Source organism: Sinohyriopsis cumingii, chromosome 11, assembly GCF_028554795.1.
Source record: "Sinohyriopsis cumingii isolate HCF-2022 chromosome 11, ASM2855479v2, whole genome shotgun sequence".
NCBI classification, from domain to species: domain Eukaryota; kingdom Metazoa; phylum Mollusca; class Bivalvia; order Unionida; family Unionidae; genus Sinohyriopsis; species Sinohyriopsis cumingii.
In genome coordinates this window covers 76,671,813-76,784,912 of record NC_142971.1, presented here as the reverse complement: position 1 = coordinate 76,784,912, position 113,100 = coordinate 76,671,813, and the positions used below count along the sequence as shown (strand labels likewise).

General features: G+C 35.1%; 1 protein-coding gene and 1 long non-coding RNA gene across 7 annotated transcripts; one reads left to right on the top strand and one right to left on the bottom strand.

Annotated features, from left to right (window-relative positions):
• Window positions 1-12,584: 12,584 nt before the first annotated feature.
• Window positions 12,585-103,578, bottom strand: LOC149788790 (uncharacterized). Of its 6 annotated transcripts, XM_089974898.1 has the most exons (19): window positions 103,445-103,535; window positions 94,355-94,460; window positions 69,702-69,846; window positions 65,032-65,137; window positions 62,147-62,328; window positions 56,205-56,396; window positions 55,345-55,473; window positions 54,503-54,602; window positions 52,755-52,969; window positions 48,407-48,547; window positions 43,895-44,014; window positions 41,127-41,255; window positions 38,071-38,184; window positions 34,819-34,842; window positions 34,166-34,336; window positions 30,487-30,834; window positions 22,900-23,031; window positions 21,645-21,723; window positions 12,585-18,653 (listed from the first exon to the last, which is right to left on the bottom strand). In XM_089974898.1, the coding sequence occupies exons 3-19, from the start codon at window positions 69,757-69,759 to the stop codon at window positions 18,434-18,436; spliced, it is 2,460 nt and encodes an 819-aa protein (XP_089831024.1). In that variant the 5' UTR covers window positions 69,760-69,846; window positions 94,355-94,460; window positions 103,445-103,535; the 3' UTR covers window positions 12,585-18,433. The 6 variants fall into 6 exon arrangements, with proteins under 6 accessions (XP_089831024.1, XP_089831022.1, XP_089831027.1 ...); XM_089974896.1 differs by lacking the exon at window positions 94,355-94,460 and having other exon boundaries at window positions 103,445-103,578; XM_089974901.1 differs by lacking the exons at window positions 94,355-94,460; window positions 103,445-103,535 and adding an exon at window positions 103,069-103,265.
• A 96-nt stretch (window positions 103,579-103,674) lies between these two features.
• LOC149788789 (uncharacterized) lies at window positions 103,675-108,645 on the top strand. The gene is made up of 2 exons (XR_016424429.1): window positions 103,675-104,452; window positions 107,723-108,645. It is a non-coding gene; the product is annotated as an uncharacterized LOC149788789 (long non-coding RNA).
• Window positions 108,646-113,100: the final 4,455 nt, after the last annotated feature.

Genomic DNA, 113,100 nt, shown 5'->3' with positions numbered 1-113,100 from the left:
TTATTCACTCTCTCTGTTTTTTTTTCTGTTAATTTCTTCACTTACAATGGTTGTGCCTCCTCTTCTTCCTCTTTTTCTCTTCGTCTTCTTTTCTTCTCCTTTTTCTTTTACCGAACATGTCTTGGTTCTTCCTTTATGGGGGGCTACCCCTTCTTCATTATGAAGACCAATGTCCTTTACCTTGACAGTTATAACAGCTATCTTGACTGTTGTCTCTTCTGACATCTGTCTTGCCTTTCTGACGGTCTGGACACTGTAGCCAAATGCTTTCTTCTTACAGAGATAGCATGTATCTTGACTTTTTTCTCAATAGGAGGAAGAGAAATCTATATGCTTATCTGAAGAAAACTTTCGTATGACACCACGCAAAGCTCTAATTAGAAGTTCAATCCATCGTTCTGGTCCGTTTGAAAGTGACAAGAATAATGGAAGAGAAGACACTGGCCCTTTATATATGGAAGACACTGATATGACATATATATTGGGAACAATGGCGATTAAAATGAAATCGTTTGACATTTTGCAGTTAAGATAAAACGATCGAATCATTTCATGGAGAGAGTATAAATAATTAAGAGACATAGAAGTAATTTATCGCATCTCACATAAGAAGAAATCTTGGCTCAAATGCATGCCCGTGATTTTAAAGATGACACGAGTGAGCCAGGATCCAGAGACAGAGAGTCTACACCTAGCCAAAGTCCACCATTAACTTCTCCAAAGTACTACCACATTCGAGAGACAGAAAAGCGCACCGCTGGAAAATTTAGACCTCCTGCTAACACGAACACGGTGAAGTTTAAATATTTCAAGTCTGTAATACCACTGAAGAAAGCAGGGGGCTTCATCATCGAGGTTTAGGATACTTTGTTAACCACACTGAAAAGGCAATGTCAAGCCAAATAAGCCAATCGCTTGAGACTTTCCATTAATCTCGAAGTTTGAAGTCCCCCGTTAGGAGAGAGTTTATCAGCCCAACGGAATTGATACCTTCCTAAGTCATCGACAATATTCAACACGTGCAACAATCCAAAAATAAGTTTCAGATCACCGATGGTAAAGTGACACTGTTCAAGACCCACGTTTCTCTTTATCAAGGGACAGGACTAAATAAGGTGTTATTTGTGAACAGACTTCGCGGAACAAAAAAGTGCCTCGTTCAAATAAAAAAAAAACAAGGCCAGATGTGTTTAGCTCGTGCCATGGCGGTGGGACGAATGTATGCCGACAATAACGTCACGGCATAATGGAACAGAGCCTGGGAGAACATTCGACAATCGCACCGAGCTAAACAACGAAGTGAAGCAGCACTCCTGTTACAGCAAGCGGGGCTATCCAACGACACGCCTTATGGCATTCCTGAAATTGACAAAATTTGCAAGATGTCTTGGATCCACGTTACACGTTGCAATTTCACCATCAAGGAGTGCGTGGACCTCTGTTGTTTCGAGGCAAAGGTTTCTAGCACGGAAAACACATTCACGTCTATCATCACGATGAACATTTCGAAGCATTCGCCAGTATCACTAGATCCCTGTGACATGGTCATTATTGTGACAAAAATGTGACTATGGCTATAACAATCGAGAGCAACACAAGCATTGTGGATCAAAATGTGTGGGATGTTTGGCTTCTCAACCCTGGCTGAGTGAACAACAAAAACGAGTGCATTGCCCTGCTTGTCAGCACACTTTTGTCAGCCCTACCTGTTACGAACAACATCTGAAGATGCATAATTCACAACAAAAAAGTGCTTATCAACTGCTGAGATCGTGTTCTACTTGCGGCCAATTCACATTTGTCAACAAATCGTGGACTTGGAACACGAATGCTACATTCAATAATACCATTCCAAACATCAAGAGGCTATTTCCCTGACTTTTTCAATACCGAAACTAATCAACACGCATTTTGCCCGATTTGCCCGATTTGCCTGAGGCTCACTGCTACGAACCCGACAACATGCGTACCTAACAAAGAAAAGCACTCTACGTTTGGTACCAGACTCACGCGTCTGACACCTTCGACTTTCAGGAAGAAGTGTTAAAGTATTATCGTTCCGATGTGGACATTTTACTGCGTTCCTGTAGAACATTAAGAAAAACGTTCATGGAAGACGGAAGTATCCATCCTTTGAAAGAAACCTGCAACATTGCCAAAGCGTGCTCCTTAGTTTACCGCCAAATATGTATGCCCGAAAAAAAAAACACTGGATGTCAAACGCATCAAACGACGAACATTGTAAAACGTCAATAATTGGTCAAAGCCCTTCATTGGCTACATTACATGTGCGACAAGGAAGACAAATTTATTGAACATACCCTCAACGGAGGAAACCAAACAATCAGACAAATTGTTCGGTGGATGGTTGGAATTTACAAAAACCCAAAACTGTGTACGAGTTTAACGGATGATTATTTCACGGATGTCCACTCTGATACCATCAACGGGGCACTAAAAATCAGTTTTTGCAAAGTACCTAAGAAGACTTGTGAGAGACCACGTGTCAGCGGCGCTTGAAGTTTGAACAGCAATGATACCATGAGATGCAAATGCGGAAACACGAGTACGATCAAAAACAGTCACTCCGTTGTCGGGAGTCACTTCTTGTGGGGACATCCTATGCTATATTGGTAAGATTTTTTTTGTTGTACGCTTAGACCAGGCGCAGTAAGATGTCCATGTACTTGAGAGTGTGTTGATGCGTGAAATATTTATACATGCGTCCGTTCAAGATGCGTTGAAATATTCCACGATGCTGTCTTTGGTTTCATGGTTCTCGGTGGTATTTGACCGAAGCTTGCCATTACTTCCATATGATTAACGACAAAACCAATTACATGAAACAGGTGGATGTCGTTCGTGAGGACTTGATATTAGTAAAATACGAAGACGAACTGGACATGGTAGAAGCCGACGAATTAGGAAATGTTATTATTGAAGCTTACGTGACAGCCCATGCTCCCTTTAAAATGTACGAAGTTTTACGACTGTCAGCATATCGCGTCCTGTTCTCTGACACAAACAGTTGCATCTACTTCGATCGCCTGGATCACTGTTACCCTAAATACGAACGAGACCGCATAGGAGCCTGTAAGGACGAATGTCGCGACAAGATTCTAATTTTTGTTTATGGCGGTCGCAAACAGTACGGCTACGATAACCGGTACAAACAAGGAGATATGCACACCGAGTGCAAAGTGAAAGGATTGACTCTCAAATATCGCACCAGTGGAGTGGTGGACTTTGGGGTCTTGAAAGAAGCTTAGCAGTCTAGACAGGGTAGAAGCATTAAAATGACCACCTACGAACCCCACAATATTGTACGTTTACCCGAACACCAAATCGTCAGTCGACTATTGGAAAAAGTGTATCAAATAGTATGCCAGAAGAGAGTGCGACTTCCCAACCACTTCACTTTGCTGTACGAACACGCCTCTATTGGTCATTAAGCAAAAGAGGGGCAACTTTTAAGACCGTCAGTACATTGTAACTACTAAGATCAAGTGGTAAAGATGAATACTTTTAAACATATTAAAGTTCGTGTATTCTCAAGTCTAGTGCAATGCTGTGCATTGCGATTGCATGGATGTCGTACGCATAACCTCAGCGATTCGGTACCACATCATGTGAACTTTGCTATGACTATTACTATCACTACGCCTACCATGGAAAGTGATGCATATCTGTCAGATGCGAAAGTGATGCCACTCTTTACCGTTTACTCTTTACTGGTTTTCTTGGTGAATGTCATCCTCCACGCGAGTCCATGCGTCTACCACCCAATGGATGTCATCCAACCCTGAGCAAACTTCTGCGGATTTCACCATACTCTTACCGAAATGAGCCTGTGAAAGACGAATCTTCGTTCCCTGTGCGGTTGCCTGAATACTGCACATTTGATGCCGATTCCAAACGTTCGAAAGAACGTGGCCTAAATACCTGGGAGGACCTACCCCCGAATAATTAGCCACATCCAATTTTTGTACTTGGGTGAAGGGGATAATGTCAAGTACTTCAGTTGCGGTGTGTCAATTCACAAGTGAGACTTGAAAGATTCGGCTTCCCTGGAACATGTTCGATAGTCTCCACATTGTTACCGCTTACCTTTAGTGTGACCATAGTCATTGACGTGGCATACCATGTCGTTTATGAAACCAGTTTGGCTAGGATTCAAAGTTTGGAAAACACCTAGACAAGTATTTAAACCCCATTAAAAATATTCAAGGAATACCAAACTAATTGCAAAAGAAGGTCTAAAAGAAAGTCTGACAGGGACTTTCTTGCCAGTGCAAAATCTTAATGTTGTGTCGAGAAATTCACAAGAGGAATTTGACAAAAGTCAACAAACTCATCAGATTCTTTTGGATCAAGTCTCCGTTCATCCGACTATTCCGCTTTAGACAGTTTGGGTCAGAAGATTGTACTCACTATGTCCATTACGTTCACGCTAGGAGAAAATTTTAAATCAAGTAAGGACAATTAGAAGTGACCCCAACATGGATATAAATACTGAAAGACACGATAATGTAAACTTTACAAGAGAATATTCTTGGTTTGCCTTTGGAATTGAGAGAACGCATTTACCGATAAATTATCAAAATACAAGTGAAACAAAAGGAACAATTTAATATATTAGTTCACCCATGTTTCAACCACTGGTACATGAAGACTTTAAGATGACTGATTCAAATGAAAGTGTTCAAGTGGTCAGTCATTGTTAAACTGGACGTAGGCGAGAAGGATTGGTTTCTTGTGCTCATTCGTTCTACTACAAGTCAGACATAATGTACCGAACTCCAAAAAAAAAAAAAGAGTTAGAGGATTACCAAGATCGTTTACACGAGGAAACTTCTGAATGGAGTGTGATGTACAATTTAATGAATAGATCTTTAGATTCGCAACTGGAATATGATCATCTTTGTGTAGAAAGTATTTTCATTGCCTCCGACAAAAAGAAGTATAAAAAATGGAATACCATGCCACGACCTTTAGCAGTGGTGATACAACAGATTCCGTGGAAGGAAATCAATGAGAGCATTTAAATGGTTGCGGATTACCAACACTCATTACGAGATCTGTGTCCATGGAATGGGGTCGACGTGTGGTGTGTGTCTTAGTGACTTCCTTTCTGAAATTTCGTTTACCAGCCGATTCCTTGTGGACTCTTTACTAACAGTACCTACCATCAAATAAGATATGTAAGAGGTCCTTGACAGACTCATTCTGTTAAAAGTCTTGAGTTTTCATCTGGATACTTCTCAACCTCTACGGGATAAAAGATTCATCAAAATTTAGGTACTGAAGATGTGTAATACGATGTGTATGTAGTTTGTGACTTAGAACCCTCATTGGACATATGTAAGTCGCCTCAAAAGTTGGGATTTCGATGCTTGGACCAAAGAAGTGGCCAATTATGTCCAAGAGTTGTGATCCTAAATTAAAACCTCCAGTAAAAGAAGTAACTTTTGAACATGTGTTATTGACAGTGCGAGAAGAAGAACCCTTCACTGAGGACAACCACCACCACTCTCTTCACAACAGGACATTCTTGTAAGGCCATTCCGGGGGGACACCTGTGTGACTGTACCCAATGTAGAGACTGAAAAGAAAACATTACACACTATCCTAGGACACCTTTGTTACCAAAAACATGTTGTACAGTGACTTGTTTATATTCCTCTTTGATTGCTTTGATGTGTATTTTATCGCTGTACTTAACCCTTTGGCTTTTATGTACCTTTGTCTTTCGTGTTGTTCCATTTTAAATATCTGTTGAAATAAAGGTGTCCTGAGAAAAGTATAAAAAATATGGTCTTGTCTGTCTGCGTGTCAAAATTGACATTCCCTGTATTATGGCTATTTCTAAAGGCTCTGCTCTTTTTTCCACTACTTTCAAAGTCATCGTCGAACACTTAGATCTTGCCAGTTGTGATGACTTGTATCTTCGCCATCCCTTTAACATGTTAATTGCCAGACCTAGCGGTTCCGACAAAACATAACTCGATCGATCGTCTACTACATAGGATCGTGTGTTGTTACAAAACGTTGCAATCGGCGTACAACCTCCTGCGAGAAAGTCAAGGCGATTCCATTGTGTTTTTGGAAGGCAATCATGGCGAAGACGACGCGATTGTGTATGATCTCAGTCAAACCCATCTGGCCATTTTCAACGATATGTTAAGAGAAGACGAAGAAGAAATTAAACTGTGTTTAACATGCAAAATGCATCATCATAATGCCAGTGTCATTTGCATCACCCAAAATTTGTTTCAACAAAGTAAAGCATATGACACCAACAGTCTCAATGCTAATTATGTGATCTTGTTTAAAAGCCCTAGAAATAAATCGCAAGAGGAAGTCTTAGCCAAACAGTTAGGAACGCCTTGTCTGACTCGTGCGTAAGACGATGCTACTAAAACACCACACGAATATTTTTACTCTTGGATTTAAAACCAACCACCCCCAATTATTTTCGATTTCCTACCCATCTGTTCCACCTCTGGTGCCAATACGAAGGGTCTGTCGTGTACATATCCCCGTCGTCGATATAACAAAACAACTTATAAAAACCTTGGACACCTTTGGTCTGTCTCACACAGCATGAACATAGCGTCCCTTCAGTTTCATATTCCTGTCACATTGATTCGTGCCATGTACGGCATCAGTCGCGAAAAAATTCTTAAATATCTGCTCGTGTCTTAGAAGCCAGTCTCAATAAAGCCAATATTGCAATCAAATTAAACACTTTTTTGATAGAAACAACTGGTAGTTCCCCGCATTGACACTCAACCTAAAATGCAAATCATTTTGAAACCTGGAGGTAGCATTTATGTAGGAGTTGTCATCATATCCACCTCTTAAACAGAGATCAGAACGCGCCGTAAGTGCTACCCAAGGAAAACATCACTCCCAAAGAAGCCAAAGGACCCAAATCAAAATGAGCAGTGGTGTCAAGACCAGGTCACAGCGCCAGAAAAGGAAAAGCCCACAGAAAAAGAAAAAGAAAATGCATTATAAAAGGTCCCAGAAAACAGCTTCTAACCGCATGTAAAGCACTTTGGCCAGGACCCAACCTTACATTCGCAAACCAAGACCTGTAGCGACAGTGGCCGCTTTTCCAGTATTCTCGTGTTCTTCGACTTCTCCGTTGCTAGTGATGCCTGCCAAACCCAATTTGCCATTTGTTCTTTCTCATTTGATGATAAAAAAAAAAAACCCGGGTCTCCAAGAACTTCTCCTCCATCGATGACACCCTCTTCTTCTTTAGGTGCACTGGACGCTGTTCACAAAGTACCCGCCCTCAAAATCAAAGTCCAAGAGAGATCGTGTATGCTACATAGTTTACTGGATTTGTCCTAGCAAAAGCTGTCCCGCCGATTTAGTCATTTGCGAACTCCTCTACGACGTGTGATGCCTGTCACCAAGTTGATACGTCGTAAAGACAATCAGTGGCGACGCAGTCCATTATAACGCACACAATATGGTCAACAAGTATTGGTTACCTGACTTGGTCTTAGGTACGGGACCGACACAATCTAACATTATTCTGCTACATGGTTCGTCAAATGCAGGCATAGGTTGCAGATGAGCCATAAGTATATTCTGAATGTGTTTCCCTACCATTTGACAAGTATGACAAGATCGGCTGTATTCAGAAACATCACTTATATTTTTTTGGCCAGGAGAAGTGATTCAAGATGTTTTTATGTCTTATTAATCCCTAAATGGCCAGGCATAGGAGTTTCATGATCCAGATTAAGAATTGCCTGTCTGTACGATTTTAGAACTACAATTTAATAGTTCATTTACCACACGTCACCAGCCGATAGCTCGTGAGATCTCCATTTCACATAATAATGGCACTTTTTTTTTATAAAATAGCAAATAGGTAACTATGTTACTTCATTTGCACTAATGGTACTTGGAAACAAACAGATCTCATGATCGTTTTCCTGTTGGACGGCAAGTGATTGTCATTTGTCATCCTGATTAGAATAAAGATAATGAGTAGTAAAAATAGGATCACTGTGATCAATACCATTGAATTGGTCCAAACGAGGATCACTGTGATCAATACCTTCTGATTGATCCAAAAGGAATGAGAGTGACCTCATCAAAAGCCTGACCAATACATGTGTCAGCTAAATGAATACTTTCCTGATCAACACTATTCTCAAGAGCTTTGTTTACCATAGCTCTAGTAACTGCACAAGCTGGGTAGAAATAAGGTAATTATTTTTTAATAGAAACAACATTCTGATCCAAGCAAGGCTCGCCAGTTACAAGTGGGTTAGCCACAATCTTATCTCGAGCTAGGTTATTGCCTAGTAATAAATGATTGACCTCAATGGGTAAATGCTACACTGTTCCAACTGTCACGGATCCGGAGACTTAAGTATGATGACAAATTTAAACAATAGAGAGGAACATTAACAAAGCCGTACTTTACGTCCTGAATAATTACATTCTCATTGAAAGAATGCCTCTCAGAAAAAGGCAAAGTTCCTGATTATAAAAGGCTATGTTGCTCCTGTGTCCCATAACATTTTAATAGGGATGGGATTGGCTGAATCACTCATTAGTGATATAGAACCCTTCGACCTGAATGGTTCATAATCCTCCATAATAAAATCAGACTGGGGTTTATTTCACCCAACAAATAATTTCTTTTAATTCATGACCGTGACCTTCACCTCTTAGGAATAAGAGCATTTGGAATAGATTTGTCAAATTTGCAGTATTCAGAAATAACAGATCCTTTCTTCTTTCAATAGGTACACGTAAGAAGAGATAAGGCTTTCTGATCAATCTTATCAGAAACTTGATTTGTAAAAGTTGTGCCAGATTGAAATTTGGAAGGGCTCGTATTAGGCTAAAATATTGTTGTATTCTTCAGAAGACTGCTGAATAGAAGACTTGATTACAAAAGAAACGTATTGAGCATATGAATATTCGTCACCAGCGCGAGCAGCATTTTCCAAGGTTACCACCTTATGCTCATCAAAATGAATCATAATGGTACTATGGGCACAGTTATTGATTCAAGTAATACGAGTTGTCTTATATTTTCGTAATCTTAATCAACTTTCTTGGTTTAGCACCATCTATCAAATAACTGCTCATTTTTTATTGCATGTTTGTCCAGCTTCATCTTATATAGTTCCTGAATTTTTTGTCGATCAGCCTCAGGGACTAAATCACAATCCTTTACGATTAACCAGATCACAGTCAGCTCTTTGGTGTACAGACAGTGAAGCGAAGATGATACGGGCTTTGATGAAAAGTGCACTCTGTAATAATAGAGTCCAAAGTACCCTTGACCACTTCGAATTTTCAGCATTTTTTTTTCAAAATGTGGAAAATGTCTACTTTTTTTTCTCTAAAAGGGGACACTAAACTAATATTCTTTGTAATATCAAAACATGAATTTGTATGTAAAGTGGGATGTGCTTTTCTTTTTGCATTTGTCTCTCTCTCTCCTCTTTCTCCGATTGCATTTGAATTTGATTTAATCTCTCCTATTTCAACAACAGCATTTGTTTTTTCTTATTTCTGTAAGTGCATTAGTTTCTCTCTCTCTCTCTCTCTCTCTTCATTCTCTAACAGCATTGGTTTTTCGTCTTTCTACAGTTCAAGCCTTCTTACCTCTTATTCCATCTTGTATTTTAATTTTAATTAATTCTTAAAAACTAGGAGCTTTCTCAGCAATTATGAAGCGTGTCCATCTCAAGAGGTTTATTACTAGATTAGATATGGTCAAACAACAATAAACTATTAAGTTTTGGCTCTATCCAAGAAGCTTGGTCTTCACATGCAGGTCAAATAAATAGCCCCTACAAATCAGAAAAATTCCAGCAAACAATTCTACATCACACAAATGTCACGTTTGATAAGAACATGGTCAACATCAATACTGCATTCTTTACCAGTTAAACGTGCACAGATATGAATACAATTTTTCAGCTGGTTGCTCTACACATAATAACCTCAATATACGGAGAATGAAGGATTGAACTTACTTGTTAATAAAATGTCCTTTCACTATTTCAACTTGATGATGAAAACTGTACTTAAGCATTTTGAAATTAATGCAACAATTAATGCAAATAATGCAACAAAAATGATGACAAGATGCAAATGTACAGCTGCTGGTTGTTGGGCATCAACTTCAGCAAATTCATCACTTGTAATATTGCACCCAACTCGTAACTATTACAATATTCATCAAATGTTCTTTGTTACTGGCACAATTTTCAAATTGAAACTAACAGCTCTTGCATTTTATGAAGTTTAAGCCGATTTATAAAAATCATGAATTTTCTTTGGAAAAATGCGAATAAGATAGTAATTTCATAATAATAAAGCAAGATGAAGAATACAAGCTGGAATTTAAAATTATTAAAGTGATTGGAATATAATGAAAAAATTGTCAAGTATTCAACTATTAATGATGGAAAACAAGGGATTTAAAATCAAGAAAACATAACAAATATCTTGGGGTTTTTTTTTGTTTCTTTGGTTTTTTTTGCAAAATATGTATTAAAGTATCAAAGTCAGTGTCAAATTTCATAATACTAGGAATCACATATGTGTTGCCTTAATATAGTCTAATTGATAATTTAAATTAATTACATAATATCATCAATTCATGACCATGACAAAGTGTGTAAAAAAATTTCATGGTTCTAAATTTATTGGTTTCTTCAGTTTTAAAAATGGTCTCTAATATTCATATTTTAATTAAGAGATATAGTCTGAGATTCAGCCAATACAGTAAAACCTGTTATGAGAGACCGCCCCTTCTTCCAACCAAAAGCGGTCTCTCAAGACAGGTGGTCTCCCATAACAGGTGTGTGAAAATGGACTTATTTCCAGGGTCAGTAGTTAGCATTGTTGAAGAAAAAAATACCCATACTCACTGTACATATATCATATCCCTCATTCATAAATCTTGAAAAATTCCTCTCAAAAAACTTTAAATCATAAAGATATAAATCTATCAAACAAAGTGGGTCAAATTTATATTTGAACATCACATGAATATGTACATATATTAGTACATGTACATGCACATGATTTGTGAAATAAAAAAGGTAATGTTAATCATATCCATAAGGTAACTTTGCATGGCCATATATTTTAGTTTTTTTTTCAAATGTTAACAAAACTGCAGTTAGCTGTGACATATATATCTTATTCTATGCACTTAATCACTTTTAAGAAATCCATTATACTTCTTTGAAGACACTGGCATATTTCCTCTGTGCTTGTGCACCTTTCTGACATTTGTTTCTAATGGACTGCTTATCTTTCGTAATATTCTGAACTTGCATTTTACCGATGTTTAAGCTGGTTGCTATTTTGCAAGCGATCCCCTTTTTCACTTCTGTCTTACTTACAGTGTTAGAATTTTTCTTTCTTTCATCAGCGGTTCTGCCATTATTATTAGTGTTGACGTAATAACTAAATGTATTTTGGTTATGATCATATTTGGGGAAATGTGGAATATATATATATATATATATATATATATATATATATATATATTAATTATGTACCAATGAATGAAACCAAAAGACATAATTAACTCATCAAGAAACAATACATTTATTTTGAGACAAGTTTAAATCAACAGCGTTATAGCTCGATAAACAAAGGTTGTGACCATCTGCACCTGGGTAAACAGATGGTGGCTTAGTGAAACACTAGCAAATGAAATAAAAAACAAAATGCTCTGGAAATGATCTTCACTCACTAGCATTCAAGAGTTAATTCACCCACCCATCCCAGGTATTAACAGATTAACTGGAAAGACAAAAAATGTACACAACCCTACACTGAAGCCATTTCAAAAGATTTCTCACTGGGGCATTAGTACTACCAGCGTTGTGTGGGTTTTCACAAAGAAAATTACAAACCTCTAAATTGACCACGCATGTCCATTATTACTCTGTTTGATGAAAAAATGGTTTATCTTCCTGGCTATTAACATGACTTTGGTGCTACAGTGGTGGTTAGTGACATGTACTTTAGTCTGGTTTACTGCAGTTTACAAATGACACCATATGCTAGACTTGAAAATTTCGCAAAACGTAGCTAGCCAAAAAAATCTATTTTTTAAATTACCTTATTAGAACAATCTTTACTATTTATGCAGTCTTTGTTACAAAGGATTAAATGATGGTTATTGGTGTTTATCTCGCTATATGGTTGTTCAACTGTAATGTTATTTAATCTGCACTTTATTTGCATACTACATATACCAGAGTTCACGTGTTTACAAAGGATTAAGTCAAGGTCAGTGGTGTCAATGTTTTCTTGGAATGGAGTCGTTCATAGCAGGTCACATTCAGCAGGTGGTCGCTCATAACTGAGCGTTTATATCATAAAATTGATCAGTGCATTACGATTGTGGTCGGAAATGACAGGTGGTCACTTATAGCAGAGGTCATAACAGTTTTTACTGTACTATGAAAAATGATTCGGTGCAAATATTTTTACGTGCCGATGCACAGGTGTACCAATTAACATAAGCAAAATGGTCAAGGTGCTACACCAAAACAAAAGCAAAACACAAAGAGTTGAGAAGCTTTCTTTATTAACTGTTTGTCTACAGACGTTCTCCTTAAACATAAAGTTAGCATATACGATTACAACCAGCTTTATTTAGTGAAACGGTGAAAACTTATACACACACACACCCACACACACATACATATATATATATATATATATATATATATATATATATATATATATATATATATATATATAGTAGGTATCTTATCAGTGTAGGATACAATCATACATAAATATTTATAGAATATTGGAAGGCAAAGCAAGCTACTACAGAGAAAATTATGGATTTTACCACCTTAACTGCCAACTACAAACAAAACAATGCTTTACCAATATGTATTGCTTCATTTCATCGGTGCAACTGATACTGAAATATGCTGCAGGCCCCAACCAAGATCATTTGAATACAAAAATATATTCTAATGTATAAAAATATTTACGAAATTTAAAATCAAAGAAACAAACTTTTAAACCTGAGCAAAAACAATAGAGTAAACTAGAGCTCAAAATTACATATATTTTAGTCAAATTTGTTTGAGAAATTCCCACATGACAATCGACAAAATGACATTACGTACCTTACTTGCCCCTTGATTTAAATAATATACCTTGTATCGGCTGTAGATCAGGAGATAATAATCATAAATTAATTAATAACCTCTATTAATTGTAGATTATGAGACGATAGTCATCAATTATTCAACCCTGGACTGGTATAATAAACCACCTATCGACTGTAAGTCATTAGTCAAAAGTCTTGAAGAGGTAAGAGGGGAGATATGAACATATCAACTGAAATAACACATGCTCCACAACTCATTTATATACTACTTGCGTTAATACCTTATGCTTGACAAACTTCCCCTTTATGTACCAACTGTCCCACAGTATAGATGGTAACAAGGCATCCCATATGCAGAGCAACATACTGTGGTCATAATAAGGAGATTCGAAGAGTGTCTGTGTGATGTTATTTGGATTTTTAACGTAGCTTTAACAATTTTTCAGTCATATCGCTACGATGTCTGCAATGTGGCAGTTTATAGTGTCTGAATGAAACATCACAGCTATCAACTACATTAGAACTTGATTGGACGAGATTCAGTCTTCAGGTTGTACTCCTGGAATAACCATTTAAAGCAGTAATGACCTCAGTCCATTCGTGCATAATACATAAATCAGAGCCAGTAATGCCTATACTTTCCGCAGAAACTGTATATATGATTATGAGCCAAAAAGACGTCCTTGGAATGGGACAAGTCTGACTCAATTCATTAAGGTGGCTAAAGTACTTGGTAAATACATGGGCAATTACCCTGTCAATGTTAACCTTCACACCCCTTTTTACAATGGACCCATCTTACCTTTTGCTCAGGAAAATATATTTACAGATGAAATGGCCAAGACACCTTAGGGTTGAGATGGAGTAATGTTCATCAATATGTGTTAACAAAAAGTCAACTATCATGAAAGCTCCTGTTTTTATTTTTTTCTACAAAAAGAACTGGTCAAAAAAAAAGACCAGGTTAAATCACCTTTCGCACGTGTACAAAATATAAATAAATAACATTTATATATACACGGAGGGCATAACATTAACCTGGCCAACAATAAAAAAGGATAATGTAAAATATAACAATGACAACCTCTAATTATTGGTTATTTAGTTATGCTCTCCCAAGTTGGTATGTTAACAATAGCTCAATGAAATGGAATGTGGTAACCATGGAAATGGATACCATAAACATAATGATTTTCACAGATGATCAAAGGAACACATATGTTGAAAATAACAGCAAATAAAAAAACACCCATTATTTAAGTAACATAATTTACATACATGTTGAGCCTGAAATTTCTCACTTTAAGAGTGCAGAGAAAGAAGAAGAATGACATCAAAATGTTACAAACTACAGATAATACAAAAATGAAAAAACAGTATTTATTCAATTACATACCATACAATTACAAACACACAAATCAGAAAGTCATTATTAATGCATTTAAAATGTTACTATATAAAGCCATAAAATTATAATAATACAAGTTTCAAAAGCTTACCTGTGACAGAACTTACTAAAAGTACCTATGTGAACAAAAGCAATCTTATTATATGCAGAAAAAAGCATAACCAAAGTACAATGCATATGTACATAAACACTTTGTACATGACCTCTTTGTAAATTTACTCTGGGATTAGGAAGTTATTTAACCAAATTTAACTTCATGTCAAGTAACTTTAAACAATCAAAAGAATTAAAAAATTGACTTATTAATCTGAAAATATAGTTTCTTGTCTGAACAGTTCAGAAAGCATTATATCTACCATGTGAATCAGACACTCGTTGCAAATAGTTCTACTCTCCTGTCGATTTCACTATTATACTTCTGGTCTGAATCAAACATTCATGACAAAATGTTTTACTCTCCTGTCGATTTCACTATTATTCTTCTGGTCTGAATCAGACATGCATGACAAAATGTTCTACTCTCCTTTCAGTCACGATTATTGCAGCATATACACAACTGAATGTAGTTTACAATGATGAACTATATTCAGCACTTATTAACTGTCCAAGACCAAAAAGTGTAAAATCCAAAATATTTCTTAAATTTTTAACATCTAAAATGAATATGCACCACCCAACAACAACAAAAATTGTTTATTATTTAAATGCAATATTCTTACTTTGCAAATATTATGGTGCTATCAGAAAGACTCCATTTTTAACAGGATATTGTCAAGTCATGACAAAAACAAACATACCAGCAGATATTAATTCAACAAAACTTTGCTTCGGTCAGACCGACAAGCTGACAGCCTCATCAAACTTTGTTTGCTGCGAGTACAAAAAAACTAAATGTTAAAATAAATTGGGTCTGAATTAAGATGAAAAGAGCAGACAGGTACAAATGTACCTAAACATTACTTGCAGATCAAGTTACACAGAAACACAAAATAATTAGAAATAAATATTTCACGTTTCACATTCGTTAGCAACAATACATTAATGCTCCTAATTTTCCCTGTTTAAGCATTTTAACTTCAGTGATTATGGCAACCATGCCCTTCCAGGCTATATCAATTTAAAGAGACCTGATGATTTATGACTGACAATGAAGCATCTCTTCAAAAGCCATCTAATACTTCCCCGAAGTAATGGAAAATTGTATGATACAAATAAACAAGGATAGTAACTGTGATATGAATGTTTAGGAATAGTATTGATTTAATGTTCTGTACCATTTATAACAATTTCTCCAAGACTGTTGTTGTATGAAGGTAGTGAATAATCTCCATCTAAATTTGTACTTCCTTAAAGTGTTACCATCCTGCACTAAATTTTCTTTGTCTATTCACACTAAGGACAGGATCTCTTCATTATTGTACAATAATAAAATTTAATATTTTTGGACTATTTTGCCTTCAAATGCTAAACACATACCTTATTCTTTCAATGCCTTAAACAGTTAAAGTTATAATCTTAAAATGTAGCATGTTCACAAATGTAGCAGATATGTTCAATATTAAATTAATTCTAGCGTACAGACAAGAAATAAAATTATGATATCACATCTAACCATGTATGAAACAGTTATTCCAATGTCATACTAATTAAATATGTTATTGGGACAGTAGTCACCCCATGAAAAAATGGAACAATTTAATGAAAATATAGGTGGCAACATGTGACCACATGAAAAAAAGAGCCTATTACAGATTATGTTGTCAGTGGTTAATAAATATTCATATAAATGAAACAATTTTATTTTTGTTGGGTTTAACAATATTTTTCAGCACAAGATAAGCTATATCTGGCAGCTGGCATATTTAGTGAAGGAAACACATGGCAAGAGCCAATGATATAAGTTGGTGGCAAGTTTTCTCACATATCCACATTGATTGAGCTGAGAGTTTGTGTGATCGGAGGTGAGATGTGAGTGACATGTGAAAGTTAATACCATACACCACTCAACAACCTGGATGCCAGTCAATGATATAAATGGCCTTGTCATTTTCCTTTCAATGATTTACATGATATTGCAGCTCATAAGAACAATAATTAGGTTGCAGAAACCTATTTCAAGGAGGCTAATGAAATTACAATCATAGGAGCTACCAAAACATTTTGATAAACAATGCAAATCCTGGGCTGTGAGCAAAATCATAAAAAAATTCCTGGAATATGCCTGTGACTTACAATTATACACATAATGTTGGAATGCATTTCATTAATTAGATAACATGTGAAAAGTTACTTAAAGAAGCTCATCTCTTTTACTAGCCAACAGCTGATTATGTTTCTAGATCTGAAAATAGTAATCTAAATGTACATAATTTTATGTAGATGTTAACATTACTTATACATGCTTCTATTATATGCCAGTTTCATCTAATCATTCAATGCATCATCAAATTACACAGGTGGAATAAATATGCTTATATCAACCTATAAAAAATTAAAGAACCTTGCACGAGTTATTTTTATCTACATGCATTAAAAAATCAATATCACGTAACATAAATCAGACCTTAGCATCTTTGTAGTCTTCAATGTTGTGTAGTCCAATGATATCACTTGTTACAGAAGGGTCTATCCACTCAAAGATGAGATCGATACATAATGATCACATTAACATTATTCACACATTGTTCATTCAAATGGTTACAAAAAATGCTGAACAAACGTTTTACAATGAAGTCTTCCTGCAAAATCATGATAAATCAAACTGCCATCAAAATGAAAATATAAAACTCCCAGACATTTTTAAAAACAAAGAAGAAAATTTCATTTAGAAATGTGGCCTCAGTTGACAGCATCAAGTGCATTGGCATACAAAATATAATGGGACTTGTACTAGGAAGGATGGTCATTAGTTATGCGAAGCTTCAAGGACATACAACGACTGCCTGTACGGAGTTTGAAAAATATGGATGCAATATATTCATCGATTACTAAAACGATATGCAAAGGGACTATGAATAGAATGAGAATGAATCAATCAAAGAATAAATTTATGAATTAAAAAAAAAAAAAAAAGAGTACCGTTAAGATTTATATAAAAAAAACTGAAAGCAAATGCTATTTTTAGATTGGGATTTGAAATATATATATGCATTGATTATTAGTAAATAACATCTGCTTTATCCAAAAAATTTTACTTACAAATATAAACACGTGGAGTAATATTGAATATACTTACACTTATCACCGACATCATACTCCCAGAATAGCTAAATACAAAGTAATTACACATTTCTTCAAAATGTAAATGTACAAAGGTGACTGCCTGGAAATGATGCATCTGTACAGGGCTATGATGAGAGCCAAAGATAAAATATTTGTGCCAACAAAAATATAAAGACTTCTACGTGTTTAGAGCTTCTATGTATAGGTTATTTGCAACTTCTGTACTGGATTCATTCATAGTTTATTGGTTTTAAAATGTTGTTTGGTGTGCGATAATTTTTGTACAATATAACCTCTGAATAAACATTATTCTTCAATTTAGTAACAGTTGGAAATACATTTTTTTGCTTGATCTCTTCAATCATAATAAAAAATATCTAAAATGAAACGGGAATGAGCAATATGCTGTCAAATGATTTCAAAAGTGGCTTATGTTCACACCCATCATTGATAGAAATATACCATCTTTCATGTACCTAAACTCACTGCAATTCTCTTGTTCTATATTCAACCAAATGTTCTCATTACAATGCAGTTATTGAATTTGACAATTTCACTGCAGCAACATCTTCATCATACTTGCATAATTGAGCAGTCAGAAATGTTTTGAATGACACAATAAACTATGATATTGATCCCAATGACACAACACACGTCTGCTAAACTTCTGATTGCGATGGAGGCATTGGTTTATTCCCGCCTTTACCTCCTCCTCCTCTCTTCTCTCCATACAATCCAATAAATGACCCATCCTCATTGAATTTTGAGACATCAAAGTCCCCACCATATTCTTCGGTCATGTCATCACTGTCATAGTTAACACTCTCGGGGAGGGAGATGTCATCTTTGGGTGGCTTTTCGTCATCATAGCTGTCATTGCTGAAAGCGAGAGGATATACATTAATGTCACATTTAATTCTAATTTATATCTACCCTTTATCTCCTTCTAGTTAAGGCCTACCCTATACTGTATCCTGATTTATATTAACCCCAGATTTCATTCTAATTTATATCTACCATTTATCTAATTCTAGTTAAGGCCTACCCTATACTGTACCCCGATTTATATCCATCCCAGATTTAATTCTAATTTATATCTACCCTTTACCTCATTCTAGTTAAGGCCTACCCTATACTGTATCCTGATCTATATCCACCCCAGATTTCATTCTAATTTATATCTACCCTTTATCTCATTCTAGTTAAGGCCTACCCTATACTGTATCCTGATTTATATCCACCCCAGATTTCATTCTAATTTATATCTACCCTTTATCTCATTCTAGTTAAGGCCTACCCTATACTGTATCCTGATTTATATCCACCCCAGATTTCATTCTAATTTATATCTACCCTTTATCTCATTCTAGTTAAGGCCTACCCTATACTGTATCCTGATTTATATCCACCCCAGATTTCATTCTAATTTATATCTACCCTTTATCTCATTCTAGTTAAGGCCTACCCTATACTGTATCCTGATTTATATCCACCCCAGATTTCATTCTAATTTATATCTACCCTTTATCTCATTCTAGTTAAGGCCTACCCTATACTGTATCCTGATTTATATCCACCCCAGATTTCATTCTAATTTATATCTACCCTTTATCTCATTCTAGTTAAGGCCTACCCTATACTGTATCCTGATTTATATCCACCCCAGATTTCATTCTAATTTATATCTACCCTTTATCTCATTCTAGTTAAGGCCTACCCTATACTGTATCCTGATTTATATCCACCCCAGATTTCATTCTAATTTATATCTACCCTTTATCTCATTCTAGTTAAGGCCTACCCTATACTGTATCCTGATTTATATTCACCCCAGATTTCATTTTAATTTATATCTACCCTTTATCTAATTCTAGTGAAGGCCTACCCTATACTGTATCCTGATTTATATCCACCCCAGATTTCATTCTAATTTATATCTACCCTTTATCTCATTCTAGTGAAGGCCTACCCAATACTGTATCTTGATTTATATCAAACCTAGATTTAATTTAAATTTATATCTAGCCCTTAATTCATTCTTGATAACATCTACCCAGTACTGTGTTCAGATTTATATCTACCTGTGATTTTATTCCTGCTAAAGGCTACCCTATACTGTATTATGGTTTATATCTACCTGTGATTTAGTTCTTGTTATTGGCTACCAAATATCTGCATTTTGTTTTAAATCTATCCTAATTTGTATCTAGCCCATATTTCATTCTTGTTTATATCTACCCTATACTGTATTCTGATTTAAATATACTTATATTTCATTTGAATTAATGTCTACTGAATATTTCATTCAATTTTTTTCTACCCTATAATTCATATTAGTTCACATCTACTCAGTATTTCGTTCTTTTTTACATTTATTATATATTTCAATATTATTATATCCACCATATTTCATTCAAATGTATGCTTGCCCGATATTTCACTCGATTCTGACTGTCCCGTATTTCATTCAAATTTATGTCTGCCCATTATTTCATTCTAATTTCTGTTTGCCTCTATAAATGCATTAAAAAACAAAATGCAAATGTTGGGGTTCAATAAAATTAAACTCAACCTGTAATGCAAAAAAGAGAGTTCCGATTCCTTTAACTTTTCATAAAAGATGAATCCAATAGTCATTATTATGAAAGGTTTGATTTTTATACATTTAAATGCCCATAGCCCATAGTCAAAACTTGTTCACCCTTTACTTCAGTGTCTGTTCCTATACATTATATGCATATACCAAAGCCACACAGTGAAGTGTGTTAATTTTAACATTAATCTGAACCATACATAGGATTTAAGAGTAAAATCCGACTTTATATTTGAATAAATTATTTTCCATGGAAGAATTGTATACACTTTATAATTTTAAGCAAACCATGGTGACCACATTGGACACCAAATCACCATTTGCATTAGAACAAGTCCTCTTGTGAAAACCCCCAAGTCAACATGCCTTCATATTTAACTGGAATAGTGACATGATTTTAAAGATGGCTGGGACAGTGTTAAAAATGGATGTCTGATTGGCACCATTTTGATTTCCACGATATCAAAAGTCTTTCGCTAAAACAAAAATAAGATGTGACAAAATTTTCAAGATGGCTACCATGGTGGAAAACCCAGGAATAGCTCAGGAAGAATCACCAACCCTTATGTTGCCATATTTACATGTCCGAGCAGCACCTTTGTCACTTAAGGCCAACTAGACCATGTGATGAAGGAGTGCAAAGTTTCACGGCAATAGTCGATGGACAATATAGACCATTTCTTTCTAAAAACAAGATACCAAATAACAAGACACAGAAACTTTTCCATGCCTGTAGAAATGGAATGTTGAAATACGCAAAAGGTCTGGCACATTCATGTAAGATGGTTTTCTTCCACACTGAGATCCATCATCATATACAGAACATGCCAATTCTCAAGAACAAATCTGCATGACTTATTGACTGTGCTCAATGGCTCATCAACACATCAAAGATTATAATTATGCCAAGGCAACTGGGGCAAAACGCCTCACCTGGTGATACACCAAGGAATTATATTGGGGCTTATCTGGGTATGATATGAATCCATCACCCCTTGGTCACAAATCCAGCATGTGAAACACCGATTGTATGATCACAGTTTAGGATAATAACATTACCATTCCTATCATCTTAAAATGCACAGCAGAGGAAAATAACATTACCGTAGCAACCAATCTCTAATGCAGTGTAGGATAAATACTTGACAACTGCTATCATTCTATAATGTATAGCGCTGGACAATAATTCTACCATTGCTGACATAAAATGATGCCAAGAAAATGACGCCAATGTCTTCTTAACTACTGAATCAGATGAGATGTCATGCATTACTTACACTCTGCCAACATCGTGGAATCCACTGTCCTTGAGTTCCTGTTCAGGGTCATGACCTGCCTGGTGTTCCTTCTTGTCCACTGAATAACAGAAACAAAGCCATTATTTTACTCCTTATTCTGCTCATTACTGGACTGCCTAGTAAATGCCTAAATATTTGTTAACAAGAATGACCTGTCTGTTGACCTGTCTATAACACAAGACAAATTATGGTGAATCCAAGAAAAAGGAATACTGGTTTGAAACTAGGCATAGGTCTAATGGGTAGATATTGTCCAGTAGGCATAGGTCTAATGGGTAGTGTCCAGCAGGTATAGGTCTAATGGGTAGATAGTGTCCAGTATGTATAGGTTTAATGGGTATATAATGGATTCAGATGTCCAGTATGTATAGGTCTAATGGGTATATAGTGTCCAGTAGGTATAGATCTAATGGGTAGTGTATAGGTCTAACGGGTAGTGTCCAGTAGGTATAGATCAAATGGGTAGTGTCCAGTAGGTATAGCTCAAATGGGTAGTGTCCAGTAGGTATAGGTCTAATGGGTATTGTCCAGTAGGTATAGGTCTAATGGGCAGTGTCCAGTAGGTATAAATCAAATGGGTAGTGTCCAGTAGGTATAGGTCTAATGGGTAGATAGTGGGTGAGATTATAATCATTTTAATTAAGTTTCAGCCTCAGGTCATGATTTTATTTCCACATCAATGTAACAAAAACAAAAAGGACAATACAAGGACCAAAAAAGAACAAATCAGATGAAAATGGCCTTAAAAATCAGCTCAAGATATTCTTAATGTCACATATTATACACAAGATGAAAAACTTAAAACATATTATCCATTATGATATTTAAGTTCAAGTCGATTTAAGCTAGATGGATGGAGGGATAAGATGGACAGAATGTTAAGATGCATGTTGTAGTTCCCATGTCTGGGCTCGAACAGGCCATGCAAAAAAGCAGTCGGGGTTTGATTTGGATCCATTCTTTTCTCATATATACAAATTTGGTTACTAAAGTAATGACAAAAAATTATTAGCTTGTCTCAACTTTTCTTCTATGGTTCAACAGTAGCAGTGTAAATGGGAGGCAAAGAAAATGAAATCTTAAAGAAATGATGTATTGGTCACCTTCTAACCATTTAACAATTATTTCTCAGCAAATTGTCAAATATTTCAGTGTCTTTATTAAGCCTCATGCCCATGATATTCTTTTGATGACAATATTACTAAATTTAAAGATAGCTAGATATTATACACACCTGGGTAATTACCGCCACGGTTTCTATGGAGATAACAAACAATAAGAGCAACAATGATGAACAGAACAAGAATGCCGATGATAAGTGCGATGTACCAAAGATCTAATTCAGCAACTATCACTGGAGCAGGAGCTGAAATTATAGAAGTATACAATAATTAATAAGTTCATTTTTTCTTTAAATTTATCTAACATGTAACTGCAATGTTTTCAATGCAATATGAGACAAATGATACACCTAAAATAAGAGAACCAGTTTCTGAGTGAATGTCTTTGTCAAATAGGATGAATAATGGCTCCCAAAAATGACATCCCTTAGTAACATGCTATCTCATAATAAGGGCTATATTGATACAGTATTGCAGCTATAATGTGATATCACAGGCTTTCTGCAATGTTTTATCCTATGCCCAGCAGATCTTGATCCTGTGCACCATTCTGAGAACACTTATTCAACTAAAACTTTTTAAAGTGAATATCCATCTAAATTCATGTTGGTGCTACCAATAGCCACACTTGCTACCAATAATCACACTTGCTACCAATAGCCACACTTGCTACCAATAGCCACACTTGCTACCACTAGCCACACTTGCTACCAATAGCCACAATTGCTACCAATAGCCACACTTGCTACCAATAATCACACTTGCTGCCAATAGCCACACTTGCTAACAATAATCACACTTGCTACCAATAGCCACACTTGCTACCAATAATCACACTTGCTGCCAATAGCCACACTTGCTACCAATAATCACACATGCTACCAATAATCACATCTCTTACCTGGCAAGTATATTCATTTTAAAACAATGCATCTGAATTCATGTTGGTGCTACCAATAGCCACACTTGCTAACAATGGCGTAATCTCTTAACTGGCAAGGATATTTGTTTTAAAACAATGCATCTGGCAAATAAAACATTTAAGAAGTGCCTTTGGCAATGATTTGTACTGAAGGCTTCTAGTACATAAATGCTCCTCTCCTCCCTCATTATTTCACACAATATACTGTCAAAAAGAAATGATAACGTGAAAAGCTCATTTTTAAAGCAAGAATCATCAAATAAAGACCAATTATTTATATTTTAACTTCTTATTTACATTTTTATTGCAGTATTAATACACAAGAAAGATTCATGAATGCCTAAGTCCAAGCTTAGATACTGACAGTGGACGAGTAGGTTTCATTTAATCATTATTAGGACTTCACTGCATGACCCCCCAGGACAAAACTCCAATCTGATTCAGACAAGCTCCAGTTTGCAAGTTACTTGCCTGCAGGCATGACCTAAGCTTGTGAAAGTTTGATTATGGTCAGTTCATAATGCTTCATGCTCTGTGATCTTGTCATGGTACATTTAACAGCACCTTTCTGGGGGTTTACTTGCACTTCCGTTGTCACCATTTTCTTTCATCTATCAATCCTATCTTAAAATCAATATCCTGTCAGTCTATCATTTCAGTTTTTGTCAATGCAAAGGCCAGTGTTACATTTACACGAACTGACACAATAACGTTAATATATACTACCTGAATCAATTATTCACAAATTTAACATAAGTGTTTACATTTGAACCTGTCACTTACATTCCAGTCAAAATATTTATATGTATAATGGATTTGCCAACTTTCAAATCAAGTCACACTAAGCAGCCATGTCTCGATCATGATATGCAGGCAAGTCTCAGTCCTGTACAATTTGTTGCTGTCAAAAATTTTAATTCTAACAATCTGTAGATAACAGGTTTTAAATAAAACTACCAATAATCACACTTGCTACCAATAGCCACACTTGCTACCAATAGCCCCACTTGTTACCAATAATCACACTTGCTACCAATAGGCACACTTGCTACCAATAACCACACTTGCTACCAATAATCACACCTGCTACCAATAGTCACACTTGCTACCAATAATCACACTTGCTACCAATAGCCACACTTGCTACCGATAACCACACTTGATACCAATAATCACACTTGCTACCAATAGCCATACTTGCTACCAATAGCCACACTTGCTACCAATAATCACACTTGCTACCAATAGCCACACTTGCTACCAATATTCACATCTCTTAACTGGCAAGTATATTCATTTTAAAACAATGCATCTGAATTCATATTGGTACTACCAATAGCCACACTTGCTAACAATGGTGTAATCTCTTAACTGGCAAGGATATTCGTTTTAAAACAATGCATCTGGCAAAGAAAGCATTTAAGAAGTGCCTTTGGCAATGATTTGTACTGCAGGCTTCTAGTACATAAATGCTCCTCTCCTCCCTCATTATTTCAGACAATACACTGTCAAAAAGAAATGATAATGTGAAAAGCTTATTTTTAAAGCAAGAATCATCAAATAAAGACCAATTATTTATATTTTAACTTCTTATTTACATTTTCATTGCAGTATTAATACACAGGAAAGATTACTGATTGTTTAAGTCCAAGCTTAGATACTGAGAGTGGATTTTAATCATTATTAGGACTTTACTGCATGACCCCCAGGACAAAACTCCAGTCTGATTCAGACAAGCTCCAGTTTGCAAGTTACTTGCCTGCATGCATGACCTAAGCTTGTGACAGTCTGAGTATGGTCAGTTCATAATGCTTTATGCACTGTGATCTTGTCATGGTACATTTAACAGCACCGTTCTGGGGGAAAGGTTTGCTTGCACTGCATTCATTCGTTGTCACCATTTTCTTTATCTATCAGTCCTAACTTAAAATCAATATCCCGTCAGTCTATCATTTCCATTGTTGTCATTACCAAGGCCAGTTTCACATTTACATGAACTGACATAATAAGGTGAATATATACTACCTCATCCAATTATTCACAAATTCAACGTAAGTGTTTACGTTTGAACCTGTCACTTACATTCTAGTTAAAATATTTATATGTATAATGGATTTGCCAACTTTCAAATAAAGTCACACTAAGCAGCCATGTCTCAATCACGATATGCAGGCAAGTCGCATTTGATATGCTGGCAAGAAAACACAGCTACAACCTAAGCAAAAACGAATGAAATTATATATTTCTTTTTTTCAGTTCATAATTACATATTTAGACTAATAATTATGAAATTATGAACTTGGCGACAGAACATCAAAGACAAAATGTGATTTTTATTGCAAGCAAGCCGATGTCAGAAGCCGACTTTGGTTAGATTTGTTTGGTAAAGGATATCAATACAAGGATCTTTTATTGAAAAAGCACGCCGACATCGGAAGCTTACTGGATTCTGTGAAGTGAGCTGATTTTATTTTTTAATATACAAAGACGGCTGAGATATGGAAGCAATCTTTTGTTCCTTTTCAACTGTATTCATGGGAATGTTGAAAATAAATTGAAACAATGGAACAAATTTTGAAGTGACAATATAGTACTTTGTGCACAGATGTCGATAACCCAGCATCACCCAGAATATTCAGAGAAAATAAAATCATGTGATGAATTTGTGAAGCCCAAAAGAGAAGCAAACAATTTTGCAAATGAGAGGGAAATAATCAACGCATGGCCCGGTGTTAGGTGCATCATAGCCAAGATTAATTTATATCCAGGTCTACTGTATGACAGTATCTCGCAAATAAAAATCATTATCTGAAAACACATTCACTTGAGTGCGAGTGACAATATTTTTGCTGGCACGAATTTTAAAAGTATCATTACTATTTATCCGCAAAAATCAGTGCACCTTTGTAATAATTATTACTAAAAATGCCAAGTATACAGAAGCCCTGGTGGTAAATAAACACAACTGGCAGCCAACAGTAAACTTCGTCTTTGAACTTACCGACAGGACATCAAAGACAAAGGTTATTTTTATTGCAGCGCAAGCCGACGTCGAAAGCCGTCTTTGGACTCAGAAGCCAAATTTTTTCAAAGGAAAAAAAATGTATTTTATTGCGAAGAAAGCTGACCTTAGAAGCAGACTTGGATTCTTTTAAGTGTGCTGATTTTTTATATTTTACCTTTGAATATACAAAGACAGCCGAGATATGGAAGCTAACTTTGGTTTCTTTCACCACTATTCTCAAAAAATGTTTAAATAAAGTGAAACAATGGAACAGTTTTTAAAGTTTACAATATAGTTAGTGCTTTGTGCACGAACATCGATGACCCAGCATCATCCAGAAGATCTGGAGAAAATAAAATCATGTCATGAATTTGTGAAGGCCAGAAGAAAAACAGATCATTTCACCGACAATATGATCATTAACATGGATGAAACTCAAGTGTACTTTGATCGCATTCATGGATGGACTGACAATAAGAAGGGTGTCAAAAGTGTGAGAATTAGCAAAACTAGTGCAGATTTGAAAAAATCTAACTTTTGTCCTTGCAGTTTCCGCTTCAGGTAGTGTGTTGCCTCTAACAATTTTTCATGGTATAAGAAAGCTAAAAATGTACACATGTACCAAAAGAATAGATTCTACGTGTGCAGGAGAAGGGTTATGCTGATGAGATGCTGCTGCAGTGGATTAAAGAGATTTATTTCAAGTACACAGTTTCATATTTTTTTAAATAAAATTTCAGTTGGAGTGCAATTTCCGACATGTAATTTTAGAATGACTTAAAAGGTGTCCCACAACTTACGACTTGAAAAAAACAATGTGTCCCAGAACATACAGTGCACAAAAAAATTACTTTTAAAATTAATTTATGGTGTCCAAACAAATACGGTGTCCCAACATATACGGTAAATACGGTATGCTGAATACAATAGTATCCTAGTGTTTGTAGTTCTGTTGATACTTTCAAACCGATCTGTATTCATGAAACACTGCAATAAGTTTTTCCTTTCTCAACTCAATATGAATATGCATTATTTATCATTTTACTTGATATGTACATACAAGAATACAATCATGTTCACCCTATACTTTTGTGTCTTACAACCTTTGCATCCCATGACAATTCTAGCCAACTTAATTCCTTCTATGTTTTTAATAAATTTTCTGTATAATACCAGTAGTAAAATATAAATAAATGGTCTCAGTTTCTTTTAAACACAGCTATACATATCATTCTTTACTGGGTAGGTAGCTAATAAAATGTTTAATAAAACTTTTATCACATAACAATGAACCGCATGTTTCTTATTGACACAGCCATGAAATGGATATTTATTTAGGATAGAGCTTGCCCACAGCACTATTATTATTTATTATTATTATTATTACTGAAGCGTAAAAACAAATGCGCAAATCATTTAGAGTATCAGATACGTGAGCCTGAGGTGGTAATGCAAATGTACAAGACAACCAACTTCATTCTGAGCCAAACAAGGCGACTTCAGCGAGATCTTTTAATAGTGTTCTGATTACAATGATACAAATTATCATATTTTTAGTTAGGTTATCTTGCAACATAACACGCAATCTAACAAACATGACAAGTAATACGGAATGAGAATTTTGAGAATTGCCCCATAAAGGAACCCCTATGGTCATGATACTCCATCATATTGCCTTTTGGCCTATTTCTTGTAATTTATTATATAAAATGAGAAATCTATAAGCAATACATTTATTGCGCATGGCTATAAAGAACTAAGGAGGACAGACTTAGAAATATTAAGAATAAGGCAATAATTACACCAAAACAGAAACACATGCTTACCTCGACTTCCACATTTGTTGACGCGCGTCACGTGACACTGCGACTTTGGGGAATATCGGTAAATTCCATTTCCGCATAATTAATTAGCAATCCGTATATACGTGTCAAGAATATCGTTACATTTTCATTGATTAAACTGACAGCTGTACACTTTATGAAGCTGAATGACGTGTAATTACTCATTATTTGTACTATACTTTTCATAATATCATTCATTTAAAGAACAGAAAAATAGAAAATCTTAGGATGTATGTCTTTAAATAAAAATGTCATCAAAATGTACATGTATATTTATATGCATAATGAATTTGCCAACTTTCAAATCAAGTCATACTGTGTAGCCATGTCTCAATCATGACATGTAGGCAAGTCTCAGTTGAGATGCTGGCAAGAAAACACAGTTACATTTAATTTTGCAGATCTTCATAACGGTCCTGTAAAATTTGTTGCTGTCAAAAATTAAATTCTATCCATCTATAGATAATAGGTTTTTAACAAAAGGTCATCAAAATGTACATGCTTCATGAAATGCATCAATAAATCAGACACAAACATGTAAATTCTAAACTTTTCCACAAAAGGTGTTATTTTTGTACATGCATTCCAAAGATTCACACTGCAATGCATTATAAATTAAAAACACATGTGAAATACTGTTATAACATGCATACATTAAAACTGCTAATTTTGGCGTCTTCAGAAATTTAATCATTCTTTTCTTTGCACATTCAAATTATAATATCTGCTTTTTCAATTGCTGCATTAAATTCAATTCTGCGGATGATATGCATGGCAGTTGGTATGTTTAGTGGAACAAACCTGGAATGAAGCATCAACCCATGGGAAGCTAGTGACAAGCTTTCCCAAATACCCAACAAGTTTCAAAAACACATTGACAGGAGTGAGACCTCAGTAAGCACCTCGGATCACCAGGCCACCAGATAGCAATCACCCGGGAACAAGTTTGGACGTTTATTAAATGTGTCCTGCCCAAATAGTTTTGCTGCTGCTTACATGGAACAGTTTGTCATATTCATTTACATATCAGGAGGAGCAATTAAAATGAAACCTTTGCTTTCCTCAAGTCCTCAACATATATATACATTATATATTCAAAAAGAAAAGACTGTAAAATCAAATTTTACTTGCATTCTCTTCTTACAGGAAGCAAAAAAAGTTCAACGTTTATAAGAAACTATACTTCCACGATGTGTGTATGTGTTGTCTGTCTGCGAGACTGAAAAAAGTAGAAAATGAATACCCATACTACATCCAACATTAAAGATATTAGAGTACAAACTTGGAACAAAAACAAGAAACGTCAACTATTTGCCAAGATTTGTTATATAACTGAAATGACCAAGTACTCTGATATTATTGAAAACTATATGGACAACACATATATATAAGCAAAACACCAACAACATTATAGTGCTGGTACAACAAAACATGTATATGTATGCGTGTGTGTACACAACCAATATTGAGCAGTATGGATCAATATCAATAGCGCATCAAACGATGTTTATACACAACACTGAAATGCTGTGACCAAAACTAATCATTCTCTGTACACTACTTAAAATATATATACACCCAATACTGAATAACACAGACCAAAACGATCAGAAGCAAATTAAGATATATACTGTATAAAGAAACTAATTTTAATATTTGTACACACTAGAATCTGACGGGCTGTTGTAATGTATGCGTATGGGTATATATGGCCAGACTCGAATATGGTATAGTTATGCATACAACAGCATATCAGGATATGCACTGTCTTCACTATTATCAGGTGACTATATGTACAGCGGCATATCTAGGTCAATATGGCAAGAATCAGATCCGCTGCAGTCATACATACAACAGCAAAATATGGAGCTCAACTGAGACATACAGAAACTTGAATGAGATTGAATGAGATTGAATCTGTATAACTTACTTGGGTAAATAATTTCAGTGAAGAGTTCCGTGCTGATGGTTCTTTGGTCAAATTCATGGTACACTCTCACCGATAGATTCCCCATCAGCTGCTGGAACTGCCTATCTTCATGGCTTTTAAGTGTACTTGTGTCGATAACTATATGCGTGCTACCCATGCTGAGGTTAATTATTTTTGACCATGTGCCCAATGGGAACTCATCTGGGTATTTTTTTCCCCCAATATACCAGTCATATCGAAGGTTACTCTGTTCCAAAGCATCTGTTTGAGCTAAGATCGTAAAATTGATGCTGTCACCTGGCTGTAACTTCAGCTTATCTGGTAAACTGGACAAGATCTTGATTGGATCTGTAATAATAATAATAATGATAATAATAAAATTAACAATTAGAAATATGTAAACAACAATAATAGTAAACAAGAAGATGTACATGCATACTAAACCTTATGGTCACGCTTTGTTTGCTATGATATTTGAAAACCATTTCCGAAAATAGTTTTTTAATATTCACCATTGGCTTTGAGGCCACAGGCATTTGCTAATACACAATACAATTCCAGATTTTGTATCCAATTCTTGGACTGAGCTGGCGGGCGTGGACACATTTTTCATAGAAGATAAATGGGGGTGGGAGGAAGCACATCATAGATTGAATGATACAGTCCAGGACAAATATTAAGATAATGCTAAATCCTATTCTGTTTTTTACCTTATATTTATATCTAAACTTCTAAATGCTGGATTCCTGTTTTCTTGATAGGCTTGTATTTAGTCAATTTGTATCACATGAATTAATTAAATCTTATCAGTTTGTTTACCACATAACCACACAAATAGTTGCAGACATTTTTGACTAATTTAAAGAGGTAAAACAATACACCTCTGCCATATATCAATATTATTTGTGATACTGAGCAATACATTATCAATGAACTCATCAACTTCCTGGTGTTTCACTTCTTGGAGGACTGTCAGTTGTAGTGTATTGCCATATTGTATTGTTGCCATATTGTATTTGTTGACATCTTGGTTGTATTTTCCAGAATGCAGATTACAGAAAAGACATGGACTTAACAATATGTTCACATGATAATCTTATCCTTGACAACATGAAATCACTTCCAAGCAGACTAACTCTTAGTTTTTAGCTTTAGTTTAAATGTTCAGGTATATTCAAACTGCTTCATCTGATAAGATGCATGAGTAATCTTACGTCATCAGGACCTTCTTTGCAATGTATGAATACTTTTAAAACATCTTATTTCATGTCTTCACTTAAATTTGGAAGTCATTACAATTTTTTTCCTCATAAGATATGAAATAATGCAATTAACATCTGCAAGAGATATCTTATAGAGAACAAGTCACTCTGGGAGCAGAATACATGCCAACATGTGGACAAAAGGACTAATCCGAGCAGAAAAAGAGTAATCCACATATAACATGATAATAATTCAATGAGCATATGTACAAAATGATTTATTCATCCCTCTGGACTTTTAACATCGACTACTGCTTCAAGTTTTTGTATATATAACAGTTCATACTGTATTTCAACACACTTTGTACCAGCTGAAACTATGAATGTTTTGCACACCAGTAGAGCACTAAGTGCTGGGTTACAGAGCCTGGATCTGAATTCAAGTTTATTTTTGTTAACAATACTGAACAATCTCTCAGTTAGCATTAGAATGGTAAAGAACCAATATTCCTTTATAGCCTGGCAAAGAAGAGGAAATGTATATCTTCCAGTTATTGTGTCTTTTAGTTGTGACATAAAATGAAAAAAATAAACTCTGTCCACATGAAGTATATTGTCGGGTAGAGCGCCAACTTGATACTTAAGGAGTTCTCTTTAAATTTGTCAGCAGCCTTTCCTGCAGCATGGTGCATCATATAACAGAGACAACCTGATATGTACAATGATGGAGATATTTTTCAAAATATAAAATGCAACTTCTTTATGAATTCCAATCATTACTGATGCAGTGTCAGCTGAAAACCCCATATAGTTTGGCCAATTTATGTTTATTCAAAGCATTATCAAGCAAATAAAAAAATGTTTTCTCCAGTGGAATCTACTGTTAATTCTGGTAATGAAAGAAGAGCACTCTGACACTGCCCTTTTTGATGTCAGTCTCTTCCACAGAGTGGGTATAACTTTTTGTCCTAATCGCTACTCCTGTCTGTTGCAATACTAAACAGCCCAATTTTCATGGCTTATGCTATTTTAAGTGAAGATACTTCTGCTGAACACTTAATATTAGATGATTTTGTTCTTGTACATGCGTATTTTCTGCAATTTTGGAATAAGAAAACATTCATTTGAACAAAGGACCAATGTAGTCTTCAACCACAAAGGGTTAGTCCGTGTTCTATTAAGAACTAGGTAGATATCACCTCTCCATTTATGCAATTCATGTCCACAATTTAGTTCTGCTGTAGAAAAGACGTTAACTTAGCTTTGTAGTTATTAATGTGAAGCAACAGAGAAGCTTCATGTAACAAGTGGTAATTTAATGATCAGTAATTTAACTCGTATATGAAGAACAAGTCCGTAATGTCTGGTTTTCACAGATATATGTTGGCGGTGGCTGAACATGCTGATGGAATGAAATAATTAGGACGGAAGTGGCAGCAGGAGGGAGATTTCAAACAACCTTCTCAAGGGGTGTTGTCAGTAGTATTTTGTTAGTCTGACAGAAAGTACATATGCCTGCATTCACGTTTTAAATGAATTTTCAAGTTAATAAAACTGCAAAGAACTAAAAACTTGTCTAGGTTAAGTTTTGTTTTGCATCGATCGTTCACCTCTTGTCTTGATACAAGTATTTACATGAATAGAGTATGGTTACAATGACATATCGATTAATCATTTCACCCATTCTGATTACCACTTGAATGGTTATTTCATTAGACAGACTGATTACCAATCAAATGGTATAAATATGAGCCATTTGACTGATTCCAATTTTTGAGGTTCTTATTAAAAGCTGTTTGAATCAGGCTGAGCTTCTTAGTGTAATGAAAACATTCAGATGACATTTATCAATTTCTGGGGGACTGTTGGGGGAATATGTAAATTTGTTTCAATCAGCATTCATATTTCAGAAATTGGCAATCGTTCTAGCTGTGAACGTTTCAATGTTCTGTTTAAAATGGTACCCTTTTGCACTCCAGGATGTATTACAGGCTTGATTCAGCCTCATTTAAATGTGAAATGAAACACTAAGACAGATAGTTATCTGCCATTCTTTTAAGTCTTGCCTAAACAATCCACAGTATCTTTCGGACATCATTCATGAGAAGATTCTGATGACATCTATAGGTCTGTTTACTCCAATGCTCACTGTACTGACCTGCTTGTGTTGTTGTGCCTTAAGACATCAAATTGTTTTAATTTTAATCAAATTTGAAATACCTGAATTATTTCTTAACTAATATATACAATCACAGGCTACAAGTTATTTGTGTTCAAATCCTGCAACTCAGAGAGATATTTGTGTTGCTTGTCAGAAAAGTTTCTCTGTATTCTATGTTTTTGTCGCTCATATTTTTACAAAAATATGTTTCAAAATCAATGTTTTTGTTCTTTATTTGTCTGTTTACCATTAACTGCAATGTATGCACTTTTAAACTGTGGGAGGATTATAACCTATAAATCTGCCTGATGCTTACCAAGTACTGTGAGGCAGGCATCCCCAAATGTGATCCCCACAATGTCTGGTTTCGGATTTGGGCCATACTCTCGGAAGTTATGAACAAGACACTGTAGACACATTGTGTCAGTCTTCTTAACATTTGGAATTGTCAACTGTCTTAAATCAGCTGAGAAATGATACTTGTTGTCTGGAATAAATAAATGAATGGAGCAAAGAAATTATTAAGTAAATAAGTAAATGGAACAAGTGAATGAGAAAGCACCAAATATTTGTGAAGGACAATATATACGTGCCAATTATCTGAACTTTTTACTTAGGCAAACAAATGGATATCTTCAACTTTACAGTTTTAACTTGATATTATCCAAACAATTACATGCTGTCTGGTAAGTCAATATTTCAGGGGTATAAAGCTCGTTTGAATTTTTTCTTACATAAGAAATAAAAAAACAAAGAGACATTCATTTTCCGTAATGGAAGGAATTATTTATCTACAAATAAAACTATAGAACATAAAAGCAGGAAAGGAAAATTCTTGAACACTAAGGACGATAAAGTAAAAGACATGGAAATTCCTCGACAAAATGTTTGTCAAATCAGAAGCTGCAGAAATGACGAATTTGATTAGGAACTACACTGGTAGATACATATACCGAATTAGAAACTTACCTATCACTTTCTCTTGGTCATATGCTGTAAAGAGAAGAAAAGCGAAAATATTGTGATGTGATTTGGAATTTTATTGTAGCTGTAAAAAACATTCAGTCATATTGCTATGATGTCTGCAATGTGGCAGTTTATAGTGATGTCAAGCACTGGAGCATCATGCTGCAGACATGTAGCATGATGTCCCACCCAGTCACATTATCCTAACATCAGGCCAAGCAGTCCTAACACTAACCTCTTGAAGCTGAGCACCAAGAGTGGCAGCTGTTAGTACCATTTTTATAAGTCTTTGGTATGACTTGGCTGGGGATCGAACCAATGACCTCCCACATCCAAGGCGGACGCTCTAACCAATAGGCCACCGGAGTGGTCGCGAAAATATTATTCATTTCCTCCAGAATGAACTTAAAAAGGCTTGTTCTAAATGTTCTGATGTTATCTTAGAAATAATGAGTGATCTGATTTATAACATGATAATTGAAATAGTTTGATTTCATGTAAATATGTGCCTGTTCCACATTTAATTGATTTGCTCTTCTCTTTGATACAATGTTAATCCAAACTGCATCAAAATGCTACAAAATGACACCAATCGATGCTAACATGGAAAAAACTGAAACAACCAACACTGACTGACCAATAGCCAATGATATGGCTGGCATAGTTACATACTATGGAAAGAAACAATACATAATTGGATTGGGATTGTAGTTAATAAATTAATAAGTAATCAGATATTACAGAACTCTCCAATCAGCACAACGAACAAATGCATTTATTGATCTTAAAAATGGAATGCTATTCAATGTTATGGTGAATGATTATAATTATTATGCGAGTCATGCAGATCATTAAATTTTAACTCAATATTACTGTTCAAAATATAAGCTGTTGTCTACTTTATCAAAATCACTAGTGTGTGTTTTTGTGTGTTTCTGGATATTAACATAGCTTTAACAATTGTTCACTCATATCACTATGATGTCTGCAGTGTGATAGTTTATAGTAATGTCTTGCACTGGGGCATCATGCCACAGACATGTAGCATGATGTCCCACCCAGTCACATTATCCAGACACCAGGACAACCACTTTTAACACTAACATCTTAATGCTGAACGACAAGTGAGGCAGCTGTAAGTACCATTTGTGTAAGTCTTTGGTATGACTAGGCCAGGGATCGAACCCACAACCTCTTAATGCTGAGTGAGGCAGCTACTAGTATCAATTTTATAAGTCTTCGGTATTACTCAACCAGGGTTGTTAGTTAAACATAAATGTGGTCACCGTTACCTTCTTGAATTCTTAGGTTCTAACAGAAATGCATCCAATTCAAAACGACATGATCATGAATAGTAACAGCAGTCGAAAAGAACATCAACATAAAATTTAGGCAAGGTCACTGCAACATGAAATATAGGTCAGACTACTTATGTCAATCCTCTCGCAATGTTTCATGATACTAACTAGGATGGTATTCAAAGAACATGCCAAAAGCTTGCATGGTCATGAGTGAAATACAAACATCCAACCACCAGCAGTAAAATATGCAATGAATGTGAACTTCTATTGTTGCAATTGTAAGAGTGAAATGCATACAATCCAGTTTGATGATTCAAGTATAAATAGACAGTAACAAACTTAATACAGAAATTAACCAAATTAGTGAAACATGAAATGAGCCATACTGACCCATTTTTGTGACGAGACTGAAGTACTAATGTAGATGCATTCGATTATCAAGTTTCATCATATCGTGTAAAACTGAAGATGCTCTACCGACTGAAATAGTTTTTACTAACTGTGACCATATTTCAAGGTGTACTAAAATCAGTCTGTACAAATGTAATAGGCTTCCAAAAGTCATTCAAATCTATTCTGGGACTGAAGTACTAATGTAGATGCATTCGATTATCAAGTTTCATCATACCATGTAAAACTGAAGATGCTCTACCGACTGAAATAGTTTTTACTAACTGTGACCATATTTCAAGGTGTACTAAAATCAGTCTGTACAAATGTAATAGGCTTCCAAAAGTCATTCAAATCTATTCTGGGGATTTTGAGAATCTGCCTTTTTAAATGTTTTGCTGCCTTAGTACTTTTGACCATACATAAATGGCATTATTTGTTAAATTTTAGACAGGAAGGATCAGTCAAAGTTGGCCAATTTCCTTTCAAGTTTGAGAAGTTATTTTTCTGCCTTGATGACAATAGTGAAAGTAATAAAATATATCTCCTTAACTTCTTATAAGCTTTAAAGTTTCTCTATTTTTAGTAATGTCAGCCATATTTGTGGGCTGACTGGCATCATTCTATAAATCGGACAAGCACTCATCCTAGGATGCTGTCTAAAGTTTGGTCAAATTCTGTTTAACATTGTTTGAGACATCATTGGTATTTCTTTTTGTCCATTTTCAGCAAAGGGAGCGATATTTTAGTCATCATCACGTCCACAAATCTGAAATGCCTTATGCCAAAAAACTTACTATTTCACTTTTTAATAGCCTGTTCTGTGGCTTTTGAAGTACAATTGTAACTGTTTGTTTTTTTTATAATTTGTTCATAATGGCAGCTCTATTTGTAGATATTTTAATTGTCTTATGCTATGTGTGCAACAATTTGGTACAAATAGGTCCAAATTTTGGTGAGTAGATGAAAATATAAACTGTACATGATGGTGCAAAGCCATATCATCTAAAAATGTATTTAACTTTAAAAGTTTTGATTCTAGAATGCTTCGTGTAAATGGATTCCAGTTCTGTTGAGAAGTCTATTTTAAGTCATCTAGTCCATATTTGATGCAGTAGAAGAGCATTCTGTTCATAAAAGTTTAATTTTGTTCAATGTTTTTTTTCAAGTCTCTATAAGGTGTGTCTATTTTTAGTTATGCCAGTCATATGTGATTGTAGATACACATCATTCAAATAAATTTGAAAGGCCTTAAAACCAGACGGATTTTCATTAAAAAAGGTCCTAGATCAAGTTCTGTTGAAGCTTGGGGCTTTTTATAAGCAATTATTACAAGGGGTTGATCTATTATTGGTAATGGCAGTTACAACTTGACAGAGAGAGGAATCATTTGTTGTAATTCAAAAAACCTTAATGGTTTGTTTGTTTCTCAATCATTTTTTATTTGTCTTAAATTGTGCTTGCTATATTTTGTAATTATGGTCACAATGCAGAGCCATTACATACATTTACATGGATTAATTGAAAGATGTCCTAATAAAGAAAATTAAATATCAATACATACCACATCTTTTCTCATCTGATCCATCAGCACAATCGGCATGCTTGTTACATCTCTCACTGGCAGAGACACATTTCTTCAAGTCAGCACACATAAAATCTGTGTTCACCTTGCAGCCTAAAGTAAATAAGTCTCTTACAAGGGTTGATGTTCCAAATGCCAAATGAAAATAATTTATAGGAATCCACATGCATTCTGTTTCTCACTTTCATTTTCTTTTTTCGTTTATTTTTTTCTGCATGAAATATTCTCAACATACCCTGTCATGTCTTGTTTGGCTTTAAAAAATCAAACATTTTATATACTTTAAGTAACATGTCCACGAAACACATAAAAAAATTGTATGACCTAAATCCTGAATATGGTGCCAAGGACTCCAGATGATTTTTAATTCATCTCACATAATAAGTTTCAGCACAATGATTGTTTGTTTAAGATTCATTTGGCAATATTGCAGTAATCATGTTGAAAGCCAATATAGTTCACTAAGCCATTTTATATTTAAATGAAATTATACTATACAATCATGACATCATTAAGCCATCCATGGTACCACTTAGATATATTCAAAAACCATGTATAATTAAAGAAAAGCCATGTTATGACAACTGACTGAATTATTTCTAACTACAAGACAGTATGTTCCACAAAGCCATTTTATGACTAATAGCTATCTACCTATTCAATGTATTCAATGATCTGTATGGATGCATGTTTCATAAAACCATTTTAACACTAAAGAATGTGTCACACAGAAAAGTAAAAGCACCAAAGGCAAGAACGTAGCAGTTAATAAAAGTTTCCAAGATTCTGGTGAAAACTGTGGAATAACTTCCACTGTATGTAAAATCTGCTGAAAATATTACAGTATTTAAGAAGAAATATCATGAGTATGTATATGTTTTGAATACATAATGGAATGTATTATTTTAATACTGAACAAATTAAAATGAACAGTAATTACTGTTATCTTTCATTAAATGCACATTATTGTTCTTTTCTTAAGAGGGCCTATAGGGAGAACAGTCCTTGGCTAAATGAGTCACCCTTTGTAAATATTATTATTATTGATTTATTGTATACTAAGACAGTTATGTTTCACAACACCATTTTATGACTATATGAACTTGCATTAATTCAAGCCATCCGCAAGACATATTGACAAAGAAATTTTTCTTGATGTTCTATACAGATACTGACCAAGTGCCCATAAATGATATCCTAAAAAAATCCTCACAATGCACTCATCCATGATATCCGAAATAGATCCTCACAACGCTCATTCATGATATCCTAAATAGATAATGACAAAGCACTCATTCATTATATCCTAAATAGATCCTCACAATGCACTCATTCATCATATCCTAAATAGATAATGACAAAGCACTCATTCATATCTTAAAAAGATAATGAAAAACACTCATTCATGATATCCTAAATAGATCGTCACAATGCACTCATTCATGATATCCTAAATAGATTGTCACAACGCACTCGTTCATGATATCCTAAATAGATAATGACAAAGCACTCATATCTTAAAGAGATAATGAAAAGCACTCATTCATCATATGCTAAATAGATTGTCACAACACACTCATTCATGATATCCTAAATAGATAATGACAAAGCACTCATTCATATCTTAAAGAGATAATGAAAAGCATTCCTTCATATCTTAAATAGATTGTCACAAAGCATTCATCCATGATATCCTAAATAGATTGTCAGAATGCACTCGTTCATGATATCCTAAATAGATAATGACAAAGCACTCATATCTTAAAGAGATAATGAAAAGCACTCATTCATCATATGCTAAATAGATTGTCACAGTGCACTCATTCATGATATCCTAAATAGATAATGACAAAGCACTCATTCATATCTTAAAGAAATAATGAAAAGCACTCATTCATCATATGCTAAATAGATTGTCACAACGCACTCATTCATGATATCCTAAATAGATGAACACAACGCACTCATTCATGATATCCTAAATAATGACAAAGCACTCATTCATATCTTAAAGAGATAATGAAAAGCACTCCTTCATGATATCCTAAATAGATTGTCACAAAGCATTCATCCATGATATCCTAAATAGATTGTCACAACGCACTTGTTCATGATATCCTAAATAGATAATGACAAAGCACTCATATCTTAAAGAGATAATGAAAAGCACTCATTCATCATATGCTAAATAGATTGTCACAACGCACTCATTCATGATATCCTAAATAGATAATGACAAAGCACTCAATCATATCTTAAAGAGATAATGAAAAGCACTCCTTCATGATATCCTAAATAGATTGTCACAAAGCATTCATCCATGATATCCTAAATAGATTGTCACAAAGCATTCATTCATGATATCCTAAAGAGATAATGACACAGCACTCATTCATGATATCATAATGATGTACTCACAAAGCACTCGCTCATGTTATCCTGAAGAGATACTGCTAAAGCATTTGTACATGGATTCCTAAAGAGATACTCACAAAGCATTCATTCATTATAATTACATTTTCTCCAATCAAGCAGTGTCAGAGAATTCATGGTTTCTCTGCTCTTTTGATCGATATTTAAAAGAAATTAAAGGCCTTTCCCAGCAGGTAAAAACCTATTCTTTCTATTTTTCCTCATTTTCCTAGTTGTGAGAGAATTATGCTATTCCATGTTATCAGCATCAGAGGAGTTGGTAAAATATCGATTTACAAAAATCATAATCCAATGTTTCCAAGAATAAACATTAAAAGTTACTGATGAAAATAAGCCAACCTAGATTAAGTAATATAACGTTATGCTAGTTCTGTGTTTTCACAATTATTTCTAAAACAATTTAAAGGCATGTGACCATGCAAAGTTTGTGATGGAATACACCTGAAAGAGTAAATATTATATAAGTAAATACAGAATTATTATCTTGATTAAACCATATACAGATTAAGATGTTTTAAGGTGTTTAGAGACCAAGACAACTTTTCTCTCATTAATTAGGATGCTCTTCTTTCTAAAGCAAGTCTATATAGTGAGACACATACCACAATGTCTAACTGATTCATCCCCTCCATTTAGACACTGTGCAGTTCCATCACATCTGATCACTTCTGCTGCTGTTTTACACTCGCCCCCTCCACAGGCAAACTGCCCTTCACCGCAGGTATCCAATGCTGAAATTAAACAAATCATTATCAGCTAATATCACAAAGACTGAAGCTCAGTTATGTTTCTTCTGACTGTACTACAATTTCCAGGCAAACACTAAGTATTATATATATCCATAATTAATCTGAACTGTACAAATAGTAACAATCTAACTCTGCCACTGTTTATGTGTCAGCACTCATATTTTTGGGGAGATAAGCAAACCCTCAATATAAACACGAGTTTGGACAATATTTCTTTCATAATAAACCAGCATCTACTTACAGACAAATTTATTCAGCTGACATTCTGGTCTTGTCTTGGTAGAAATTGATGTCATGTAATGGCTGCCTTTGACAGTAATATAGGCCAACATTTGTTCTCATAATGCAATAAAAATGTTAAGTTGTGGTACTGAATTACTCAAAGGGATATTTTTATCTTTGTAACAGTCCCTGAAATATTCATTACTTTCCCTTGTAAAACTTCAATGGGATGTGGATTCCAGCTTGTGAGATTCTTTCCATGATACAAGACTTAAATTCCCTCATTTGCAGGGTACTCCAGATAAAAGCCAGATATACAAGTCAGTCAAGACAGATTGAAAGCTTGTGACCACCCCTGTTTGAGAAGATCTGAAGAAGATCTGGCTTCACTGAAATCATCATGGATATTTCCATCTCCTGACTAATTACATCGTTAACCTGCAACTTGTCCCATCTGAAAGGATGATTAGAATCAGTATGCAATTTCTGAATTACTTTTACTACAAGGATTTGGAGAGGTTACACAAAGACCAAGTATCATCCCAGCTGATTGAAAATCCATCCATAACACATTCTGCTGTGTCCTGTCCTAGGAAAACAAAAGGTGAGCAGTTTATGGTTCCAATTTGTCACAAATGGTCACATATTGTTCATCCCCAAAGTATGCAAATCCAATGAAATACCAATCCACCACAAATTAAAGTTCAGGAATTTGCCACCTACCAGTCGGCTATCTGCGGATGGTTGGGGTTGTAAGAAAACTGGGATTTAGAAAATTTGGGGCATGATAAACATCGCTTCTTATATCCTGATAAGGCTGTCTCATGAACTGAGTGAGCTGCTGCCAACTGACATTGGACTGGGGTCATAACCTATTCTGTGTATGTCCAGAGAACAATCCCTTGTCTCTTTGACGCTGGTCATCTCTACTGCTGTCGAGACTGATAGGGTTTAAATCAGTGGTTTCTAACTTTTTGGGTTACCCTCAGCACCCCTTAACTTACCCCATAAGAAGCACTATTCAGCATTAGCACTTGCCCTGAGTAATCCCACTGCTCCCAGGGGGTGTTACTACAAAGTTTGGGAACCACTGGTTTAAATGGTTGTAGAGCCCAAACTTTAACCTTCGTGTCTCTTCACAATTTCTATCTGGTTTCCAAAGAGCAAAGGAAAACATGAAAGGTATTGTCCATAATGTCAAAAAGTACGGCAGTTAAAGAGCCGATACATGCAAACAAGCATATGGTCACACTAGGTCAAGATTAGCAGAAGCAGTCTAGTTGTTCTGCATGGAATGGTGTGCAGCTCTGTTAATGACTGTCTGTGTATTTCCATTCATGTTGGTCATGTGATTTTTTGGTAACCCCAAAAAACTGACCTTTATATAGAACGATAGGGAGAGTTTTATTGACATATGCAAAACTCTTAGCAAGGCTGGAAGCTCTGTCTAAAAAGCAGCTAAGCATGTTGTGTACCAGCAGAAAGAAAAGGCCACTGGTAGCAGATTTTTCTTCAAAGAAGGACATGGATTACTAATTATACTAGAGAGGCAAACCATAATTATTTTACAGACCATGGTAGAAGACAAAAGGGAGAACAATGCCCCTTTTCTACATCCACCAAGGTCCTTGAATTTATAGCCTGCACGGTGACAGATGGTAGAAGGCAATGATAGCTGGTAACACACAAAAAAATCCACCGCAACTCTGAAACTAAATATGGTTAGATCGAGCTAGAATAGATCATCAGGAGGGTCCACACTACTGTGGGATAATCTGATCCAGTTCTACATACCAGTCCAAATAGAACATGCCCGGATCTTAGAAAAGGCAATGGTTAGGTCATAAGCAAACAATAAAACCATATCTATTGGACAAACGTGTCCCAGTACAAAATGCTTGTATCTGATTTTTGTGTGGTCTCTTGCACAATGTTGACTCATATCATGGGTTATTGCCGTTTGTCTATTTTATATAGACAGAAATATCGTTATATTTCTACTGTTAATATTATCATGGTACATAGCTAAAGACGAATGGACTAATGCTATTGTGTGAAAAACCATCTTCTTTCAATCACAGCGATATTGACCTCTAATCATTGACCCATAATTGATAGTGGACATGAAATATCATGTGGAAACCATACATTTTTCAGTGATATTGACATTTACACAAAATGCAAGCAATTCATAAAGATTGCTAAATGTAGATGGCGAACAACATAAGTTGTTGTACCCTAATGAATTTGATTATAACAAACACATAAAAGGTTGGTATGGAGAGTGTATAAATATATCACAAGAAACTGTTAATGCCAATCACTGTGCCAAAGTTATTTCATTTTTAAAAGTGACTAAAACAATATTCAATCAGCCATAGATTTTGTTTTCCAAATACCTGGACAGTTCTGTTCGTCTGCACTGGGGCTGCCTGGACAGTCACTTCTACTGTCACACTTCTTGTTGTAGTCATAACATCCCGTCCCATCTCCACACCAAAACCTCTTCACGCCACAACCTGTCGGTATAATATATAGAGCTATCATTCATTTGACTACTCATTTCCACTTTGTGAAGGCTATAAATCGCTAGTTGAACACTGTTGTTGAAGGATACAGTAGCGCCATGTATTCCTGCCAAATAAGTATTTTCATGCATGTATCTTATATGCCTGTCATGGACATGTAATTCATGTTGGGTATGATGCACACAACTATTACCCACTTGGCATATGTCCTGCAATTTACCACTATAATAATGTAGTAGGCATAGGGCTCAGGAGAGCCACTCCTACGCTCAGAGTTAAAATGTGTTGTCTGAGTAAAATTTTCTGCATACTTGTACCCAAGACATGCAGATGCAAATCCACACTATGGAAATCAATGGAAGTGTATTTTCAATCCTTGATATTTGCTTAAATTTTGAGTGTACCATTTATTAATAACCTATACCTAACTTGCCTCCTCATTATTCGTCTAGCACATGTTGTCATGGAAATGACAACTTTCTTACGTCGGTAAGCTTGATACAAAAATGGGTAAATATTATGAGCATGTGTCTTAGTTTCATACTTTGCCCTCGATTTCGAAATAGTTTCCATTTACAGCAGCACTTTTCAGTATCAGGATATTGTGACGAAAGATTCCCTTTCCATGAGATATCACATTTTTACGGGTCAGATGTCATCAAAATTATGCGATTGAGAATGTGATTTTTTTTAATTTTTAGTAATGTTACAGTTGACACAGGTCACCATTAGTTTCAAGATTGTAGTTATTACATTGTTATGATAAAGGGAACGTGAAACTCGTATTTCTATGAGCATGTAATAACTGTTCAAAATAGAATTACTGTCACTCAAAACTATAATTCAAGTGGCTCAATCATTCAGGGCTTCCAATAACACACAAATGTGTGTCCCTGATGTAATAAAATTGAAAATGATGCATTAAAATCCCAGCTTAAGACTCATGTAGGACGCAATAAAAATTGCTGACCAAATCGATTTCCACCTTGCAGAAAAGTTCATGGTTTCACAAAATAGAGGTCCCAAGGAGTTTCTACGCTGTATGTTGAGGTCATGCTCATGAATTACGCATTTTGGTTATTTCCGAGTGTAGCCAAATAAGTATAGTGCACGTGATTTTGATAGGGCAACAAGCTAATTCAAATTAAATTAGAAGAAAAACCCTACAATAATAAATCTTATTACTATCTGTTGCTTTCATGTCAAGACTTGGACAAAAATGCCGTTTAAAAAAATCTGGTTAAGTATTTTGGGCATTAAAACCATACTAGCAGCCATTATGCTCTTGTCGTAATCATTATGGCTTTTTTTTTAAAAAATATGTTTTATCCTTTCCAGTATATATATCACACTGTTTTGGTAAATAATAATTAAAAAAAAATACAATAAAAAATAATGTATTTATCATTTTATGTATCATCGCTTTAATTCCACTCGTATAAATTTGATAATCTGCTTGAAAAACGTCACTGCTGGGTAAGAATTTTCCTTGTTTTCTATTCATAACAACCATATTTATCCAATTTCCAAGAAAACAGAAGGGTTTTCATCAATTAGAACTCAGCCTCACAGTTTCATTATAGTTATGGTTGTATGAAAAATGGCATTAGATTATAAGCAAGACTCTTTACAGTGTGACATGTGGATCTTATACCATGAAAAATGTTAAAGAAGCTGGATCTTTGCAAACTTCAAAATCAGAAAAAAAGGACAGATCAACACCATTTTAAAAGAAAAACATGAGAGTAATGAAATACAGCACTCTGGATTGAGCACATGCTCACTGCAAACTTTAAAATTAAATTCACAATCATCCAATTCTGTAATTAAGATGACTGGCCCAATATTTTGTTTCAGAGGGCGCGACATATTGCTGTGTAAATAAAGGCCTTCTATAGTGTGTTCCCAAGTCAACTGAGGGGATATCAATTTTAATACATGAATATTTTAAGAATTGCAAATAAGTAAAACTGACAAGGTTTTGTGTCTCTTTATTCCTGGCATTATAATGGATATTTATCCACTTCATTTATACCCAGAGTGCTGCGAGAGGGAACTGCAACTTTTGCTAGTGGAATTCCTATTTTCACCAAAATTCTAGTGAGATCTCTCTCACACACACACACATACACAGAACTTACTGAAGAAACTATAAAGTGGGATCCTTTAAGATATTGTAAGAACCCTATAAAATTCAAATGTGAGGGTCCTCGGAACTCCATAAAATATCAGTTTAATGGAAGCCCAGAAATTGCACCTCATTCACACAATGCATGACTGTTGTTTTAAAAAGCGGTTAATGTCACAACAGCCAAATGGTCAAAATCTAGTTCTGGTTATAACCTAAAAATGTTCCAGCTCTATGAGACAGTCAACAATCTTTCTTTTTTTCACAGGGAATGTCCCAAAAATTATTATGATTTTAGCGATGTTCATTATTTTCAGAGCTGTAGATTTATTAACACATTGTTAGGCCAAAAGGAATATGAAAACAAATATTTCTTTAAGCATGTAATAAATTTTCTCAAGAGAGTTATTGCCACTAGAAACTAACATTTTAAGTGGCTCAGTCAAATCCCACCTAATTTCATAGAATGCATGTTTGTTCTAATAGTTTTAAAAAGCAGACAATGTCAAAACAACCAAAGGGTTGAAACCTGGTCCAATTATGAAATGTTTCATCACTTGCGGACAATCAAAGTTATTTCTTTTATGGAACAAATGGTGCTGTCTAGAAATTGATATTTGCTAAAATGGATCATATGGTATAGAAATTGGTGTAAACTAAAACAGTTCAAATCCTCTTTTCAGCATTTTTCTTGTGTGAGTTACTTATATAAATATATGCTGCCATCTTTACCAACATTATCAGCATGACATGCTGTACTACCAGTTATTGGTATTGATGTGATGTGATTTTGATTTTTAACGTAGCTTTAACAATTTTTCAGTCATATCGCTATGATGTCTGCAATGTGGCAGTTTATAGTGGTCTAGCACTGGGGCATCATGCCGCAGACATATAGCATGATGTCCCACCCAGTCACATTATCCTGACACCGGGCCGACCAGTCCTAACACTAACCTCTTAATGCTGAGCGCCAAGCGAGGCAGCTGTTAGTACCATTTTTGTAAGACTTTGGTATCACTCGACCGGGGATTGAACCCACGACCTCCCGCATCCGCATCCGAGGTGGACGCTCTAACCACTAGGCCACCGGTATTGAGAGAGTATAACCAGTCATCAGCATGACAGAGTACAACCAGTTATCAGCATGACACAGTACAACCAATTATCAGCATGACACAAGAGTGCAACCAGTCATCAGCATGGCACCTAGAACAACCAGTTATCAGCATGACAGAGTACAACCAATCATCAGCATGACATAGTACAACCAGTCATCGGCATGACATAGTAAAACCAGTCATCAGCATGACAAGAGTACAACCAGTTATCAGCATGACACAGTACAACCAGTTATCAGAATGACACAGTACAACCAGTTATCAGAATGACCGAGTACAACCAGTCATCAGCATGGCAGAGTACAATCAGTTATCAGAACAACCAGCTCTTTCTCTTGAGAATTCATCCAAAACATGGGTATCATTTTTTGTGGTTCAAAAAGAAAAATCCTTCTGAATATAAAATTTTGGATTGGTAGATGGGTGCTGTTGTTTCATGAGTTTAATCCTACAACAGAAGTAAAAGCATAAAATAACAGTAACAAATAATTACTACAACAGCATCACTAAACTGTGTGGACTATAAATTTTCATGGATTTAGTTTTTGTTGCAAACCACAAATTAAAAGACACCATGAAAAATTAGACACATAAGGTATATCCCACCCCATAAACTAGCTGTGATTCATTAACAGAGATCAACAGAGATAAACAGTTCCATGTCTGTAATCTGGTAATACAATTTTGCTTTTACTTTCAATCTTTTTAAAAAACATCTTAAAAACAGGATAATTATTACTGCACATGTATCCATCAGCTGTTGTATCTACACACTCAATACTGTGACATAAGAAAGGATAGAGAAAACAAAAACAAGCAAAAAGTAATTCAAACTTTAGTATTACTGAAAAGAAAGAGATTAATAAATGATACTAGCATATGAAAATTAAATTTGATAATTATTCAAATCAATTTTCCATCCAAATAAAACAGATGCTAAAATATAAATCTTTTAGATGAATCTTTAGCACCACTGACATTGATGTCACCATCACTGTCATCAAACATCCGACTCCATCTCACTGTCCTAGACAAGCTAAAAAAATAAAAACATGGGGGAGCAGTGAGATAATGCTTATGATGTATAACAATTTCCAAAAATGGAATCAAGTTATAAAGACTAAAGAAACTGACCAATCATGGGCTCTCCATTCTTCATCCACATGGGTAGACTGCTGGTGGCATGGTAGGAGACTGTATCACACTGGAATTTAGCTGTTGCTCCAACTGGAATGCGAGTTGATTTAAGAGGTCCAGCAGCCCACTGGGGAGCACCTGTAGCATAGAAGAATCAGTTATGATAGTGGAAGAGACAGTGTGCCAGATATACTGCATGGTAAAACACTAGGCTGATGTTGGATAAACATATTCCCCCAGTACACTCGAAACAACAAAAACAAACAGGTTTTAAAATGTATTTTAAAAAGTTGGAAAATGCCTTACCGACATGAAAATATGATCTGGTCATCTACACATACTTACATTCAGGCCTAGACAACATGTTTTCCTTGTGTAATCCTGTCAACACGCGTTTCAATTACGACAAAGTCTATGTAAAAAACATTTGAGAACAAGTAGGAAAATTGCTTATTTACTTCACAATCTTGTCATGTCATCTAAAAAAGCTTATAACTATGCTTACCTAAATTGTGTTGGTCTATTTCAAAAGTTTTTTCACAAACGAGTCAAAATCCAACATGTGAACAATATATATTAAAGGAGACCACAAACCAATGGAAAGATAGAATAATAAAAGTACTATAGCAGAAAACCTGATTCTAAAGTATCATCTGCGACTGTAATGCCAATATTTAAATATTGGCCTATCTTCTAGGAGCTGAATTTCCGTGACCTCGTATGCAAACTTTCCGAGCCTATTCGGTTACTTTCGGGATGTGACATCACAGTAGTGACTCCGGCAGCCCAAGTGGTAGTTACCAGAGTAAAAGACAATACCGTTTTGCGTTGCTTACAGGTGTAATAGAACATTAAGAAAAGCCTGTTGACATAAAAATAGTCTTTTCCGAAAGATAAAGGTATAATGAAAGAATGGATACATTATTACAAACGAGTCGATTTCAAAGCAACACCATACAACACTATGTGCTCGTTACATTTCTCAAAGGAATGTTACGAGAGGGATCATGAAAAAATAGCAGCTCAAAGATACGCAACTGCTAGGTCTAGAGTAAAAGTTGGCGCTGTTCCAGACATACCTTTGGAGATTTTAAATCCTGGGAAAAGTGTTAAAAATGTGTGAGTTATGAAAATAGGCAGAAGGACAAGTAAGTGACCACAAAACTCAAAATCAATCCACATATCTTTTATCTAAAAACAGCAGTGCTAAAAACAAATCTGATAGTCCGACACCCTGGGCCCCTTCTGGTTTTAGTTCCGGCCCATCCTGTATTCAAAGTGAGGTGCCCGTCAGGCTTGTTGAAATAATAATTGTTTGCCTGAGGAAACTTTGATTGCACTGGTGAAATGAGTAAATTTTCAAGATGTTGACATACATCCCTTAACACAACACAATCTAAATCAAATCACCACTGTCCTAGGTGAAATTTAGATTTGATTTTAATCAAATGGAAGCTTTGCTAAAAATAAGATTCTAAACCTGACGTGTTTCGGGAAAACACAATTTTCAGTAATCTTATAAAAATTAAAATTTTTAAAAAATGCATTGTATACATCTAGTATGCATAAACGGTAATCTGTAAAAATTGGAACTGATATAAAACTATTCCTTGGGCAGTTTAAAAAGCAGCGATTAAAAAAAAAGAGGTCAAAGTTTCACATTAACTATCTGACAATAGAACGGGGGGGGGGGGGGGGGGAGACTATTCACCCCACCCAACCCCCGCCCCAATGTGCGACCGCCCATTTGACGTGCCTTTTCTCCCTGTGATGCGCCTTATTATTCCCCCATGACAAGACCCTTTTGCATATTCTGGTCAGTTCTGGCTAAATTCCAAAATAGCTAAAGTTTTGATTTAAGTACGCAAATGATAAAGCCGTTGTGACTAATGAACATAATCCTTATCCTTGCATTGATCTTGTGAAAGGGCTGCCCTTCGGACATACTTCAAGGAAACCATGTTCGACAGTGTGTGCATGCGTAAGCACCAGCAATTGATTACCAAATAAACGATGCCTACTTTGTTGTTACTTACGATGCCATGGACCTCATTTTAACAGTTCAAATCTGCAGTCACAAGTTACCGTACACATGGCAACTGTTTTTCCCATGTTTTATGCCCCATCTTATTTCCTTAGGTTTAAGTCTTAATGCATGTAACACTGTTTGCTGAATAAAATATTTATTCAGAATTAGTTCTTTAGGGCCACATATACTGCATGGTATATTTTGTTTTATTCCTTGTAATTTAATCATGATAATTAAACTTTTCATATATGGTAGAAGAATGTCAGGTGTCAACTGGCCAAGTTTCTTTGGCGGAATTGGAGATGCGATTTTATTTGCAGAGAAAATTTCAAAGTGATCATTCATTTAAGCTAATTGGTGACAATTTTATTCTTTTAATTTTTTTTTAATACTATAGTACTGTTGTAGTTGTTTAAAAAATCTGAAATTTACTTGAATAATGTTTAATCTTCACGTTCTATTTACGGAAGAAGAAAAAAAGAAGAAAACTGTTGTATGATATTAATTTTGTCCAGTGCCGGTTTAGACGTGTGTGCGTGTGATTTGAATTTTTAACGCAGCTTTAACAATTTTTCAGTCATATCGCTACGATGTCTGCAGTGTGGCAGTTTAGACTGTGGATTGCATACGTTATATTTAAAAATGGTTTGGTGTTGGGGTTTTTTCTTCTGACAAATGAAAATTGACAAACATAATGTAATAATCGGGACTTCGCTGTGCAAAATTGAGAGATATTACGTGATCGGGAGGTAGATGAGAAAATACCCCCAAAATCGGGAAGTTTTTCTCCCGGCTTGAAAGTTGACAGGTATGAACTGTCCGGGCTTGTGGAATTTCATCCAGGACTTTAGTTTATTTAAGTCACCAGCCCGGGGCCTGTGCCTAACAAATTTCTTTTAGCACTTACCAGTACAGTACATAAACTATTATATCAGACTGCAGATTCAACTTTTGAATGTGCAACCCAAATCTGGTCTCCTGTCTGCCTCGCTCACCAATGTTTATGTTTGTATTCGAGGACTGGCTAGTATAGCGTCACGGTACCACGTGATCTTTCGTCTCATCAAAACTCAGCAATTTACGGAATCGTGCTATCTAACACACAATATAATCACTACCCGCTTACGACATTTCATTTATAAACATTGCAGTTGAATTAAAATCTGTAGAGAATTACATATGTAAAAGGAAAATTTTGATTTCTAGTCTCCTTTAAGAAGTATAATAGTTGCTTCGGTGGACTAAATATGGTGTCACTCATGAACAAGAGCAAATAAAACATGCCTAATATATTTAACTAAATTAAGTACTTTGTTATACAATAGTACCAACATTATGATAATCACACTAAGGTTTTCCTCACATAAAAAGTTCATCATCTAGGAAAAATGGAAAGAGTTGTTTTACAGCTGTGAAAATGAATCTTGTCATATGCATATACAGAACTAATGATGATGTTTGTCTATTTCATGAGAAACAAGTCTCCATTCTGAAAACTCCTATAGTCATGGTAATGTTTTTTCTTCTAATACGCATCAACTTAAACATGTAGTTGAAATCCCAGAGCATTTGTTATTAGCTGCTAAAAACTAAATATGATGTTGCCTGATGAAAATCCTGCATATACTGGCAATAAAATTGCACCTTCAGATTTCATTGCAAACTAGAAATGTGGCATTTACTCATAAATACAAATGCAGTCTCAAGATGGTGTATGTCAGCAGTGGTTGACAATGTACAGTATATTATGGCAGACTGAAGTACAGACTGGCATACAAGACTGATGTACAGACTCGTATTGCACACAGATGTAGAGATTGGTAGGGCCGACTGATGTACAGACTGGCATGGCAGACAGATGTACAGACTGGTATGGCATGTACTGTCCATTATGACAGACTGATGTACAGACTGGTAAAGCAGACAGTTGTACAGACTGGTATGGTATGTACTGTCCATTATGACAGACTGATGTACAGACTGGTAAAGCAGGCAGATGTACAGACTGGTATGGTATGTACTTACTATTATGGCAGACTGATTTACAGACTGGCATGGCAGGCTAATGCTTTGAAAAGTGCCATGATAACCAACCCTGGTTGATACTTTGCTGTAATATAGTTATATGTATAGCTATATTTATTCAACATTTTATTTTCTTTATGTCACTAGATAATTTATAATAAAATAAGAAATATTATTTGAAGAATAACGTTATTAATACTCTAAACAACTTCTGGAATTCCTGACAATTTTTCAAAACACTAGTTCAATTTCACATATAATATTTCATTTTTTTGCCAATAATTTTTATACCTGTGACCATGACCCTGACAGTGCCTTCATTCATGCCATACGAGTTTTTAGCACGGCATATATAGTCTCCTTCATCCTTGATATCCAGCTTATAGATGATCAGTTTCCGTCCGGTAGAGTCTTCAGGATCTATTTTGTACCTTGGAGTTCCATCAGGTAGAAATGTATCTGAAAGCTTTACGCCATCCTTAAGCCACTCAACATCAGGTATTGGGCTGAAGTTAGAAAGAAAATAGAAGGGACATTTTTTAGACTTCATAAAATTATGTCCATTGTAGAGTGAGACTCACTGACAAACTCTATGGCAGAAGATATTTATATGGTCATGACTATAGCAATCCAGTGTTGTCAAGGCAATAAATATAGTCCTTGTTATGGAAAAGATAAGAGCAAAGTTTTCAATCCATCTCATAGAATAACTGTTCATTTTCTGGCATATTTACTGCTTTAAAAACTGGCCTTGCACTTGCCAAAGTTATCACAAGATTTGTTATATGCATAAACTTGTGGGTTATGTTAGCAAAGTGATAATGTGGGTAAAGCATGCTGTAAAACCTGTATTGAGGGACACCATAATACACAGGGATTGCTTAAAGATGACATTTGTTGATTGACTTTCGTATTTTCAAGTTTATTACCAATCTCTCTTTTAAAACCATATCATCAAAAGATATTTGTTGTTGTACCAGTGTATTTATATCAAGCCATAACCTTTAAGAGATAAAAAATATTCTTAACTTTTAATGTGTTAAATGTTGGAGGTAAGCAATGTTTGTGGGCAAAATAACCAGGTAATTCCTTGTATATATCGTACGAAACCCAACTGCAGGCAGGACAAACCAATGATGCACTATTCTCGTCCATTATGAGTTTCATTTGCAGCATAAAAGACGAGGCAAGTGTATGCCATTGAGGTGTATCTTTGAGTAAGTTATTTCCATCTGGTTGGATGATGCAAATGGAATCCTTGCTCAAAACTGGTCCTAGTGGATTAATCATCACTTGTGATGATCTACAAAAATGTTGGAGAATCTGGGCTTTTGGTGACGAGACTAAAAGTAAAAAAAGGCAAACATATGCCCCATCCATGGAATCGGAAATTTCCTTCATGCATGAACATGGTAGTCAAGGAAACTGATGGACAGAGAGAATGACTGACACATATAATACTTAATACTTCTTCAAAGTTATGGTGGGCCATAAAACAGTGCACCGTAAAAGAATTCCAATGCAATATATGCTTCTGGAAAAACTGAAACATCTTTAGTGTCACTATTCCTTTAAAAGTTTATTTATCTTTCTTAAATAACAATCGATACTTAAGTATTTAATGAAAATTTAATGAAATCTGCAGATATTATGCTGTTGCTGTTGTATGGTTTTACGCCTTTTTTCACCACAGTTTTAGAGATATTCCTTCTCTTGTCCAAACACAGAAACATCATATCAGAATTAAAATACTTAGCAGTGCATACCAAGCTAGAAACAGGATAAGCTGCAGGTTAAATGGAATGTTGTGCAACTGTCAACTGATGAGTGCTCAATGATGGAGAAACTAAATTTATGCAAGCTTAACTTGTACAAAAGTAATCTGCCAAAAACTGTTAATGAAAACGCTTTGCAAATGAGTGACATGAATAAGCCCTATTTTTAGCAAATTAAACTCGGAATACTGTGAACTGAGCAACATAATAGGTCTCATAACCTCTTCTGGCAAGAGAAATTTCAGACCTGAAGCTTTCACTTACTTTCCAGCGAAAATGCACAGAAGAGTGGCCTTCGATCCAATGGTCCCTTCAACTGATTTGGAATATTTCAAGATGGGTTTGGAGGTCACTTCAGCAGGAACTAAAACAGTGCAAGAGCAAAATAGAAAATTGCGGTGAACTTTGCCATAATGTCCAAAGATTAAGCACGCGTGTCAGATTGAATTGTCTCAAGTTAATACGGATTCTTCCAATTTATAAGCAAACTCTATCAAGTAGTTTTGGGAAATGTAAGGAAATGAAAATCTTGAAACATAAGCTGATCGTCTTAGCTTCCAATCTGTCTTAGTTTCCAAATTTTATTCCCAATAAGATGAAATTGCATCAAAGGGTTAAGACTTAATATAGAAATTAAAAACATTACAAAAACAATAACACTGATATCATATTATACTTAGTCTGATTTACCATTTTTAACAAAGTACACTGAAGCAAAGTCAACTTCAAAATAAAAATATAGATGCTATACTTGATTTGCATTCTGTTTATGTCATTTTCGAAAAAGTATTTCGATATTCAGTGAATTTATTTCAACTTCCAACCACCATATAAAATCAATGGTATATCTGCCAGCTGACCACAAATATGGTGGCTGATGATGTCATTTGGGAACCATCTATTGGAAAAATGACAGATAGTTACTGTATATCTGTAACATACCATGTCTGATTAAAATCTAGAGACTGCAGAACAAAGACAAACCAAAATTATACATATTCATGTCCAAAGCTTGGAAATGCAGAACTAATGATAATACTTGAAAATAATAATAATAATAATAATAATAACAATAATTAGTATTAAAAATGGGAGATAACTCTTACCTTTTTGAACGTTCAAAATGAATTTTTCCAAGGATACAGCCTTGATACTGACAACACTGTTAAACAGCTGGCATCTGTAAGGGTTATTTGAGTTGTCTGTAGCCCTCACAAACAAAAAATGAAGAGTTCCTGCCAGTAGAAAAGGTCATCACTTTATCAAAATGAGCAATACAGACACAGACTAAACAACAGTAGAATCAAAAGAGATCAACCTCATCAACTTAATTTACTAACATGAATGTAATCCGACAGAATGAATGGAACCATTAACATGGCTTTTGTTTTACATTTTCTGCACAGCTTGTAGATTATATTTCTTTGCAATTAATGATGAGTGAAAAATATAAATGATTTGACACGTTTCAGAGTTAACTGGTAATAAGCATATGTATAAAATTATATTATTACATCAAAAAATCTTGTTAGATTTTGCAATATAGTTGGGATGAAATGCCTTTAAATTCATCAAGAGGAAATGGACTTTATCCAGTCCCATTGCAAAATGTTCTGAGATAATACAGTATTTCATTTTGCAGATTGTGTTTTGCGTTTCCAGCATTAGACAAAATATTTGAACAAACATCAATATGTCAACAACGGCAGCAGATTAGAGCATCACTCATACATAATATCAGAATTTAAGGTTAAAACACAGCAGGCATAAAAATTAAAAAATTTCAGGAGTATCATCGCTACTACTAAATACTATTTCAAAGAAAACTCCTGTGGAAACAAAGAAACACTTCTCAAAACCATGAACATAATGTAATACATGGTGAATTTTCCAAAGATAAAGCATTTTAAGACATTTTAAGAAAACATTTTTAACATACACAAAATCAACAACAAAATCCTATTACCATCAGCATCTAGAACAATTCTACGTTTATCCTCTAGAGTCGTTGGAAAAGCAGTGTTATCACCAGTGCCAACTAACCAGTCTAACTTTGATGCTGGCACACTGCTGGGCTGATGTTCACATGGCATGCTGAAATATGAATATTCATTCACAATTGGGTTGCTTGTCCTTGCTTGATCAAAACCAGTGAGAGCTGAAATTATAGGTATAGTCAAAAATTCATTTAAATGAATTATATATATTGCAGCTGATTACTGGTGTAGTATCAATGGTTTTAGACAATAATAAATGTAATTAGAAAGTCAACATTAAATTTACATAAGTGGCATCAAATAGGTGCTAAGCATGCCATAACTCAGATTAAATACATAAGTCCATGCAATTATTTCCTACTCATGATTCCCAACATTTTTTTGAAGAGACATTTCCAGGTTGTTTTCCAGGATGAAATTTATTTTTTCAGGATTTACATATAACTGAATGGAATTAAAGAACATTTTTGATTATAAGATTTGCATTTATTAATTCAAAAGAAGTTCATATTTTAAGACTATCCCTAAACATCCGAGTCAGATATCGTACACTAAACCACAGCATGAATAACAGAAAAAGCTTCATGACTGCATATTCATATAAACTGGCAGGTGAAGTCATTTGAATATACATTAAAAAGTCTAAGTTTACTTTGCTAAACTGCACTAAGGTGTTATCAGAAAACAATAACATAATGAGAATACATTACTTTATTTTCTTTGTCAAACCTTTAATATGAAAGAAATCTGAATTGTCCCATGTAAATCAAGATAGCAATCTATATGCATGTCATACAAAGTAAATAATCCATATCACAATAGAAAAACAATTCAAAGTATCTGAATCTTATCTTGTAAAGAAAATAAATTTGAACCCTGAATTAATCTGTGTCAATAAAATCCAGAATTAAAGATTTTTCAAAACAACCTACTGTGTTTATCGCATATGTTTGGACACGAAAAAATATATTTTTTTCATGTCCCAGAGCTTATGGTGATTTTTTATACCTACATCATGTGTCCCAAGGAAAGGAAATAAACTGTGTTCAATTTGTGCCTCAGCCTCTCACCACCACCACAACCGGCAACATTGCATGCATCCATAGTGTTATTGCTTTCATCAGACAACACAATACACTTGGTCATTGAAGTGAATATTGAGAAACGAATGTTTGTCTTCAAAAGTTTGAATGTCATGTGAATAAAAACTAGATCCTGCAAAATCACACACAAATGAGAGAAAATTATCAACCCCACCTGCAATTTATGTGTGACACGGTGTAAGGTACAAAATAACCAAGAGTGTATTATATCCAGGGTAACAATATGACAGTATCTCGCAAACTAAAATCATTATTAGAAATACATTCACTGTGTCACTTAGAACAAATGACAATCTTTTCGATTCCATGGGTTACAAAAAGTATTATTAAAGCAAGTTAATGCAGTGTATACTATTTATACTGAGGAACTCGAATCTCGTTTGTGTCAATTACGACTACAGATGGCATATGAAAGTCCAGGTCTTGAATAAGCACACCTTGATACATCCATAAACTACCTGTTTGAACTTACTGGTAGGATATCAAATTCAAAGGTTAATTTATTACAAAGCAAGGTGACCCTGGAAGCAGACTTTGGATTCTGTTTAGCATGGAGATTTTTTTCTAACTATACGTAAGCGTACAAATTCGTCTGACATGGGGAAGTCAACTTTGATTTCTTTCTACTGGTTTTCACAAGGACTTTAAAAATAAAGAGAAACAATAACACACCTTGAAACGATAACTTCTCACATTTACACAAAACGTGATTCTTTGCCATAATGGTTTTCACATACATAGCAAATAGAAAGGGCAATAAAAATAAAATAAACCACATTGTAGATCTCCACTATTATAGATAAGTTTGTAGTGCGATACTCAAGTAGTAAAGAGACCTTGCCTCATGCATGGAAAGAAAATGCATTGCCTAAAGCTTCACCTCAGAGGACCATATTTCAACCATTAAAGAGTGCTAAAGAAGTGTGATGTAAAAGAAAATGAACCAGCTGCAAAAAGACACAAAATGGAGACCCCATTCTGGAGACGATGCCTACAAAAATTAAGATGTCAAGTGAGGGCATTACAAGCGTTTTACATTAAAGCAAAAACAGAAAGTTGTAAATTTCACAAAATTCCATGGAATTCAAATAACAGCAAGACATTTCAAAATACCCAAATCAAAAACTGGACAAAAATAATTTTTCTCAGCAGCTGAATGAATAGGGATATTTAGCAAGGAGTGGGAGACTAATATTCTATGGCAATGAGTTAGATGGAAAAAATGCAAAGTGGGTTCTCATCCAACGTGATCTGCAGATCCCTGTTAGTGTGGGCACTATATGAGCTGATGCCAAGAAAGAGAAGAAGACGATTTCAAAGACAAGATTATAATTAACATAGATGAAACTCCATTGTACTTTGATCTCATTCCCAGAGAAACCATCAAAAAGAAAGGTGTTAAAAGTGTGAGAATTCGCACGACCGGTGCGAATAAAAAGCATCTAACCTTAGTACTTACAGTTTCCGCAGCAGGAGATGTGTTGCCACCAATGATAATTTTACGTGGTGTGAGGGAGCTAAAAGATATTCAGGCACCAAAAGGAAGGATTGTATGTGTGAAGGTTGGGTTAATTATTGAGGTGATGCTGCAGTGGATTAAAGCGATGTATCTAAAGTATACAGGAAAGGAAATATATCTTTTAGAGATGATTCATTCCGGGCGCCTATTACAGATGCTGTAAGATTGGCTTTGAAAAGGGATAACACGGTGCCTGCATTTATTTATTTATTCTGGGTGCATGCACCTCCAAGCTACAACCACTAAATGTCAGTATAAATAAACCGGTCAAGTCCAACATGAGGAAAAGCTGGACAAATTTTATTCATAAAGCAGCAGAGGGCCTTTCCAAGGAAAATGACAATGTGTCTCGTATTAAGAGTGCAGATAAATAAACAGTTGGATTTTAAAAGCAGTCAAATCACTTTGGGACAAGCCAGATCTGATCCGAACATCATTTAAAGTTTTTGGTATTAACAATAACTTGAATGGATGTGAGAACAATATCATAAGAGACACTGAATGTGATGGCAGCGACAGTGAAGAGGACAAATTTGATAGATTTGAGCCTGAGGAGGTTGAGTGGGCAATTACGAATGTGGACAGATTGAAGGATTTAAATTAAATAAATTAGCAGCATTCAGGTTTGTTCAGCAATACTTGGTGGGGTGTGTGTGTGTGATTTGGATTTTTAACGTAGCTTTAACAATTTTTCAGTCATATCGCTAAGATGTCTGCAGTGTGGCAGTTTTTAGTGATGTCTAGCACTGGGGCATCATGCCGCAGACATGTGGCATGATGTTCCCACCCAGTCACATTATCCTGACACCGGGCCGACCAGTCCTAACACTAACCTCTTAATGCTGAGCGCCAAGCGAGGCAGCTGTCAGTACCATTTTTGTAAGTCTTTGGTGTGACTCGACCGGGAATCGAACCCTCGACCTCCCGCATCCAAGGCGGACGCTCTAACCACCAGGCCACCGGAGCGGTCTCAGCAATACTTGGATTAAGCCAGATATCACTGCTGTGCAAATAAAAGATGTTAGGTTCGGAATTAGTATGTTTATCACTCACTCTGCACAGTCACTATCTACCGGTATCTCTATCTTTCTTCCTCTCTCTCTCTCTCTGAATATATTTTTATGTAATTACAGTGAATAATTTATCGAACAACACCTGTATGAAAGCAAAGGGAAAAATAATTTTATTTTCTCACAAATTGCAAGTATTATAATCCTTACGTCTTCAATCTGCTAAGAGACGATACAAAACTACAGGGTTCATAACCTTTGGTGTGACAAAATTCAAAGACATTTCAAGGACCCAGTACGCTTTAGGTATATTTATCAATCACTATTTAATGGATTAGTGAGAATGTTGTAATTTCCTAATTAATGTGCAATAGACTTTAAAACAAAGGAAAAAAAATAATCTTAGGAGAACAACAACACATTATTTCTAAGAAAAACAAAGAATTAAAATCAAACAAGAAAGATAGATTACAAAGCAAATAAGGTTCAACAACAAAAATGGCTGGTCCTATTGTGAATCTAAGACACCTGCTATGTGACTGATGATACCCCAAAAATCAGATAAGATGCATAAATGCATAACACTTACAAACAAAAATCAAAGTGAAATGTGTTAGCTCTTGCAGAAAAATATATAGATAAATCTTCCATAATCTTAATGTCATGTACACGTGTTTATCCTTTTGGGGTGTGTGAATGCAGCCATCTGAATTTTTGGTAGCAATCAGAGTTTACGGAGATTGCTGAAGCCAACCTTCTCTCTCTCCAACACACTTCATGATACACTTCTGCCAACCTTGTATATATCAATCTGCATAATTTATGCATACCTAAAGTTGTCCACAGCTAAAAAAACTAATTTCTGGAATAACTTTGATGCAATATATGATGCATTCACAATGTATTTAAAAATCATCTGCCACAAAAGTATGTCACATGCTGCCGCATCTAATTTGTCATATCTGCTGGTGATTGATCTCTCATTGAAATTTTACAGGTACATTTACAAGTAGACGAAAGGACATTGTGTAGAAAGCCGCCTTTCTGTCAACAGGCATACAGACATAACTTACACACAAAAATTTGCACATGAATTTTAGATCATATACCAAAAATCGTAACTTTGGATGTGCAATAAAATCAAATTGTAACAATTTTTGTGTATATTTTTCATTATCCTTTGTTTCGATACATGATCTAATGGTAAGAAAAGAAACTTTTATACATTTGTCTCTCAATTAATTTTAAATATTTTATGGACTGAGACTTATTTTCAAATACTTTTCATGGTAAAACAATTTTCAGGTACTCTGCAAGAAGGAATCAAATTTCAAGTACTTTTTAAGGTATCATGCAAACCATGACTACAACATTGATAACGAGACAGATTTGTCAAGTAGAAAGAATATGTCAACATGTTAGTCATGTGATACGAATAAAGCATCACTAACACATGCTCCATGTTTTTTAATCTTTTCATGTATTTATGCTTGGAATAAATATGTAGAGAATATTGTGTTCTTTCACTTTCTTATTACAAACAGTATGCAACATTCCTTTAAAAATTATCAAGTTTTCTGTATCTGAAATATGTTATTTTGTTGATATCATGTGAAAAGTGGACCTCAAATGTTAGGTTGTGAGATATGTGTACTTGTGTGATCCGGTCAAATTTCATCAATGCTGTAGTTTCACCTCATCTTTCAGAAAATTAAGAACATTGTAATACTCTTAATTTGTGAGAAAATAAATACTCTTCCTCTCACTTTCATGCAGGTATGACAATGCAGCAGCAATTTCACTTGACCACCTTGTATCATCAAGTGGTTGGAGAAAATTCTTGGTTTTTTTCCCAACTTTCATCAATATCTACAAAATTCAAGGTTTTTTCACTGTCGGGAAAACTTTGTATCATTCTCTCCACTCTCTCTCTATTTATTTTTTATGGACAAGTTTCAGCCTAGTCTGACTTTTCATAATTTGCAACAGTAACAAATCCACAAACTCCACCTATCTAACCAGCTTGTCATTCTGCACTGAAAAACAACTATAATTGCAATGTTTAGAACTTCATTTCTTGTCATTTTTCAGAAAATATATCCTAAGCACAGACATGGATATACTAATCCTGGTTGATCAACTGGGACAAGTTTACAACTACACTAAAAATGTTCCATTCTTTGCTGGACCTATTTATGAGTCCCGTCAATATTAAAAATAAAGAACTAAAGAAATTCTTCCAAGTAAATCTAGACAGAGGGAGTACAAATTAGACTTACATGCAACTCTGACTTCCCAAAATCCTGACAGTGCTGTTCCCTGGTTATTTTGAGCAAAACACTGGTATGTCCCCTCTCCACTTACAGCTGTCACACTTTTGATTCTTATGTCACCTGTGTTTAAATTAATTTCATACGATGCGTCATTTGTCAGTGCAATTCCATCCTTTTTCCAGATGTACCTGTAGAGACATCAAATTAGCATTATTATAAACCAATTTCTTTCAGCTGAATTATTTGTTTTTTATTCTGTTTTACAGAATGTTAGTACTTATAAAATGCATCAAAACCTAATATTTAAACTGGATACTGAAGTGTATTTGTTTTTAAATTCCTTATTATTAATATAAACGAATTTAATCTTCAATGGTTTCTTCCATGTATATTATTGTTACGACTCTATGGTCACAAAATAAGTAACAGAAAGAAGCAAAACCAACAAGTCTTATGAAATTTAATAACAGATTGAATTATTAAATCATATATGAAAATGTACGAGAACTTGCAGTATTATGACGTGAATCCAGAATAATCATAATAAAGTTCTATGTAAGCAACAAATGAATGAAAAGTTTTAATAAAGTTAAAAAGCCCGAAATGAACTGGATGGCCAAACATCATGTCAATATGGTATCATCCAGTACTCTCCTTCAAACAATTCACAACAGTTCCAAATGATATCATAGTCTAAATAATGAGCAATTTCTATCTCCAATGAACAGTCCAAACAAATATGTTTTTAACTCGAATATCTCAATACAACATAAAACACGTCTGCAGAAGTATGACAGCAACACAAGAAATGAGAATGACTCCAAAATCAAAATGAATCTGATTCTCACTTCTCACCTTAAGTAAACCTAATAGTAAGACCATATTCACAAAAATCCCCTGGTGACAGATCATACTACTCATCTGCCTAGTCATGTGACCTAACCCTACCAATGGTAAGTAACTGAATTCTTCCAGAAACATCAAAACCCCATCAGCCAATAAACATTAAGTATTATTATTAATAACTGTCAACATATGTGTGAAAATCAATTTATAAATGTTATGTAATATTATTCTCTTAAGAGAGTCAAGTCACATGGGTAAAACTGAAGATATACTGTACAATTTACAGCCATGAATACAAATTATAAAAATCTAATAAAATCATATGCCAGGAATTGCAAGAACTATAGATATACATAGCATTATGCTCTATATTTCGATGCAGCATTGATGGAAAGGAAACTAATATGGTGTTTTTACTCACTGTAAAATTTCAAAGTCAGGATAAATAATAGACGGCCTAGGCATATCCCAATGCCATGTCAATCTTGTTCCATCAACGAGTTGGAATAAAATACATAATATGTAGTTCTGTCCACAAGTATGAGATGTACACATTAGGTACCTGTACATTAAAATCTACACTGTTCAACCTGAGTTTTCAAACAAACTGTCATAATCTGCTGGTACATTATATAAGGGTATGATTGATCTAAGGTGTGTAACGTCAAGGTGCACATTGTGGCAGTTGAACAAGTAATTAATTACAGTGGTACTTGTTTACCAGAGATGTCAATTTTTAGAATATAAAATCTGAGCATGGTTGAGTGGCAGCAGTGAAATGGCACACCAAGTGAGGGGAGTGTCAGAAAATGGTGCATATTTGTTATATTTGGAGATATAAAAGACCTTAATGCCAACGAATCAGATGTTTTATTTTTACTTACCTAACGCACTTAGTTTAGCAACTAAACTTTTATAAAGATAACAAAATCATTTCTCAAAATTCAAGGAAACGCCTCTTAATATGATAATATTTAAACACATCCAGGAAGAATAAAATAGATATGCAAAGAGATACCCAATCAACTCCTTTGTCCTTAATATTCAACTTATATTTCTGTCTGCTCCATAGCTTTGATGTTTTCCTAATTAATGAACACATTATAAAAATTATGTCTGTTTAATGATACAAAAAAGCCAAATGATTTCAAGCAATTAAAAAAGATCTTTCTGTATTTTGATCAAAGCTCAAGATTTTTTCTCTCAGAAAGATGGCCTAATTCTCTGAAATGCTCTTATCAAATCAGTAATTGGCATTACTGTTATACCAACACTGATCAAATAGTTGCTTAGATAGCATGGTCATCATATTATGGTACTTAAAACTGTTGTCAAATTATGTCAACATTTAAAAGTTGGGATTAAAAACTCATTAATATGGCTCATGAATATAACTCTGCCTGATGGCCTCACCATATCAGTATGTCATGTCCAACGTGTTCCTTCCCCAGGGCGAGTGCGTGCATGTGTGTGTTTTGGGATTTTTAACGTAGCTTTAACAATTTATATCATATCCCTATGTCTGCTTATAGTCTGAAGTGAAGTCAGACAAGCCACATTATCCTGACACCAGGCCAACCAGTCCTAACACTAAACTCTTAATGCTGAGAAAGGCTGTTGCTAGTACCATTTTTTAAAAGTCTTTAGTATGACTCCACCAGGTTTCAAACCAGTGACCTCCTGGATCAGAGGCAGACACTCTAACCACTTAGGCCACTCCCAGCATGTACTGATTTGTCAAAATCTGCACTGCTATTACCTGTGTTTTCTAACATACGTTCATGATTAGTTTCTTTATGCGGTGACACACCTGGTACAGGCTAATAACTGGAAAGGTGACCATTCCGTCAGCATAGACAAGTAAAAAATTACAGAGGTACTTGCATACCCACACATATCAAAGTAGTGCTCATATAGACCAGATACAATATTATGGTACATTTGGACCAATGACTACATTGGAACTCACATTTACTGTCAAAGATCAAGGTGGTTCCAAGCATTTTTATACCCATTTATCACTAACATAGCACAGTGATACTTACGTGGGTTTAGGATCTCCTTCAGCCTGGCACTTTTCTGTTGCACTACTGCCTGGCTTGACATATTGTGTGTTGAAAAAAGTTGTTAACATGTTAGGAGGGACAGCCCCTGTAATGAAAGAGAATGAAATTTATAATAATGTGTGCAAAAGTTTCCAAGAGTATTTCTCTTTTTCCTCTCATTTATAATAATAACTGTAGTCACATTGTCATGGTGACCAAGAAAAGCAAATGGGATGCAGCACACTAGTAATGATAGTTTCCTGCACTGTCCTATAATTATGCACTCTCTTTCTGGACCTAGGTAACTTTATTCATCCATTTTCCACAAAGCATAACATACCAGTAGAGAAATTGGTGAAATGAATCATCAATATATCAACAGTTTTGCTGTAACGATACACAAGAGACAGAAAATCAATACAAATAATACCTATCATATGCAAAATATTTTAGTCTGCACCAGTCATGAATAATTATTATTAGCTTGCCTTATTCGTCTTTAAATTTAGAATCCCTCTGAAACAGCATCTGCTGTAACGGCCACTCATTTTTATTAGTAAAACGAGACTACTGACAATACTTGCTCGCTGTCTATAAATCAACACAAGGTGACATGATTTGTAATTTGCTCCACCTGCCCATGCTAATTATCTTAAAAAGCAGCATGTTCAGCACTAATGAATCTGATTTGTGTGGAGAGGAAATAATGGAAAATTCTGATCTCGTAAATGTACAAAAAAAATGGGAATATTTGCAATACAAATGGATGGAAGCTGTTTACAATAGCGATAACAATGAGTGCTTCAAAGGCTTTGAACTTCCTGCTGTGTACTATAACCTAATTTCATCAATGAACTAAATGTATTCATTGGATGGTACTGTTTGCAAATTTTCCGAATGCATAGTACAAGTATTTGATAGTCTTGAGCACCTCTTGAATATGTTCAGCTATTTTATAGTGAATATGTAATTGTAGAAATACCAAGATTTTCAAACATGAGTGCGCACCACAAGCAAGATACAGGCCAAAATCAACACAAGGTGCTTGGATTTGTGTCACATTATCTGAATTGGCCTTGTATGGTAAATATACCCAAATGTTGTCAACTGACTAAATATCGATTGGATTGTAATATTCACAAAGTTTGATGTGCATAGGCCCAGCACAAGCATTTGATGAATCTTGAACACATCTTGAATATTTTAACCCTTTACCTCATAGAGCATAGATACAAAGTGCAGCGTGCTATAAATAGAACACTTGCTACCTATTCAACTCCATATGCATAGGCCTGTCTGTTAACTGTTAAGCAATGTCGTGTATGTTATGTTTAACAGCAATTTTTACCATTTTACATTTTTGGTACACATCTATTATGTGCATAAAAATTTAAGAGTAATGTCCAATTTTTATAGCCATGTAATTATTTTTCACAGAAGAATATTTTATGTGCTTTAAAATCTTGAGAGAACATGTTCAAAATCATGTCAGTGAGGCCGCATGACCAACTGTAGCTGCCATTTTTCATACTCGAAATTTACGTTTTTCGTCTGCATCTACATCACTAAGTCATCTGAATTTGATAACTTATAAAAAACTAATTGCTGCCTACATAAGTATCAGAGCCTTTACCTAAGTTATTGAATCTTTCATAGTTGTGATTCTAACCGGGAAAACTTTTTAAGTACTGAATGAAATCTGCGACCACCATTTTGGAGAGTGAAGACGACGACTCATTTTCTTTAAATAGCAGATATCGACCAGTGAATAAACAGTGACCACGTGATCTGACGTAATTATCATTCGCAGAAATGAATGTAGTATATAATAGTTGGTTTTCCACGAAGGTGGCACTACGAAAACCGGCTCAAAATGGACGATGTTTACAGCAGGCGTCAAAAGGCGCTTCAATGCGAATGGAGTAGAGGCATCCAAAGACGCTTGCATGAGGTAAAGGGTTAAGATAGTGTACAGAGACTATGTAATTTTAGAAAAAGAAGTTTTTTAAATATGACTGCATACCTTAAGCGAGAGACTGCCCCAAATCAATTAAAGGTGCTTGGAGTTGTGTCACATTATCTGCATTGATCTTTTACTGCATTTAGATATTGATGTAAGTTATGATCTTTGACAGAGTATTATTATATTGGTGAAAATGGGAGAAATTGTGGCTTCCTAGATGTAATTTCCGAGAATTTATATCATGTGACACATCTGAGGTAAAATGCTAATTGTATTTCAATGACGAGGTAAAGGGTTGCATTGCCAAATTGCCAAAAGAACTGTCTTGTACATTCGTTAAATCAGTCTCATGTAAACAAGGTCAAAGCACATTTTTATTCATATTTATTTCCATCAAGACGACCATAAAAATGTACATTTACGCTTCTTAACACCTGCAAAAATAGTGTTACCCACATGTGGTTCTCCCTGAAATGTGACATAATATTGCATATATTCAAGGCATGATTTAAATGAACATGACAATGGATAAAAAACAGACCACATATTGCTCTACAAATGTTTCATTTAATATTTCTGATTGAGTACCATAAAAATTACCTTCAACTTACGTTTTGATTTACCAGTATAATCACCTGTGTGAGACTAAACTTGTATACTTTTCCTAGATCTAAATTAGTCGTCTTAGCAATGATACCATATATGCATTCCTATCACAAGAAATAAAATGTTTATATGTCACTGAATACATATTGCCTGCTTTTATGAAACATACTGAAGTTAGCTGGTGTTGAATTGTAGTGTTCTCTTGTAGTTACTTAGTGGTGAAAGGGCTCTGAATAAATTGAAACATATGATGTTGGCCAAGTGAGAACTAACAGGATTAATTTACAAGAGGCAACTGATATTGACGCTTTATACTTTTATCTCCTTAAAAGAAGGGTCAGGAAACCTACCCCTTTAAGGAAGCAAATCTCCAGCTGTAGAGCTGCCTTATACATGCTGACATGCCTTATGCCATGCCTTGTATATGGTTTGATGTGGAGTCACCAGCTGTAGAGCTGCCTTATACATGCCTGCCATGCCTTATACATCGTTTGATGTGGAGTCACAGAACTGTGTGGTTTCGTGTGACGTATACGCCATGTTATGGTGATTTTGGATTGGAAGAGTGTACCGGTTTTCTCAATGAGAGGGATGAGGGCTTCACGACCATCGGGTTTGTGATGTGAGGGCTCTCGAGGGATCCTTCAACAGATTGAGGAGTGGACCATGTGTGGATGCTTCTCTGGCCATTGACTAGAGCAAGTGGAATTGGAGTTACATCTTGGATGTCAAATGGGCGCCACGATAATTATACACAGGGTTCCATGTTATTTCCACTATTGCAATCTCAGCAAATTTTCATTCATTCCTACTGCAATATCGTTATGTGAATGATCGATAGGTTCATAATTTCATTCATTCCTATCGTTATATGACCGATCGATAGGTTCATAATTTCATTCATTTATATTGCAATATCATTATGTGAACGACCGATAGGTTCATAATTTCATTCATTCATATTTCAATATTGGTTAATGATCAATAGGTTCATAATTTCATTCATTCTTATTTCAATATCGGTTAACAATCAATAGGTTCATAATTACATGCATTCCTATTTCAATATCGGTTTATGATTGATAGGTTCATAATTACATGCATTCCTATTTCAATATTGGTTAACAATCGATAGGTTCATAATTTCATTCATTCCTATTTCAATATTGGTTAACGATCAATAGGTTCATAATTTCATTCATTCCTATTTCAATATCGGTTTACGATCGATAGGTTCATAATTACATGCATTTCAAAATCATTATATGAACGATACATTCAAATTTAAATGCATTTCAATATTGTTATTTGAACGATACATTCAAATTTACATGCATTTCAGTATCATCGTATGAACGATACATTCAAGTTTGTTTATACTGGTGTGTAGATCAAATACTTTTATCTTGTTGATTGGTGATAGGATTTAATTCACGTTTGTTTGAAATTCCATTTGTTAAGTTCATGTTTGAATGTTTTCTCGTCGAGTTAATTGTTGTTGTTAGTTCCATGTTTTGAACTTTATAATTTTCCTTATCTTTTTTGTTTATAATGGTGTCAGATTTGGTAATATTTAAATTACATTTATAAATAAACTTCTTGTAAATGCAGTTGTTTTTGGTGTCTTCCTTAATCCAGTCCCAACCAGGCTTCATCCTGTGACAAGTATGTATAAATAATTATTTTCTGAAAAGATTTATCATAGTTATCACCTCTAACCATTAGACCCAACCATCTATAGATTATATTACCGTAAGTGAAACGCAACCATGAACATAAAAGAAGAGAGATTTCCCAAACCAGTTTTTCTTGGAATCTCAATGATACGGAGCTCTGCCAATGTGTGCACAAAATCAACTAGCATCTTCCACACCTGTAGTGCAAGCAACGACAAAGTATGTTCAATGTTAAATTGTGGTCTAGAACTGTTATTATACATATCTAGTATCGATTCACATTGTTGTGGTGTATAGTAGAGACTGTAGGAGCAAGCAGTCTGAAGAATTGATGTCCAGGTAATCAGTTTTCTCCTGTATAGATTGCCATACCTTGTTGTAAAATTATTTTCACATTTTCTTCTTCCAAAGATTGCTTAACTTACCCATTACAAAGGTCACCAACATGAGGGTACATCCTATCAGTGGGGATATAAATCCCATTCTGTTACTTTCCTTCTTATTCCCAAGTGATCAAAGTCAATATGACTCTCCTCTTTTCTCTGTCTTTATAAACTCCTGGTGATTTATCTGGAATAATGACAAAGAAAGCTATATTAATATCAGAGCTAAAAATAAAGGTCCTTCCAGCCAAAATGTTTTTAAACAAAATCTGTTAAATGTCTTTAGAGGAAAATAAAGGACCTTAGAGATGGAATGATATCTGTGAATATTTTACGAGAAGTTTTAGCTTTTCAAGTTTTTAAGTAATGGTGATATGGGATCTACTAAAAGACCTTCACACCAGGTTGGCTAAGAAAAAACTATGATACATGTAAGATGGATCCGAACATGGTATGACAGAGTTTGTTCGAAGAAATGTTACTATTCTTTGTTAAGTACTAATTTTCTGGATGTTGTCACTGCTACAAACCACAGTATAAATTCAGACCTTGTCAGTCATGAGCCATTATAATTGCTACATTTGTCCAAACTACACCATACATAACTATAGTGTATACCTTCATATTTAATTATAAAGAAAAGAATTTGTTGACATGGTCTCAACTGTGTGTCAGCACTGAGATTATATGCATGGTTTAAATAGAACCACAGTACTGTAGCAGGTAATTGGGTTCGCTCATACATCTCTCTAGTGTCATACAGGATATATGCAATGATTAGTCATATCCAGTTACAACACTCCATAAATGGCAACCCTCAGAATGATTGGTATATTAATAAGAGATGAGAGGCTTTGTCAAGTGAGAATGACTGTATTATCGACTCTTAAGGTTCCTTTGAAAGGTTCTCTGTGCTAGTTTAGAACTTCTAACACTGCAATTATTGTGCAAAGAACAAACAATACACTATTGCCAATCCAGAATGTTAAGGAATACACTAATTTTTGTACATCTTCAACATGAATTCATCTGTATCTCTTGTGTCAATCATCCCTCCAATATCTACATCTAATTACTTTAATATATCTGAAGAGAAGAAAAACAATTTAATCATTTCCAAGAATTATATTTGTTAAAATGGAATAGCTTTAAGGAGAATTACTGCAAAGATTAAAAACAGACAGCATACAGTCATGTGGCAGTACACAAACATAAAAGCCAGCGTGAATAGCAAGCTCTATTCTAGATCTGATACATCAAGGCTGAATTTGCCCCATCCATACGACATAAATGTTCCTGAACATCAGAGTGGTTTAACGGAGGCAAAGGTAGAGCCTGAAAATATTGTAGTAGGGACATTTGACTGTTTTCCATGTTCTAGTCTTGTAAATATCCATATTGAATAGAATCCAAATTTGAAGAAATGTTTTGCATCTGCATTCCAAAACAATACAAGCAGAATCTTTACAGTACACTCACCCCATGACCTTATGGACATCAATCATTTGGTTTAACAGGTCTAGCTCTATGGTCTGTGTAAGTGAGAACAGGAATTTGTGTTTATGCAAATTAATTAAATGACTTTATTTATAGGACTTAAAATTAGTTTTAGATTTTGAAAATGCTGATGATATTAGAGGCAAGATAGTAGACAGTTAATCTAATTAGCAAGAGTATTTTATATACATATTTTAAAGAAATATATATTTTATACTTGAACTCTGACAATCTTTGCCAATCCGTATACACAAGCTACATTTAACATTTATATTTTGAGGATGAGGTTGAAAGTGAGTGGGAGTCTAATCAGATATATTATAATCATTTATATGTTTTCAAATCAACTTTAGACAACTAATTAGTGAGGTATAAAATGTTTATTTTCATGTAGAAAACACAAATCTGTGTACCAGACAGAATCAAGCCATAAATGATATTAGAATGTCTCCTGTGATGTCTATATATATATATATATATATATATATATATATATATATACACACACATACAGGGGCAGAAATAGCTAGAGAGTGCTTTTAAATTTAAATGTTTTACAGTAAAATAAACATTAAAGAAATATGTAGAAATTTATTTGTTGGCTCTACCAGCTAATTCCCCAATGTAGCTGCCACCTACCCTACATGGCTACAACATTATGATATGTCATTGTCATGCGTTTTATGTAGTTTTTTTGTCCAAGCATAAATTATATTTTCACAAGTCTAGAACTGACTATGGTTTACAATCCATTATAACAGAATGCTCTAAGCAAGTGATCCACAACACTTGGTGTCGGCTGCATTCAAGACTAATGAGCCCAACTTAAAATAAAACCATTCATTCTGAGTTACACTTGTCTCATGCAGGTGAAATAAAACATGCCAAAACAGTTTGGCCTAATATTCATTTTACAATTACCTGTATCTAAATGATGTAATTTTTGTAGGAGAAACAAAATTCCTGTTGTATTGTTGGTCAACCTTACAAGAATCGAGGAAAGTAACAGTAACTACAAATACAGCAATATTAACTGATAAATGTGCTTGCTCATAAAATCATATCCAGCTATAAAACACAAAGACTTTTCTAACGTCGCACATTGTGCCTCACCCAGCACAGACCTAGATATGCTGCATCATTACATAATGGCAGATCTGGATCTAAGCAGTCTTACAAGTGAGTACATACTGTATATAATGCAACCTACTAACATACAGCTGTCTTAAACAATCACCTGTCATATCTCGGCAGCACCTGACTTTCCCAAATATACTCAGTACTCTGTGAATACATTTTATTAATTAATTAACCTGCCATATATCTCTATAAATGAGACAGGTTGAAGATCAGCTGACCAATAAAGACACTTGGCACATATATGCCATGCATTTTCCAAAACATTTTAAGGACTTGCAGTACTAATGAGAAAGAATAACTGTGAACCAGTCTACAAATGGCTGTACATAAAATAGAATATGTATAGGTTTTTTGGTCCATAATTGGGTAATAATAATAACTCAAATGTTAGTAAACATTTCTGAGAACTTATCCAATGTGAAAGAGAAAAAAATGAGGGCAAGATTCTATTGATGCAATTTTAGTATTTTTAAAGAAATGACTTGATAATAATGAAAGTAGCTCTTGATTCATTTGGCACATCATTGATTACACGTTTCATGCACAACAAAAATGACATAGGTCAAATAGTGTTACCCACACTGAAACTTGAAACAAGGAGAAATATAGCTCTGATCAGGAACACCCAGAAATTTCAAGTTCCTGAATTTAGAATATCAAAGTGTTTCCATATGTTTAATATGGGAGTTGAATTAGTTGTTGTTGTTGTAGGGTTTAACGCCATTTTCCAGCACAAGATGGGCTATACATGACGGCAGGTATAAATGGTTGAGAAAGAACCTGGGGACAACCCCAGAGAAAAAAAACACTGACCCTACAGAAACTACTGGCAAGCTTTCTCACATAACCACATTAGCTGAATCCAAGACTCGAACTCACGCAGACAGAGGTGAGAGAGTAGTGATCCATAACAGTGAGCACATCTGACCACTCTGGGGCTCCTCTGAGTTGAATAAATAATTCAAGTCCTTAAGATATCCTCCATCCAGCTGTCCATTCATCTACAGCTGTCATCTCCCAAATCATGGATCAAAATTCACATTTTGAGTTATGATCTCGTCCAAATAGGGGTGAATGGTTAATCAGTATAACAATGCAACCACTATTTTTCAAATATCGAGGCAAGAAGTCATGAACTGGTACAAAATTATAAATATATACATTATACAAAATACTTTATAATTCAATAATTGTAATTATTTATTTGCTATTTGCCTTTTATTTCAAACTTAAAATTTGTCCACAACAGCTTTTGCAGACATATGCATTCATTGTCTGATTGAGAAGAAAGAAAAACACCCACTTGTTGTTTACATGTTAACACAAGGTGACTAACTCAAATGGATTGAACCCTGCCCATCCCTCCAAACCTGGTAATTCCATTATGATTATTTCATCTCTTTCATTTCTTCAGTATGTTCAGCCACTGATATATAACATTTATCAACATAAACATCTTTCAGAATGATTTAAATACTTTTCCAATCATTTAATAGCTACTTTTGCACAAAGCGTTTCTGATTCACACATTGTCTACTTAGACTGATTTTGAAGCTACACTTCATGTATGTCACACAGTAAAATATGTTACATTCAGCTTTTGAATGATGCCTACTGTTTGTTCATACCTGTGATAAAATAATAACCACCAATCTGAATTGGAGCATGTTCAATGTTTGACACAACAAAGTATTGCAACCAAACTCTATCAAATACATGTAGATATGATTAGCAGCACATGTGTTAGAGGCCAAAGTGCCTACTAAATAACCTGTAGAGTTCTTAATTTGTACATGGAGAACAAGTCTGAATATCTCCTTTGACACAGATACCCGTAATCAGTCAATGATCATGCCAATAGATTAAAAAAAATAAGCACAGAAGGAAGATTACAAACTACCTGAGTTAATGCCACCTAATATGCAAAAGGGAGGGGGTGCTGACAATAATTTCCTTTTTCACTGACATAAAAGACTGCACATGGCTTGTATGTTGTTTTGCATCTACAGTTAAAGTACAAAATTATGGATCTGGTTGTTAGTCATCTGTGCTCCTACACTCAAACTTGTTCCCTACCTAACAAATTTAGTTAAGGGTTCAGTGACATTCCAACCAATAGTTCATATTTAGTGAAGGAAAGTAGCCTCTACTGCATCCATATGCTATATAAAAATAACCCCAGAACTGAAATAAAAAAGATTATGGTTAAATGACTGAAATGAATACACCACAAGCTGACAGTCACTAACTACCCAAAAAAAGCAAACAACAATAAATTGCACTTACTGACAGAAATGTGTGCATGTGTGTGTGATCTGGATTTTCAACGTAGCTTTAACAATTTTTTTCAGTCATATTGCTACGATGTCTAGCACTGGGGCATCATGCCGCAGACATGTATCATGAAATCCCGCTCAGTCACATTATCCTGACACCAGGCCGACCAGTCCTTACACTAACCACTTAATGCTGAGTGACATGTGAGGCAGCTGTTAGTAACATTTTTTTTACAAGTCTCACTGATAATTAGCTTGGGCACTAGCAGAGAGCACATGGTAAACCATTGCTACATAAGGTATAGAAGAAAAATGATATCTTCACCATAAATACTTCATTTTATTTTCAAATAACCAAACTAATTGAAGTTGGTAATCATTACTCAAGCATGATCATTCAAAACCTTTAACAAATGGATGTCATTACCAAAGCATGATGAATTCAAATATTTGTACATACGGTAATGAAAAATCATCACTCAACAAGACCTATGGAAGGTAAGACTGATCAGCACTTATTTATGAATGTACAAAATATATAACTGAATACATTTTAAATACAATTTTACATCAGTAATGATCTACAGTTGAATAAAGTTTGAATTTAAAAAAATCACAAAATTTGGAACACGGTTAAAAGAGCTGCAGTTCAACTGCAGTCAGTTTTTGCACATTTAATTTTTTCTTCGAAGTGAACATTTAGTATAATTAAATGACAGCTTGTAAATATTAGGAACTGTATTCTGTTATAGTTCAACAGCAGGTCACTAGCATCAATCAAACTACAGGTAAACACATAATAAATACCATGTGATTGTGGTATGCTTTGTTGTGACAGCAATGCAGTTAACAGTAGTATCAGAACTGTCACATGCATATTAACAAATATATAATGTCGGAGGATATTAATCATAACAAAATGTTGGTGTGTCACCCATACACCTAATATATAATAAAAACAATTTAAAATTGGAAGATGGTTGCCTGAAAACAAAGTCAATGTATCAACAACTCATTTATGCCATAGTACCTATCACCATATGCAACATCCGATAAAAAATGACACAATTATGATGATATTCATTCATTTCTATTTATACACCATAGTGCTTTGGCGACGCAATTCCAAATTACATCAAAATTGTCCCATTTATCATAGATATGAGAACAATATTACAGTGAAATGTCCCATTTATCACAGATATGAGAACAATATTATAGTGAAATTTTCCATTTACCAGGGAACACAGAGCAATATTACAGTGAAATGTCACATTTATCATAGATATGAGAACAATATTACAGTGAAATGTCCCATTTATCATAGATATGAGAACAATATTATAGTGAAATTTTCCATTTACCAGGGAACACAGCAATATTACAGTGCAATTTTCCATTTACCATGGATATGAGAACAATATGTTACAGGATGATGCAATAATTTCCTTATGCAATATTGCATCATAGTCTGCAAAAAAGAAAAATAATTCCTTCGTACTTGCACCCAAATAGTATATTCCAGCAGCCATGGCTTCAACCATGTCACTTAAAAGCATTGAGGGATCCCCCAACACCATTACCGACATGAAATTATCTGTCAAAGTTGAAATAATGGGAAGTATGAAAGTGAAATACTGTAGCAATATTTTCTGTATAGCCTGTAACCTTTATTAGCCAAATGAGATATAAATGTTTTGTCATTACTTGGCATGAATGCAGCACTTTTTGTATTAAACGGTCCTTTATCAGATATATACTCAAGTCAATACTTTTTGTTAAAATTAAATATTGTTTGATTATTGGAATAAAAATATCAAAATGTAATGAACAGTTAGAATAAAAGTAATTATGTCCTGTTTTTCACCATTTAGTATACTTTCAATCTTTCCTTCATAATAATATATCAAGTTGTTTCAACTGAATTTTGTGAAGTTGAAATTTGACTCCTATGTGCAACACATCAGGGCCTAATACTGTGTTGTTGTTGTTGTAGTGTTTAACGCCATTATTCAACACAAGATAGGCTATACATGGTGGCCAGTATTAATGGTAGAGGAAGAACCCGGGAAATCCCCAGAAAGAACCACCGACCCTCGAGAAGCTACTGGCATGCTTTCTCAATTACCCACATTGACCGAATCCGAAACTGGAATCTACGCAGACAGAGATGAGATGGTAGTGATCTGTAATGGAAAGCGCGTTAGACCATTCGGGGCACCCCTAATACTTCGATTTACCTGTGAACATATGAAAGCAATATGTTGTTTTTGTTCAGGGATTGAACTTCATTTCTTAGTACAGTATAGGCTCTGCATGGCGGCCAAAAAAAGGGGAGGAAAACCCTGGTAAGAACCATTGACCCACAAGAAACTACTGGCAGCTTTCTCGTAAATATGAACAATATGCAAAAAATGTATATGCTTCTTACGAATTAATTAATGGATGTTCTGGTTCTTTTTAGGACTAAGTGATTCAACATTTAATTGGTGCCTAATATATTACAATGACCAAGGTACATCTTTACATTACATGGACAAATTGCCCTAGGTAGGTGGCCATTCCCTTGTGTTTCTGGAATGACTGACAACAGACCTAACCATTATCTAGAAGAATTAAGTATCAATTCCTAATTAGTGCTCTGTCTACTGTCTAATGCCTATCTTTCTTGGGCATCTTGTGACAGGTGAATAATTATCCAGATAATTCAATTAACACCATCCATCACTCTTCCACAATATCATATTCCAACACCATGCATTGGATAGAGTACAGATGACAACGCTAACTATATTGAACCATTAATATTTCCTTCAGGATAAAGGAAAGACTTATTGTTCTATAAGCTGATTGGGCTTGTTACATGAGTGTATAATAATAACCCACTAATGATTACCTGCTGGACTGACACTGCTCAAAGGGGGGAGAGAGAGAGAGAGAGAGAGAGAGAGAGAGAGAGAGAGAGATGAAAATCAATGATGTCCTCTTCTCAGAACACACAGGATTTTAATAGCATAGTGTAATGTCTCTCATGTAGATCAATGTGCTGTGGTTGTTCAACCTCTTCTGCACATCAATAAAATTCACAATAAACAGCCTGCTCTATGATACAGTATTGATGCACAGTCAGAGTGTAATGGCCTCAAACCTTTGCCAGTGATAGTACTAGCATCAACACATATGCACAAGGGTGACAACCCCATGCCTGACCTATTAGCCAAATAAGTGGGTGTCTGTAAAAGGGTTGATAACTCTGTCTGACCTACTGGCCTGTAAGAGGATGAGAATTCCATGTCTGACCTATATGCATCTAGGAGGGCTAGGAATGCATGTCTGACCACTAGTCTCCAGAGGCTCACTCCTGGAGAAGAGTCATCAGACTCAATTTTTGCTGTGTGTAAAAATCTGGCAACAGTATGTTAAAAACCTGCCACATACCCAAAGATTTTTGGTTGCCCATGCTAGCTAGGCAAGGAAACAGTTTCCTCCAAAGTATCAACATAGGTTGAAAATTGGTTAACTACTATACTATAGATACTCTCATCAAAGTCCACCCAACCCTTTAAGTCGATCCCCTCTTCTTAGGGCTCCAAAAAAATCTGATTTCTCTTGGACCCTCCTATAAGTCAGGGTGTATTTTGAATGACAGATCTACTTTGAACTTGGCATTGTACATGACAAATTTCCAAGAAAATAGGTTTCTTGAATTTTAAACCATGTGTCAAAGATTCATTATATTTTGATACAAACTTACGTAGCGGACCAGTCTGTATTGAAATAACAGTGCCAAGTGTTAAGCGAAATGGGCTTTATTGACATGACTCTTGGTGTTATTGAACTGAAAATAATAGTGAGGGACTGTGATAAACTGAAGTATATGTTGCATCAGGAAAAAGACAAATCAATGCTTTACATACTTTGGAAGTGGACTTTGTCAGCGATCTACCTAATACAGCATTCAGAATTTGTGAACTTGATTTAACATTTAGCAAAGGTTTGGCATGTAGACTAGTTAAAGTGAGTTGTGTGTATAAATAATGCATGAACTTGTTTTGTGTCTCATACTGATCCATATCACGAATTTAGAATATTTGTGACAAGAATTTTAGCGATTTGCAGATCCATGTAAGTAGCAAAAATAAGTGTTCATTTTTCATAGTTTTCTGTAATTATGGCATGTATATACATTGTTCTCTTTTAGGATCAGATTACGCTTTATTGCCACATGAATAATTACGTTTGCACCTATCTGGGGGTTGACATGTACAGGTATGTATCTACAACAAAGTTCAGGTTCACATTTAATATATTTTCCTTTTGACTGTATACCATGGTAAATTATCATTCGGATCAATGGTTACCTGGTAGACGTTTCCTAAAATCATGACAGGTTTAATATTGACACAAGCACTGTATTGTGTAATTAATACCATCATGTGACGGATAAACACAATTAAATCCATTTCTGAATGGGAATAGTGCCATGAAAATATTAAATTCTTTTTAAGTGAATTTATTTTGTGTATTGCAAACATCCAAAGTTTCCAACATTACCACTAGATGTATCAAACTGTTTTGCATGCCATACTTTTAGTACGACCCTGCATAGCATGGATCATATTTTCAATGGTGTAAAAAAACATTGAATTGTAGCGATTATACCGGCAATCAAAATTTCTTAATGAAATAGCATATTCAATAATACTGTTTGTATACCTATCTTACGTGAAGTCCCACATCTGCCACGTATCTCATACTTATTCACCAAAATAATAACAACAGTCAGGGTGACACTTAAATTTGATGCACGTATTTGGTTAATTTGTTTAAATATGTTCATTCATTGAAAGTCTTGATAAAAAATTCCACTCATTTCATGCAGATTATGGCATATAAATCATTTCAGAAATTAAATACTGAACGTATGTTGAACCTCGTATCCAAATTTTAAGTACTTAAGAAGAGTCTTGTTCCTTGGTGTTTATATCACTGATCTCAATACATATAATAAAAATATTAATACTATCTTATTCAATGTATCACTCACATCTATCAAGTGCACACCTATTTTTGGTGTCAAAACTTACTTTTAAAAATTCAAAACTGAGCACCTATCTCAACCCAATCATCTGTACTTTTGAGTATGATCCGCTGCTAATCATTTCAAACAATGGGGGCGCCCGAATGGCCTAAAGAGTTCACCATTTCTCCATTATGAATGTATACCATCTCACCTGTCTGCCTGGGTTCGAGTCTCGGGTTCGGCCAAAGTGAGTATGTTAAAAAGCTTGTCAATAACTTCTCATAGGTCAGTGGTTCTTTCCGAGATTTTCCCCCGAGTTCTTCCTATACCATTTATACTCGCCGCCATGTATAGCCTATACTGTGCTGAAAAAGGGTGTTAAACCCTACAACAACAGCTTAAAACAATTTTTATCATTACCATCAATATTATCTGGATGTTGTTGCATTAGAAATGTAAAGGTTACATCAATCTGTAAAACAATCTAACAAGTTGGTACTGACAATCTTGATCACCAACTTCTATGTGCTTGTATCAGTGAAATTACCTTGAGAAAAAAAACTTCCAAATAGAGGTCACCAAAACAGATGAAGGGAGCCAACTCCTCCATGGTATAGCTGGTCTTTGATTATTATGATCTTTGAGTGCAGGGTGTGTTTACTTGATCAAATACAGCATGTACTTGTGAACTTCAATTACCCAACCTTGTTATCAGATATCAAATCTCCATGTCATTGTACCTGAATGTGTTGTGCAAAGACCAGCACAGGAGGAATCATGTATCAGGGCATGGTGCAGTAATGATTCATTTCTGCAGCTAGCTAACAGTGGGATTTCAAATGGGGCCAATTGACTATTGTGACCTTGAAAAAAAAAAGGCATAGTATCAGTAAGGGACTATTATCAGTGTGATGGGCTAATTGGCTGCCAGTACAATGGACTAAGGGGCTGTCAGTGTGATGGGCTAATTGGCTGCCAGTACAATGGACTAAGAGGCTGTCAGTGTGATGGGCTAATTGGCTGCCAGTACAATGGACTAAGGGGCTACCAGTGTGATGGACTAAGGGGCTGCCAGTGCAATGGACTAAGGGGCTGCCAGTGCAATGGACTAAGGGGCTGCCAGTGTGAGAAGTCTTGGTTTACATGTTAAATGCAAATGACATGCACATGATATCACATGACTCGTTTCAAGTGCCTGATATGAATTACATGTAACAACATAATTAACAATGAATAATAAGTGGTCATACCTCAGTAAAACTGTAAAACAGAAAATTCCTTCACGCAACTCCTTGTAATATGAAGTCTTTGGGTTTCAGCTGAGGCCAATAGCCATTTTTATTTACCATTCATTTGTACAGGATCAGTGCTGATGAATGATAATGTGCAGGTGAAAACAGATTTGACTTAGTCTACAATGCATTTTCTTGTTCATACTGACATGACTGGAAATGTATGCCTAATATATGATTAAATCTGCTTCAATGAGAACCATGTGTTCAATCCTTATCTGTGTGCCTAATCAATCAAAATCTAGAGTAGTAGTCAAATACCAGTTGGTAGAATTATATACAAATGCATCTTCGCACCTAAGACACAAATAAATAACAACCTGAAATATTCAGATATGAAGCAATAATAAAATGAACAGATAAAAGTGCTCTTTTAACAAATATTATCGAAGACCAGGTGATTACCATGGACAGTGACACACAAGCGGATGTCATGCCAAACAAGATGGAGTCTAAAGATGATGAGTACGGGCCTGATAAATTTGATAACAAATCATTTGATTTTTCAAGTATCGCTGATAATAGATGAATGTAATCATATTCAAGTGAAACCAAGAATAAAAAATGAATAAATCTATTTTTTTTATCTCGATGTCCAATGGGTATTTTTTGCAGATTTTTTAATCACTAAAATACACTAATTTCAAACAAAATTTAAATGTATGCAAACAAGGTGAGACAGTTAAAATGAGTTCCTACAACACCTGGTGTCAAGGTTCTTTACCACCAGCACAAATTAACATTTTACTAAAACTACATTATTTTCTTAGAGAATCAATGACTAACACAGCCTATGATAACTTGGGGACATTTTATTTTTAAAGAAATATTTTCAAGTCTCATCTTTAAGTCATCATACAGTTTCTCAGTCTTTGTAGATTTCACAAAAGCATGTACATGTCCACTCAGTACATCTGGTAGTATTATCTATCAAACAACTGCATGATGAACAATGTTTTGCCTGAATTGACAGACATATGAAACACAGATGTAACTTACATCATAAATCATATTATAAATAAGTGGTAAAATGAGTACATACAAATTGTATTAGCAGTCAGCTGTTCAGTAACTTGCATACAGAGAGAAAGGTCGGGTCTTTAATTGTTTATATTACGCTGCAGCTGATTCAGTTACAATAAGATTCAGTTACAGTAAACTGTCACAGAATAAGGCAAAGAAATAACTTGGTTTTGTCTTAAAACAATTGGACTATTTCTCGTTGTACCTGCGTACAACGTTATATAGGGTGAATGTGTTTTTCCAGGTAAACGACTGTATATCATGTACCTAGCCACAGATTACTTGTGTCGAGTATCATAACTAACATGAGGTGCACGGGTATTCTACCCCGACTTGTACTCACTCTCCTATGGATTTAAGTAAGACGAATCATGAAAAACCACATTGGTCATTTTTTGGATCACGTCAAGGAGTATACACTCTTCTTTATTCTCCAGCCATAGGGTAAGTGTTAAATTTACATTCTATTTATTTGATAGGCGAAGCTTATTCAGTTTGTACTGTGTTATCGCATAATAATGTTTATTACAACGCAGATTTTTAAAAGTAACTATTATGTCCCATTTGGTTTTATTATAGCTGCGTATGTGAATCTGTAGCTGCGTCTGCGTCTGTGTGTCTGTGTTGGCAGCTGTGACTGTGTTGAAAGCTGTTTCTGACTGTGTTGGAAGCTGTTTCCGACTGTGTTTGAAGATGATTCTGACTGTTATAGTAGCTGTCTATTATGGTAGCTGACCATGTCTGTAGCCGTGAATGTATATGAAATGTTATAGTGAATATAACTAGAGCGGTCCGAAGCTGTACGAAGCCGTCTAAAGTTTCATGGAGTCATCTGGAGCTTCCAGAACAATGCTGTCTGTTGTGATAGCATTATTGTGAATCTTAGTCGTGATAAGATTATTGTGAATCTTAGTCATGATAAGATTATTTTGAATCTTAAGTTGTTTCATAGACTATTTTTTTTTAATCTTTATAATTTTGTTCTTGTTGAACAACATACTGTTTAAGGGGTAAGTGCAGCCCATGAGGGTTCTTGGATCTGCACTTCATTTTATTCAATATTTGTTTTGTTTATTTTCAATTGTATTTTTACATCATATATTTATCATTATTAACTCATTCATAAATTTCCATCTTTCTTACATTGTGTTTGGCTTGTTCATTTCGTCCAAAAACCCACTCGGTTACAATTCTGTGACATAAACTGTGTGCAAGTTCAAAAAAGACACAGCAGCCCAACTTCACTCTTGCTCAACAAAGCTAATTATCAACTGTGGTATGTGGCAACCTTACCTGGTATCAACTCAATAGGTCTAGCTATCAGCAGTGGTCTGGTTTAGCTTAATAGTAGCTATATTGCTGTAGCACCAGGTAGCTAGGTGATCAAAGAGCACTTGCCTTGACAGATCGTTGACATTTCATATCAGGCTTAGCCAGCATGCGAATTTGAGAAAGCTTCCCCATAGCTTCCAGTGAGTATGTGGTTTTCCCCTGAATATTTCCGGTTTCTTCCTCCACCAAATATACTGGCTACCAATTATAGCCTATCATGTGCTGACATGCTTTAAACCCACAACAACAATAATAACTCTCTTGCTAACAATTAAGAGTGTTAAATCTGTGAACAAGCACCGTGTCAATATGACTTCCACCCTATAATGCATCACCTTAGAGTTAAAAGGCAATGGATCACAATGCAGCTACATGCAACTCACCTTAATAGCTACCACTGTCTATTATTTTCAACCTGCAGATTACTTTTAAATCTGGGCTCATGTGATCTGAAACAGAATGGGTTTCGCCACTAATGATGCAGGTCTTGGATTTTAAAACAACTACTAGTACAATTTCTATAAAACAATCATGAACACATAAATACAATGTGAAAAATATTTGAGGGATTTTCCAGATCATTCTAAATGATACAATGCCACAATGAGTAATTACTACCTATTATAAGTAATTTGCTCACTTTAAAGTTATATTAATCTTTTAAAAACTACATGTGGAAGGAAGTCACAAGCATCCCCACTTCACGTGTGTGACACCACTTGAACATGTGACACTTGATTCTACCCTCTATAGTGCTGCACAACCTAGACTAATAGGATCGTTAACAACTGAGCACATAAAACAAATTAACTTTAATAGGATAATCATGTGGTATAATGCTTAAATATATGGACCCAATACATGTATCTGTTTAGCAAGGTTCATACACATTTAATAGTTACATTTCCTCCTCTTTTTAATCCTCCGACATTAAATGCATCGCATTATACAAAATCATATTGTTAGAATATCACAACTTATCGTGAATACGAGGACGTGCCACTCAATCTTAAGAATTTGTTGGGACTCTGGCAGTCTTTATCTGAGATGTAATTGAAGATTCCCCAGTCCCTACGCTGCTATTTCTGTGATTCCAAGAAAATGCAGTTTTCAGACATGGGGGATAGGGTCCGCCACAATACGGAGTTTCCCTCTGATAATAACAAACTAATGGTGAATTATAGCAGTAAACCTTGTGAGGAAGCTGGCCTTTTAAAATTGCAATTATTAAAATATTTGCCTCCAGTATCACACTGGCTTGAGATGAAATCACCAAGACTGTTCAAACTTCTACAGCCTTATCAGCTCCAATTCACCATTACTATTTCAGTGCTTCCTCTGTAATCAGTCCTGGACAGACAAAGAGGTGTGAGAGGGGGCATAATTGCTATTTCAGTACCTCTGTGTAATCAGCCCTAGACAGACAGATGTGTGAGAGGGCAACTTATATGTTATCCTTCTGATATCATGGTACACCTGACTGGAGGCAAAGCATTCAACATTCCATGACATTGATAAGAAAAGCCAGACCCATGAAGGTTTGTCTCTCCAAGGTCATCTTAAGATTACTCTGGAATGCAGAATAATGCATTTGTTTTCAAAATGAGATAAAGGAACAATATTTCCTTATCATCCTGGACAGAGATGTGGTTAAATTTGGGTTACTCTGACATCTGATCTGTTACCAATTGTGGCAGTTTATAAAATATACCATCTCCACCACCCCTTCCCCTTTTGGAATCATTTTCCTACATGATCCGTACCATTAGTGCCTGCATTCAATGAATCATCCATATCCCTGTCTGCACTCACCATTCCTGCTGTTCTTTTCCCTTTACATTCCTATTCATGTTATATATACCCTTTTACCAACGCTGATATTACAATATCACCATGATGATATCAAAATATTACCATCCTGATATCAAAATATTACCAACCTGATATTACAATATTATCAACCTCGATACTACAGTATATACTTTTACCAACCTGATGTTACAATAATACCATGATATTAAAATGGACCTTATTATGGACCTTATTACTATATTTGCAAACGCAATACACAGAATACTTTTACCAACCCTAATAATGCAATATACCCATTACCACCACTAAATTACACTATATCATTTTACCAACCCTAATAATGCAAAATACCAATTAACACCCCTATATTATAATATGCCCTTTTACCAACCCTAAAAATGCAATATATGCATTACCACCCCTATCTTACAATATATCCTTTTATCAAACTTAATAATGCAATATATCCATTACCACCCTTATATTACAATAAACCCAATTAACAACCTTGATATCAGAATATATCCTTTCACCAACCCGAATACAGCTATGCCTTATTATAACATGTTGGTTGGGGTCCGACTAGCACCAACTGCAATATGCAACAAACCAATTACTGAGTACCACAATAGACTGTAATAACACAATGTACAGAACCACCATCTAGTGTGTACTACCAAAAGTTTTTAAATGTGGGTTTTGAAAAGGCATGAATATACAAGACTAATTTTCACCTTGTTCTCTTTCAACCCTTATTTTGTATACATTGGTACACTTGTGTCACAAGGTCCATAGTAGTACTGAAATTACATCAGGAATCACATTATAACAAGCTGACTTTAGTTAGAGAAAGATGTATCACAATAAACAATGGGCTAGTATTAACCCTGACAGTACAAATTTCCAGATACACTGAATTTGAAATTGGGCCACTGAATTGTATCTGCAATGTGGTAGATTTCCTTTACAGCTTCAGTGTAACAAAATATTTGCATGGATCCAAACTTGTTTGCTACAATGAGTAAAGACTTTACTAAAGAAAATAATGAAGGGATAATTTCTATGTTAATACAGGATATATGTCATCATTTGGTACCATAAACTTGATAAGTTAACAAGTGGCAAAATCAAGGAGTTAAAATATATAGTTCATGGTGCCATAAGAAGAAATATACCTGGTATTAACATAGAAAAAGAAAATTTTCTGTTCATTACATAAAAAAACGTGCTCTAGAATGTTTACAAGATTTAACTCGCTCTTTAGCAAAACTTCCTTTCCCCACCCACCGACCCCCTTAGTAAATTTACTGGCATAACCTGCCCATATATATTAGACTTACAAAAGCAGAATTTGGCTGACCTAGTATGGCGCAGTAAATTACATTTATGTCATTCTGTAGATAATTTGATCCTATCAGAAAACAATGCAAGTCCAATTCAGCAATGCATCACAGAGGGTTATGTCATCAAGGAAGCAAGGAGAAATAACTTCAGACAGATATGAAACGTCTGATCAAATGTCTTTATCAAAGATTAATTTCCTCATCAAGTCTGAAATGTGAAAGTTTCTATTTAATTGTTCTAGCTCACAAAGTATTTGTTTTTCCTAGGCACATAACTTGATGATACAGTTAGTAAATCCATTGCACGGAAAATCTTATATGTTCACGTGAAAATGTAGGAATGAAAAAAATCTGAATTATTTTGGCAACAAGTCTTGATATGTCACACTTAAGTATACAGTAAAACTCTATATAAAATGCCAAACATGTCCCTCAGTCTTCTCTACCTTGATCACCATGAAATCATTGTCAGTGCCTATGAATACTGGGTAAAGAAATGAATGCATAACCATAATACATTATATATATATATATATATATATATATATATATATATATATATATATATATATATGGGAGAAACCAATGTACATGTACATGCATTCTTCATTCATAGATATAGCAATGCTGTATCTTATATAGCTACTGAATTCATATTATTATTATTATTACACAATGCTACACTATATATTGGACTATGTGTAAATTATAGACTCATTCACTAATATCCACTCACACAACAGGGAACACTTAAACAATGAACATTACTCACGTGTCAGTTTGTCTCCAAGAAGGCCTTTTACAAATCTGATCCTGAGCTATAATCTCCAACACAGAAAAGTATCAAATTTACCACCGCAAAAAACATGTGAAATAACGAACACAACTTTTTATTATGTCTACAAAATCGACAAACGTTGAGTCAGTAGTCATAATAATTGGATCAATATCTGCTCTCAGTACACAGACCTTACAAAACACAGGCACTATCCAAATTCAGGTCATACACAGGAACACAAAACCATGATACAATGAGGCTGAACAGGCTGCTCTCACTGAGTAACAAAATCAATAGACTAAATTCCAGCTGGCTTCCTGGAGTGGGAAAATTTAAAGGAATTCCATGACAGCTGGCTAAATTTAGTGCCAGGAATCTAAGCTGTTATGTGATATTTCTCAGAAAGGCTTGACTTCTTAGATTCTACCATCCAAGCTGCTACACAGACAGGCCTCACTTTATCCACCTCTCAGACCATACAAACTACTATCATATGATCAATGCATTCAGCACAAGGCAATAAATAAAATCAAGCCAAACCAAAATAGATATGATGTGTTTCGGAAACTGCCAATATTAAAGTGTCACAAGGAGATTCATAATTCAAATAAAAACAAAGAATGCTACATAAATGATTTGTAATGTGTGTACTGGTATATAATAATTCAATGTTGAAATCCACGTACATGTATACATTTAAATGTTGAAATTTGTGTACATCTATAACTTTCAATGTTGAAATGCATTTGCATGTATATGTTTCAATGTTACAAATAAAAAGTGTACATATAAACAAGCTCAAACCATAACGCATGGGCCATTTCATTGTGGGATTGGAGGAATATCCTGGCTCAAATCACAACACAGAACAGAAAAACATAGTTGAGTATATTTTTAACTATGTTGCAAATGAAATATATACAATGATGATACATACATATAGCTAGTCAATTCATACTGGGGAAGGGATGGATTGCCCAAAACATTTCCAGACCTAAACAATTTGAAAAGAAAATATTGTAGAAATATGAGCCCCACTATGGCACTGACACTCTACTGGCCAAAAATGAATTTCCAGGGATTGAAGACAAGATGCCATCTTCCTTTTTAGCTGCTGTTGAAAGTATCTCTGATACTCATTAGTGACAGCAAATTTATCAAAATCCAGCTCTGTGGAAGCTATATATTGTGTCCAATTGAATGTACTGTTTATTCGGGATCATACAAATAGTGTTAAAACTGTTTTCGTGAAAACCTAATTTCAGCAGGACCATAGGCTATGGGAGAGTAATGGCAACAGCATCTTGAAGACATTTGTCACGGCAGGTATATTGGATGAATGAGTGGCATCTTTTTTGTTTAGGATGCACTAGATATAAGAATTCTGCTGGCATTAAAATAAATTCAGGCATATCGCTACGATGTCTGCAGTATGGCAGTTTATAATGATGTCTAGCACCGGGGCATCATGCTGCAGACACATAGCATGATGTCCCACCTAGTCACATTATCCTGACACCAGGCCAACCAGTCCTAACACTAACCTCTTAATTCTGAGCGCCTAGCGAGGCAGCTGTTAGTACCATTTTTTTACGTCTTCGGTATGACTCAGCTGGGGATTGAACCCACGACTTTCTGCATCTGAGGCAGATGCTCTAACCTCTAGGCCACCAGAGCAGTTATATTTAGAAAGAGTGTATATGACATTTTCAAGATGACCACCATAGACAGTATATTTGTTTCATCTTCATTTAGGAGAAACTAGATAAGAGTAGCCACATGTTATTTGTGTTAAATGATTGGATATCAGATAAGAATCATCTTAATTTAGGACCAATGAGAGATCACAAGCCTTTCAATAAAATCTCAATGCTGACATGTCCACCCACATATGAGTAGTAATAACAATATTATCAAGGTGGCCATTATGGTGGTCATGTAGGTCAGATCCAATCCATTTTCAATTGTGACTAACCAGGTGTCATTAGTAGTCTTTCTAAAATAACCACAGTGATATGATTATCCATTCAGGATAAGATACCACAAGATTTTAAAGATGGCCACTTTGGTAATTGTACTGGATGTCAGAGCAGCACCTCTCATATGGGACCAACTATATTTTGGGATGAAGTTGTGTCTCAGACTTTTTTGTGGCAATCCCTCACAGTAGGTGGAGTAGCAATAACAAGCATGTGATAATGGACAGGCAACATGCCATTCTATAACATATCCTGGTCTCTGACTGTAGAGACACAAAACTAATTGTATCCATTATACTGGGTGGATAAAAAAATCTATCATTACATGGTAAAAGAGGAAAACTATCTCCACTCCCACCCACTCCTCCCATCAGTCAAATGTATTACTCATTACTCTTGCAAAGTTATGATAGGTAGATAAAGTACTTTTAAGATTTGCTTACATCTTACAGTAGGTTCTTAATGGTTTTCATTCACAATAAATTTTGCCTAAGCACACAGTAGAGGTTTCACTTTCATTTTCATTAGACATGAATCATACATTGTTTGTAAGATCTGTATAAACTGAGACACGAGTTTTCAATTGATTTCAAGTAATGTTTAAACCACAACACTGTACCTACAACAATAGCATATCAATAATATGTTTTTGTATAATAAAATGAGTCTTAACAGGGATAGTCCTGGCTTTTAAAAAACTGTCGCCAAAAAAATTGCCAACCTCAATATTTTGTCGCCAATTTTCAAAAAGTGTCGCCAGAACAAGTAGTGTACATTTTTTCAAGTGTTAATTTAGTCTGTTAATGTAACAGGCAATGAAAATTACAAAAGATGAGTTAGCTAATACTCTAATTACAACAAGCATTAACAAAAGGTTACAAAGTGTTGCATGAAGATCCGTCGCGATTTTAGGGCTGCCCACTTGTTGAATACAGTTTTAAAGTCTAATTTTTCACATCTGTACATGCTGATTCTCATTAAATTCTCGAGAGATGAGATGCAGAGTTTATTTCTGATGTCAGTTTTTATGAGGTTCATCTTACTAAATCCAGTTCACAGTCTACAGTGCTGACAGGTGACATCAGTAGTCTCTCAGCAGCCCCCCCCCCCCCTTTATGGCTAGCTTCACAAAGCTTGTAGTGAATTGCTTCCTAAATCCCAAGAATGATCACTGAATGCTGTATAAATTTTCTCGACAAGCAAAACAGGATCCCCATTCCCACGAATGAAACTTACATGAGTCAACACCTGGCAATATTGGACTGTATATATAAAAATAAATTCACACCCAATTTAGGGATTCTTTCACTCCTGTATTTTGAGAAATAAATAATTATTATTAATTAAGCAAAACTGTTTTTTTTTTTTTGCTATTTCTTGTTGCGGAGTTTAAGTCTCTGCAGCTGTAACACAGATTGATGGCAAAAGGAAAAGATCAATGAGCAAAATGCTGCACTGGTGACATATAATTGTGATTGAGATTTTTTCCATTTGCTTTGTATTTATACGCAGTAGTCGGTACTTCAAAGGTTATAAGTTTTCTATGAAGGTTCAGCAAAATTACTGTATTGGTATATGTCAACAACAACAAAAAAAAACCAACAGAAGGATTAGCCATTCAATTAATTGTATCTGTTCTATTCGCGTCTTCAGAAGTGGGTCAGTTGTAGGTATAGTTCGGTAGCATGATTGACTGTATCACAGCATACAGTACTCAGCCCAGATGTTAGCATAAGCAGATTATGATGTAACAATGCATGGTAAAGATGGGGTTGTCAATACGAACAAAGGATTGTGTTACAGATTGATTCCAAAGCATTGCTTAGTCAAGTTTGTGGCTTCCTTTCATTCTCCCTTTTAATTTATCCAGTCCAAATCCATGATTGTATGTACAAATTAAATAACCAAAAAGTATGTCGCCAAAAAAATCGCCAGAAGGGATATTTTTGTTGCCAATAAGGAAAAAAAAATCGCAATTTGTGACACTGGCGAAGCCCAGGACAATCCCTGCAGTCTATCAACTAGATCCAAACAATTGCACTTTATGCTGAGCCAGGCATTAATTTCAAAAGGTCTAAACAATGCAGCAAGATCACCAGCACTTTTAAAAAAATTTACCTAATAATAATCGTTAGGACCAGTTACACTGAAACAAGTTTTTTTAATCATAATTGGATTCTCCGTAAAAACATCATTGGCATGGTGGCTCAGTAGATATAGTGCAAGTAGAGACTCAATATATACACAAAGGAAGCCAGACACCACAGATACAAGGATGACAGCCATAGTGGCTCTGTAGATAGTGTACAGAGCCACAGTGGATCAGTAGATAGCATAGACAGCAACCATGGCTTGGTACATAATGTTGATAGCCACAATGACTCAGTAGACAGTGTTGACAGCCACAGTGGCTTGGTAGATAGTGTTGACAGCCACAGTGGCTTGGTAGATAGTGTAGACAGCCACAGTGGCCTGGTACATAATAATGACAGCCACAGTGGCTGGTAGATAGTGTTGACTGCCACACTGGCTTGGTAGATAGTGTTGACAGCCAGTGGCCTAGTAGATAATGTTGGCAGCCACAGTGGCCTGGTACATAATAATGACAGCCACAGTGGCTGGTAGATCATGTTGACAGCCACATTGGCTTGGTAGATAGTGTTGACAGCCACAGTGGCTTGGTAGATAGTGTTGACAACCAAGGGCTTGGCAGATAGTGTTGATAACCACAGTGGCTTGGTAGACAATGTTGACAGCCACAATGGCTTGGTAGATAGCATAGACATCCACAGTGGCCTGGTACATAATATTGACAGCCACAGTGGCTGGTAGATAGTGCTGACAGCCACATTGGCTGGTAGGTCCTGTTGACAGCCACATTGGCTTAGTAGATGGTGTTGACAGCCAGTGGCCTAGTAGATAATGATGACAGCCACAGTGGCTGGTAGATTGTGTTGACAGCCAGTGGCTCAGAGATAACTCATAACCACAAGCTTACTGGCTTACGTCCAAGCAATAGTGTAGTCTGACCTACCTACCAGGTATGTCCTGCTAAGGTAATGTAAAGGCTCTGATTACAGGTGAGTGATTACTTGACTGAATGTATTTTGAAGGTATTTTGAAGGCAGGTAAAGCACAACCATCCCAAAAAAGGTACTGTACCATGCGCTGACGTATTTAAGGAATGTGACCTTGTACCTCAACACAGACCTAATGTTTATTGTCCAATATAAACTAGTCAGTGTTGTTACCCTTGGAAAGGTATGTACAGTAAACAAGATTTATTCCCGTTTCATTACAAACCTGATTTTCAAACAAACATCCTTTGGCACTGAACAAGCATAGCGATACCTATGACATCTGCAAGACTATATGACATATTTAAACACTGAATACATTTCCTTATTAGTATAACCAGCACAACAACTCTTTGCCTCTTTACCAGGATAAACCTATTGTTTACATAAAATATGGAAGCCCTAGATGAACCCACGTAGGTAATCAGACATTTGTAAAGCTACACTACCATAACTGACAAACATAAATAATTATATATACATATGTATGGTAAAAATAACAGTTACTTCATCTTCCTGTTTCAAGGGAAGTTACTCTGCTTCTAATTGTTTAAAGCACAAGATTCATTTTTGCTAAAAGAGCTATACAACAGTAGGACTTTTTCGTTGTTTCAAAACAGTGAGTAGAAACAAAGAACACATTAATGTTCCAAGTCTCAAACAAGCCCCCCCCCCCCACCTTTACAGTATATATTATAATAGTTTTAAAATTAGGGAAGGCAGGTATATAATTTTTTCCTAACATAGATTTAATGTGATTTCTTTTTTGTACCATGCGGGGGGGGGGGGGGGGGGGGAGGGGGGCAGGAATGTGCTATGGTCGGCAAGGAGACACTGGGATGGTCGGCCAATTGGAAACATTGGGGAGGGGGTGGCTAAAATGGTTACATTTTGGATTGGCATATGTTAGTAAAGTCTGACAAGATATATCAACAATTTCCAATGAGTAAAATGATAATCTTTATACTAAAATTCCACATGTACTTTACTTCACCACACAATTTCTTTTCAATTCGTAAACCTTTGGTCTTGTACACTAAGTCAGTATCTTTACCTGGTCTGACTTCCAGAAATTATTCAACTGTAAAATTACCTTCACTCGAACACTAAAGAGCCATCACATTAAATAAATTCAACGGCCCAATATAAGTGAATCTAAGTTCATGCAAATTGTACAGGTTTTAGAAAACTATGTGAGTTTTAATAGCTGTGTGGTCCGACTGCTATTAGCACATTAACCCCTAGCGACGACTTTAGTTTTGTATGGAGACCACTCTTTGTTCCAAATGCCCATCTTATCCTACTTTTTGCAAAGGCTCATCTGTCTGTTTGCAGTTCATACCGGTTTGCCTTAGATCTGAGACCAAAATGTCTAAAATAATGACATAAAATGGTATTCCGACTACGGGCGAATTTTGCGTAAAAAAGTAGGGTCCAAAAAATGAGGTTTATCTGTCTGTATTTTGTTGTGCAACTAGATATTCAAGATTATTTGGCATCATTGCAGAGCTACATATGTCTACCTTTCTATAATACTACCCACTTTAGTGTATCATGCATGACCATGACATTACAGAGCTCAGCAGTAGGCTACTACCTCCTGCCCCGTAAAGTCATCGCTAGGGGTTAATGTGTTAAGCACCACTGTAACTAAATATTGGAATGCACATCCATATTCAGATTAACAAACTGAATGCCTGATACATGGTTTTCAGTAAGAAAAATAATACAAACAACACCGGTTTGCAGTGTCCGATTGGCTATTTTTAGAAGCTGATATCACTGCGTGTGACATTTCACAGAGGTAAAAAGTACAAGCGCCAGTAAGCTGTGCAGTCAGGAAATATATGTACAGAGATGTATCAAGAACTCGAATAGTTTCAACAGCTGTGAGGTCAGGCTTAAGTACAGAGTTGTTTTGAGTACAATGCAGTGGGTTCAAAAGCCATGTTTGAGTACACGTGTTTTTGATTTTTAACTATCTTTAAAACATCAAGACCACGCCTGCAGTGTGGCAGTTTTTAGTTAAGTCCAGCATGGAGGTATCATGCTGCAGACATGTAGCATGCTGTCCCACACAGTCACATTATCCTGAAACCAAATGGATCAGTCCTAACACTAACCTCTTAATGTGACCTTCCACATCCAAGCAGACCCTCTAACCACTAAGGCCACCAGATCAGTCTCAATAGCTGTGAGGTCAGGCAATAGGTCAGAGATGTTTTCAAACTGTAATGAGTTTGAAAGTCACGAGGTCAGGCAATATGTACTGAGGGCCCCTACTAAAGCAATATGACTTTAATTTGTGGAAAATCATCCATATGTGCTGTCAAGTGTGATAATATTTCTGAAACATTGGGACATTTCCCTACCAGTTTACTAGGGAACACACATGACACCATTACCTAGGCTGTAAAACTTTGACCCAAAAGCAAATATCAGTACATCTGGTACTGTGATTTATCAATCACTGCCAGTGGTTGGTGTTTAGATGGGACTACAGTTGCATGAAAAGACTTTGATGTTGAGGCAGTTAACTTTTGCAGGTACATGAATATGAACAACATTTGTTGGGGTACTTGATGAATTTTTTTAGTGAAAACCAGTATATGCCAGTGGAACAGAATATCTGGCTATAACTGCAGTTATCACTTATAAAACAAACAATATCAAGCATTCATTTACAAATTTAGACTATACTTTTTGAATGCTGCTCAAATGTGTACCTGTGTGTCTTTCCGAAACAAAAATGTTAGATCTGCACCAGCCTCTGTAATAAGAGCTGTTGAGTTACCCGGACATGTTAAATGAGGGAACAGCGAGTGTCTTGGACGGTTACATGTATAATACCGTATGCATACTTATATTCCTAGCTAATTTTACATTTGAAACTTGCTACCACAGAACTTAATTTGTATATTGGTCTGAAAGCAAACATGGTAAAATTATTGTTGCGTATAATCTTGCCAACAGTTTGTATGGCAACTATACAATCTTGCCAGCAGTTGGTATGGCCATCTATTCAAATAATGAAATCTGTCTTGTTCCACTAGTATAACTTAAATTATGTTAATGCCCAAATTAAAAATTTCACCCAGTAGAATTATCCATCTCAGCAGGCTGTTTGAATGAAGTCAATGACACCCTTTTACACTCTACACAAACAGTAAAATAATAACTGTGTTTAGAGTAACACTGTAGAAATACATGTACTAGGTAAGATGAGTCATTCGCTTTTGTCACACAGTTTGCAAGAACCTGGAGTTATTTTTTGTTCATATTCATGTTCTTTTGTTTTTAGTTTTGTTTTATATCTTTTTAATCAAGGATTTTTTTCTGCCCGAGGCTTTGAGAAAACATTACAGATGTTGGGCATGAAATAAATGAGGCGTATCTGGAGTGTGTTGACATTTTTATTTGTGAATATGTCTAACACTGTTCGTGTGTTTATATATATATATATATATATATATATATATATATATATATATATATATATATATACCGTATATGCTCATGTATAAGCTGAGTAATTTAAGGAAAAAATTAAAGGACTGGAAGAAGTAGGGGGGATGGCGGCTTATCCGTGGGCCAATGTGTAAACTTGACAGTTTTAGGACTTTTTGTTGACTACTGTTAATGTTTTAATTTTGTGACACAAAACAATAATTTTTTCCATGGTCTGAGACACAGGCATGTAAAAAGTAACCTTTGGTGACCCGATGACAGACATAATAATTATCGGGCTGGCTGATTTTTCCAGGGAGATCATGCTGAACAATAATATACAGTAATTACGCAGTGCAAAGTTTACACATCATCACTTATTCCCAAATAGAGATGCTGATTTTGCTTTCTTCACCATTTTGACCAAATCACATTTTCCAGATAACATTTCAGCTATTCCTTAATACACGTTTCATTTATGGTGAATCACGTGCTCACGACTTACTCAATTTCAATGATATAAGTGATGATACAAACTGACGTAATATTTTTAAAAAGGTATGCAGGTTTAATTGTACAAGGCACATAACCATCATAATTGACATGTTCATGAAGAGTGGTAATAATAAAGGCTGAAATTCTCATAGCTGAACAAACATAAATTTCCACACAAAGGAAAGCTTGATGTTATGGCAAATTTGTCTTTCGTTTTGTGAGAGCATCATTAAAACCCTGAAACTGGGTTGTGACATGAGGGAATTTTATTGTTGTGGTTTATTTTTTTGTTCTGGTTTATTTTTTTTATTTTTTAGAGGTAAAACAAAAAGATTAATTTACGTGAAGAAGCGAATTCTTTATAGCAAAATAATTATTTCATCACAGAAATAACTCACAGGTGATACAACAGAACATGTATGGCTTTTCTTGTTTCGAAGAAATGAAAATCAAAGACATAATGTAATAATTATAAGTTCTCTGCAAAAATCAAAAGATATGAAATTGGAAGGTAGGCGTGGTGCGACCCCAAAAAATCTAAAGGTTTTTAATCCCGGCATGAAAGTTGACAGGTATGGTGTAAGGTAGCATAATTTCCAAAACTTTATAAGAAAAGAGAAAGTTAAATAAATAACTTCAAACAAGTTTATACCATTTCTTTTTTTTAAAAATCATGCACACCAACCTCAAGTATAAATTAATTTTTTTAAATACAAGTTTGCCTAAATAAATGCATTTAGAACTTACCTTGTGCATTTTGAGATGCCTCAGATATGTAAGTCAACCTTTTACATTGGTCATGCACTTTGTAGTGTTTATACCTGTTCAGTATGGGGGTCAGCTTATACGCATACGGGCTTATACGCGAGTATATACAGTATAAATAAAGGTGCCAATGGGTACCCACCCGCTAATAACTACCAAGTAAAACAATTAGCAATGGGGTATCTATTTAGTTTATGTAAAACCATCCCACCCACCCTCCCCCAAAAAACGTGTCCATGGTTTTTTGGGGTGGGGTGGGGGGAGGGATATTTTCTTTTTATATTAAGTGTACATGACACGAAGAAAACAGACTGGTTAAACTATGCGCCACAAATTTATTATAGTTTGATATACCCTTTTTAGTGAAAAATACATGGTGCCAAAAAGGATCAACTGAAATGGGCCTTATCGATACGACTAATGGATGTTATTTGACAAAAATATTAGAGGGAATTTGTACAACTGAAGAACATATTGCATCAGGAAAGGGCAAATCAAAAGCGCTTTACAAATTTTGAAAGAGAAATTCTAGTAATGTAATAGCACTAAGAATATGTGCATTTATGATCTTTGAGCGAAATTTAAACGTGATGTAGACTAATTAAAGTGAATGTTATGTATAAACAATTAATCATTTTATGTATTAATCATTTTATGTATGTATTATCTTAATATTCCACATGAATTTAGTCAATTTGTGACAAGATTCTGAACTAACAGCAGATCCAGGTCAGTAAAAGAAAAGTATTTTTCATACACGTGTCTGTATATATCACTCTTTATATTCAGATTGCATTTTTTTGCCACTCATACTAGTTATAATATATGCACTCACAAACACACGGGGCTTTTGTTATACTAGTTTATGTAACATAAGATGCTTTCATGGTCTTTTAAAAACATTTTACACAGACCTGCTTCAAAGGTCAACTGTATTAAGAACCTCCAGCTGAGATGATTCCCACAATACAATGTTAGGGTTGCTGTCAAGTGAACTGGGAATTCTGTCATATAATGAGTCCTAATTTTATATATACATCTTGTTGACAACTACATCCTTCAACACTCAAGTTTTTGCTCATCTCTTTACAGCATATTAAAGTATATTTATTTTTGTATATTATAAACAAAATTTAGTTCCAAATTATCTTTTTCATGATTATAAAATTTTAAAAAATTGAATTTAAAAATACAGAAGTGGACCTTGTGATTTTATAGAAAAGCTTTTAAAATGAGAAAAAGATAATTCATACAAAAGCCTTTAAGACAGAGATCTTTTGTAGAAGAAATTTTAATACGAGACAGATCTTTTGTAGGAAAGATTTTAATGTGAGGCTGAGGATATCCAGTCAACACGTATATGGTCATTCCCCTAATTGCTAAATGTAGGAGCTCTCTTAAGGTAATTATTTTCATTTGTCATTTCTGCATAGAAAAAATTGGCAAAACTTCTACTTATGTAATGTTACGAGGGTTTGTGAAAAGTCTAAACCAAGTTATAATCTCTTTTCTTGTTGGTCGAGAATTAGTTAAGTACTTGGTATAAAATCACAATGCCTTTTAACAAGAGACATGGGATCTCGCTGAATACATCTCTATTCAAATTTCCACAATAAAAAATTATTTTGAATTTGGTCATATTTGCTTCTCTTCTAGGACATGATAATTGGTGCAGCTTTGCCAGTAATAACCAAGGCTGCATTTTGTGCTTGGTCGAATGTATGGGCCTGGCACACCAACCGGCACCCCTAGGACGCAAATTTCAGTTTAGAATGTGCTATCCACTACACAAATTTTGGGAAAGAAGTCTCTTGATGATTCAAGTGTCAGATGGGCATTTATACCTGGGTTCAAATGTGTACAATAAAAACATAAATGAGTCATACTTCAAGCCTTCAGTTGTTGTTGTTTTAGTGTTTAACGCCATATTTCAGCACATGATAGGCTATACATGGCGGACAGTATTAATGGTGGAGGAAAAACCCAGGAAAGAACCACCAACCCACAAGAAGCTACTGGCAAGCTATCTCACATACCGACATTGGCTGAATCCGAGACTTGAACCCATGCAGGCAGAGGTGAGTGGGCAATGAAATGTAACAGAGCGCTTTAGACCATTTGGCCACTCTGGGCTCCACTTCAAGACTGACAGCAGGTGCTAGTTCTTCACTAAATAGTGAAACACTTTTATTGGGCCAAGAGGATATCTGCCTGTGTTTGCAACCAATTTAAATCTTGTATTAAAGTGTGCTAATTTGTATTGTATTTCAAAACTGGCACACCTTTAGATAGATTAATTATCAACGAAGCGGTGTCTCATATACAAGATATTCCATTTAATGTTGTGCCTTACTATATTATTCCACCAGTTTCTCCAAAATGATTAGCGAATAGCTGACATAAAACAAAATTGACCGCTGACACAATACTGAATATGGCATAGGTGTTTGATTTAACAGTTTTATTTTGAAGAAATCTTTGACGTACTAGATGCTGATGCTTAACGGTATGTAATTCAAGAGGTATTCATTAGCAGGCAAACACTAATAGAAACATCGGATGCATTCAAACGTTCAACACCTGAGACAAAACGTTTGAGTCAGGAAACTGGTCTGAAGATAAAGATGCTTTACAACAGTCGTACGCATCAATGATCTAAATTAGATCAATTAAAACGTTTTTTCTTAACTAATTATGTGATCCTTTTAATACAAATGACAAGTCATTACTGACATCAGTCTGATATAGATCTATTAGGCAATTACCTAGTATTGGTGAGTGAGATTAAAGCACCTGTGTTACCTTGTTCAAAAGATATGGAAACAGAATTGCATTGCAACAAAAAGAAAAACAGATGATTTTCAAGGAATTTAGTGACAGTCTCAACAAAACCAATTCACTAAAGAAAAATGCTTATGTGCATTTGGAAATTTCAGACAACCATAGTAAATTATGACTTGCAATTGGAGTTGGATACATTCATGTGTTACCCAAGTATGTGGGTGGGGTGATGCTTCGGACAAGTCTTACTCTTGTATCAATACAATCCTAGGATAATGATTTTATAGCTGTGGAATACCAATCAATCAAAGGGACTGGTAATAGGCCAATGCATGTACTTTCCTACATGAACATGTACATCATTCACAGACCAGTGACTCTATACCTGCTAACTAGACCATAACAATAATATTTGTACACCCTGCTGTATTATAAGGCAATATCCTTCACCTTCTAGATGTTGTTGACACTCCAGAACCAGTTAATACCCACCAACCCTATAATACAACTTATAGCCACATATAATTAATGAAACTACACTCCAACCTGCAGTATTTGAGATAGTATCTATTTAATTAAATATTATTGGGTGAAAGAGTCCTTCTGCTTTGAGGACCAGGGCTATAAACATTTTGAATGATATTGCCCCTTCTAGGCATTACTGGCCATTCATCATGGGATGGGCCTGTAATAAAAGCATTATTGGCTCCATGTCCTGTCCTGAATGCCAATTGCCTACAGTATGATAAAATGGTGTAATAATCCATTTATAATGACAGCCACTTCCTTCTTCTCCTGGAGTGTTAATGACTGCTAATAATATACTGCATCAAGCACAAAAACAGCATAAAGCCAATTTATAAACAATTTACAGTTTTATGCCAAGTAAAAATTACACATTTGTCCATTATCAGAAAATTCAGATACTGCTCAAAACATATGGTCAACTGACAAAAATTACATCCTGCAATTTATAAATAACTTATGGTTTTATTCCTGTTTTGGTCATTATACCATGCATTTAGCCCATGTGACTTGAAATAAGGAAAGCATAAATTATATACTGTAATTAATTCCAATATATAAGAATGCCTGGATTTACATTAATTTGACTACTAGGAATACAAATATTTAATTAATTGCCACTTTTTGGTGAGAACTCAACTGTGACGTATTATTCATATCTGGGATAATCTGTTAATCAACTTGCTGCTCCATCTGTTAATGTTAAGAGTCAGAAGAGATAGTTCAGTCTGGTTAGCTTTCAATATTTATTGTCTATGCGATTTTAAAATTAAAACATGAGTAAACTGCCACATTAACAACAATTAAATTTTTAAGTTACATAACTTCATTGAAAAAACAACAGATTAGAACATGTATAAAATACATATTGAAATAATCAATATGAATGCACAGTAGAGCTCATACAAAGATGTTTTCATTGTCTTAGTGGTTATGTACTATTTATTCCTGTTCCCTGCAATGACCAGGCCCATTTTTTTTTTTAAATTTAGGGCCCCACAAGAATTATGTAGGAGAATGTGCCCTGAGCTGGCTCAAGGCACTGCACAGCATATTTTAATACCATACTATGCGCAGTATCCTTGCAACAATGCCCTTTATTATTGTGCAAAAGAACATTCCCAATATCATGACCACAGGGTGAACAATGGATGTCAGAATGTAAAAATACAAATAACATCAGAATGTAAAAATACAAATAACATCAGAATGTAAAAATAAAATATGTTTAGTTCTAAAATGATACCAATGGGATTACCAAGTCAATGTTAATCAGTTTCTTAGGCTGACAGAAAGGACTTATGATGACTAGCCTGTGTACGAAGCGCAAGCACTTGATCCATTAACAGTGGCAGAAAATTCAAACAATGAAACATCCAATCTTCTGTAAGAATACTGCTCCAATTATTTTAAAGTAGTTTACTGGGAGAAAAAAATGCGAAGTCAAATGTGCAAATAAATTTCAGAGGGAAATTTTTCCTCAGACATGAGGAATTTAATTCCCAGCACGAGAAGGCTTGCAACATAAGATGTTGATCAAGATCACAGACAGTCCAGTTGAGGATTCAGTGGGTTTTTTAAATAAATAGTCATCTTCCAAGCTTGGGGGAGGGGGAACTCTGCCAATGTTGTCGAGTCAGACTAAAGCACCAAAAGCACTGCCATGTCCGGTAAAAGCATAATGTGCTACAATTCCTTGTCAACTAGCATAACTATGGACAAGATTGTTTTAGTGGACAGAGAAACTAGAAAACTGACAGCAGCCTGACTACAATAAGATTCAAAACCTGTAATACTGGAAAATGAATATGCATTCCAAAAGTACATACATCCACAGAAAGTGTGCATTTGGCATTTTTGAATTTACTGAATAAACAAGATATAAGCACTGGTATTTAAGACACCAGTCAAGAGTAAATCTAGGAATATCATTTGGGGAGATGTGTAAACAAGTCGGCAAGGGTCTGTGGGATGATACCCTAGTTTGGCCCCGAGAAGCTCTTGCATTTGAGCCTCTCTAGGGCATAATATTAATCATCTTGCTATAGAAATCTTTCTATTGGAAACATTTAGGGTATCGAGTCTACCCAATAAAAACAACACACCTGCCACTACAAGATATTTTTCCATTTTTTGGAATGAACACCAACTCATATAAGTAACAGTCTAAATGACATCAGAAACTGTGTCATTTCTACTGGATATAAGCTCCAATGACTCATGTTTACATGTCTTGTATGATTCACTATAATGTAATAAAAAATGTATTACCAAAGGGGGGGGGGGTGTATATGTTCCTCATGCAGCCTGACAGCTCCATTTTACTTAAGCACAATTCTATCTGATATAGCAAAATACAGATGTTGATACTGAAATCTTGCTTGCTGTAATAGCTACCGTTTCGATTCAAGAATTAGCTGTTTTGTTATTGATATTAAAGCTAATGTTAAAGAAGTGAAAGGCACACACTCGTAAGAGTTGCATCATAAACTGAATCTTCAAAGAACATAGTTATCAATGACAATATATTCAATTACCGAACAATGTTAAGTATCCAACACTGAGCAAAGCGTTGTTGTATCAATATAGTTCAGTATACATAGCTGATGTGCAATTTCAATGTTTTTAGAAAAACAATATTTGACGGTAAATGAAACGTGTATTAATATTCATACTTCCAACACGGTCGATATAAAAATTTTAAAAAACTTACCCAAGAAAATATATATATATATTCACACAATGCGTTACTTCTTAAGGTCTCACAGAAATAGCGTTACATCTGCCATGTTTGTGTCTCATATAAAAATGCCAACAATGTTACCGGTTTGTACGACATCATTCGCGGGGCAATAGAGGAAAGGTCTGTCACTCATGCAATTGGCGCAGCAAAATTTCCAAGATGTTAGTCAGCTTGTTTCTAATTATAAAATCTTCGTTTCTATTTCTCTCAGTTTAAAAGAGTACTGCAATCACCCCTGTGAGTCATCAGTGATTTAAATTGGGAGTCGCTCACCAGGTTAAACTAGGTCACTTCCTACCAATGGTTCTTACACGAGTTGAGGCTCAGCCAATTTTGGACAGGTAAGCTGTCCTCCCACGCTTTTCAAAGTTTACGTACTAAACTGCAATGTTCTTTCAACAAGCAAAACTAACATGCAGGTGAATGCTTAAAAATTATTGCCTACGTAAGTACTTACTTTCAGCTAAGGAACTATCCGTTTAAACCGATAATTAAATGTCGGCACTCTCAAATTGGTTGCCTCAGGTAAAGCGCACCTTTCACATCCGGCGATATCCGGGGACTTTGCACAAATTCTGATGACGATTTCAGCATTGAAGAGTTTAAAAATAAGAGGCCCTTCACGGGAACAAGAAATCGCAGCGAGATGTTGATTGTTAAACGAGTTATCATAAACAAAGTCTTTTCGAACGGCAAATTATGTTACATATGATCAGGATTATTTACTCCACTGCGGTAATATTGAAAACTATAGTTGACCCAAAAAAGTCTAAATATATTGTCATCTTTAGACCAAAAATTAATAATAATAATAATAATAATAATAATACTTAGTACTAGTAGTAATAGTAGTAGTAGTATAAGCCAAACTCAGATTACAACACTAATAAAGGGGAGAGAGAAACATAAAGAAATAAATACCTTAAATTTTCGGGATACGGGCGAGGTGCCCCAAAGGTCTACTAGCTTACTCACACGTGAGGCTCACGGGGTATCTACAAATAAGGTAAAGGACCATGTAACAAACGAAGCCCTTGTCTATTCTTTTCCTCCGAACTTTATCAGTTAATCAAAAAATTTAGTGCACTACTGGCTTTTGTCTGAAAAACAGACGAAATAGGTCAATAATTTAAGCGGGTTACAAAGAAAGAAAACAATGATTTTCAAACGATCAATTCACAAAGCCCGATCCAAACAAGCTGGACGTACTGAGATATAATGGACACGCTCTAATTGAGATGTTTTACTTCGTGCTACAGAATAAATAAGCCGATATAAACCCAGATCGAGCTCTAACCGCAAGAGACTAAAAAAAGAAGAAAAAAGGAAGAAAAAAAGACAAACATCGCTTGACAGAAACGATAAAAACCAAGTTCAGAGTGTGAAAAGAGCTGAAGTGATAAAGTTTCCAGGTGGCCGGCACTCCTATCAGATTCATGCCATGGTCCTTTGATGATGAGTACAGGTGAGCGGTATTTCCGGCATACCATGGTAATTTTTTCCATATTTTATGTACCACGGTACTTTCGCCACTGGTACATATGTGGTTTCCGTCAGTAAAGAAGGTAAAATTCCAAAGTAATATTGTTACCAATATAACTAAATGTATGTTTTCATTTTCACAAATTACTTTAAAAGTTACGTTTTTAATTATATAAAAAAAAACAAGCAAATATGCATTTGTCATAAATGTAATGTTGAGTTCTACACATAAAGTTATGTTTACGGTCCTTTAGTCAGATGTTTGACATGTGTCACGCATGGCAACGTGGTGGCCAAACGAGCAATTACAAGTTTTGGAGACATTTCGGATTTTTAACAAAAACAGTCTTTTATTTGTAGCTATTTCCTAGCTTATGTTAATGTGTTAAGTGCATAAATTCCTTTGTAAAACTGTGAATCATCCTAGAAAGTTTAGGGGAGCATTTGTTTGCTGTTTGAACTTTACGCGATCTCTTTAGCTCACACAATGTTTTCTTGTTTGCTGAATAAGTCTGATTACTGTTTCCTGGTCCTCTCTGATAAATATCTACCCCTAGAGTAGCCCCCCCCCCCCCCCCCCAACACACACACAGTTGTTTACATACATATTGTATGAACAGCGTAGGTAGTAAATACTAGGACTTTGTGTCAACACTTCTTATTCTTATCAACAACGTCCCTAATGTCAGCAAAGTGTCCTTTGTGTTTGCTGTAGTGAAAGCTCAGCCATCTCTTGTCAGTGAAAGTTTCATATTGCAACTTACAGAACTATTAACATACACATATCATATTCCTGTATTAGCTTATTTCTGGGAGGAGCTTGCGTTTTTATTTTACGCTGAGATACTTAGGAGAGACGATATATGATTTTAATCAGACTGGCCCTAGAACATTACATTATTGGGTTTTAACAAAATTGCGATATATCGTGGTACGTATCGAGATATGTTCGGAAGTAACGCGATATACAGTAGTACAAAATATTTCTTGGTATCCAGCTATTCTGTTTAGGCAAATTTAATCTCTCTCTCTCTCTCTCTCTCTCTCTCTCAACAAACAATAAATATATCAATGCCTTGGCTTGGGTGGCTTTCTTTCCAGATAGCACCTCCTACGTCAGGCCAACTATGACAGTAATCGCATGGGACTATTCTTCAATTGCCTACGTTGGAAAAACACTAGTTGGACGGGCCTTATTCCGTGGTTGCAATTTTAATGATATAAAAACCCAATCTGGGACAAACTTATTTAGCGGTTGTAATTCTGGCGTTGGAAAATCACTAGTTTGGCCAGCTATGTTGAGCGATGTTGCAAGAAAACTAGTTAGCCAACCAAATTCAGCCGTTGTAATTTTTATATTGGAAAAGCACTAGCTGGGCCGACCTGATGTAGGAGCTGAAATTCAAACGTTGATGACCCAACATTTGGGCCAATATTATACAGTGGTTGTAATTCCAATGCTGGGGAAAAATAGTTGGTCCAGCACTATTATTTTGGTTGTAATGCCGACGATGGAATACTATGCTTTGGTTCAAATGTTGGTCAAGATAGATTTAGATTATTATACCACTGCTGCTGATAATAATAATAATAATAATATTATTAATAATAATAATAATAATAACCACAACAGCAATATAAATAATAATAAGAACAACAATAATACTAGTAATAACAATATAATAATACTAACGAGAACAATAATAATAACAGTATTATTAGTACAAACAAGAACAACAACAATAATGATAATAATAATAATAATAATAACAACAACAATAATGATAATAATGATAATAATAATGATAATACTAATACTATTAATAATAAGCTATACCAAAATAATCAAAATAATAATAAGCTATTAAACTTTACATTTTGTGAAAGGTTTTTTTCGATTATTCTGAATTTAAAATGATTCTCAGAATGTTTTTATGTTGCATATCAATGAAAGTTTTCCTACAAAGTTCGGAGATTGAATACAACTCATGTCATTCCAATATATGAAAGACAAGAATGACAACAAAAGGAACATTTAGGATACCGTCATACCAAAATGAATAACAACAAAAAGAACATGATATGCTGGCCTACGTTGTACCAACGTCGTCCGGATGTGGCTAAAGGACGTTGGCCTAACGGTATTTTGCTATTTGGCCTTCCGTTGGGTTAACAGTTATAAAACTGAGCATTTTAACCGAACGTAGGCCCAACGTAACATCTTTATGATGATTCGTTGGGCTAACCTTGATCCCGTACATTGGCCCAACAGAGGGTCAGTGTGCATAATGACGTTGGGTAATATCTGTCAGTGAAGATGGACCGACTTTGGGAACAATCTGGTATCCATTGGGCCAAATCTGTGCAAATGAACAAATGTATATTTGACAGTAGTGTGTAATGTCACGCAACATTTTCCATTAATCTATGTGTGCAATGTTCTGTATAGTTTTTCTATCAGATCTGATTAGTCCTCAAAAGAAACAACTGTCATGCAAAAGAAATCTAGCTACAAAACTATTATATAAACGGTCAAATGCAACCACCTTGACCATGATATGCTTGGCTTCCAAACAATTATGAAGTCGGGTTTCCTCCGATTTTTTTAAATACATTTCTGAGCCAGGCATGATTCTCAGATATATTTAACAATACAATTCACTGATCCCTGCAGAGAAATGACTTACATGGTAGAGAAAATATAAAATACACATTACAATAATAAGAAGAAAACTATTTATAAATATTGTAACACCAGTCATGTTGTTCTTTCCTACATTATAAAAGCCACGCTTTTCTGCTATCTTTTCCCATCGCCCTCGCCTCGTATGTAAGAAGCATAAACCTGTTTTTTCTCTTGTTTTTTTTTTTTTTTTCCTTTTCTTTCCTGTTTACAATAGTGATATACATTTGGGTTAAGGCTGTGTTAATTTGTTTTGTTACATGTTAGTGTTGACTATATTGCATGAGTGGAATTGTTCCCCAATTATTGGGGATGGAGAATTTCTATCCTGTATTGGATGGGGTTCGTCCACATTATGCTAATCTTGACCTAATGGAAATAATATGCCCCACATTCACAGTGCTTGTACTTCGTTCCTTACCCGATTTAAGTGAGTTTAGTCCCTATCTTTATGTTTCAATATATATATATATATATATATATATATATATATATATATATATATATATATATATATATATATATATATAAAGTAAATATATTGTTATTATTTCCAATGTTTTTTTTCAGATTCGATAACTTATATTCTACTACTGGATGCACTTTGATTAAGTTAAAGGTTGTTTCTTCTCTTTCCCGTTGACACAATGTACATTTTGTGATTAGAAGTTCCTTTGTAATACTTATGACATATTGTTATTTATATTTGATTTAAGTTATGTTTGATTTAATTTAATCGTTTGTATGTTAGTTTTTAATTTTATTTTTATTCCATTACATGCTATTGTAATGTAATTTTATTTACTGGATATGACATTTGCCAGAAATTCGTTTTCCAGAAATTCTGTTCAGTTTTTCGTAAGCACTGATAATAGGAACTTTGTATCTAATGCTGTCCTTCATTTATGTGTTGAAGTAAACAACTTTTTTTTTTAAATATTCTTTCTTAGATTAGTTTCATAAAGTGAAATCAAAGGCCGTACTTGAAGTACGTGGCAATTAACATATAGCAATTATTTTCGAAACTCTGGTTTTACCGGAAAGTTGACTATCATCCGTACATTTGTTTTGCACAGTAGCTAGATTTATTATTGATGCATTGAGAAATAATTATTAGTCTTGACTTAACCCTGGTGACGTTCAGGTGTTTCTTCTTGTGACCAGGTTGAGTTTAATTTGTATTTGGATTCTCTTATTTTTCCCTGGATATACTTGTGTTCTAAATTAATTCCTGGACTAAGACGGTTATCAAAATTTACAGAATTCAAACACTAGAATGTAATTCAATAAAGAACTGTTGCATCGCCTTCCGTTCTGGATTCCATCAGGATTCGAACTCAGTTTCATTAGAACATTTTATTACTAGGACTTATATCTTTTAATTCTTGGATTATTCTTGGTTTATTTTTTGTTATTTGATTCTTAAAACCGTAAGTTCTTTTTCTGAATTTTACCTTGTTTGTGTAGGGAAATAAATTATTTGTTAAATTTTACTTTGTTTCTTGTTACTTTTTAAAAGAGCCTAAACACGTAACAATACTAGTATGAATACAAAAAAAAATCTTCACTGCTTCCCATGTTAACCATGTATCATGTAGGTATAGAAAAAAGTATATATTTTATTTTATTTTTTGGGATCGTGACCCAATTTATTTCCCATAGTTCTGGCAATTTTAGATGCTGCTTTTATTTTCTATTTTATTTTCTCTGTATCCATCCTACTTAAACATTGTAATCTTTTATGACAATTTGAAGAAAGGAATTATCCCATGAGATAGAACATAAATAGGATCGGGTGAAAGGCGAAGCATCGATGATTTATTTTTGTCTTCAACAAATTTCACATTTTATACGTCACACGCAGACAAATTTGGCATAAATTCTGTATCATTTGTTATTAATTAACCTTTTAATTAATCAGCCACCGCTCCGGTGGCCTAATGTTTAGAGCGTCCGCCTCGGACGATGGAGGTCTTGGGTTCGATCCCCGGCCGAGTCATACCAAAGACTTACAAAGATGGTACTAACAACTGCCTCGCTTGGCGTTCAGCATTAAGAGGTTGGTGTTAGGACTGGTCGGCCCGGTGTCAGGATAATATGACTGGGTGGGACATCATGCTACATGTCTGCGGCATGATGCCCCAGTGCTAGACATCACTATAAACTGCCATTTTGCAGACATCGTAGCGATATGACTGAACAATTGTTAAAGCTACGTTAAAAATCAAAATCACATCACACACACACACAATTAATCAGCCCATGCGCACACATTGTTTTATGTTGATATTCTTTTTGCTCCATAATATCAACGAGATTAATCAGTTTCTGTGTTGCTTGGGTTTTGTTTTGTTTGTTAGTTCGTCGTTGTCGTTTTTATTCATATTATGGCATCTCCCCAAACATAAATGTCTCTCCATACACTCATACACTGATTGATGTTATGTTTGAATTGAAACGAAATGAGAAAACAATGCAGCCAGGAAAGTATGGTTTTCGCTTAGAAAACGCGAGTTCAATCCCCGGTGGCGAGAAAAGCTTAAGGTACCAAAACTATAACCAGCACTGAGGCAAGAGTGGCGAATTTGTCCCAGATAAAATGGATACAAAGGCTTGGAAAGGTCCATTCTTATCCATTCCCATGGAAACAAAAGATATTCTCCTGCCGGGCCTAATAATCCTATGGGGAATATTGTTGCAAGTAGAAGAGGCCTAACCCTTAAACAAAGTCCACATCAATGCATATACTAAGCCTGCCTATTAAACCCCCCGACTAGTGTCGTGTTAGAAAACTGGAAACAAATTTCAACATCAAGGTTTTTGAATGATCCTACTAAGTCGACATCGATATGAAAAACTGGTACGACAATTCGAGGTCCCTAAAGGAGATGAGAACAAACAAATACCAGCATTACTCTACTGTGAGAAGTGAGTGGCGAACGTGGTACCCGTGCTGCACGTACCAAAGAGCGTGTTTTAAATGAGAGCAAACTGGTCACACCTTGTTAAAGTGCATCGTAAAAGAACAACAATATAAACAGCTAATGGGACAAAAATAGGCTCAAGTAATCAAATACGGAAGTGAGAGAGCAGAGAAGTATTCCGTATGAGGAAGTATTAGAGTCAACAAAGTTGACACCCCTTTTGTCAAATCCTTTCTTACCCCCTGGCTAACTAGAAAAAGGAATGGGATAAGGGAAAGAAAGAAAATAACATATATACGTGAGAGAAGGATAAACGTTAAGAGAAAGAAGGGTGGGAAAATTAAGACTCCCATGACAGACCAAAATAATGCTAGACTTAGGGGGCAGGGGCCAGTTTTTATGTACAAATTTAATGCCACAATCTGCGACCTAGTAAAAAAAAATCATAAAAAATAAAATACACAAGTGAGATATAAAAGGTCCATATTTTTTGATACCTATATTAAAACAAAGCATAAAAATATTATTCACTTGACCAGAGAAGTCAATGGCATTTCATAGCAGAAGAAGTTTATGCACCCCAATCCCTATTCTATACATGCATTTTTCACATCCAAAGGCCATTTTTGACAGCATGTGATGTTCACGGTGCAAACGCAAGTCCTTTCCCTGCATGAAATTTTTTAAAAACATTGTCTAATAAATAGTTTGATGCAATTCAGAATAGTTGTCATCCAAGCCGTTTTTGAGATCTTATACTTGGCTTGAACCCACGTTTCTACTGCTATGGGATGCTAATTCTTCTTCCTAGCAAACTATTGGTATTTCACTATCAACATACTGCAGAGCAGCTATGGAAGGTGTACATGCCTGACATCAAGTTCAAGAACAACACAAGCCCGAAACACCTAGTTCACAAATATATCCATATATATAAATAGTAAACAATAATAGCTGAAAAATTCACACCATAGCTTTAAGTTAAGAAATTTGCCAGAGGCCAAGTTATGAAACTGGACCCTACCAACTTAGCTAGTAGGAAAATACAACAAGAACTAAAGGGACACAATTCATAGCAGAAATCAATTCAAAGAGAAGGTGCAATAGACGAATTCGTATATAAAATGAGAAAAAGAAAAGAAAAATCAGAGAAGAAGAGAATGCAAAAATTGAAGGGGGGAAAACCCAGACCTCAAAGGGAAAGGTTCAGTCCCCCCCCCCTCCCAATCTAAATTGTGACAAAGAAAATGAAAGAATGAAGACGAAAACAAAATATAGGAACCACGAGGAAGAACAGAATCCTAAGCCACATACAAAACCAGAAGCGAGGCACAACCGGGCTGGTCGAGGACGCAGACAGACACAGACGTAAACACAGTGGGATAATAAACTTGAGATAGGAAAAATAAGAAAAGGTTATTTTAAAATATGCGAACATATCACAGGATAAAAGGAAAAGACAAGAGGAACATGGCAAATTAAGATAGGACAATAACAGATTATATATTGTTTTAATTAAAAAAAATTAAAACAATTAAAACAAAAAATAATGTTCTCAAATATGATAAAGGAAAACGACATATGAATATGAGATTTTTTCTTATAACGTACATACGATAACTAATAGAAAGTCAGCTAATAAAATATTTGCAGATAAATCACGTGACATGACTTTCCTCCAAGAAATGGATATCTTACAACATGAATCGGACCTGCAAGTACCATTTAATATAAGAGCAACTAGAATCTCGCCTGAAAGCATTTATATAAACAAATCGTGGACAAAATGTAAAAGCTGATCCTGTAAAAGCGAATGATTTGTATAAACTTTCAGGAGTATGATGTTACAATTATATATACACCGGCTGAAATATGGCCAAAAAATATCATTTTGGAACGATCTGTGAAAATATTTATAAACATTATAAACAAAGAACCTAATCATTGGAGGAGATTATGCATAAACTGATTTTGATTGGACCAAAGCAATAAAGAAAAACACTCGCTAATATAAGTGTACTATCGAGGAAACAACACAACATAAGGGACCGCTCCGGTGGCCTAATTAGTTAGAGTTTCCGCCTCGGATGCGGGAGGTCGCGGGTCTGAACCCCGGCAGAGCCATTCTAAAGACTTATACAACTGGTATCTTCTTGGCGCTCAGCAGTAAGGCGTTATTGTTAGGATTGGTCGGCATGATGTCAGGATAATGTGACTGGGTGGGACATGATGCTACATATCTGCGGCATGGTGCCTCAGTGATAAATATCACTATAAACTTTCACATTGCAGACATCGTAGCGATAAGACTGACAAAATACTAAAGCAGTTTTAAAAATAATGTATATTATATCATAATATTTTAGACTATCTCCTGGTGCAATTTTACTTATATATACAAGAAAAACGTAGATGAGGGAGAGGAAAAGAAAATAAACGAAAACATATGACTGAATATAATATAGGAAAGTAAATTATAATAAAATAATGGCAGACTGGAAAAATACAAAGGGGACATATGTAGAATTACGTAAACAATTTAGTAAAATTGAGAGTGATAAGAGAAAAATGCTGGAAAAATAATGTCAAAGATTAACAGAAAATAATAACGACGACAATGGAAATGCAAACGAAGCTCGGAAGAAAATTGACATGCTTAACGAAAAGATGGAACAAACAATAACAGTGTGATTTCGATGGTTTTACAAAAGAGGATACGTTATTATAAGAGATGAAACGAGAAGGGGTGAGCATATGAAATAAACCTGTTCTTTTTCTGGATGCAACTGAACATGACATATGGTCAAATATTCCAAGGAAAGATTGTGTACAATATGATTTATGTGATGCATTTCAGTACATACATGATAGGTATTTAAATACCTTAAACAAAAACTTTACATAAAAGATCTGTAATGGCAGGTCAAATATTACTTTATACTGTTTTGCTTTATACAGGAAATATTAAGAATGTATTTGTTTGTAAATGTATAAGACTTTGAAACGATAAAATTATGCATTAAA

Excerpts from the sequence above, each read along its gene's own strand:
- LOC149788790 (XM_089974896.1), bottom strand. The coding sequence starts at position 69,759 with ATGGGATTTATATCCCCACTGATAGGATGTACCCTCATGTTGGTGACC. Across the intron at positions 62,329-65,031 it reads GAAGGAGATCCTAAACCCAC|GTACATCTGGAAAAAGGATG; the intron begins GTAAGTATCACT and ends ATGTCTCTACAG. Across the intron at positions 34,843-38,070 it reads ATCAGATGAGAAAAGATGTG|CATATGACCAAGAGAAAGTG; the intron begins GTATGTATTGAT and ends TTCTCTTTACAG.